This window comes from Colletotrichum navitas (assembly GCF_030913465.1).
Source record: "Colletotrichum navitas strain CBS 125086 chromosome Unknown LY79scaffold_67, whole genome shotgun sequence".
Taxonomy (NCBI): Eukaryota; Fungi; Ascomycota; class Sordariomycetes; order Glomerellales; family Glomerellaceae; genus Colletotrichum; species Colletotrichum navitas.
Window position 1 is genome coordinate 1,731 of NW_026850613.1, and position 133,683 is coordinate 135,413.

General features: G+C 46.9%; 35 protein-coding genes across 35 annotated transcripts in view; 16 read left to right on the forward strand and 19 right to left on the reverse strand.

Moving 5' to 3' along the window:
* Nucleotides 1-6,325: 6,325 nt before the first annotated feature.
* LY79DRAFT_564310 (uncharacterized protein) lies at nt 6,326-7,023 on the reverse strand. The gene is made up of 2 exons (XM_060558637.1): nt 6,733-7,023; nt 6,326-6,668 (listed from the first exon to the last, which is right to left on the reverse strand). The coding sequence occupies exons 1-2, from the start codon at nt 6,883-6,885 to the stop codon at nt 6,531-6,533; spliced, it is 291 nt and encodes a 96-aa protein (XP_060410486.1). The 5' UTR covers nt 6,886-7,023; the 3' UTR covers nt 6,326-6,530.
* A 516-nt stretch (nt 7,024-7,539) lies between these two features.
* LY79DRAFT_564311 (uncharacterized protein) lies at nt 7,540-7,835 on the reverse strand (the record flags this gene model as incomplete). The annotated part of the gene is made up of 1 exon (XM_060558638.1): nt 7,540-7,835. The coding sequence occupies exon 1, from the start codon at nt 7,755-7,757 to the stop codon at nt 7,542-7,544; it is 216 nt and encodes a 71-aa protein (XP_060410487.1). The 5' UTR covers nt 7,758-7,835.
* Nucleotides 7,836-10,936: 3,101 nt separating this feature from the next.
* Nucleotides 10,937-11,811, reverse strand: LY79DRAFT_592885 (uncharacterized protein; the record flags this gene model as incomplete). Its single annotated transcript, XM_060561482.1, has 3 exons — nt 10,937-11,317; nt 11,366-11,493; nt 11,580-11,811. 3 exons carry the CDS (start codon nt 11,809-11,811, stop codon nt 10,937-10,939), a joined length of 741 nt encoding a protein of 246 aa, XP_060410488.1.
* Nucleotides 11,812-12,336: 525 nt separating this feature from the next.
* LY79DRAFT_694086 (general substrate transporter) lies at nt 12,337-14,928 on the reverse strand. Its single transcript, XM_060564789.1, has 6 exons — nt 14,311-14,928; nt 13,891-14,244; nt 13,456-13,837; nt 13,135-13,403; nt 12,809-13,078; nt 12,337-12,743 (listed from the first exon to the last, which is right to left on the reverse strand). The coding sequence occupies exons 1-6, from the start codon at nt 14,449-14,451 to the stop codon at nt 12,621-12,623; spliced, it is 1,539 nt and encodes a 512-aa protein (XP_060410489.1). The 5' UTR covers nt 14,452-14,928; the 3' UTR covers nt 12,337-12,620.
* Nucleotides 14,929-15,034: 106 nt separating this feature from the next.
* On the forward strand, nt 15,035-16,790 carry LY79DRAFT_652148 (uncharacterized protein). Its single transcript, XM_060562572.1, has 4 exons — nt 15,035-15,683; nt 15,763-15,875; nt 15,931-16,413; nt 16,472-16,790. The coding sequence occupies exons 1-4, from the start codon at nt 15,204-15,206 to the stop codon at nt 16,659-16,661; spliced, it is 1,266 nt and encodes a 421-aa protein (XP_060410490.1). The 5' UTR covers nt 15,035-15,203; the 3' UTR covers nt 16,662-16,790.
* A 2,958-nt stretch (nt 16,791-19,748) lies between these two features.
* Nucleotides 19,749-21,291, forward strand: LY79DRAFT_661827 (uncharacterized protein; the record flags this gene model as incomplete). The annotated part of the gene is made up of 4 exons (XM_060562798.1): nt 19,749-20,009; nt 20,626-20,739; nt 21,147-21,183; nt 21,266-21,291. The coding sequence occupies exons 1-4, from the start codon at nt 19,824-19,826 to the stop codon at nt 21,289-21,291; spliced, it is 363 nt and encodes a 120-aa protein (XP_060410491.1). The 5' UTR covers nt 19,749-19,823.
* A 1,054-nt stretch (nt 21,292-22,345) lies between these two features.
* LY79DRAFT_564325 (uncharacterized protein) lies at nt 22,346-23,397 on the reverse strand. The gene has a single exon (XM_060558639.1). The coding sequence runs from the start codon at nt 23,367-23,369 to the stop codon at nt 22,626-22,628; it is 744 nt and encodes a 247-aa protein (XP_060410492.1). The 5' UTR covers nt 23,370-23,397; the 3' UTR covers nt 22,346-22,625.
* Nucleotides 23,398-26,934: 3,537 nt separating this feature from the next.
* On the reverse strand, nt 26,935-27,726 carry LY79DRAFT_495712 (trypsin-like cysteine/serine peptidase domain-containing protein; the record flags this gene model as incomplete). The annotated part of the gene is made up of 1 exon (XM_060553337.1): nt 26,935-27,726. A coding segment is annotated over one exon (792 nt), but the record flags the coding sequence as incomplete, so codon positions are not given.
* A 1,759-nt stretch (nt 27,727-29,485) lies between these two features.
* Nucleotides 29,486-31,563, forward strand: LY79DRAFT_661829 (ASST-domain-containing protein). Its single transcript, XM_060562799.1, has 3 exons — nt 29,486-29,580; nt 29,643-29,771; nt 29,823-31,563. The coding sequence occupies exons 1-3, from the start codon at nt 29,530-29,532 to the stop codon at nt 31,344-31,346; spliced, it is 1,704 nt and encodes a 567-aa protein (XP_060410494.1). The 5' UTR covers nt 29,486-29,529; the 3' UTR covers nt 31,347-31,563.
* Nucleotides 31,564-31,707: 144 nt separating this feature from the next.
* LY79DRAFT_638684 (uncharacterized protein) lies at nt 31,708-32,421 on the reverse strand (the record flags this gene model as incomplete). Its single annotated transcript, XM_060562299.1, has 2 exons — nt 31,708-32,268; nt 32,352-32,421. 2 exons carry the CDS (start codon nt 32,419-32,421, stop codon nt 31,889-31,891), a joined length of 450 nt encoding a protein of 149 aa, XP_060410495.1. The 3' UTR covers nt 31,708-31,888.
* An 873-nt stretch (nt 32,422-33,294) lies between these two features.
* On the forward strand, nt 33,295-35,827 carry LY79DRAFT_652152 (P-loop containing nucleoside triphosphate hydrolase protein; the record flags this gene model as incomplete). Its single annotated transcript, XM_060562573.1, has 3 exons — nt 33,295-33,663; nt 33,723-34,344; nt 35,791-35,827. The coding sequence occupies exons 1-3, from the start codon at nt 33,525-33,527 to the stop codon at nt 35,825-35,827; spliced, it is 798 nt and encodes a 265-aa protein (XP_060410496.1). The 5' UTR covers nt 33,295-33,524.
* Nucleotides 35,828-36,086: 259 nt separating this feature from the next.
* On the forward strand, nt 36,087-37,978 carry LY79DRAFT_564329 (major facilitator superfamily domain-containing protein). Its single transcript, XM_060558640.1, has 3 exons — nt 36,087-36,660; nt 36,764-37,211; nt 37,288-37,978. The coding sequence occupies exons 1-3, from the start codon at nt 36,165-36,167 to the stop codon at nt 37,859-37,861; spliced, it is 1,518 nt and encodes a 505-aa protein (XP_060410497.1). The 5' UTR covers nt 36,087-36,164; the 3' UTR covers nt 37,862-37,978.
* Nucleotides 37,979-40,681: 2,703 nt separating this feature from the next.
* LY79DRAFT_582552 (uncharacterized protein) lies at nt 40,682-41,202 on the forward strand (the record flags this gene model as incomplete). The annotated part of the gene is made up of 2 exons (XM_060560266.1): nt 40,682-40,851; nt 40,941-41,202. 2 exons carry the CDS (start codon nt 40,682-40,684, stop codon nt 41,200-41,202), a joined length of 432 nt encoding a protein of 143 aa, XP_060410498.1.
* Nucleotides 41,203-47,793: 6,591 nt separating this feature from the next.
* On the forward strand, nt 47,794-48,428 carry LY79DRAFT_564331 (uncharacterized protein). Its single transcript, XM_060558641.1, has one exon. The coding sequence runs from the start codon at nt 48,066-48,068 to the stop codon at nt 48,348-48,350; it is 285 nt and encodes a 94-aa protein (XP_060410499.1). The 5' UTR covers nt 47,794-48,065; the 3' UTR covers nt 48,351-48,428.
* A 136-nt stretch (nt 48,429-48,564) lies between these two features.
* On the reverse strand, nt 48,565-50,247 carry LY79DRAFT_592893 (putative cytochrome P450; the record flags this gene model as incomplete). The annotated part of the gene is made up of 3 exons (XM_060561483.1): nt 48,565-49,001; nt 49,074-49,431; nt 49,504-50,247. The coding sequence occupies 3 exons, from the start codon at nt 50,245-50,247 to the stop codon at nt 48,565-48,567; spliced, it is 1,539 nt and encodes a 512-aa protein (XP_060410500.1).
* Nucleotides 50,248-50,923: 676 nt separating this feature from the next.
* LY79DRAFT_564335 (uncharacterized protein) lies at nt 50,924-52,362 on the forward strand. Its single transcript, XM_060558642.1, has 2 exons — nt 50,924-51,359; nt 51,455-52,362. The coding sequence occupies exons 1-2, from the start codon at nt 51,159-51,161 to the stop codon at nt 52,271-52,273; spliced, it is 1,020 nt and encodes a 339-aa protein (XP_060410501.1). The 5' UTR covers nt 50,924-51,158; the 3' UTR covers nt 52,274-52,362.
* An 850-nt stretch (nt 52,363-53,212) lies between these two features.
* LY79DRAFT_344335 (ankyrin repeat-containing domain protein) lies at nt 53,213-54,638 on the forward strand. The gene is made up of 2 exons (XM_060552598.1): nt 53,213-53,444; nt 53,537-54,638. Exons 1-2 carry the CDS (start codon nt 53,294-53,296, stop codon nt 54,487-54,489), a joined length of 1,104 nt encoding a protein of 367 aa, XP_060410502.1. The 5' UTR covers nt 53,213-53,293; the 3' UTR covers nt 54,490-54,638.
* Nucleotides 54,639-54,787: 149 nt separating this feature from the next.
* On the reverse strand, nt 54,788-56,605 carry LY79DRAFT_672528 (uncharacterized protein; the record flags this gene model as incomplete). The annotated part of the gene is made up of 2 exons (XM_060564070.1): nt 54,788-56,063; nt 56,160-56,605. The coding sequence occupies 2 exons, from the start codon at nt 56,603-56,605 to the stop codon at nt 54,788-54,790; spliced, it is 1,722 nt and encodes a 573-aa protein (XP_060410503.1).
* Nucleotides 56,606-57,302: 697 nt separating this feature from the next.
* LY79DRAFT_638701 (DltD N-terminal domain protein) lies at nt 57,303-58,652 on the reverse strand. Its single transcript, XM_060562300.1, has 2 exons — nt 58,260-58,652; nt 57,303-58,198 (listed from the first exon to the last, which is right to left on the reverse strand). The coding sequence occupies exons 1-2, from the start codon at nt 58,365-58,367 to the stop codon at nt 57,413-57,415; spliced, it is 894 nt and encodes a 297-aa protein (XP_060410504.1). The 5' UTR covers nt 58,368-58,652; the 3' UTR covers nt 57,303-57,412.
* Nucleotides 58,653-58,931: 279 nt separating this feature from the next.
* Nucleotides 58,932-66,898, forward strand: LY79DRAFT_564343 (reducing type I polyketide synthase). The gene is made up of 8 exons (XM_060558643.1): nt 58,932-59,572; nt 59,647-59,764; nt 59,834-64,673; nt 64,732-65,069; nt 65,139-65,310; nt 65,367-65,675; nt 65,741-66,356; nt 66,420-66,898. Exons 1-8 carry the CDS (start codon nt 59,098-59,100, stop codon nt 66,641-66,643), a joined length of 7,092 nt encoding a protein of 2,363 aa, XP_060410505.1. The 5' UTR covers nt 58,932-59,097; the 3' UTR covers nt 66,644-66,898.
* Nucleotides 66,899-77,333: 10,435 nt separating this feature from the next.
* LY79DRAFT_344517 (uncharacterized protein) lies at nt 77,334-78,488 on the reverse strand. The gene is made up of 3 exons (XM_060552599.1): nt 78,077-78,488; nt 77,570-78,019; nt 77,334-77,506 (listed from the first exon to the last, which is right to left on the reverse strand). The coding sequence occupies exons 1-2, from the start codon at nt 78,399-78,401 to the stop codon at nt 77,595-77,597; spliced, it is 750 nt and encodes a 249-aa protein (XP_060410506.1). The 5' UTR covers nt 78,402-78,488; the 3' UTR covers nt 77,334-77,506; nt 77,570-77,594.
* Nucleotides 78,489-78,546: 58 nt separating this feature from the next.
* LY79DRAFT_564348 (uncharacterized protein) lies at nt 78,547-79,430 on the reverse strand. The gene is made up of 2 exons (XM_060558644.1): nt 79,243-79,430; nt 78,547-79,160 (listed from the first exon to the last, which is right to left on the reverse strand). Exons 1-2 carry the CDS (start codon nt 79,343-79,345, stop codon nt 79,018-79,020), a joined length of 246 nt encoding a protein of 81 aa, XP_060410507.1. The 5' UTR covers nt 79,346-79,430; the 3' UTR covers nt 78,547-79,017.
* A 580-nt stretch (nt 79,431-80,010) lies between these two features.
* Nucleotides 80,011-82,182, reverse strand: LY79DRAFT_592898 (carboxylesterase family protein; the record flags this gene model as incomplete). The annotated part of the gene is given in 5 exon segments (XM_060561484.1): nt 80,011-80,328; nt 80,380-81,219; nt 81,244-81,477; nt 81,490-82,093; nt 82,103-82,182. Coding segments are annotated over 5 exon segments (2,076 nt in total).
* Nucleotides 82,183-87,358: 5,176 nt separating this feature from the next.
* On the forward strand, nt 87,359-90,596 carry LY79DRAFT_582560 (glycosyl hydrolase family 65 central catalytic domain-containing protein; the record flags this gene model as incomplete). The annotated part of the gene is made up of 3 exons (XM_060560267.1): nt 87,359-87,552; nt 87,657-87,938; nt 88,016-90,596. 3 exons carry the CDS (start codon nt 87,359-87,361, stop codon nt 90,594-90,596), a joined length of 3,057 nt encoding a protein of 1,018 aa, XP_060410509.1.
* An 18-nt stretch (nt 90,597-90,614) lies between these two features.
* Nucleotides 90,615-92,206, reverse strand: LY79DRAFT_564361 (serine hydrolase FSH). The gene is made up of 5 exons (XM_060558645.1): nt 91,812-92,206; nt 91,603-91,734; nt 91,353-91,462; nt 90,994-91,258; nt 90,615-90,918 (listed from the first exon to the last, which is right to left on the reverse strand). The coding sequence occupies exons 1-5, from the start codon at nt 91,857-91,859 to the stop codon at nt 90,667-90,669; spliced, it is 807 nt and encodes a 268-aa protein (XP_060410510.1). The 5' UTR covers nt 91,860-92,206; the 3' UTR covers nt 90,615-90,666.
* A 776-nt stretch (nt 92,207-92,982) lies between these two features.
* Nucleotides 92,983-94,614, reverse strand: LY79DRAFT_592901 (cytochrome P450; the record flags this gene model as incomplete). Its single annotated transcript, XM_060561485.1, has 1 exon — nt 92,983-94,614. One exon carries the CDS (start codon nt 94,612-94,614, stop codon nt 92,983-92,985), a length of 1,632 nt encoding a protein of 543 aa, XP_060410511.1.
* Nucleotides 94,615-95,408: 794 nt separating this feature from the next.
* Nucleotides 95,409-103,589, forward strand: LY79DRAFT_522730 (beta-ketoacyl synthase domain-containing protein; the record flags this gene model as incomplete). The annotated part of the gene is made up of 3 exons (XM_060555473.1): nt 95,409-95,727; nt 95,840-96,138; nt 96,210-103,589. 3 exons carry the CDS (start codon nt 95,409-95,411, stop codon nt 103,587-103,589), a joined length of 7,998 nt encoding a protein of 2,665 aa, XP_060410512.1.
* Nucleotides 103,590-104,179: 590 nt separating this feature from the next.
* LY79DRAFT_564368 (aldo/keto reductase) lies at nt 104,180-105,562 on the forward strand. The gene is made up of 3 exons (XM_060558646.1): nt 104,180-104,339; nt 104,418-105,055; nt 105,126-105,562. Exons 2-3 carry the CDS (start codon nt 104,534-104,536, stop codon nt 105,441-105,443), a joined length of 840 nt encoding a protein of 279 aa, XP_060410513.1. The 5' UTR covers nt 104,180-104,339; nt 104,418-104,533; the 3' UTR covers nt 105,444-105,562.
* A 2,639-nt stretch (nt 105,563-108,201) lies between these two features.
* LY79DRAFT_564369 (uncharacterized protein) lies at nt 108,202-109,516 on the reverse strand. The gene has a single exon (XM_060558647.1). It carries the CDS (start codon nt 109,369-109,371, stop codon nt 108,361-108,363), a length of 1,011 nt encoding a protein of 336 aa, XP_060410514.1. The 5' UTR covers nt 109,372-109,516; the 3' UTR covers nt 108,202-108,360.
* Nucleotides 109,517-113,522: 4,006 nt separating this feature from the next.
* LY79DRAFT_582566 (GA4 desaturase) lies at nt 113,523-114,704 on the forward strand (the record flags this gene model as incomplete). Its single annotated transcript, XM_060560268.1, has 1 exon — nt 113,523-114,704. One exon carries the CDS (start codon nt 113,523-113,525, stop codon nt 114,702-114,704), a length of 1,182 nt encoding a protein of 393 aa, XP_060410515.1.
* Nucleotides 114,705-115,053: 349 nt separating this feature from the next.
* Nucleotides 115,054-117,254, reverse strand: LY79DRAFT_522724 (multicopper oxidase; the record flags this gene model as incomplete). Its single annotated transcript, XM_060555470.1, has 8 exons — nt 115,054-115,173; nt 115,228-115,809; nt 115,901-116,012; nt 116,072-116,619; nt 116,682-116,783; nt 116,845-116,902; nt 116,959-117,085; nt 117,146-117,254. 8 exons carry the CDS (start codon nt 117,252-117,254, stop codon nt 115,054-115,056), a joined length of 1,758 nt encoding a protein of 585 aa, XP_060410516.1.
* An 819-nt stretch (nt 117,255-118,073) lies between these two features.
* On the reverse strand, nt 118,074-118,955 carry LY79DRAFT_592906 (Alpha/Beta hydrolase protein; the record flags this gene model as incomplete). Its single annotated transcript, XM_060561486.1, has 2 exons — nt 118,074-118,768; nt 118,838-118,955. The coding sequence occupies 2 exons, from the start codon at nt 118,953-118,955 to the stop codon at nt 118,074-118,076; spliced, it is 813 nt and encodes a 270-aa protein (XP_060410517.1).
* A 476-nt stretch (nt 118,956-119,431) lies between these two features.
* On the reverse strand, nt 119,432-122,188 carry LY79DRAFT_694119 (multicopper oxidase; the record flags this gene model as incomplete). Its single annotated transcript, XM_060564790.1, has 7 exons — nt 119,432-119,477; nt 119,963-120,618; nt 120,688-120,966; nt 121,042-121,497; nt 121,570-121,609; nt 121,666-121,825; nt 121,879-122,188. The coding sequence occupies 7 exons, from the start codon at nt 122,186-122,188 to the stop codon at nt 119,432-119,434; spliced, it is 1,947 nt and encodes a 648-aa protein (XP_060410518.1).
* Nucleotides 122,189-123,632: 1,444 nt separating this feature from the next.
* LY79DRAFT_522726 (aromatic prenyltransferase) lies at nt 123,633-125,009 on the forward strand (the record flags this gene model as incomplete). Its single annotated transcript, XM_060555471.1, has 1 exon — nt 123,633-125,009. The coding sequence occupies one exon, from the start codon at nt 123,633-123,635 to the stop codon at nt 125,007-125,009; it is 1,377 nt and encodes a 458-aa protein (XP_060410519.1).
* A 1,790-nt stretch (nt 125,010-126,799) lies between these two features.
* The window catches only part of LY79DRAFT_522776 (beta-ketoacyl synthase domain-containing protein), a gene marked incomplete at both ends in the record, with an annotated part of 8,026 nt that continues 1,142 nt past the window's right edge, over nt 126,800-133,683 (forward strand). Inside the window, 3 exons of the mRNA XM_060555477.1 lie at nt 126,800-127,444; nt 127,519-127,988; nt 128,142-133,648. Of these exons, the coding sequence (XP_060410520.1) occupies nt 126,800-127,444; nt 127,519-127,988; nt 128,142-133,648 (6,622 nt within the window). The remainder of the gene's footprint in view (nt 127,445-127,518; nt 127,989-128,141; nt 133,649-133,683) is intronic.

Here is a 133,683-nt window from a genome sequence, read left to right on the forward strand (position 1 = left end):
TAGGCCCTAGCTATACTACTAAGCCTTAATATAAAGGTCTTTATAATAAAGCCTTAGTCTATATACTCTATATCTACGCCTATAATAACCTAGAGTATATTAATACTAATACTAAAGGCTTTAAAAGTAAAAAAAAAAAAAGGTAACTACTTACCTTTAACTAAGCTATAGTACTTTTTAACTTACTTTAACTATAGTAAGCTAAAGTATTTATTAGCTAATTATACTAAGAAAAAGTACTATAAGTATAGTTAACTTAAACACTTAGGTAAATAGTATATAATAAAGGTAATAAAGGTTAATACTATTTAATTACCTTAGGAAAAAAAGCTATACTACTAATTTAAGGTAGACTTTTATACTAAGATAAGTAGTATATAAAAAAAAAAAGGTATTAATTAACCTAAGGGTAAATAAAAACCTTATACACTAGAGAATATTATATATAAAGAGGCTACTAGTAGTCTATAAGGAAAAACTACTACTATAAGGTATATAAAGAAGTAGGGCCTTAGACTATAGCTTAAAAAAAATAATATTAAAAGTAAAAAATAATATTAGAATATTAAAAATATAAAGCTATACTTTATAAGTAAGTAATATAAGAGGATATAATACTATCCTAGGAATTCTCTAAAGGTAAGTAGTAAGGCTTAACCTTAAGTAAAAAATAATTAACTAGACTTATTTACTAAGTAAAAACTATATTTAACTTATATAAGGCTAAAAGGTAGTTAAAGAGGCCTTAAAGAATACTAAAGTAGTCCTTATAGACTTCCCTATAATCTAATACCTAGGGTATAGGACACTAGAGGAGGCACTAGAGATACCTACTTATATACTAAAGAAGGACAAGGGGGCTAGTAAGGCTAGTAATATAAAGGCTATAGTACTAAGAGAATATAAAGAATAGGCCTATATATTTAATATAGACCTAGTAGTAAAACTAGTAAAAGATAATATATAAATATATATAATAGAATTAAAACTAGGTATAGTACTACTATTTAGCCTTATTTACTTACTAGTAAAAAAAGAACTAAAAGAGCTAAAGAAGTATATTAATAAATCCTTAGCTAAAGGCTAAATATAGCCTTTAAAGTTACTAATAAAAGCACTAATCTTATTTATACCTAAGAAAAAAAATAAGCTTTACCTCTATATTAACTACTATAGGCTTAATAAGATTACTATTAAGAACTAAGTACTACTACCTTTAATAAAAGAAATCCTAGACTATTTAGTAAAAGTAATATAATTTATAAAGCTAAACCTTAAGAATATATATTACTAAGTAAAGATCTATAGTAAAAATAAATAAAAGATAGCTTTTTATACTTACTATAAACACTATAAGTATTAGGTTATACCTTTTAGGCTAGTTAATATACCTATAATATTCTAATCTTATATTAATAATACTTTAATAAGTCTAGTAAATATTATCTATATTATTTATTTAGATAATATCTTAATCTTTATAGAGGATAAAGAGAGCTATATAGAGGTAGTAAAGATAGTACTAAGCTAGTTAGACACTATAAGGCTATATACTAACCTTAAGAAGTACTTCTTTTATACTAAGTCTATTAGCTTTTTAGGTTTTATAGTATCTAATAAAGGTATTTTAATAAAATAAGAGAAAGTAAAAGTAATTACTTAGTAGCTACTACTTACTAGTGTATAAGAGATATAGACTTTCCTAAGGTTTATAAATTTTTATAAGTAGTTTATTAAGAACTATTCTAAGGTATATTTCTTTTTTATTAACTAACTATTTACTAAGGTAGTAGAGAAGTAAGTAATTATAAAAAAAGCTAAAAAAGCCTTTTATAAAGTCTACACTATATTTACTTATACCTTTATCTTATAGTATTTTAACCTTATATTACCTATTTAAGTTAAAATAAATATATTTAACTTTATAATAAAGGTAGTACTAAGCTAGCTTTATAAAGAAGCCTAGTGCTCTATAGCTTATATATTATAAAAACTCTAGAGGGTAAAGCTATACTATAGAGCACTAGAGGCTAAGTTACTTATAATTTAAGAAGTAGCTATATATTAAAAGTACTATCTTTTATATACTTAGTACTATATTATATTTCTAATAGACTACCTAAGGTACTACTACTTAGTAACTAAGCTATAACTTAATAGCTACTAAGCTAAGTTACTATAAGACTTTTTATTATTTAATTTTAAAATTAAATATTACTTAAGTAAAGATAATATAGTAAATAAGCTTTTATAAAGGCTAAACTACTAGCCTAGTAAAAAGAAAAAAAAGAAGTATAAGGTATATTCTTAGAGAACTTCTTTAGTAGGTTTAAAAGGAGGATAATAGTAATTAGGTATAGTAGACTACTAGGTTAAGATATAGTAGCCCTAGAGGGACTTACTACTACTCTAGAAGAAAAAGTTATAGTAGTATAACTAGAGGACAAGTAGATTTAGTCTAAAGAGTAGTAATAACTAGAGAGTTACTAGGCTAAAGAGGAAAATAGATTACTTTAATACTAGAGTAGGCTTATAGTACTAGAGGGATATATAATAAAAATAAGGCTACTTATAGTAATTTATAATAAACTATTAGGGAGGTACTTAGAAGTAACCTAAATAATAAAATATATAAGATAAATATTTTTCTAGAAATTAATAAAAAAGGATATTAAGGAGTATATTAATATATATACTACTTACTAATATATAAAACTAAAGTATTATCTACCTTATAGAAGACTAGCTTCCCTTTTATTACTTAACTAACTATAGAAGTAAGTTACTATAGACTTTATTACTAAGCTACTAAAGTTAAAGGAATTTAATAGTAAAGTATATAATAGTATTCTAGTTATAGTTAATAAGCTTATAAAGTACACTATTTATTTACTTATTAAAGAAACCTTAATAGTAGATTAGCTAGTAACCTTCTTAGTAAATAAAGTATTCTTTTATTTTAGACTTTTAACCTTAATAGTATTAGATTATAGGTCCTTATTTATAAGTTACTTTTAGGTAGTAGTATATTACTAGCTAGCTATTAAATAAAAGCTTAGTATAGCCTATTACCCCTAAACTAATAGATAAATAAAGAGGTAAAACTAAAATATTAAATACTACCTCTAAGTCTTTTATAATATTAAGTAAAATAACTAGGTAAAATAGTTACCTATAGCTAAATTTATTTATAATAGTTTATAGTATAGTATAACTAAAGTTATACTAGTAAAGGCACTAATAGGCTATATACTATAGAGTATATATAATATATACTTAGTAAAAGTAAAACTAATAAAGGTCTCTAAGGCCTATAAGAAAGTAAAGTAACTATAAAGCTAAAGAACTATAATTAGTAAGATATTAAAAGTAGTTAATTAGGCCTATAAGAAGTAGTATAATACTAGGAGGTCTAATATAGACTTTAAGGTTAAAGAAAAGGTCTTTTTATTAGCTAAGTTTATTAAGTAAAAGAGACTATCTAAGAAGCTATTAAATAAGTACCTTAGCCTTTTTATAGTAAAATAAGTAGTTAATAAAGGTAAGGCCTATAAGATAAATATAAGTACTAAATATAGGATCTATAATATCTTCTTTTTATTTTAGCTAAAGAAGTTCTAAAGATTACTAGTAAAGCCTTAACTAATACTAATTAAGGAAAAAGAAGAAAATATATATAAAGTAGATTAAATTATAGCCTATAAGGGGCTATAGTAAAATTAGTAGTACTTTATTAAGTAAAAGAGGTATAATAAAGAAGAAACCTCTTAAGAACCTTAGAGGAATATTATAAAAGGATTATAATATAACTATAAGTAAAAGGTTACTAAAAGAAAATAAAAGTATAACTAAGTAAAGTAAAGATTAGCCTAAGGATAACTAAATTAAAGATTTAATTATTATAGTACTAAGGCTAAAGAATATAGGTAGCCTAAGGGCTAAGTATTTAAAAAGTATAATAAGTAAAAGAAAATAGACTAAAAGAAAGGCTAAAGAGGCACTAAAGGTAATAGTAGTAAAGCTTACTTACTACTTTACTTATTATTCTCTAAATTACTATTATTAATATTTTTATTATTATTATTATTATTATTATAAGTAAAAAATATAAAGAATATAAAAGTACTACCTTTATTTTTATTAGCCTTAGAGTTAAGCTTACTAGTATACTAAAAAAAAGTTAGTAATTAGTATAAAAGGTACTAAAAGAACACTAAGAAAGTATTAAGGAAAACACTTATAACCTAAAAGTAAGTCTAGGACTACTTTAAAAAGAGGGTAGTCTAAGCTATAATAGTAGTAGTCTACTTTTAAAAGGTAATAGTCTAGGCCTTAAAGACTATAGTAGTAACCTTAGTAGTATAAAGTATAAACTTAACTAGCTTAACCTAGTAGTAAAAAAAGTTAGTAAAGGTCTTAAGGGCTATAATATAGTACTAGTAAAAAAGCTACTTCTTTTTTTTAGCCTTAGCCTTATACTTAGTATTAGAAGCCTTAGCTAAGTTAACTTAGTACTAAAGTATTTTCTTAGCTATAACCTAGGCCTTATTAATCTTGTCCTAGGCTAATATTAGTATAAAAGGTTACTAAGGGGGCACTAGAAAAAGTAAATATATAGTAATACTATAGTAAATATAAGTAGGCTTAGTAAAATAGTTTATAGCTTTAAAAAAGTAGTATAGCTTAATACTAGCTATAGTAGTAGTATAAATAGTTTACTTAAGGGGTTAATAGCTACTAAAAGTTATAAAAATAATAAAAGTAAAAATAAATATACTAAAATATAAGGCTTACTATATATAATAGTATAGTAAGTATACTTATTACTAGTAGCTAAAATATATTAGTTATAGTAATAAAGAAGAAAGTACTAAAGAAGTACTAAGTATAAAAAAAATATATAAGTAGTCTTTATATAGTAAAAAAAAGTAGTAGTATAAGTGCCTAATATACTAAAACACTAGTTAGTTATTTAGTAAATATAGTAGTTATAAAGTATATTATAAATAAGCTTATTTTTTTAATATAAGTATAAAGGTAATAAAAAGTAAGTAAAGTAAAAAAGGGCACTAGAAGACTAGTAAAGCTACTTTAGTTAGTAAGACTAGTAGTAGTAAGGTTAATAGTAGTAGTAGTAATATTATTAGTAAAAGTATTAGTAAAAGTAAAAAAAAATATAGTAGTAATAAAAAAGCTAGTACTAATACTAGTACTATTATTATTATTATTACTACTAAGTAATAGTAGTAATAGTAGTAGTAGTAGTAAAATAAAAAAATAAAAAATAATAATAAAGTAAAGCTATTAAAAAAAAAGAAAAAAAATTAAAGGTAAAAAAATTAAAAAAAGTAAAGCTAAAAAAGTTACTTAATTAGGCTAAGTAAAAATAATAAAATAAGTTATAATAGTATCTTAAGCCTATAAAGTAAAAAAAAAATAATAAAAAAAAAAAAATAAGACCTAAGAGGTTACTAGTATAGCTTACTAAAAAGTAAAATAAAGGCTTTTTTTTATTATAAAAGTAGTATAACTTAAGGCTTAGGCTATAAAAAAATAAAAGTAATAAAAAAAGTAACTATATAATAAAGGCCTACTAAAAGTATATAGTACTTAAGAGGGTATTATAGTTAAAGAGATAAAAAAGTAATAAAAGTATTATAAGTAAATAAAGTATCTTTATTATAAAGTAAGTAACCTTTAGTAAAGCTAGTTAAATAATAAAGGCTTATAACCTAGCTAAAAATAACTATAACCTTAAAAAAATAATAATCTTAGCCTAGTTAAACTATAATAGTTATAAAGGTAAAGTTAAAAGTAATTAGCTAGCTAAAGAGATAACTATTTACTTAGTAACCTACTAAGCCTAGAGGTATTCCTAGATACCTCTAAGATACTAAGTAGTAGTAAAGCCCTAGGGGCCTACTAAAGTACTACTTAAGGTCCTAAAGACAAGACCTTAAGGAGGGAGGATTATATTAGGTGCTAAAGGTAAAAGGCACTAGGGACTACTAGCTATAAGGCTATAACTAGGAAAACTATTATCTAAGGGTTATATAAAAGCAGAGTTTATAAGAACAGAAGAATTAGGAGAAAGTAGATTAGAAAATAGTTATAATTAACCTTTAACTATACTATTTATAGACTTCTTTACTTAGTACTATAACCCCTCTAATAAGGGGCTATATAAAGCCTAAAGGTTGTAGACGTAGCTAAGAACGCCAGGATTAAAGAGAAGCCACAGCTCTTGAAAGTTGCTACTCACGTTATAGTCAAATTTAAAACAGGTGGTAGCACAAAGTCTAATTTCTTATATTTGTAACCATAAACCTTCTAGAACAGGGGAAGCTTATGACCTAGGGATTACAACCAGCCCAACGTGTACTAGCGGTGGTATTTAATCAACGCTGCTAAAATAATATATCAACAGTATTTCTAGGCTACTAAAAGGACTGTCTCTGATCTTCCCTCTAAACAGCCTTTATCAACGGGGAGAGGATATGTTGACACGATAGGAGTAAAGACATAGTCTTTTATACGCTACATGCAATAAAACCAGTCTGGCCTCCAGAAGTGCAGGTTGTGGCAGCAGCTACTGAAATTGCCCGTCCTGTTGGGAAGTTTATATCTTCATCACACCCAGTGTCTGAATTAGGATCTGTGTCGCCGCACTATAATAAATATTTTTAGTTAGGCACTTGAGGTATAAGTGTTTCTGAGGACATGGGAGCTTACGCAAAACGCTACTATTTTATGATCCAGAGTGCTTTGCGAGCCACAGAAGTCTTTAACATCTTCTGTTCCGTTATTGCAGCAGTGGGTGGTCGCGCCAGCAGCTAGTCCAGCTAGCAGAGACAGAGAGGTAGAGATGATTTTGAAGGCGTGCATAGTGGTAGTAAATACTGAAAACAAACAAGGTTAAAAACTAAAGTGGAAGTGTAGGAAAGTATCTGCAACTAGTATAAGAATAGAGATCAACAGACAATTTGAAAAGTAAAGGGAACTACATTTCTTTTTAAGTCGTTGGGTTTACTAATAGAAATAGTTCTTGATTGTTATTGATACGTAGTATAGAGTTTTATTCCTGCGACGGCTGCAACCTGCTAAAACCACGTGCTACCATGACTCATTTAATCTCTAACAGAACAATCACAAGGTAGCGTAGTGTTTCAGCTTGCCTAACGCCTTAAAGAGAGATTTCTTGGCAATAAAATCTCTAAGCTTTAGTTCATCCAAGGGGTAGGTTGATTTCCTACTATATGTACTACTACTGTTGAAGTACTTATACGCAATATCCTTGTTTAATTATTATGTGCTATATGCATTGGAATACATAACTCTACTGCGCATCCATTATTCGCGCAAATGTAGGATCTTAGGGGTAAAAATGCACGTGTCATTGGAAACCCCTGATTTGGCTGGGGAAGTCCATCCAGGAAATGTTGCTGACAATTCCTAGTGGCATTACCCACTTCAGGTATCAGCCTACTAAGTCACACGCGGCTAATGGCATTTCCCCTATGTCCGCCGCGCGCACCCAGACTTTATTCTGTATTTAATCTGCGGATTCTACTTCTTGTTGGATTATAATCGCTGTTCTTCGTCAGCTGGCAGCAACCCCGATAGACGCCTCGTGCCAGTGCCAGAGACACAGCATTACAAACTAGCGCCGACTTTATTTTTTCTAAGAGCGGCAGGTAGGTTGTGTCGAAGCGTGGGCAAAGTAGGGCAATAGGCAGTGCCGCAAGTTTCAGGTGCATTTCAGGTATAGGAGATTATTGGGTAGCGGTTAACAGGCAGACACATTGCAGGTCTGCCCACGGGCCCCTGAAGTACTACACTGTAACTAACATTAATTATATTAAAATAATAGATATATTTAGATATTCTAATTAGTTAATCTAGTTAATGTGGGTCTACTTTATCCTCCTTGTTTTTTTAAGGTTAACTAGACTACCTACTTATATATAACAACAGTAAGTTAATAACCTATTACTATTAACCTATTACTACTAACCTATTATTAACTATATTATTTATTACTAATTAACCTTTTACCTTATTATTATTGTTTTCTTTATATTACTATAGTATTAGATATCCCTTTGTTAACTACTAGTAAGGCTAATATAATTAATATATTAGATAATAAAATTATAACTCTTTAAGTGCTCTTACTACCTAACTATAAGGATAATATAGTTAACTTTAACCTAGAGGACTTTTAGAAGAAGCTTAATAATAAAAATATTCCTTTTACTAGCTTATTTACTTATTTAACTATTTACTTTATTAAGACTTACCTTATATATCCTTAAGACCTAGACTAGCCTTATTATTATACTTAATAACCTTACTACCTACTATAAGTAATACTTTTACTTTACTAAGCCTATAGAGGTAAATACTACTAAGTTTAAATAAATATAGGCTTTTATTAGTAATTTTTTTAATTTAACTAAAGCTTAAGGCTATACCTTTAGTAATACTACTACTACTTACTATTACTACTTACTTTAGTTAATTAAAGCTAATAAGCCTTAAGGTAGTAAAGCTATAATAACCTATAACTATACTATATAAGTAAGCACTAGTTACCTTATATATACTAAAGTTATTAAGTAATAAATAAGTAATTTTACTATAATAGTAGTTATTTTATAAGTTAGCCTAGGCCTTTATAACTACTTACTTAAATACCTTAATTAAATCTACTTACTATAAGGTATTAAAGACCTTACTACTAAGTAAGTTACCCTTAGTTATTTACCTACTAAAGTCTACTATATACTCTAAGGCTACTTTAGCTACTATAAGGTTATTAAGTAGGCGCTAGTAACTATAAGTAGCTATTAGCTTTCTTATTAAGTTATATATAATATAGGCTACTACTAGCTAGCTACTTACTTTAACTTTTACCTTATTAACTATAACTATTTATAGTACCTATAAGTTACTAAAGCTAAGGCTTATTACTATACCTATAACCTCTTATTTTAGTATTATATAGTCTAATATACTAATAAGGTAAGTAAAAGGCTTATATAGGCCTCTAAGGCTAGCCTTATATTATTATAGTAATATAGCCTTTTTACTATAATAGATATTACTTACTAAACTAACTAGTTTAGCTAGCTACTTTATATAGTTATAGTTAAAAATACTATAGGTAACTAAATACTAGTTAACTACTTTTTTATTAGAAAAAGTAATACTAATATTATTACTACTTACTTATATATATTAAAAGGCTAGGCTAACTAGTAGTTATATTACTTTTTTACTAATAATTTAGCTATTAAATAATATACTATATATAATACTTTTTATAGCTTTATAAATAGTAAGATAAAGGTATTATACTTCTTTTACTATATTTATTATAAAAGAACTTTTTATTATTATCTTATAAAATATTAAATTAGCTTATACTATATAATCTCTATATTAAAATATTACTATATAAGGCTAGGTTATTATAAATCTATTACTACTATAATAAAAAGTTTAATATATAAGAAAGCTACTTATATTAAAAATAACTAGCTACTAACACTTAATCTCTAGGCTAACTATACTTATAACTATTTACTACTACTACTCTAGGCTAAAATAATTAACCTACTTAAAGGCCTTTATAGCGTTATTAAGTATAGCTACTATTATATACTCTAGTAATTTAGCCTCTAAGGGGCTATTAAGTATATTAACTATATTAATAGTAAATAATTTACTATTACTAAGCTATACCTTATAAACTTTTATAGTAAAGTCCTTTATAAATAATAAGTTTTATCTTATCTTTTTTACTTACTTATACCTATATAAAAGTTAATTACTAGTAAACTTTATAAGGCAAAGGTAGCTACTACTAATAGTTTAGATTTATATTATAATATATAAGTAAATAATAATAGGCTAGTATATAACTATAGCTTTTATAAGTAGTAGGTTTTATTTTACTAATATATTCTCTAATAAGCTATAACTAAGGATAATATTATAGGTGCCTACTAGTAGTAATAAATATAAGGCTAAGGTAAGGCTAGGTATAAGATATATAAGGATTATAAGGTATACTATATACTATATATAGCTAACTATAAAGGTATTTTTATCTTCTCTAGGCTTACTATTTAAAGCTATATAAAGGTTTTATTAAATTAATACTATTAATAAGAGAAGGCTTATTATGATAAGTAACCTAATTACTTTACTTAGTATATAATATAAGTAAAGAAGGCTATTACTTAGCTAGTAGGTCTTATACTTAATAATTAATAATAAAGTACTTTAGTTAGCTATAATAGTTTATTTATACTTTTTAATATTATAGTAAGTAACCTAGTAAAAAATAAAAATATAAACCTTATTATTAATAAAAAGATAAATAGTAGTAATATAAAAGAGAAAAAAAATAATAGTTAATATAGTAGGTATATAAAGTGTTTATATATAGGTACAGATGTAGGTATATCTATGCTGGCCCCCCTGGTATGCCCCCTACACTGCCTCATTAGGTTTAATGCTGACTTCAGGAGAAATAGGTGGCCGCCAGGGCGAAAGTCCCTGAGGTACGCATGCGCACAGATGCCAGCCCCGCAATGTGTCTGCCTGTTAACCGCTACCGATTATTGAAGTGCGTAGGCAACAGTAGGTAAAGTGGGGCAATTGGCCGCGCGCGACCGAAATAGGCAATGCCGCTAGGTAACTGTCGGCAACACATTAGGAGAACCCCTAACCGCCCTCAAACACAACGGGCGCAAGGGGGCCTAGCTATTAAAGTATATATGTATATTTAGCAACAATCCTTGTTCTATTAATGTTGTGTTGTCTGTCTCTACTGTTAAACATAGCGAATCCATATAGGGTTTTCCCTGCAAACCGCTACATAATAACTAACTAATATAATTATACCATAATCCCTACTGTTTAACAGTTACAGCTTGCCCTTAACGTTGCAGTCTAAGCTAGTAGGCTCCCTGCCTGTGTTAACAGAGAGGCTAATATATTCTCGTGTAGTATTGACGGCGACCTGAATAGACGCTCTCGCATTCGCATTCTCTAGGATGACATTACTTGCGATCCTACCCTTAATCACGCCAACGTTCAAGGTCGTGCTGCTAAAGTCCTTAGAGGACAACAGCTCAACGCCAATGATTGCCCCTAATGAACGCACAAGGAGATCAATCGCGTTGCGGCCCTGCTCGGGATACCTAGAATGCCTGGCGATGCCGGAGGCCGTGACATTGAGCCCTAGTACGCCTTCGTGGGCCCTTACGAGCTCGTTCTCTGTTGGTTCGCCAAAGACGACGGCCTCCTACGTGAGGTTGCAGTTGTTGGCCGCCTTCATCCCGTTGCCGCCCACCTGTTCTCCACCAACGAAAAGGAGAGAAACACCCCCCTCGCGCATCTCACCGCTCGTGCGAAGGTCTTCTACGGCGGTGACCTGAGCGGCGATACTGCCCTTTGCATCGGATATCCCGCAACACGGATCTTGTTGCCGTTGCGAGAGTACGAAATTTAGGGCGGCGCAGTGTCGTAGTGTGAGGTGAGCAGCACGCGGGCCTCGCGGAAGCTACAAGAATAGGCGTAGACGTTCTGGTGATTACCTTCGATAGTTTGCAGTTCGGCGGTGAAATTGTTCTCGAGATACGTCTTCAGGACCTCAGTTCCAGGTGCTCCGGCGTTGGAGGTTGAGTATACCCCCACGAGGGACTTGTGCAGCGCGAGGAGAGCTTCGGTGTACGATGCAGCCCGGGCCGATGATGCTGCGACCGCAAAGATGAGACTGGCGAGTTTGGAGGTCTTCATGATTCGGAACTGGATTGAAATGACGTCAATCGGAGGGTTTTTTCTCGAGCCAGTTGGGATTCGGATGGTTATTATCGCGTTGTGCTGTGCGTTATCGGCGGTGATTGTATTGATTATCACCGCTCAGCATGGCGTAATGACGAAACCCTGCTTTTCAATCCGACTCTAGATGCGGTTCGCTGAACACAGCGCCAAGATTATAAGTGTGGGAACGCGATGATTAGACTTCCATCTCTGCTTTGTCTAACCAACATAAAACTCTTGCATTGGTATACGTATAAGTGTAGATAGATGTTGGAGAGGGAAAGCGCTTAGTCTGCTTCTATTCAATTGAATGCGGGCCGAGGTCGCGGGAGTGACGATGGCTTGCATGCCTGCAAACCTTTTTCAGCCAGCCTTACACAAGCAACCACCAATTTTGGACTTGCTGTGGGGAGTCTTGCAACCTATTAATACTGGGAAAGTTGACTGAAGCAACTATTAAGACTTCCTACTTTCTTTTTCTCTCTGAAGCATTCCAATTCCTATGATTGTAGCCAGCCGATCCATGTTCTTGACTGCTTCTCAGAAGCAGCAATTTAAGTGTGATGAACCGCAGCGTCTTGTCATATGAGAGAAAAGTAGTTGTCCTATTAAGAAACTACGTATGAACCGGAGAAGCGGTAGAAATACCTTTTCTACACGGTCCATGCGGGTGGTACGCCACATCTGTGGCGGCGCTGCTGGCACTAGCCACACGAAGCTATTCCATCAGACAAACACCATTTATGATCGCCATAATTTTGCGAGCATTGACCCTATCACATAGATCATGCTCTGTCAAGCATTTCGACCTTGATGCTTTCAAAGTCCGCCTTGGGCTGGCTCACTTTCCGTGATACGGTGGTGGTTTGGAACTGACGGAACTTTCGAGCCGGCAGACGGGCGTGGAACTAAATGAGGGTCGTGGTTAGAAAAAACCGAAGCCTTTGAACGGTTGGCAAAAATGAAGCCTCACCATTTGGTTTATCTCTTCTAGTGTTCTACCCTTGAGCTCTGGTATGTAGAAATACGCCCAAATAGCCGAGATGATGCATGACGGGAACCAGATGTATCCATATCTGGGACCCCAGTTCAGAGCGCTCGGGTTGATAAAGTACGGCGCAGTGAAGGTGATGAGCCAAGCGAGGAAGTATCCGGCTGCTGACGCAACACCTAAGGTGTAGCTACGGAGGCGTTGAGAGGGAGCTTCACCGGCGACCATCCAGGAATACGGCGCAATCATCCCCTAGAGTAGTTCAAGTTAGTACTGATATGGGCATCATAAAGAGAATGCGAGCTTACGTTGTAGGCTATCATGAACAAGCACGATATTGCGACCAGCAAGTTCCCAGTTGAGATTGTGTTCGGATGCTTGTCAAAGGTAATTGCCATGATCAGCTGAAAGCAGCCGGATAGAACAAGCCCACTGAGAAGGAAAACCCGACGGCGACCGTAGCGCACCACAACCAGTGCATTTGCGATGATTGCTAGGAGGCCGCAGGTGGACAAAACGTTGGTCATGGCAAAGGGGTGCTCGACCCTCGCAATGGTGAAGAAGTACGCTTTGTACGCTTGGACCTGTTAGTCTCTGCACAGGACCGCTTGCCTCAAGTTGGGACTTACCAATGATGAACATCGAGCCCGAGGCACCTTGCAAGCATACTGCGCCGATGGAGCTAATAGTCCGCCTCCGGTCCACGGGATCTTTGAACATGTCCCAGAATGTTACTGACTTCTTCGTCTCAAGATCCTCGAGCACCACACCTTGAATCTCGTTGACCTCGTCCTCAACATCTACGCCTTTGGGCCTCAGCCACATCAGAGCCTTCCTCCCTTCTTCAACCCGATCTCTCATGATCAGCCACCGAGGCGACTCGGGGATGAAGAAAAGTGCTGCAGTGATGAAAACAGGGACAACATATACAACTCCTAGTGGTATCAAATATGCCGATTTGTCGGGACGTTGAGCGGTCGCCCAGTCTATGATTGTACCGATGAGAGTTCCCTGCATACTCAGTCAGTAATTACCTGCTGGCATCAATGGAGGCGCATCCTCACAATCGTCACACAGAACTGAAAGCCGGTCATGAACAGTCCGCGATACTTTGCTGGGCTCGTTTCTTGAATGTAAAGTTGAGAGAACGTCATGAAGCCACCATTACCCAAGCCGATGAGCAGGCGACCAACATACAGCGCTGCAATGTGCGCTGTCGTCATCATAATGACGTTGGCCACTATGCAGAACAAACAGGATAGCCACAGACACATCTTTCGACTCAATTTTGAGGCAATTGCTCCTGCAAGCATGGAGCTGATGAAAGCGCCGAGGGTCATGAGAGAGGAGATTAACTGTTGGCGGGTGGTGGATATGTTCCATCCGATGGATGTCTTGGAGTCTTCGTAACCATAGACCTATTGTTCAGAGCCAGGTTTAGCAATTGGCCTGGCGCGGTGATACACAATGGTTGGAGCACAAACCTGAAGAAACCCAGGCATGGCCTGTAAGCCACCGATGATTCCAAAATCAACTCCATATTGGAACGGGGAGAGAACCACCACTCCGCAGGCGACGAAACACCTCCAATTGGCACGAATGCCATCCGGACGGCGTTCTCTCATTTCAGCAAGAGTAGCAAATTGTGGAGAGAGAAAGCTCAGGCGCAGAAGTTAAGGAGAACTTTAGAAGCCGAATGGGGGAGACGTCGTTTCCAAGGGGACGCGAAACTACTTGAGAAAACGCCAACACAGCAGACTGCGTCCGTTACAAACCCCTGGCGTCGTATCTCGGGCATTTCTGTTATTTATCTTCCGCTGCCTCTAGCCGTGTGCTTATTCAGAGCTTTCAAAAAGTGCGGAGGGTAACATGGTGGCTCTAGGCCATGTGGAGGACCGACAAAGACAGGCAGGGATCAGTGCAGCTAACATTGGAACAGGTGATGATGTTGCATCGCACCCAAGACGTGGCACGGCAGAGTGACTGGTTGGGAATGGACGCTGGCCAAGCGCCAACGAGCTTTGCCATAGATACAGGCGAGCGCCTCCACGATGCGGGTATGTAGCCGTTCGAACAATGACCGGAAGACATTATCAGAGGGCTGGCTCATGCGGGGTAAATCCAAACGCGGGGTGCAACGCCTCGAGAGGGAACCCCACGGCAGATGTTTGGGAATAAATCGTGTTTCGCGGCAAATGCTCTTCTTCTTTTTCTGTATGGCAAAGTTTCTGCCAGATTTCTTTTTGTCACATAAGGTCACTTTGAATGCCGGTACTGTCTTGATGAATAGCAGCACCTGTAATCCCAGGTTTTTTGAGCATTGAGACTGCGTCACGCTTAAAACTACTTGCCCTTTTCAAGTTTACAATCCTCCATCATGTCTAACCCACCAAAGCCCAGCAGCAGGATCAAAGTCATCATCGTCGGCGCTGGCTTTGGTGGCTTGACCGCAGCAATCGAGTGCCACCGGCAAGGACACGATGTCGTGGTTTACGAGTCGTTTCCGGAACTGAAGCAGCTGGGAGACATCATTTCCTTCGGTCCGAATGCCGGTCGGATTTTTCATCGGTGGTCCAATGGCAATGTCGTCTCAAGACTACGTCCCTTGAGCATAAACCTCGAGAACTACGGCTTCAGGATCCATAAGTGGGATACTGGAGAAGTCGTCCTGACTCAAAGAAGACCGCCTCCTGATCCCGAGGCGCCGGTTTTGAATGGCCACAGAGGCGAGCTTCATGAGATTGTGTTTAACTACGCGCGAGACGAGTTGAAGATTCCCATTCATCTGGGAGAGCCGGTCGTCAATTACTTCGAAAGTCAGGGTGGCGCTGGGATCCAACTCAAGGATGGCAGAAAGGTTTGTCTTACTGCTTCTGTCTCAATTGCGATAAGAGTCAGCTGGAATGATGAGTCCGATTTACTGACTGACAAGTCAGATCGATGCCGATGTAGTGGTTGCAGCCGACGGTGTTCGGTCTAAAGCGAGGGAGCTTGTACTGAATCACAAGGAAAAGCCGGTAAGCAGTGGCTACGCAGTATGGCGAGCATGGTAAGATGCCATCTCATCAGGGCAAGTGATTAAGCACACTGACTCAAATCTACAGGTTTTCTGCCGACGCCCTGCTCGCAGACCCTCGAACAAAGGAGTTTTGCGAGAATGGCGACACGTTCAATGGTTGGATTGGACCAGACGCTCACTTCCTGTTCTCGACCATCAAAGGTGGTAAAGACGCTTCTTGGGTACTAACCCACAAAGACGAGTACGACATTGACGAGTCGTGGTCGCTACCTGGCAAGTTAGAAGACGTTTTTAAAGCGCTTGAAGGTTGGGATCCGCTTTGCAAGGTGATTGTAGAGAAGACACCGTCACTGGTAGACTGGAAGCTGGTCTACCGGGATGCCTTGCCAAACTGGGTCAGCAACGGTGGCAGGATTGCACTACTTGGAGATGCAGTGCATCCTTTCTTGCCGACAAGTGTCCAAGGAGCCACGCAAGCAATGGAAGACGGCGTGACAATTGCGATTTGCCTGAGACGCGCCGGGAAAGAAAATGTTCCTACAGCTCTGAGGACGTACCAAGAGATGCGGTGAGCATTGAACCCGTTGTGAAAGTGTTGATCATTGGAGCTGAGACACAAATAACAGGTACGAGCGCGTGAAAGCTGTACAGCAGACCGGGCTGTCGACACGAGATCTTTGGCACAAGACGGACTGGAATAAGGTGAAGGAGAACCCTCAGAGGATCGCACTGCCCAGAGAAGATTGGATACTTGAGTTTGACGCAGAGAAGCATGCAGAAGAGTCATTCGAACATTTGCTAAAACATGATCTCTGATCTATCAAGGCTATGTTGACCAAATGACAAAGGAGAGTCATAGAGAGATTGTGGAAGGGAAGTCTTCCACTCGATCAATGACTTATCAGCGTTAGGAACGCAATAGATCTTCACTCATTTAATAGTGCCCTAGAACAAGATTAGTGTGTAGAAAGTTTATATAACAAATAGGACTTCCCGCAACAACGCATTATCTCACAAAGCTTTACTGCTAGAGCAGATACTTCCACCTACTGTAACTAAGCTAACTACTACCTTTAAGCTATGTCAAAACTTCATTGTTGCTATTAATAGTCGTGTAGCTCTTATGATTATTATAGATATCTATAATTACTATTGATATAGTTATTCAAGAACAAGTCAAAAATAAAAAAGAGTAAAAGAAAACAAAAAGAGAAATGACGACAGACACGGGGAGAAAGAATGGAAAGCAGTACCCTTGCAGGAAGGGGTGTTATGTTATCTCGAGATGCTGCTGCCTGTTGCCCTCATTACCACCACCCTTTAGCATAATATTTAGCCATCCAATGGGCTCCAAAGCTGGCGGGATAACTACTACTTTGCCCTCAGCATTATCAGCCAATTACCATTCATTATTTCCTTCCTATCCTGGATGGGACGAGATGGCAAAACTGGAATGAAGTGTGTAAGCACAGCTTGACCTACTTGTTGAGGGAAATTGGGAAGCAAGAAGAACAACCCACAGCTTCCTTCCTTGACACCACTGGCAAGCAGCAAAGCAAAGGCACTTATTAGACCAGACATGCGGCACGGGTGCGGCGCGGTTCCGCCAAGTGTTTTGGCTACCTAGACACCTAGGTACACTGTTCGGGTGGCTCTCCAACTACTTAGGCTCCCGTGGTAAGAGCACCCCTAGTGGCTTGGCGACTGGTCTCTTTGTCCTTAGGTGTAGCTCGCCTGCCTGTTTGCCAAGGGGCGGCTATTGCCAACCTACTGGTTCTGCGGAATGTTGCGTAACGTGTAAAAATGACGGTGGTAACCGGCTAAGTCTGCTGACCTGCCAAGTGATACCTAACATCCTATAACACGGAGGAGAAGAGACTTACTGTCTATCTGGCTTTGTTTGATGAATACCTTGACGAGACCCCCGACATAGAAGAAGTTGCTAATGATCCTTAGCTATACCCTTGGTTAACGTCGCACTAACTACGCGTATCGCGCTACCGTTGCTGCCGAATTAATCGAGAGCTTGCAGGAAAATCTCAGGGCGGCAGAGCTAACAAGCGTTAAGGACTGGACTATCGCCTTTGCTGTCACGGGACAAGGCGTAGAGTAAGTGCCCTGAAGTCCTCTGGCATACGTCTTATAGAAGACTCATTTGTTGCATTAGGTATGCCTAGATCGCCTCCAGGCTCTGGCGTTTTAAGGTCTTTGCTAAAGTCATGGATGAAGCCGAACAATATCTCAAGGAGATGGGCTTAAACTGGTCTTTGCTTGAGGAGCTTGCCAAACCAGCACCAGAGTCTCGGGTCGACGCGGCCGAGATCAGCTAGCTAGCGTGCAATTGCGTGCAGTTGTCTTTGATGGCGCTTCTCAAGAGCTGGGAAATCGCGCCAAGTGCTGTCGTGGGCCACTTGAGCGGAGAGATTGCTGCCGCTTTTGCTACCGGACTTGTTTGCTTTAAAACAGCTGTCGCCATCGCCTACTTCCGCAGCAAATCTACCGCTCAGATTTTGCGGCAGTAGACCAGCAAGAGAGCATGTTGGCTCTCGGAGTGGGCGAATATGAGGCGGACAAGCTTACCGACGAGCATGTCGGTGGTTACGCAACTGTTGCCGTAATCAACAACCCCAAGAGCGTGACCATCTCAAGAGACCAGTCAGGTCTTGACAACGTTCTAGAAGCAGCGTTAAAGCAAGGTCCTTTTGCATGCAAGCTTAAGGGAAAATGGCCTGTTAATCCTGCTACATGAAAGAGGTAATAGCTAGTAGTCATTTATAGGCAATTAAACACTACTGTGGCGATAATTAATCATTCATCAGCAAGGAGGGCACCGCTACGGCGGGTCTGACCTTTGTTTCTCCTGTCACTGGGGAAATAACAGAAAAAGTTAACGCCTCAAACGTGAAGAGCCCAGTACACCCCATCCGATTCTCTGACGCAATCCAGGGCGTTTTTACGTCAACGCCAAGCGGAAAGGTCAACTCCACACAAGGAGTTTCCAAAATCGTTATAGATATTAGTCTGCCTGAAGAACCCAATCAAGAAGCCAGTGGATGCGCTTCAGCTTCAGGGAAAGTCTGCCATTACTTACCTACTATCCTACACGCGACGCCAGTGGCGCTGACGCCATGGTAAATGTGGCTTGTTCCCTCTTCACCATAGGCACTCTAAGCAACATAGGAGGGGTAAATCAGACCGATAAGACCAACGCCAAGGTTGTCTATGGGGCTCCTGCGTACTAGTGGGACAAGTCCATGAGCTATGAGCTCAAGCTGAGGCCTACCTACGAAAAGCTGTTCCTGGGAGAGCCCTGGTTCGATCTTTTTGGACAAAGAATGATGTTGAATGGAGGCGAGGAGCGCGCGTGGAGTCAGGTCTTGACTCTTGACGAGACGCCTTGGATCTGCGACTACGTCGCAACCGGCGCTACCATCTTCTCCATGACTGCCTGCATGTTGTGTGCAATTAATGCGGCTTGCCGTACTTCGAGCCAGCTCGCCGCCGCTTTCCTTGTAAAGGACTTCTATGTTAATTGAAGTCTGGAGATCCAGGAGGAACAAGAGGTCGGGATAACCACGAGGACCGCCCTGGGCGATGGAACACCTGTATTAACCATCTGGATGTTTGAGATTTGCTCCTGGTTTAATGAACGCGGGTGGACAGTGCGTGCCTATGGCCAGATCCAGCCCGAGATGGCGGACATGACGATGGAGACGCCTATTTTCCAGGCCTCCCTCTCACGTATTGGCACCACTGCTGATATGCTTGAGCACGATATCGAAGACAAGTATGCCGATGCCGGTGTGTGTGCCACGCACTACGGTTCGACTTCCCGAAACAGCGTTTGCGTCTGGGAAGGCAAGGGCTGCACAGTTCTCGAGCATCGGCTGCGTGAGATCGGGGCGACGCTAGATGTGAAGGACTCCTGTGGTTAGCCCATCAGTACCGACCCCCTGACTTTTGGTAAGAATCCTCCCAATGCATATCGGCGTTGCCGGATTTGCCCACGGCGCCGACGGTAAGCTGATGCCCGTAGCCGAGTGGGAGTCGGCCGCCTTCCGCTCCATCGGCTCAGCCGACGAGAATATTGACCCTGCTGCGGAGGTGCCTGACAATTGGGCTTGGGATTTTCTGCCGCGCTGCGGCTTCCTTCCGCTCGAACAGGTGCGAAAAATGCTCTCCGTCGATAGTCTAGGCGAAGAGAAGAAGAGAAGGCCGTTTACTCTCAAAAGCTCGAAGGGGCCGCTTGAACCCTACTACAACACACACTACACAAGTATAATTAGCTGTACGCTTACAGCTCTAATGGGCTAAAAGCGTCTAAAACAAAGCTAAAGAGACCTAGGAACCGCTCTAAAAAGAAATGAGATCATAAGCAAGCTGTCAGCAGGAAGAACGTTGTCTCAAGTTATGTACCATCCCAGGTTTCTAGCAGGGAGTCATGTATGTATTTGGTGGGACTGGCGACTTACGTAACTTAGTCCCTATTTGTAGTGGATGGGTATATATTAGGGGTTTACGCAGCGGCCCTCTAATGTAATAAGCTCCCTATGTACTGATATCCCCCCTCCCCCCTCCCCCTTCCCCATTCCTGTAAGACGGAATTTACAATATTCTTCACCAAATGTTTATCCTTTGTTGTTTGTCTTCTTGGAACAAGGAGACTATCTAGCATTTTCCGTAGCAGGTCGCAGTAGGGTGGCTGTCTGGGCAGGTGCAAATGAGGGCGAAGGCATCTCTGCATGTACCTTGTATGCAATCTCCTGCATCGTTTTTACAGGAAACTGATGTAGACTGCAAGTTCAAAGGATTGCAGACTGTAGTGCCAGCGCTGACAATTACAGCAGTACAAAGTGTAGAGAGAATCAAAGAGGCCTGCATAGTCTATGACATTGTAAGTATAATACAATAGTAAAAAAGGAAGGACGTTACTTACTGCTAAAAAAAAAGGTTTAGTAATCCTATGAAAAGACGGGTTGCTAAGTTATTGTCGTTATATTTAACAACAGGTTATAGAGTGACGTGTAAGTTAGTAGAGCGTAGAAGTAGAACGCACGACTGTACAAGGGAAACTTGGTTTATATATAGCAAGAATAACTAGTATATAATGAGTAACACGTCATCTAATACCTTTAGGAATAGGCTTTAGGTGAAACGTTAGGGGGAAGCCCCTTAGAAGTCATGAGTCAGAATGCTAAGACGCTAGTGTTACAGCACTCCTATATGGTCTAGTCATGTCTCATAAGACTATCTCTCCAGGTGTTCATGCTAAAATATTCCACTTCTTGGTTTATAATATAGTATAATAAGCAGCAGTTACACTTGGCCAGAATAACAGGTAAAATACTTTATATAGATCTAGTAGAATTAAAAGTTACTGTTATAACCTGATAATTGCAGGTAATATTCGACTACTAAAGATGTGGCTCCTGTTATCCAACAGTAGAAACACCCTTATAAGTAGCCAGGCTGCCTCTAGCTCTCTCTCACTGTTTCTGTACTGCTGACAGAAGGGCTGCCCACGTCCTTGTCCACAAAATTTCACGAATCTAACTGCCCTATACAATAATATTATATGTATTCTAGTTTGTATTTTGCTAAGCATCTGGCTCTAGCGGGATTCTTTAAGTAGAACCATATGGGCCATTAGGCTAGTACTTAGCTGTTGCATTTTTCTGCCTATGAGAGACTAGCTGCTCCTAGCAGCTGCGTCCTGTGCAAACATTCAAAATCTTAGGACCTCTTACCCTCCTTTCCTTTTTAGCATACATTTGCCTTGATGTTGTTAGTAGACTCACATTCCTGTCAATTTACCACTCCTAGATTCCACTTAAGCCTATTTACTGCCGGTTCTGCCTACTATCTCAGTAAAACAGATTGTACTATCCGTTAAGAGCCGTTTCACCTAATTGCTCCCCAGCGCTTATAAAAGGCCCACACGTCCACCAAGGCACAGATTACAAAACAGGAAGAGTCTAGGCAACGTCTGCAGCAGAAGCTAGATAAACAGATATTTGGCCCCGTCGATAGAGTCCGCAGCCTGACCGCCACGACTCGGAAAGCTCGCGAAGCATTGTGGGAGACCACAGTCTCATTTTTTATTTGTGTTAGGTTAAGCTACACTGTTAGGCTAAACCAATTGCGTGCACGTAAGCTACGCAGATACTTTCGCAAGGTTGCTAGTACATAAAGATCTCGAAGTGGTTTAGCTAGGTTTTTACAAGGATGACCTTCCATCTAAAATCAAAGACCACCCACAACAGCTCCCTTTTACCTCATTCAGTGCTTATTATACACACCTTATGTCGTAGGACATATTGGAAAGTCACTATGCGCTACTGTTTTAACCCCCAATTTGTAGAAAGCTAAAGCTTATTTTGTAGTAGTATAAGCACCTAACGCATCTGATGGCTACAGCAGTCACACTTAGCTCAATAAAGAGACCTAAGAATCTTTATAGCGCGTAGAGACCGCTTATTAGATAGCTTGCAGCAACAGACGTCTTGTTTTCATAATCTAGGTACCTAATCTTAGACTGCTGCAATTTTCAAAAGTCGTATTTAAGTATACTCAGACAAGCTGAGCACATAAAGAAAGAGAAACCCCCTTCCCACAAGAGAAGGACAAATTCCAGGGTAAGGGACGTATGAACCAACTCAATACCAAGCACTAAGCCTCATCGTGACCTGAATAAACAGCTGAAGCACTCGCAATAGGATATCTGAGCAAGGCTTGGGGAGGGCCTGATAGCGGGATGCCTCCTGAAGTCACTTCTGATGTTTACAGAACGAGCTTCTCGTCGAGCTTGAATGCATTAAAGCTGGGGATGTCGTCGGCCGATGCGCCTGCCTCGATGAGTGAGACATGCTCCTCGGTGGCCTGGCCAGCCTCGGCAATGGCGGTGTAGTTGTACTGAGTGCCGTCGGCGAGGTACAGGACGTCAGGCTGGGCGCACCCTTCGGTCTCCTCGCCATCGCGGGCGTTCAGTGTCGCACCGCGGATCATCTTTCTGTTGTTGAAACCGTAGCCCAGCCCGCCAAAGGGCCCGTTACCCAAGCAGACGTAGTCGCGGCCGCCGCTGTCCTGCTGCTCGCGGGTGGAGCCGCAGTTGGGCCCGGCGTGGCCACGGGCCTGGATGTTCCAGTTGCTCGGGATAGCCCTGAACGAGCCGCTGGCGAAATAGGTACCCGAGTTGACGCTGCAGCAAGTGTCGGGATTCCAGTTGTAGCAGATAAACCCGCCGCCACTGGTGCTACAGCCACCCGCATACTCGAGGTGCAGGTCGATGGCCGAGGCGGCAGTTGCGAAGAGGCCTGAGACAAGGCTGACAGCGGCAAAGAACTTCATTTTGCTTGGTAAAGATGGAGAAATTGATCTTGAGAGTGAAGCTATGCAGGTTGCTTGATGCCGGTTTGGTTTCTTTGCTGAGAGGCCGAAGATATTGAGTTGGATGGAGGGAGGTTCAAGAGCTTCTACAGACAGAGACAGGAGCGAGCCTTTTATGCATTTCTGGAAGACTTTCATGACAGAGTCTTTGACGTCTCGTTGTTGCATCTTATCCTGTTGCCTAGTCTCGTCTACTGCTACTCTCCTCTGCTAGCTTCTCATGTAATCCTTTGTCTCTGAGGCTTCAGGGGTTACAAGCGAGAGTGAATTTGTGTACCAGCCTCCTTTGAATGTGTAAGAAGACGCACGATGTCGTAATACCATAAGCATGATGTTGTAATACTATAAGCACAATCCTACAATGTGCTCCTTTGCTTAGGTCGCTAAGGTTGATTGCATTTATTGTCTCTTGGCGGAAGAAGACAACGTAAAGCTATTGTGGGCGCGGCCCTTGGCGCAGGGTTGTATTGCAGCTAACTCCTCCGACTCGGGCACTCAGGCCACCTTCTCAGTCGAGGATAGCCCATGTCTTCCTCAGATCACTTTATGCTAATCACATTCGAAGTCATTATCCCATCGACTTGTAGATAGATATTTCTATGGGCTGCATCGCCAATCTCCTACGTAGATAGTTAAGCCATTTTCCAATGCCCTTTCCCACCTGAAAAGTGCTTTATGACAGTGGTATTGTAAGCATCTGTGGGTGATAATCAAGAGCCCCTAATACCCCCAGAACCAAATTTTCTTTGTAGCTTGTGGGGCCCTTTCTCTTACGTATCGATTTTCTTCATAACGCGAAAACTTTTCTCTTGTGTATTAATTGCAATCGCCAGATTGCGATGCTTTTTTCCTGGGCCATACTCGTTGCTTGGCCTAGTTCCCTTGAGACTAATCTTCCTTAGATTGTAATCATTAATTTCAATTATTATTAATACGTGCGTGTAGTCTGGCAAGAGCCTATCAAGACTAGCTTGTTGGATCCTCTTCTCTTAGACTTGCTTCTTACCGAACTGCTTCTTGGCACCAATCCTTCGGTTAGCAAGCTTAAAATACCTGCCGTTTTGGGCACCCTAAGCGCTTACGCCAAGGAAATTCTCGTAGGATTCTCTTTTCTACCTGCCTAGACGGATACGATATGACATTGTGAATGATGGATTATTAGCCTAAAATCAACCCCACAGTTACCTGCATAAACATTCAGTCTGTTGTCACAATATAAGTACAGTCATAGCAGTGACAACTGTATGTCCACTTTTGTCATCACATTCATGAGGTCAGTTATCTCTACAAGCTGTATGCCTTAATTAGTATGCCCTCTGTATTTAGTTAGCGACGCTGTAAGTTCAAATCCTAGACGTGGCCCTAGGTAAGTCACTAGGCCTAGTGCCTAGCATTTACGTAAGGCCTTAGTAAAGATAAAAGTGGAGATAGCCACCTGAGCTTTAGCGAGATATACCTGATTAAGAGGTAAACATATACTATAAACTTGTATCCGTATATACCTCTTGTTCTAGCTGCCAGGTGCCTGTTAGGCTACCTTGGTCCTGTTATACTGAACAAGTTGTAATATTATACTACCTCCTAAATGTGCTACACGACTGGCCTGACTACAATTTAAAGGAGATCCTTTAGAACACCAAGGGTAATATGTCTAAGGACTACGTAATACTTATAAACAATGTGGTTCTGCTGGACGAGAACACTCCTTGGCGTGCCGCTAGGCTAGACATAGATATGCTAGTGTCGCGATGCCTTCAAGACATCGCGCAGCCTTGTGGGGATCCGACTGGGACCAGGGCATCTATTAATCCGGTACCCACCGTTCTGATCCACCATAGAGACACGTATATCTGCGATCCGGCCTAGGCAGTCCAGAGCGTAGATAAGCAAGCCGTGTTCCTATGACTTTCCGTGATCAAATAAGTTCATCGTGATAGCTAGCTTGTCCTGCTGGCTTAGAGCGAACTTTTGAGGAGTAGATAAGGTCATTAATGATGCTAGACTGATCATGGTCAAGAGCGTTTCAGTGTAGTGCAACAACTGCATTCTTGTTTACAAACAGAAGTAGACTGGGCAAACAATTTACTAAACGCATAGTTAGAATTAAACTGTTACTATATACCCGCCTTTTTACCGTGATAAGGATGCTTAATACTGCCCGAATTCGTGCCGTCTGATAGAACGCCACTCGTCTAGCCTTTCCTTGCCCTCTCCATATGCTAGCAGTACCAGCGCAAATTCGTCTGCATCTGTAGATACAGCCTCGTCCATGAGTCGGGACAGCCCCTTGCGGAAGCGGATATGTCAACATTACTTTTACTTTTAATACATGCTAACCATGCCTGATGACAAAACAAATCCCAGACTCCGGCCTGGCAAGTGAAACCAAGGCTTCCAGGACACACCGAGAAACTTTGTTTCTTGATCAGGAACGCGGCCTCAGTCAGGTTACCGAGGATTCATATTCGGCGTAAAGACTCAGATAGAATCCATGCCTTCCACGCCGAGGCTGAGGTACTGTGTGCGCGCAGTTGGGTTATTCCTGGATGATTTATTGGTTCTCCTGGATCGGTACTCAGTCTAGAAGCAACATCTATCGTAGCTCGTCGCAGGGTGGCATGACACCACTTGGTGAGTGTGGATGAGTCTATCTCTGCTTGAGCGCAAGCTCTAATGTTGCCGTCAAAGAGGCAGATGCCCTGGAGTATGAAGAGCGCCTGTGTGCGGCTCAGTTGGGTGATGAGATCGAGGGCGTCATCTGCTCTTGTACGAGGTTGACGGACCACCTCAGGGCAAGTTCAATCGCGGTTCTTTTGTTCGCCGGCTCCGTCGAAGCTCGATATGCGAGCCACGCTGAAATGCTGCTCTTACAGGGGTTTTATGTTCGTGGCCTCCTCCCGATCACAATGATCTGGTATGGGTGGCGTGCTTCTCATAAAGTACATTACTTAGTCACAATTATGTCTTTAATGTCTTCTGACATGGGCGGGATTGGCGTCTTTTTGCCCTTGAGAGCATACATTGCGAATAGCTATCCAATATATGCTGCATCGCCAATCGCAGTAAACACATCTCTCAAGAGCCTAGTGGCACGCTCCTTCCACTAGCTAGGCCGTAAATATACTAGGCTTCAGGTCTAGGTTAGGATTACTGCTTACATAGACTTGCTTATTCACTTATGTCACTGCTACCCTTTTATTTCTACAACATTAGAGGTCGGCTACACAAAGGAGAGAGATTTATAGCTTAATAATTACTTGTCACAGAGCCATATAGTGGGCTGGGCACTCATATTGCCGCGCGACACTGCTTTCCGGAACGACTTCGTTCCGCAGTACCGACTTCGCTCTGTGAGCCCAGACATGAAGCAGTATTCAGGAACGACCTCTATTGTAACAGTATATAGATATAACAAGCCACTTTTAACTCCGTGAGCTGGCTCCTAGGAAGTTCCGTTTTGTAATATTAGTATTATCTTAGTTGTTAGGTATTTAAGTTTTAGTAACATCTATATATAAAATAATTAAGACTACTACAATACTCTTAAGCATTATATTAAATATAGCAAGATTCTTTATAATGGTATGCTAAGACCACAGTGACACAAAATGGATAGAACGTTGAAGACTTTAGGAAAACGAAGACAGTCACATTGCGTTATTAATTAGTTTTGACCTTCTGTAACGGTCCAGTTGTAGTTTATCTAAGGGAACTGGTTGCGCATGTAAATAATACCATCAACCATGTTGTTTCCAGAAGCAAATCCCGAGTAAGTCTCAGTAGAACTCTGTACACCGACGGACAGGGTGCCCCAGATCCAGCGGTTACTATTCTCATCAAGCTCCCAGAGAGGACCACCGGACTGGCCGCCCATTGTATCAGTATTGGTCCAGATGGGGCCAGTCGAGTCACAGTCGAACGTGCGAGGCTTTGAGTGGATGGTGATATCGGTCTGACGATACGGCCGGCGGCCGCCGTCCTTGTCGCCGGGGTAGCCGATATGGTAGAATTTAGGCTGGTCGAGCATGCTATGGTCGGGTAACTTGGCACCAAAGTATCCAACTCGGTCGCCGAGGCGCTGGTCGAGGGCATATATAGCCCAGTCACCCTTGGTATCACAGGCAGAGTTGGGTTCTTGGCCGGTAGTAAACAGGACGTTAGTGAGCTGCGCCTCGCCGTAGCGATTACCGTTATCGTATCCCGGGGCGAAAACGCCTGGGGTGCCGTCGACATGGCAATGCCTGGCCGTGAGAACGATACGGGGGCCAATCATGGCGCCGGAGCAAAAGACGCCGTTGGCAAACAGCAGCCGGCCCACGGCGATAAAGGGGTAGTTGGGGTCGTTCCAGAGGTGACGGTCGTCGACACCAATAATAAAGCGCTTATCTAGCTCGCCCACATCGTCCTCAGATGGGAATGGGGTAAATCCCAGGACATCCGTGGAGTTATGGACGAGCTCGTCGACGTTGAGGATTTGGACTTTGGGGACGGGTGCTCCAGCAGGGAAGCGCCAAGCGAAACTCGCGTCGAAGCCTATGGGGTGAACCTCCTCCTGTCGAACGTTCACAGGAGTGGCATTGACCTGGAAGCAGAAGGCGAGGACAGCCGCGGCCGACGACACCGTGAAGCGAACCATGGTGTGATTTGGAGAAAGACTCGGATCAGGTGATGAAAGTCAAGGGGGGTGCCAAGGGCAGATTGTTTGATCTCAGGGTGTGTTGAGCTATCCGACTGAGTAAAGACTTTGATCTAGTAGAGAAATCCTATACTTTATACTCGTCTGTTGATCCCCTCATCATAGACGAGGCCTGATCATTAGCTTATGTACTCTGCAGTCAAGTAGGTTCGGAAGCTCAAGCGGGCGTGGGTCGACGCACGTGTGGGCATAAGCCATCAACGACAGGGAAATTATCAGCCAATCTTGGAGCAGTTAAGACTGAGTCTCTATACAAGAAAAGAACTTCAGCGAATAGGGAGATCACGATATCAATTGCCAAGCAGGCGTCAATTCTGAGTTCTCGCCGGTTGATAGGGCATTTCCCCTAAGCTGTTTCCCTAATTCGTGGGCCCCCAAAAGCTACCTCTGTCATTGCCTGTCCAATGAAGGAACTTTGGTGATATCTGAGGAATGCTAACCTACCATGATAATTTCGAGGGTTAGCCTTCTGCCTTCAACAGCTCGGACCTGTAGCCTCGAGGTCAGCAATCCCTGAGATCCTTCCGTAGGGATTTTGACAATATCGATCCTACGACATGGGCCTCGAATCTTCCTGCCCACTCGTTCAATCTGAATCTCGTCATGGCCAAGGATTACTTGCAGGTTCGACTCCATATTTAGAGTAGCCATGGCGGCCTGGTCAGCTATTACCTTGTTACCTTGATAAGCTCAACAATCCCTCAGCAATTCAAACAGTCCTAATGCAAGATTAGTATAACTACTGAAACGTCCACTTGTGTATGCGACCTGCTTCGGTCCTCATACTCCGGCCTATCTGCTCTGGCATACTCGATCAGGCTTACAGTGAAAGATCACAGTCGTGTTGGCTGATAGTAGCCTGCACGTGCAGGTCCATTCAAAGCAGCCTGCAGTCAACGTGCCTTATAGGGCCGCCAGATTTGGAGACCTAGACCGCCCAGGGTCGCAGGATTCACTGACACCTGCCTTTTTTAGCGAGAATGTAACAACAGTGCTGACCCAGAGTCTCGCCAAGCCTTCTAGGCAACATCTTTGTCAGCGACGGCTTAACCTAGGTATTTATACACCGAAGCCCTTTTTAACTAGAGTCCTTTGGTGGACACTGGCGGATAGACCAAAGTTGACCGGACAAAGCGGGCTTACCTGTCAGATATTGAGTTGCTTTGCAGAAACAGAGCTAAACAGCGCATACGACGCAGTGTCGCGTAAATGTTACCCTAAAGCTAGTATTTACTTACCAAGCTTATGTCCTCTCCGTAAGAATAGCATAAAAAGGCTGTCTGATATACTGTGGAGCATGTAACTATCTCTGCCCTCGTACGCTGTGGGTCTCATGCCCCATTTAGCCAGTGGTAATCTCTGCGAAGAATACGGGTATTGTTTGAGAATTAGAAATTAGGGCCAGTTTTGACTATTGTGCTCATAACCCTAGTAAATGGTTCGTAAATGAGGGGTATGATTTTAAACCCTTGAACTATTACATAAGCATACCGCTTGTACCGAGCTTTTATCACTAGAACTGCTGTCCCTTTTTCATCTACTCTTTGAAAGTCCTTCGCTTTTCAATACCACTATCAGGGCGCATTACTTGCAAAAAGTGACATGACTTCTGCTACATGCAACTTAGTAGACACTAGTCGCCCCTTCAAATCGGTAATTACTTGCTTTCTAGGAACAATCTTCTAAAGACTCTGTTGCGCTTACATGTAAACTAGCGACCTGATATTGTCATACCGCATCTTAACGTTACCTTGCACAACCCAAGCTTGGTAAACCCCGGCTTTTACTTCCTTGCACCTTTCAAGAGCTATGTTTCGACACCAATGATATTTGACAGTAAGGGAGTGAGTTATATGTTATATGAACCAGCCATGTACTCAGGCTCACGAATCCAGGAACTAGTATGGGCTGGTAGCGACGCATACGCAGGGACCGAAGGAGCAGGTGCCCATGTCTACGATTTCCACACGTGCGACTTCCAGGGCTTACCGCATCTGTGCATGCTGCGCGGGTTCAACGACCAAGGCAACGCCAGGGGCCAGGGGATTATTCTTGACTCTCATTACCAGCCTGTCAAGCACGTATCAGGCGGAGGGCACACAACCTCGTGCGATCTTCATGAGTTTACGACTGCCGAATCCGGAACTACGTCACTCATCACTCAGTACCGGCGACGACTGTACGATTTAAGTGGACACGTCGAAAGCCGCGGCATGATCTGGATCCTCGAGGGAGTCTTCCAAGAGATAGAGATTGACTCAGGACGCGTGCTGTTCGAGTGGAGATCTTTAGATCACATCGACCCAGCTGAAAGTCAAGTTCAACCTGGGCAAGGAACCCGGACAGCACCATGGGATTATGTCCACCTGAACTCCGTTGAGAAAATGCCTGATGGTAATTACCTCGTTTCAGCAAGGCATACTTCAACAATTTTCAAAGTTTCCAGCCGCGATGGAAGCATTATATGGCGTCTTGGTGGATCCAATTCGACTTTCGGGCCCATTGAACCAGCAATCTTGTTCCAACATCATGCTCGCGTGCTAGTGGATGACGCAGATACTACAAGAATTTCATTATTCGACAATGCTCGTCGCCCAGCTTTCAAACCCGAGCGGCCATCGTCCGGCTTGATCGTACTGCTTGATCACCGAACAAAGACAGCCCACATTGAAAAGCGGTATTCTGGACCGGGAATTGAGTACACGTCCAAGATTGCAGGTAGTACACTTGTCCTTCCCAACGGGAATGTTCTTGTCGGCTTTGGCGACGCAGCCTGCTTCACGGAGTATACTAGCGATGGGATACCAGGCTTCAAGGCATGTGTCCGGGATAATTCGCTCGGGACCCTTTATCGCGTATACAAAAGCTCGTGGGTTGGTGCTCCGCTCAATACGGTAGCATTGGTATCATTCTCCCAAACACCTGCTTCATTGACAGCTTTCCATGTTAGCTGGAACGGCGCCACCGAAGTGAAGAGTTGGAGAGTTTACGGTGCTCTGCATCCAGATGGTCCATTCTCGCAAATCACCCAGGTGCCCAAGAAAGGATTTGAAACCACAATTACCACGGAGGATCATTACGTCAAAGCATATGTGGAGGCAATTTCCTCCACAGACAAAGTTCTTGGAAAGTCAGACGTGGTAACAACATTTGTGCCCTCTAAAGCTGCTGGCATACGATGCGACGACATATGGTGCGCAGAACCACTACACTGCCTTGTGCCGGGTCGAGTCACTACCACCACTGCCGCTACTAAGACCTCTCATCCTAAACTTCTGCAGGTTGCCGACGGCTTGCAGCATATACCTTTTTTTCAAGCCCTTCTCTTGAACTTCGTTGTTACTTTGATCTTGGTTATTTCTGTTGGATTGGTGAGAAAGCGTACAGCTTTCAAGCGATGCTTAGGTCGTATATTTTGACTGCAAAATTGTTGTTATGTCTAGTAGCCAAGACTAAAACTTTTTACTTTATGCGGGTACTATTCGGGAATAGCATATAGACATCACAGTCGAAGAAAGAAAAAGGCTAGCACTCATGGAGATTTGCGCATTGAAGACCGTAGGATACACATTGGCTGCTTTCTACGACGAGCTTACAGGTGTAAGCAAACTCTCTCAGGACAGAAGAAACAACAGCAAGCATTCATGAGCCTACAGAATACTCATTGTTTAACCTTGGTATAACTGGACAGTGCCAGAAGACTAGATACAGTCAGTGCCTGGCGCTGTGGCGACTGGCGAAACTACTTGAGAATACAGTCACGCATGGGACAAAATAATTCCTCGCCTCTTCATAGCTTTACATGCGTCCAAGCTGACATTTGATTGAGGCTAATCTTCAGGGCCTAGAGCCAAAATTGCAGTTGTCATCCATCTCTAGAACCTCGTCAGGTGAGCAAAAGAGTAGATTAGAGACAACGTTCGTAGTCCTTGCTGGCCCTAGTGTCTTGGTTGCAGATCGATTAGGAATCCAGCTCGGCAGCAGCCTTCTCCTCGTTGGCGTCAGAGGGAGTGCGCTGAGTGTAGATGTAACGGGACTCCAGCTCGGCAGCAGCCTTCTCCTCGTTGGCGTCAGAGGGAGTGCGCTGAGTGTAAATGTAACGGGACTCCAGCTCGGCAGCAGCCTTCTCCTCGTTGGCGTCAGAGGGAGTGCGCTGAGTGTAGATGTAACGGGACTCCAGCTCGGCAGCAGCCTTCTCCTCGTTGGCGTCAGAGGGAGTGCGCTGAGTGTAAATGTAACGGGACTCCAGCTCGGCAGCAGCCTTCTCCTCGTTGGCGTCAGAGGGAGTGCGCTGAGTGTAGATGTAACGGGACTCCAGCTCGGCAGCAGTGGAACGAATACCTCTGGAGACGGTATCACTCTTCTCCTCTAGATAAGAACTGTTAGCAAATCTAATATAACAAACAATAACCGTTTGAACTCACGGGGCATAGGTGCCGCCTGGGCCAAGGAAGCCAGGGCAAGCACACCTGTGCAGAGACCGCGTGCCAACATGACTAATTGATAGGTTTGGCTGGCAAACTGTTAAGTTGAATACTGTGTTGATTGGTTGACTGTGCTGTGGGAAACAAGGTGTGGAAATTGACGCGAAATAATCTGATAGACTCGTGGCGCGATCGTCTTGCTATTTAATTAATACCTAAATTCTTCCAGTTCAACCTCCGCATTACTTGCTGTTTTGGTAACCCGAATGCAACACTCCCCTCACCTTCAAGTTTACATAACAGCCTTATCTTTCCAAGCGAGATATATTACATGTGGACTAGCGATCCGTCGGTGACGGGGTATCTGACTCAAGAAGGAGGACTGCTACCCACAAAAATGAGACAGACCCGCACACAAACCTGTCCAGCGAGGCCAGTATGCTCTGGACCTTGTGGACCGTTGCTCACGCACGGCTGATGATATCGGAGTTGTAAACTGAACCTATATGCAAATGCATGTATCAATTGCCATAGGTAAGTGGATTAAGATAAACAATATGTCGCGAGGTGATATAAGGCGTTAGTTGTGCTGCCCACAATTAACGGCGTCGTCTTTTACGTAACAGTTATAAGCCTAGTTTGCGCTGCGTGCCTCAATATAGTACAGCCTTTAAGCTAGCGTCTGAGCTTCATAGACCCTACGGGTTCAAATCCCGTCAAGGCCAGGGACAGGTCGCAAATACTTTACCTACCTAGATAAGGCAGACGGCAACCACCTAGACTTTGGCGAGATATACCTAATTAGAAGGTTAATAAGAGTTGTAGCAGTCTCTGCCCTAGGGGAGTTCAGAGTGTGTACCTTCAGGGGGCTATACTATGTAGAGGCTTCCTTCCTAGAGCAGATCCACATAAGCGGGGCTACCTGTGATCTGGGGGGGTGTGTCACGAGGTGATATAAGGCGTTAGTTATGCTGCCCGCAATTAACGGCGTTGTCTTTTGTGTCACACAATATAATATGACCAGTAGCTCGGGGCCATCTGGCATTGCAAGACGGAACCATTGTATCTCAATCCCGCTATCTTATTCGACCTGAACATCTTTTTCTCGAACTCTTGGTTTAGCGGCCTTCCATCTTTCAACATTGAAAGAGAAAACACAGTCAACGCAGCATCATGGGATTCCGCAGAAACGGCATATCGAAGCCATTTACCGATATATTCACTAGCGATAGTGACATTGATCGTCGAAATTTATCACGTACTGTACCCATGAGAGTCCTATGTCTAGGAATGGGAAGAACGGGCACAGCATGTACTTAGACCCCTTTTGCTTATGATCACACAAATGACTTTATTTTAACGCCGAGGCAGCACTTCGTTCGGCCTTGAAACAGCTGGGGTTCGAGGATACATATCATATGATGAGCGCCAGCGTCGAGAATCCCCCCGATTGCTTGTTGTGGAGCGAAGCTCTTGCGGCCAAATATGACGATACTGGACGCGCTTTTGGAAAAGACAAGTGGGATGCTTTGTTGGGGCACTGTCAAGCTGTATGTGACTGGCCCGCGGCTTCGTTCGCGGGTGAGCTGGTCGCGGCATACCCAGATGCGAAGGTTGTCCTCACGACGCGAGATGTCGAGACTTGGTTCAAGTCCACAAAAGCCACTGTTAACTGGCGCGCCAACGACCGCTTCCTCAAGGCCTTGTCCTACGTCGATTGGGCTTCATCGATGTACTACCCAATGCTTCGGAAATACTGGGACTCGGTCTTCATGGGCGATTTTGATAAGAACGCCAGGGATGTTTTTCTGTCTCATAACGAGCGAGTCAGGAGTCTCGTGCCCCCCGATAGACTCCTTGAATTCCGCATGAGTGACGGTTGGGAGCCACTTTGCAAGTTTCTTGAATGCCCCATTCCTGCAGGACCGTTCCCACATGTCAACGAGGGGGATTCATTTATCAAGCGCGTTAGGCGGCGGAATTATCTCCAGATGTGTAATGTGATTTTTCGCTGGTGTATATGGACATTGACTTGCTGGATTCTGTACACGCTTACACGAAGCTTGGGAAGTACTAAGTCCTTTGACCATGCTGATACCTACCTGTAAACGACTTAATAGCTACTAAATATATTTTGTGTTTAGTTGACAAACTTCCATAATCGATGGTCTTTGGAATCTTATCCTAGCAATCCTGCAATGCAACCATTGGGCAGCTGATATAATAAGAGATAATAAGGTAGTATCTTAGGTAGCGGTTAACAGGCAGACACATTGCGGGGCAGCACTTGAGTCATCAAAGTACCTCTTAAAGTCTCTCGCTTAATTCTGCACAGACCTATGCACAGACCAGCTTACCCTTTTCCTATAGAAAAAAGAAGAAAACAGAGATATCTCTATTAGCTTAAGGTACATCTAGAATTTAGTAACATAAATTAACTTTTTAGAGAAACTTACCCCTAGAGATAGTCTCCTATATATAGAGGATACTAGGTATAGTATAAAAGGTGTAGTATATACTATTAAAAAAGCTTTTTTTTTTCTTGTTAACTTAGTGTTAAAAATTTGAAGTTGGTGGTGTGGAGAATTTGGAGTTGGTGGTGTAGGGACAAAAGTGACTTAAGAGGAGGTGGGTCAGTACTTTGAGATAGTCTGAGATACTAAGGTTTGACCCGCAAAGTGTCTGCCTGTTAACCGCTACCGTATCTTAAAGGGGTACAGGTAGAATGCTAGAGCGATTTGGTCAGCGGCCAGTAGGTTAAGCCTATTTCAGAATGCATTATGTCAGTGCTAGCAAAAACAGTATTCTAACTTAACTAACTAATAAGAAGGCTAAGACTTAGAAAGTTACATAAAGTTAAAAACTTCTTAGATTTAAGTAATATAAAGTTAAAGTAAAATAAAGGTAATAGCTATAATTAACTTTAAACTTATTATATTATATAACTTATTTAAATAAAGGGTAATATTCTTATTATAATAGTAAATTAATATATATTACTACTGTGAACACTCGTGAGATTTGCTAACCACTAGTGAGCTAGCTAACGGCAATAGGTATCGCAGCTGCTGTAAGAGGTATAGTGTGCTGGCAGAAACAGGGATCTGTATATACCTATTTTCTTATGTAACGGTTGTGTATGTACTAAAAGCATGCTGGCTAGTTGGCAACGGAGGGTAGATAGTTTGACCGCCTTCTATATTGAGATCTGTGCTATCAAAATCCACTAGCTGCTATCAGTAGGTCGCTAGCTATATACAGCTAGCTGGCTCACTAGTGGTCGACGAATCTCACGAGTGTCTACGGTAGTACTCTTTAAAGGTTAAATATAAGGGCTTAATCTTAGGTAACATAGGCGTCTGTTAGCAATAGTGGATTTACAGTAAAGATACAGAGTAGCGTTTTTTGCATAGGTTATGGACATGGGTAGTAGTTGTAGTGGCAGTGGCAGTGGCGGTGGTGGCAGTGCCTTCTAGATAGGGTTAGTCTCTGGCCGCTGAACAAATCGCTCTGGCATTCTACCTGTACCCATTTTAAAGAAGAGGAGACTGGCTGCGCGTCAAGAACTTGGAAGTGGATACAAGACCAGTTCGGGCTGTGCTATGGCGATCCCAATATTGGCGTTTCATTGTGTGATGGAGTCAATTACTAGGGTTTGTAGTCATAGCCGCGCAAAGCCTAATTGATAGCTATCTCACCGATAAACATGGCGTCACGCCTACTTTTATGCTCACACCAGTGCTCGTCACGGCAGCATCTGGCTCATATCCTGCTGCGCAACCGGCTTCCAACTGGATACGATCTGAGACGACTATGCATCGGACGTTATTCAGCCTGCCCTGGGCGTACCTGCCGAAAGACAAGGCAGCGGCCGTAGCTGTGATAGCATCAGTTCGTGTTGTCGACTTTTACCAGATAGCAAGCTTCCAAACGTGTGTGACGCTTCATCTCCAGTACTTACAGCCGGACCTTTCAACAACCGAATTGGCCCGTCATGTCGGCGTGGCTCAGGGCATGTTCACAGCAGCACAAATTCTCTCGGCGCCGATATGGGGTATCGCCGTTGACAGAATCGGCCGGAAGACGGTCATTCTTATCGGCCTCATCTCCACGGCCATCGCCTGCGTGGGAGTGGCTTTCGCAAGGTCAATCGGGGCCGTAGTCTTCTGGCGGCTTCTGGCCGGGGCCACCAATGGCACCGTGGTCGCCGCTCGAACCGCCATGTCGGACAACCTCCCTCCCCAAAGTCTGCCCGCGGGCTTTTCCCTTCTGGTACTATCGTTCCATGTGGCCAATGCCATCGGACCATGTAAGTTGGTCTTTCGCTCACAGAACATACAGATAATTCCCATCCCTGTTTCGCAACAATAACTTGAAAACATTGAGAACCTCGGCTGATGTTTCGTGCATAGTGATCGCCGCTGCTTCTATGGGTCCTCATCTTGGATGGCTCTCCATCTCGGCTTCATCGGAGTCAGGAAGTGCCACAATGGCGCATTGGGAAGCCAGCAATCCTTACACAATGCCAAATCTCATTAGCGCGTTAGTGTTGACGGCAGACGCGCTCTTGGTTTGGTACAAGTTGAAGGAAGTGCACAATGTCACTCATCGGGAATGGCACAAGCTAGTGATCAGATCACATGACTGGATTCGACAATGCTTTCACCGATACAAATGGCAGTACAGACCAGTAACAAGATACAACTATGAACACCTGATTGAAGCCAGCGATGCCGTGGAGATGCAGCGGGATGAACCTCAACAGGATTCGGAACGCTCAAAAGAGCAAATGGAGCCGATATGGAGGCTAAAGTTCCTCATCGTCTTGTGCACAGTTGCTATATTGGAATTCCATCTTGGGTGAGTTTTCTCCTCTGGCCAACCGTTCTTGGAAGTTGTTCTTCCGTTTAGTCTGTCACTAACACAGTTGCGGAAGTGCCTTCGGGTCACTCTGGCCTTTGTTCGTGGTCGCCGACCGCCGCAAACCCGAAGCTCCAGTGAGGCTGCCGTTTGTCTTTTCTGGCGGACTTCAACTCAAAAACTCGGACATCGGACTCGCTGTAGGGGCTTTGGGATTTATTGGTGTGATTTTGCAACTCACTGCGGTACCCCATATCACGACCAAGTTTGGGGCGGTGCGGGCTTTCAAAGCCACCCTTCCGCTGTTCCCCGCCAGTCTTTTCATCGCGCCATACTTGACCTTTCTTACTCCTGATAGTCCTCATGCTCTGTGGCTAGGGCTCCTATTGGTTCTGTTCCTCCACGTGCTGGGCCGGTCATTCGGGATTTTAGTGACAATCCTACTAGTAAACCAGTCAACAGCGCAGCCATCCCGCCGCGGAACAGTTCACGGAATAGCAAATACAGTAGCAAGCACGTTCCGCACTGCGGGCTCAATCGCGGGCGGCTCATTGTTTGGGCTTGGCGTAGAACGAAATTTAGCTGGTTTAGGTTGGTGGATAACAGGTGGTGTTAGTATTTTGGGATGGGCTTTAGGTCCATGGGTTTAACAGAGTAGCTGGAATGGCTAGTAAGCACTAGGTTACAGTATTCTCTGGCTGCAGAGGGATGGCCACAACTGTATGTTGATTTACTCCCAAGATCGCTATAGAATTCATGACATTTGCGCCCCGACAGTTAAGGTGAACGCAAAATGGCTAAACGGTTAATGGACTTGTGCGGGTTGACTTGATCTAGACATCACTATACTCACCTGGCTGGTGTCTCTGTGGTCAGGGCCAAACGTGTCAGGGGCCGCCGTGTTCCCTAGCTATCAACGACGTGCATTTAAAGTTATTTAAGTTATACAAACGTAGCCCTGTAGTAGTAGTCTATACTCTAATGTGTAAGGTTTGTTTGATATGCTTCTTACTCCCTAAAAATTCAAGGAGAGGATAAGTCAGATGGAGAAAAAAACAACATACAACACCAGGTATTCGCTGGTCGTCACCGACCCAACTACTAATCCGGCCCTCACTGGCTTATCTATGGGAGAGCGGACGGGATCCCGAGTTCTCCAGTGGGTATGGTCGTATGTGCTAGACGACGATACTCCGTATACCTATATAGTGCCGTGATATTCACTTACAGATACGATCTATGCTACAAGTTTAAATACCGATGCTATTCAATGTATGAATCGAGCAGGCTACCTCACCATTTGTCTAATGCTCCCCCTCCCACTCTTGGACAGACGAACAAAGAAACAAGACATATTCTTCCCTGGCACAATCAATCAAGTAATTGATCCGCAGGCAGGCTCCTACATGCTAAGAAAGTGCAGAAGAGCAATAAGATGCAGAAGCCACCAGCTCGCGCCACTGATGAGATAGCACTCAAGATTCGCCCTCAACGATAGGTGCTTGACAACATGCAAGGCTAACCCCAAGCCCATGACATCCTCCCCAGCGTTGGCGGTGAAAATGTCGGCCGACCTCACGCGGGATGTTTAGGTGAGCAAGCCTTTCACTCAGTCATGTATTTCCTGCCACTCGATATCCGGGCTCTGATTACTGCTCGGAATAGAAAACCATTGACCTAGGGGGTTCCTGCCATTACGGCTAATATTACTTTTCCTCTCAAGAGATCTTATCTCCCATATGTGTCCCCCAAGACAAGGTTCTCGTCTGACGCCGTGACATGACCCCTACATGTCAAGGTGCCTTGCTTGATCTCGATCAACAAACAATTCTTGCCAAGGGCGGTCTTCGTCCTCTCATCAATGACCTTGACGGCAGGAAGAGGAAGCAAACAAACAAACGAACAAACACCCCCTGCTTCAACAAGCCGGGCACCCCACACCTCCTCGCACCAACCGCAATCCACATTTACCATTGGCCTCGGCTGAAAGTGAAGCCCAAAGGGCCAGGGGTTTCTGCAAACAAGACCTGTTTCCTTGTTTCCCCCTTTCCCTGTTTTCAAGCTTCTTGACTTGCATCTTACCATGCAGAAGTACGAGGCTCAGGCGCCGATCAAAAACACTACCCGATGGCTCCCTTGATGTCCGATGCCGACGCATCTCGACACTCATCCGGCCTGCCCTGCGAAAACGCCCTCTTCTTGGTGGATGCAAAAGAAGCGACGCTACTTCAATGGCCCGTTACGTCCAATCCCTCCACACGGCCGTGCAGCAGTCCAGCCGAATCCCCCCATCGAGAGTCTTCAACCTGCGCCTCCCCAAAGACAACGTTGACGACGCCAACGCAGCCATCGAAGGGCAATCTACGCTTCACGAGGAAGCGCCTTTCTGAATACACGAAGCATTATCTCGGCCACGTCCAATCACATCTGTAGGTGCTAGGTGAGCTGGAAGCGGGGAGCGCTCCGTCCAATAAGGAAGATATGTGGTTTAGGCTTCAGGTAGAACGAAAGCTACTGATGGATTGGCGGGTGCACTATTTGACCAGGAGATTCAGGAGTGAATTTCAAAAATCTAGACAGAGTGGCGATGTGGTATCAGGGACAATAAGAGAGGACGGGTAATAAACATGCTACCATTTCTGTCTGTTCCTAACCAGCAGATGAATGGTTTCCTCTTCTTACTCTGTTTTATGTCTTTTTCCCATATATATCATTTGCACCTAGGACGGGCCATCGTGCTCATGTATTCTCGCCTGAGCAGAGTCGCAGATCTGCCGTTCGCCAGACTCATCTCTCCCGAGTTTTGTCATCATTGATAATCCATCATGGGAGTCAACCGAGACAAGCGCCAGCTAACACACAACGAGCCAGCAAACATGACATAAGCCCAGCAAAATTTGAGAATCCTTTATCTCCTATCTAACAGAAAAAACCAACATCTTGTCAGGGGGGGAACAGTGTATCAGCTTTCTTGCAGCATCATCAGCGGACCACGACCATTTGGACCTGAACGCTACCCATTTTAAGTGTCTCGACAGCACAGGGAGACAACAGGGCCTACTGCCAATGGCATAAGCACACGGCTTATGCAACTTCCATCTTCTGATCCGTGCGACGCTAAAGGATAAGTTTGCGTACAAGCATCTGTAGATATAACAATAACAGCAGCCTGGTCGTAGCCCCTACGTCTACCCTACCACTCAAAAGCAACATCACTCATTTGTTCCAGGCATCTAGCAACAAACCTGTGACACGTCACTTTACATTCCGATAACCTCCAAATGACTGGCTGGCTCCTTTTGATTTGTGAACCTTCGTCACCGATGGCAGGTCTCCTGCATCAGCTCCCATTTCCCAGCAAGTCTAATTGGCCTATGACACCCAGCGCTTCCCATCAATAATTCAATGTTCAGCAAGGGTTCAACCATGATGGCGTGCTGAACTACAAAGAGACGCGTACTGCCCATAATATGTACCACGTCGTACCTGTCACAATATTTCACTCACCGCGTCCCTCCAATCTTTCTAATTTACCGCCCTGCTGTCCCTGTACGATCAAGCATAACCCTGTGAGTCAATCCGACGATCTATGGGGGTTTATCCCACGATCAGCGGTTACGGTTAAGGAGAAATTGACGCAGTGAGTATTTCTTGATGCATTCTTCCCGTTATTTGCGTCCATACGAATAGTATTGCATAATGCTGCCATGGTTGCTCTTTCATACGTAGACCAGTCGACCCCAGCTATATCGGAGATCACGCCATCTGGCAATGCCTCGAACAGTGGATGGAGCCACCCGTTTGCGGTAAAGCTTTCTACTTTGATACGCGTGGCGATTTGACTCTGAAGGTTGGGGATAGCGAAAAAGATCAGCCGCGAATGTACGAGTTGATAGTTTGCTCGAGACCTCTCGCAAGCTGGTCTCCAGTCCTCCGTGCGATGCTCTTCACTGGTTTATCCGAGTCTCGGCCCAAGGGTGAGGCACCATGAACAATCGAGATGCCGGAGGATTCTGTATCTCCCATCTTCCTGGTTCTGAGCATTGATCATGGACACTTTCAGCAAATTCCTGAGAAACTTGACCCGCACCGTCTGCCTACGCAACAGAACTGATACATTAATTCCGTATCAAAGATGAGGGTCAGCTCTTAGACAGTGATGGAATCTTTTTCGACACTTACTTGTTTCACGTACCCCCAGGAATCATCTGTAGGTTCAAAATGTTTGTTTTCGCTCACATCTGACCTACTAATATCCCACAAGTCCGTATCAAATCAACCAGGGAGAAAAGTATCAATAAAATGACCAGAACACTTTTCGCTGCCATACATGACGCGATGACCATATCTACAAGCCTCAAAAGCAACAATGTCAGTGCCCATCCAAATCATAGTTCAGAAAGCACAGAGTGTTGCAGCCGAAAAGATTCTCGGAAGTCTCATTCCACAAGTCTACTGTCTTGATATGCACGATTTGGCACTGCTGCAAAACGTCACGCCGAAATATCTTGGAAGCATCAATGAACTATCTCTTGCATTTCAAAGCATCAATGTGTCGACGAGTTGCAGATATCCGAAGATGATCCATGATGCAGCCCAAGATCTCGTGACAAAGATGGAATCCCCCGTCACTGAAGACCACCTAGAATATTTGCAGAGTCAAGCGAAGAAAACGGGGGTTTGATGCCACTCCATTAAAGATTCTCGGCTGTATTCACCAAACCCCGAATTTCTGAGGATTACAGGGGCTGCTGAAGACTTTTGTGTATAGGACGATCTTGGGGCATTGGCGTTGAACATCTAGGCTGAATGAACTTGATCATAAAGCTTAACTAAGAACTGGACACAAAATGTACGGAAGGCATTCTGACTTCACACCTACGAAAACGAGCTGTGGCTGAGGATAGAGCATGTATGATTCAAAGGCCATGATTGTGAGCGGATGTTTGTAGAGACTCTGCTATGAATTCCGGATTAGCTAAATTGCGAGACATTAATAGATTAATAAGACTTTTGGACAACAGGCACTTCCACGCATAGTAAGGAAGAACCATATTAGCAGGAGATAGGGATATCTTTGAAGCGCTTGGATAAAACCCACAATTCTCTAGGGGATTGTTCCTTGAGAGGAATCAGACAAGCTGATATTGTCCCCCCCCTGTCAACCCGAGAGTACTGTGCACACTGGTCTATGCAGAGTCCAGCAGACAGTGGATTCAGGTGATAACACAACTATCTTAGAGGCAAAAGGGATAGTCTTGGCCCATCCTGACCCGGAGCGCAGCGTAGGAAGCAGGGTGGGTTAGACTATTCTAACCCTCCCCAGCGGAGCCATTTTAGAATTAAAAAAATCTAAGAAAACTGGACTTGAACTGGATTTGAACCTGCAGCCTTTAGGATATGAGGTTTATTGCTGTTATCGCTGGTATCGTGCACAGTACTCTCGGGTTGACAGGTGGGGGACAATATCAGCTTGTCTGTAAACTCGTTCGTTGAGATCTTCTCGCTTTCTCGCAAATCGATAATGTATCATCTCTTATCATCTATTGTTTAAAAACATATCTACATATGCACCAAACCATACATTTTTAGTACTACATCAGGGTACTGCAGATGATGCCGTAACTGATGGTTTACCTAATTTCTAGAAAGAGTCTACCACGATAGGTGAAGTCGTTGAAATGAGGCTGCGTGTGGATATCAACGCCCCCCCGTTGGTCAGATCAAACTATCTGATGCCTGGCCTGAAAGATGCCGAGATGAAAATTGGGAAGGAGCTGTTGCAGTGATTTTGAGCTGGTGATGTGACAAGACAATCTTTAGACATTCATACCTAGATTAAAGACATCAGGAAAATGATGCCGTTAATTTCAATAGAGAAAAAAGAGGCGTTTATTGCGTAGGAAAAGGTGATACTGCTCTTGGGAGTATTTTCATACTGCGACACATTCATTCATCTGCATCATTTGCTTCGTCATGTATAGCGTCTGGCTCAGTGTCCTGTGGGTGATCGTTTCGAACTCGGACTTCTGCAATATAGAACATCTCTGCGTGAATAATTTACACAATGAACCCCAGCACATGCAGCAAATGGAGGTACAGGAACAACAATCACACCTTGACGAGCATCGTCAGTGTCCGCTACCACTAAGTCAAAGCACCCACATATGAAACACCCCCACATATGGAACACCCATAAATGCCTCATCCCCCACCACCTCCTTCACCACCACCAACTTCAAACTATCATCACTTTTTCCAACCTTTATCAAATTACCTCATTTTTTTAGAATCCCTTCCTTATACCCTAATAGTCTAGTATACTAAATATAAGATTAATTAGGTAATCTAAGCTATTACTAATAGCTAGGGACTAAGAAGGTCTACTATTTAATATAGTATCCTTCTTTTAACCCTTTGTAACTAGATGTATAGTATTTAGCCTAGAAAAATTACATTTAAAGACCTCTAGTAACTATTAACTGCCTAAGAGACTAGCCTAGCTACTTAGGTAACTAAATAAGTAGACCTTAGGCTACTTTTAACCTATTAATAACTAAAGGACTTTGCCTATTATATCCTTTATACTATAGGGGATACTTAACCTCTAGGCAAAAGGTAGATAAATAGCTTTATTTAAAGGAACCTATTTATTAAGGTCTAGAGAAGTTAATTTATTAATTTAAGGTATATTAATAAGGTATTTACTAAGGTTATTAAGGACTAGTTTAAATATTTTACTATACCTTATATCTAGGCTATTAAACTAGCTAATAAATATAATATAGATAAGACTAGTATTCTTAAAGGTAAAAGTAATAATAGGCTAGTGCTAAGTAAGGCTATAATAAAGGCAGTAAAAAAAAAGTAGCCTAGATTATAAGCCTAAGTATTTATTATTAAGTGTATATTTACTAAAGGTATTCTTATTTATCCCTTAGTTATATATAAGGGTAAAATAGTTTAGTAGTAGTAGTTCTCTCTAAATCTAGGCCTATATAATAAATAAAAGTTTATAGTAATAAAGAATAAATAGACTACTAATATTACTACTATTAAATAGCTATAAAGAGTCTTTTTTCTTTAGACTAAGCCCTCTTAGCTTAATTAAGCTAGACTTTTTATTCTAGATAAGTATAAAAGCTATATAATAATAGATTTTATATAGTTATACTATACTAATAATATTTATTTTTTATTCTTACTACTATATACCTTTTATATCCTTTAGCTACTTAACTAGTTAGTCTTTAGCCTTATTAAAGTAGTATATTAAAAGAAGCTTAGATATCTTAGTTAGTAAATTAACTTTACTATTATAAGTAAAAAGAACTTTTTTTTTTACTATTAAAAGGCTTACTTAGCTAGTCTAACTATTAATAATATTAAGAGTAACTAAAAATATACTAGGTTATAGCCTATTAGTATTATAAAGCCTCTAATAAGCTTTTATCTATTACTAGATATATTAGTACTATTAGTACTATTAACACTAGTTAATAAAAGGGCAAAAGTAGCCTATAAGGCCTAGGATATAAAAGAATAAGTATCTACCTTATTAGTAGTTAAGTAGTCTATACTAAAGAAAGTATAAGACCTTAAGAATTAACTATATTTATTTAGCTAACTAGACTAACTAAAGTAAAATATTACTATATAACGCTAGCTCTTTAGAAAAGTTAAAAAAGGCTTTTAACAGTAGTCCTTTAAGTTAGCTACTACTTAGCACTAAATAGAGCTTCTCTAGGCTAAGGTTAATAATACTATTAGCAGGAAAAAGAAGGCTATTACCCTAGATCTAAATATAAAGTTTATAATAATTAAAGAGGTATAGTAAGCCTAGCGTAAGGCTAGCAATACTAAAAGTTAGCCAGATAAATCTAGTGCATTAGAATTACCTAGTAAGGCTAAAAGCTATATTATTATTGCATCTAGAAAATGTTGATAGTTAATTGAAAAGGGTGGTAGTTAACATGATGGCGATGTTTTAGGTGTTCCATATGTGGGGGTGTTTCATATGTGGGTGCTTTGACTTAGACCTTAATAAATTTATTACAGAAGTCTACCAACATGTCCGCGTCATTGATTAACTTCATCATGCCAACGTCCATGATCTTGAAGACCGCCCATAATGTAATGGAGGCTGATCGAGTATATTTCTATTCCCCTGACCTATCTGCAGACATGATCATCAGCCTGGTGAGTAACTTGTTGTTGAGTGCCTTCCTTTCTCACTGACTAATGAGAGCACAAAGGCAGCGCCTATCTTGTTCTAGGCGATGTGTCTCCGGACCGACTTTGAATCTGCCGTCCAGCTGATGGCGTCAAAGTTCGAGATGACGCTCGAGGTGGTGACGCTCATTAATAGTGTTCTGTATCCAAGTGGGTGCTCCGCAGCGCTACTCCGGTGCCGCTCCGGCGCCACTGCGGAGACCCCGTCTAGCCCGCCAGCCCTACTCTGCCATGCGGTAGAACGCTTAGATAAGCCTATCTGGGTATATGATGGCAGGGCAGCAGATACCGTCCACTCATTCTCTATGACATCTCCAAATCAAAAATTACAAACAAAGAAAAAAACTAGCAACCGCAACTAATGAATGGATGGGGAAATGCCCCGGGTGTTGGAGCATGACATCTTAAGACCCCACCCTACAACTTGGACTACCCCCTAAGTTGGACTATGTGTTTACATTGACTATTTTCCCCCTTTTTTGTGCTTTTAGTAATTAACTACCTTTTATAAACTAAAATATCCTAGCAACAAAAAATCAAATTAATTCTTTTGAAAATACTAAATGCTTTAGAATACTAAACTATACCCCTAAGTTACTTAAAAAGGTAATTAACAAAGTCCTTACTAGTGGCAGCTATTATAAAGCAGCTAGGCGCTAAGGTATCCTATATATAACACTTTACTGTTGCCTTTAAGGTACTACGTTAATTAAAGAGGCTAAAGCTAACTATTAATAGCTTAGTTAAATATAGGAAAAGCGCCTTATTAACTAGGCTTTATCCTAGGAGGCCCTTGGCTTTACACCTAGTTATTTATAGGTTAAGGAGATAGCCTAGAGAGTCCTTAGAGCTAGTAATAATTTATAGTTATTAGGCAAAAAGTAGCTAGAAAGATTCTTATAAAGAAATCTAGCTATAAAGACCCTAAGGGTAAAGAAGATTAGCTCTAAGAGGATTAAGTATGTTACTAAAGAGAGGATTAAGGAGCTTTTTTACTTACTTATACTCCTTATTATTAAGGATATCCTATAATATCTATAATAAAATATAGATAAGACTAAGATTACTAAAGGGGAGGCTTAATAGTCTTTAGTACTAGGGAAGTCTAGTAAGTAATCTATATATATCTAAGTCTTTAAAGCCTACACTTAGACAAGTATTCTTAAGTATATCTCTATAGATAGTAAAAAATTACCTCCTCTAGTTATCTTTAAGGGAGCTTTAGTATAATAACAGTGGTTTCCTCTTAAACTTAAATCCTTTACTTAATAGTAGTTTATATTATTAGAGAATAGCTAGACTTTAAATAAGATAAGCCTTAACTAGCTTAAGACTATCTTTATCCTAGCTATAATACTAAAGGTAAAAAAACTTAATTCTAAGACTTTTTTTATTATAGATAGGCATAGGAGTTATATATCTAATAACTTTATATAAGAATACTTTTAGTAGGATATTTACTTACTTTACCTACTACCTTATACTAGCTATATTACTTAACTTTTTAATGTTTTAGTTTTTTTTCCCTTAAAGTAAGCCTATTAGAGAGAAGTCTTAGAGGTATTTATAGACCTAAGTAGTACTCTAATTAGGAAGTAGAACTTTCTTTACTATTATTTTAAAGTATTAAGAGAGGCCTTTATAAAGAGGAACATCTAAGTAAGCTAGTTAGTAATAAGGTTATAGCCTATAAATATAGCTTAGCCCCTTATAAGTAAATTTATTAACCTAGATAATAATACTAATAACCTAAAGGCTCTAATATAGGATCCTAGCTTCTCTGCTAAGCCTAGTATACCTTAATAGTTTATTATTAAAACCCCTTAAAGGTTAAGAGACTTAAGGAGGTATTAGAGTCTATAGGATCCTTAAGGGGAAGATAATAAATAGGATTATAATACTTAAAGACTACTCTTTATAAAGGTAAGAAAGTAGCTTAATAATATAAATACTATACTAGTAGAGAATAGTAAAAGGATATAGTTACTTAAGGCCTAGCTAGACTATATAAAGAAGTATAAAAAGGGTAAGGTTACTATTAATCTAAATACTTGCTTTACTACTATAGAGAGTATTATTATAGTAAAGGAAAAGGCAGCTAAGGAGTAAGCTAAGGAGGAGGCTAGGAAGGCAGTAATTAAGGCAGCAAAGGCACTAGCTAAGGCAGAAAAAGTAATAGTAAAGGCAGAGGCAGCAAAAGAAAGAGTAAAGGTAAATCCCTCTTTGTAATGTAGATAGTTTAGTATTTATATAGGTTAATCTATATAATTAATAAATAGTGACTATTAGGCTAAAATGACGATTTTTTTGTATGGTCTGACTTGGGGGGTGGTCTGAGTTGTAGGGTGGGGTCTTATTGATTGTTTCTTGCTGACATAATCATACTTAGATAAGTGGCACACTCTTCTGGGCGACTTGAGTGGACCTTCAATTACATAAGCGGCCAGGACAGACTGCCCAACTTCTGATCACCGGTTGTCCCGCCAACACGGATCACATTCCAACATCATTCAGCCTCAGTTCTTTGGGCTTCATCAACCGTCCATACTTCACCACCTGGCCTGCCACGACATCGGAGGAAGCTATGTGCAGTATTGATAACTGTCTAGAACGCATCGACGAATGGCTGCTGGCTCTACCAAGCGACAAACTCGACCTCACAAAACCGCCCAACACGGTTGCTTCCCCGGCCATCACAGCAACTCGCGCGCCATTTGTGTTCATGTAGTGAATCGACGCGGGAATGACTCTGATAAAATGAATCTTCACGTAAATGGGTGGCGAGACAGGTTTATGACCCTCTGTGTGGGCGTCAAGTCTTCGTGGGATAGCACGCGTGTCTATGAGATGGGCACCTCGTTTGCATTCCCCGTTGCGGCGGGCATTGAGGGCAATGCTCTCGGATAGGCCGCATAAAGCGAGAAGCTGGGCAAGTTGTTGACCTATGAAGCAATGAATTCAGGGGAGGCCGACGGAATAACGAAGTCACTTGCACAACTGCTGTCAATTGAACGACACAGAGGTCACTATATAGCTCCGTGGCACCTATGAAAGCCTGGCGCAATCGACAACTACATATCGGTGTGGTGAAGGTATGTCTCTTAGCGGTGATTACACCCCTCTAGCTATCCACCAGAACCCGAATTCCCTTGGTCCCGGGCCAAGGTGACAAGATGGTATTCTCGGCATAAAAGGCCACGTCACGGACCGTCGTGTCGACGAGCCGCAACTTGTGTCTCCTGACCAGGGTGGTGAAGCCAATGTATAGTTCTGAGTAGGCCAGGTTAGAGCCCAGGCACATGCGCGTGCCTCGGCCAAAGACTGTCAGGTAGTGGGTGAGCGGGTGTCTGCCGTCGGGACCGCGGGGGTCGTTCAGCCAGCGCTCGGGTCTGAAGACGGTGGGGTCCGGGAACACGCGTTCGTTCATCAGCATGTGGTATTGGTCCATGCTGACGGCGACGTTGGCAGGGATGACGGTGCCCTTATAGATCCAGGGGGTGTTGGGGTTGCGGTTGATACGGACGAGGCGTTCGATGACGCCCATGCCCATTCTCAGGGCTGAAGATGAGTTAGTACAACGGCATTTCTGCTAAAGACGACATGGTTGGAAAGGGCACTAAATGGACATACTCTCTTTGACGACGGCGGTGAGGTAGGGTAGCGTCTCAAGTGTGGCCCACGGGGGGATGTGAGCGGCATCAGGGATGGCGGCGGTCAGCTCAGTTTGTAATTTGGCGTGGATCTGAGAATCATGGAGGATGTAGAAGCTGCCGAGCGCTAGCGTCCAGGCGGTGGTCTCGAGGCCGGCACCAATGAGGGACTCGGCCTCGTGCTGCATGCGCTTGTGGGCAAGTTCCTCGCGGGGTAGGTTGGAGGCCAGCATCTCGTGGAAGACGGTGGCGTGACCCGTCTGTCCTAGTCGAGGCTTGTTGTGACCGTCAGCGGCTTCATGACTGGCGCGGATGGCATCGGTTTGTCGAGACATTTCCTGTTGGAGCATAGTCAGAGCTTAGCAACCAGGCAACAAAAACAAGCACAAGCGGGCCGTGATGCGACTTACCTCCCGGTACGCAATGATGGGCTTGAAAGGGGGGAACAACTGCTTTGCCAGCGAGTAAGGCAGGCTGTCGGTCAAGGCCCCCAATATGGGCAGATAACGGGTGACGTGCGAAAAGTTGGTGACACGCGTGATGGCTCCGGTGAAAGGGGCGCGAAAATCGGGGGACAGATGCAGGTCCAGTGGAGAGCCAAAGACCAGGTCCATGATGTTATCGGCGGCGAAACAACGCCAGACGTCGTGCAGGTTGAGCAAACGGCCGGTGCCGGCGTATTCAGTCGTCATGCGGTGCGAGATGGTGTTCATAAGCGCCTGGATGTCGCCCGTCTGCTCACGCACCTTGGACTTGGCAAAGAAGGGGCTGATGGCTGCTCGGCGTATTTTGTGCACCTCATGGCGGGCTGTGCTGAACGTGGCCCCTGGGATTCCGAAGCGGTTTTCCAGCCGCTGCAGCTTGTCGTAAGGCTTGCTGGTCGGGTACAGCGTATCGTAGAAGTCTGGGTCGTCAATGTGCAGTTCATCCGGGTTGATGCGCACGATCGGCCCGTACTTGTCGTGCATGCGCTTAATGGCGAATGGGAACTGCCCACCACCCTTAGGGACCAGGTCAAAGTAGGCTTCGTACAGTCCTGTCAGGGCGGCAAGTTTTGGACCCGGAAACTTGGCGATAGGGCTGAGGTAGAGCCTGTAGATCCCTACTCCGGTGACATAGCCAAGGAGGAGGACAAGGGCAGTAGTTGTAATCATGAAGTTTGACCGAGATTCGAGCCCGTCGAGTAACGGCCATCGACTCGAATGATTGAAGGACTCCATCACTGGCTTCTTTCTGTTCCCGAGAGGATAACTGAATCGGTGGAAGTCTAGACTGGCGACGATTGAGGTCTACCTATCTATTCTTCTGGGTCTTCACATCCAGTAGCTAGGCTTTTACGGACAGTCACCCACCAGATCCATGGTGTCGTTCCAGAAACGCAATGGTGAGCGGTATAGATGTCCTCCGCTGTTCTATGTTAGGACATGCCCGAATACTAGTGGGTACAGTATGTATGGTGAGGAATTATATTATCTGTAACCGCGAATATCTGGATGACGGCAGGTAATCGTGCAGGGCTGAGATTCACGCAGACGCCACCAGAGAGACACACCCCTTCGGTCCCACGCCGCATTCCGGGATATATCATTCGAGCTTCCGGCAAGCCGTAGCGATCCTGCACACCTAATATGTTACACAATAAGCATCGAGCTAATACGGCGCATCTGCCGAATACCCGTCCGAACACACTAAGATGACGCGCAGCCGGTGGATTATTCACTTGGCGTAAACCAGCCAGTGAGAGTGCCTCCATGCCATCCTGGCCAGTAGGGATATCTGCGCTCACACTAACACCTGGCTGCAAGATGCTGACCATGCAGCGGGCGCCAACTCGACCCCTGCATTCCATACTACACCTGTTTCTCGTTCACATTCCCATGCTTAGAAATCCTTCAGGAAGTTTGCAGATCCAATGTAGCTTGGAGCCTAATACCTACCTAGAGCCTGCCCCGTCCCCGACGGATAGGCCGTCACCTCCCTCTGCCCACAAAGCTTCTTCCGCCCTGGCGACAGCAGAAGTCCCATTATCCTCCCAGCATCCTTAGATCATCCACAACGAGCTGCAATGGCGCCCTTTTCCAGCCTTCGCGCGACACTGACGCAGATCTACCCACCAAAACCGACCTTCACGGAGGCTGATGTGCCTGCCGGCTCGCAGCGGGGCCGGGTGTGTATCGTGACGGGCGGGAACGCGGGCATCGGTCTAGAACTGACCAAGATACTCTACGCCGCGGGCGCCACTGTCTACATCGCCTCGCGATCCAAGGTAAGTTTGGCATCTACCAATTCCCCGCAGAAAAGAGAAAGCCGAGATGAGAGGGCCTTAACCCGCTAATCCGGACGCCCTTCTTGATGTAATAGGACAAGGTGGAAGCCGCCATCAAAGGCATCACTACGAAATCCACCGATGTCGCCACGAGCGGGCAGCTCAAGTTCCTACACCTGGACCTGAACGACCTCACCGTCGTCAAAGCGGCTGCCGAGACCTTTGCGAAGCAGGAGTCACGGTTGGACGTGCTGTGGAACAATGCCGGCACGGGCGCGAACGGAGTGGCCATCGGCCAGCGTACGGCGCAGGACTTTGAGCCGATGATCGGTTGCCACTGCATCGCGACCCTGCTCTTCACGCAGCTTCTCGTTCCGCAGCTGCGCGCTGCCGCCGCCGCTTCCCCGGCAGGGCAGACGCGTGTGATCTGGACTTCCAGCGGGCTGGCAGAAGCCGGGTCGCCGCCCAACGGCATCGACTTCAACGCGCTGGATAAGGGTACGAGCAAGCCAATGGTGAACTACGGGGCGTCCAAGGCTGGCACCTGGTTTCTGAGCCGCGAATTCGCGCGCCGGCACAAGCCGGACGGCATCGTCAGCGTATGCCTCAACCCCGGCTACCTCAAGACGGCCTCATTCAACGGCACTCCAGCGCCTCTCATGTTCATCATGAACCACGTCATGCTGTCGGAGCCAATCTACGGTGCCTACACTGAGTTGTTTGCTGGACTGTCGCCCGATGTAACGATGGAGAGTAGCGGGTCCTACATCATCCCTTGGGGACGGATTCGCCCCAATGCCGTCACCTCACGGCCGGACCTGATCGAAGCAGGAGATTCCGAGGAGGAAGGGGGTCTCGGATACGGTGCGAAGCTCTGGGCATGGTGTGAGGAGAAGTGGGCGCCGTATATTTAGGCAAAATGCAAATTGGCGGAGCAGGCAGAGTGTTACTCCAGTATAGCTAGAAGGATGGATCATGTTGTTGAAGTGCGTGGATACAGCGGTTATCCTTGGCCAATTGCAACGAATATTCCTGGTTAATTGGGCGTATATTGATGGTGTATCTCTGGCGAATTCGCCGTAGTTGTGGCCTTGAATTTGTCAAAGTGTAGCAAGACCACACTACTGTTACCGAGTATCAACCTCTGCTTACTCTTAGCAGAAACCCTACTGTCAGGAAACCTGACTGTAGCACTAACGAGGCCAAAAGTTGTATATAGGTGGGCGGCAGAGGTAGTGAATCAAGTGGTGATGGTGTTTTGGATGTAGGGGTGTTTCGCAAGTAAGGGGGTTAAGTCAAAGAATGTTTACTTCACCTCAGCCCCCAAGCCTCACATGCTGTACCCACCTATGATAAGGCCTGGCGCAATAGGTGACGTGTCTAGAAGACAAACTTGGGTGCATTTGCAAGGGGGCGGCTCCTCCTAAAAGTCGCACAGGTATATTGATAGTAACACCGTTGGAGAAACTGTTGAAGTGCCGGAGTATATAGCAGTTAACAAAGTACAAGCAGCTTGGGGGTGTCTCCACTTTCGTTGTTGTACTTTGACAGAAACCCAGTATCAAGCATCATGTCCAATACTCAGCACAAAAGTTATGGTACCCTACGTCTGACATGCATATATATCCAGGCAAACAAAAGCTTGGTGGATCGTAGGGCCGAATCTTGGAACCCCAACGGGAGAGGGGGGCTGCGAAGGTGCGCCAGATACTTCGCCGTGACAGGCTATGTTCGAGACGATGTATATACTGGCTTACTGGCGTATTCTTAGCCTGATGGCGCAATCTGTGGCAAATGATTAACGGGCCGCAGGCTGTTCGCATCATAGACGACCATGATAATGCTAGAAAAGCCCTGCCCGTCTGAGAAAGCTTGGCAAGGCTGGCTCCCAGCTGTCCCAGGGATGAATCATCGTCGACTGCCTTTCCATCACAATGCGTTTTGACGACGTTTCCGTCCGTCAGTATTCTCTTCTAGATGCCGACCGAGGGCCCGGGAGTACGGTGAAACTTGAGGTTCCCTCAGCTGCGGCCATCAGTGAACGCCGCCGGCTCCAGAATCGCAATGCGCAACGCAGATTCCGCCGTAAGTCTAAGTTCTGCCCGTATCACTCTATCCCCTCGTGTAATCATCCGCCTGGTAACACTAACACGGGCACTGGGGTTCCCTGCCCATAGAACGACGCGAGCAACAGCAGCAGCAGAATGCCGCCGAGGACATCAGTGGTGGCCAGTTTGCAACCCCGGAATCCACCTTGTCACAGCTCGAACTGCAGTCCGAAGACACTCCATCCCGTTTTGCAACCGTCATCAAATCTCACGACAACAGCTTCTGCTACGGCTTCTATCTCCCGGACGGCACGACGACGACGACAACAACAGCACCAACAGAAGATATAGGTGTGGAGGAGATGCCATCACCCTTCTATCACTTTTCCCAAACGTCGCCGTCCACTTGCTCGTCATCTTCCGGCTTCAATCTCCAGCAAAGTCCATTCGAATACATTCAGATAGACCCCTCATCATTCACAGTAGATAACACCACCAAGATGCATCACAACTCTGCTTCCCACCAACCGGGTCATTATCTGTCAGCCGCCGCCCTTCCTAACCCTTCTTTTCCTCCTGCTCCCCCATGCACAGCCCTTAAGCCTCCTTTGGCTTATGAATACCTTGGCGTTCTCCACATTGCCGCCCAAAAAGGTCACGACCGCATCGTCCACATGCTCCTCCGCCACCACGGCATGGACTGCAATGCCACTGACAGTGAGGGCCGCACGCCTCTCATGCATGCCGTCGTTGCCGGCCATGCAACCGTGGTGCGCATCCTGCTGGACGCTGGAGCCTGCTACAACGGCGTCGACCACATGCAGCGCTCCGTGTTGCATTTGGCCGTCTTGCATCGGAGGGAGCACGTCTTGCGGCTGCTGCTGGCCGAGATGGGGGACACAGCTGCCAATACCCACGGCCCACTCGGCCTGGCTGATGACAGGCTCAGGTTTCTGCTGGATGCCTACGACGCTGACGGGAACACACCGTTGCACCTAGCCGTGATGGAGGGCTTCGAGGTGGGGGTTGGTATGCTGTTGCAGAGTGGTACTGACTTAGAGCTCGTGGCGAGACGGTGCTAGACAAGGTGCTAAGTGATTACTAATTTAGGTAAACTATCTAAGGAGGGGTATAAAGATACAGTAGAGATAACATATGTAAGAGTTAATGACCTAGAGGTTAGAAATCGACAAATACTGAACTTCTTAAAGAGAGGGTAGCATGCCTCGTGGAATTAGATCTACATTCTGAGTATGTTAAGCTAAAACTTAAGGAAAACGTAGTCTATCTTGTCTAGTCTAGCCCCCAGGTCTACACAGTAATATATACCTAGCTGCGCCTCTAGTATCCACAGGCTTCCGAGTCCATCATAACCCTGAATCAAGTCCGACACAACCTCCCCTGCCCGTCTGCGGCCCACGCTTCACTTCCCACAGCTGTCACCGCGTAAAACATATCGTGGGGATCATAGAGCTTCTTGATGGCAACCAATTGACCGTAGTTTTTCCCGTAGAATTGGCGCTGCCAGTCCCGCTGGGCGAAATTGGCTTCGTTAAGATAGGCTCCCGAATTCGGCGTCACGGCCTCTATGGCTGGCAGAATCTCGTTGATCAGCTCCTTCTGCCATCCCGAGACTGGGTCCCACGACTGGCCCCAGGCCCAAGCAGTCCCGATGAGGCAGCTCAAGGAGGTGTCTCGCCAGGCGGGCAGGACGGCATTATCGGCGACAGGGGGCACGACACTGGAAGTAGTGGTGTTGATTCCGGTGCAGGCGAGATAGAAGGTGCCGCCGGAGGTGATCTTACGCATGGCGGCCATGACTCCGGGGAGGTCGGTCTTGAGATTGGCGCGGGTGACGAGCCGACCGCCCTGGGCGGCGACGAGGGAGGCGTTCTCGAGTATGGGCCACACGTTGGCGGCAAGAAGATCATAGATGTTGCTGGCACCGGTGGTCTGGAGGTTGACCGATTCAGGGCTGAGGCCATTCTGCCGGACCAGCGCCGTCAGCATCGGCTGCATTAGCGTTTCTAGCTCCGTCTGGTTGTGGCTTGGCGCTATGAAGGCGAGGACGATAAAGCTCGTGTTGGTGACCGAGTACGTCGTGTAGACACCCTTGTCGAGTAGAGGGAGCATCTGCTCGTGGAAGGTCGACACAGCTTTCCAGTAGGCGTCTTCGCTACCGCCTGTCGACGCGATGCTGAATGAGTACGAGGCCGCGCCGACAGCTGCGTCGGGGAAAACCCGAGTCGTCATCGACACGACGACCCCGTACGTGCCGGGACCACTGCCGCTGAGAGCCCAGTACAGGTCCTTATTCTTCTGCGGCGTTGCGGTGAGGAGCTTCCCATCCGCGGTCACGACCTCCCACTCGAGCACGTTGTCAGCTGCGAGCCCGTACACCCCCGACAGGGCTGAATGTCCTCCACCCTGCGTATAACCGCCAACCACGCCGACTGTCGGACAGGAGCCCACAACCACGCGGTAACCGCCGTTCTCGTGCGCAAAGGCGGCGGCCTCTCCGCCTTGCACGCCGGCACCGAGCTTGACGGCTGGGCCCGTATAATAGCTGCTCTTATAGGCGGGGATGAAAGTCTTGTCCTTCAAATTGTGTGTCCATAGGGAAAGAGCCCCCTTGCCAGTTCCTTTGCCGTTTTGACTATCAAACCCATAATATAGACAGGGTCAGTTCTGTACAACAATCAAGTCTTCCGAGGTAGGTAGCAGCGGGGGGTACCAGAGGAAGGAAACTCACTCATGGCCGGTGTTCTTGATAACGAGCCGCACGTTGTTTTGCTGCGCAAATGCCAGCCCAGCAACGATGTCGCGGGGCCCCGTCACGTTGATGGAGTAACTGGCGTAATTACCGAGCTCGCATGCGGAGGACCGGGATGTGAATGGGACGCAAGACTGGTTTTGGAACCAGGGCGAGAGGAACTCAGCCGGATGTGGGATTTGCAGGTCGGGCCGTCCCCACTGCTGCCGCAGGGAGGTGCAGGTGTCATCGGAGTAGGTGGGATCGTGACACGAGTGAGCAAGAGGATTCGTGGCCAGAAGACGCCCGCCGGCCGTTGCATTCAGGCGGTTCCAGAGCGACGGGCTGGGCCAACCACGGTCCCCGGGGATATAGCGACATGCAGCCGGTCGTTGCGACGTCGCTGCAAGAGCGGTGGTGACAAGGAAGAGGACAATGATCTTCATGCTGTTTGACTTTCAGGGTCAATGCAAGCCAAGAAACTCAAATCGATCTAAATGACTGATTTCCGTGCGGTGGTCGAAAGCCCTACCAGAGTTGCGTCAAGCACTTTCTTTATACTATGTGATTCGGGGCCTTGCCGCAACGACCCTGCCTACTCGATGTCTGTTTACGAAAGCTGAAGTCAGATCAATCCTTTTCTCAGGCCCGATGAACCAAAATACTTTACAGGATCCATAGGCCCGCCCTGGCAGTAAGGGAAGGGCGATGTCCAAGACGAGCGCAGACCCTCGACGAGCCGGTTTCCCGGGTCCGAATTCAGACGAAATGCTTCAGACCAGTTGTCCTGGGCTATGGTTAGTACACCCACACATATCTAGCCTGATTACATGCAGGTAAGCATGTAGCTAAGCATCCCTTAGTTGGCGCTCGGGTCTAGGAACGCCAAGTAGGGTTCATCTGAAAGCCATCTCCTTCTACAGCCGACTGATAAGGCGCTCGCTTGTGGGCCAATCGTTTGTCATTGTACGTTTCTCATCTTGTCTCATAGCATGGCTTCTTCTTGTTCACGCCCCCTTGCTGTCGCTTCTGCCTGGGGTTTAGGAATACCAACCTTACATGCAGGTAAGCATGCAGATTGGTGTGCATTAGCGGGCGCCCCCATACCGAGAAGGATTCAGCACGGATCAAGGATTCAAAGGTAGGTAAATCCATAATACCACAGTACCTAGGTGTTCTATCGCTCTCCATCGTGGCCAACAGCTCGAAGCTGACAGGAATCTAGAACTAGTAGAAAATGGAGGGAGAATAGGCTAGACCCCTAGGATCTCGCGCAGGAAGGCAACCTGGGCATCCAGCACCTTCGCAAAATCATCGCCACTCAGCACATCCATGTGACCTCTACCCGGGACTATCAAGTGTCGTTTGGGCTCCTTGAGTCGTTCGTAGATCTCGGTCCGTTGGAGTTCCGCCGGCGAGACCGCATCATGCTCTGGCGTGACCACCATTACTGGAGTGGGCGAGACGTAAGGAATGAGCCCCATGGGCTGGAAGGCGGCTATGTGGTAATAGCTGCCTAACGTCGTCTCCAATTCAAAGGTTGGTTGCAGCTCCTTGGCCCCAGCCATCATCTTGAATCCCTCCACGTCGAAGCCTTTGCCAAAACCTGCCGGATTCTCCCCCTCGGCGGTCAACATGGGGATGTAGACGGGCTTATTGCCCGCCGCGCGCGACTCGCGGTCCCGCAAAGCCTTGGCCAGGACACGCGGCCACTTGTCCTGCGGAAACTCCCAGATTGTCAGAGGGCACATGGCCACGACTGCCTTTGCTCGTTTGTCCAGGGCTGCCGCCACCAGCGCGAGCATGCCGCTGTACGAGAAGCCCCAGTAGGCGATGCGCTTCGGGTCTACCAGCGGATGACCTTTGAGGAAAGTCAAAGCATCATGATAGTCCTCGACGTTTAGCGAGGGATGGATCTCGTTGCGCGGCGCGCCGTCGCTCAACCCGATGGAGCGCGGATCGTAGATGAGCACGGTGAAATCATAGCGCTGGAAGTACTCCGCAACTTCTGCGACCATGGTCTCTTTGGTGAAGTTGAACTGCAAGAGGTCAGGCCCGGCTTCACTGCTGTCCACAACAATATCGAGAACTAGAACGTACCCCAGGAGTTGCGATGATGGCGGCTCCCCTCTTTGCCGCAGGGTAAAGCCAGCCCCGGAGGGTGAGTCCATCGATGGTCTTGAACTCAACGTCTTCGTGGCCAGCCATGATGTTGTTCCTCGAGAGATATTTGTTTGCCTGGCTTGAGATAGTTTGTAGATGGTGGTTTTGTTCATGTTGTGAGCTCCTGATGCCGGGAAGCTTTAAGTCCCGACGGATGGAAACCAACTCGGCAAACCGTGTATCCTAGACACTAGGGTTCAGCCCGGGCCGATTCGTTTTCGTAAGAAAGAAATCTGATTACCCTCGCCCGGAGGGTAGACTATCGGCATATTGTAAGCAATAATGTCGCTGGGAAGCTCTGAAACAAGATACAGCAGCAGACTGACCCTTCGGGCCGGACAAGATGGCCTCTTCCGGTCCTGGCTTGACCCTCATGGTATTCTCTTGATATCCTAACTCTATCCGCTTCCGATGGTACACACATCTCCCCAGCTGTCACTAATCTCGGTATGTGCTTACCCTGCATGTTTTTGCTTACTTGCATTCGCTGTCAGCTTGTCTATAATCATGCATTGGCGACCGTTTCAAACAGAGGAACGATAGAAAGCGTATCTCACCAACAAATGTAGAATAGCTATATATCGCAAATCTCGAGTGTTCCACCTTAGTAGGGAATGATTCATAACATTAGAAACCCTTTGGAAAGAACTATTTCAATCCAGCTTCGGGTATTAACATATTAAAGCCTGCACCAGGCCGCCTGCCGCTTAGTTCATCTTCATCTGCCACTCCCTTCATACGAGCACACTCCCCTCTTACTTCGTGAACCATCACCATGCACAACTCACCAGATATCAGATCGACACCTGCGTGCTCGAGCGAGGATGGCAACTCGTTCGCTATGGTCAACAGCGGCGTTCAGAGAAGCCAGGTACCCGTCGCTGTTGTCGGAATGGCCTGCCGTCTTCCAGGCCACAGCAACTCACCCACCTTGCTCTGGGACTTCCTGCAGCGAGGAGGTATAGCAAAGAACGAACCACCGGCTACGCGCTTCAGCCTGTCTGGGCATCATGATGAGCACCGTCGGCCGCGAACCATGAAAAGCCCTGGTGGCATGTTCATGGAGGACGTCGACCCAGAGGTCTTTGACGGGCAGTTCTTCAACATCAGCCGCGTTGACTGCATTGCCATGGACCCGCAGCAACGTATTCTCCTCGAGGTAGCCTACGAGTGCTTGGAGAATGCAGGCATCCCGCTCGAAGCCATCAGTGGGAAACAGGTCGGATGCCTTGTTGGCACCAACATCGTGGGTATGTGACACTGACCAATATCATCTGTTGGCCACTAGCCAAGCAACACAGCATTGACGAATCATTTTAAACAGATTATGCATCCATGCAGAGTCGTGATCCCGAAAACCGCCCCGAGTCGGCGACGATAGGCGTGGCTTGGTCCATTCTGAGCAACCGAATTAGTCACTTCCTAAACATCCATGGCCCTAGGTATGTAAAGACATAATGCTGCCAAAACCTTGCTGAGAACAACGTGCCGCTAGCTAACCGTTAGACCAGTATGACGGTTGACTCGGCATGCTCGGCCAGTCTCGTCGGGGTGGAGGTGGCCTGCCGGTATCTCGATACTCACCAGGCAGATGGCGTGCTGGTTGCCGGCGCCAGTTTGTGGCTGACGCCCGAGCACAATGAAGAAATCGGAATGATGCGGATGACCCAGTCCGCCACAGGCAAATGCCACAGTTTCGATGCCAAAGCTGATGGCTATGCCAAAGCTGAAGGCATGAACGTTGTCTACCTTAAAAGACTGGACGATGCGCTGCGAGATGGGGATCCGATCCGCGCTGTCATCCGAGGAACCGCCACCAACAGTGACGGCCGTACACCCGGTATTGCCAGTCCCAGTGCCGAAGCCCAGTCGGCAGCCATCAGAGCTGCGTATACCAACGCGGGCATCACGAACTTTAATGATACGCAGTACCTCGAGTGCCATGGGACCGGTACACCGGCTGGAGACCCAATCGAAGTCAAGGGCGCTGCCTCGGTGTTCGCAAACACCCGCGAGCCCGGTCAGGACCTTGTGATCGGGTCTATAAAGAGCAACATCGGCCATTCCGAGGCAGCAGCTGGATTGTCGGGCTTGATGAAGACCGTTCTCGCCCTGGAGCATGGCATCATCCCCGGAAATCCTACATTCATCAACCCTAATCCCAACATCGATTTCGCGGGCTCTCGTGTTCGGGCTACGCGCACATCCATCAAATGGCCCAAGACGACGCTCGACGTGCGCCGTGCGAGTGTCAACTCATTTGGCTTTGGCGGCTCCAACGCGCACGCCATTCTGGAGAATGCCCCATTCGCAAGCCATGTGTCTTCCTACAAGAAAATCACCTCCGACTTCTTTGGCGATGACGATGATGATGGTGAATTGGTTGCCGCTCAGGATGCCGCGCCAAAAGTCCTAGTCTTTTCGGCCAACGACCAGGTATCTCTGAAGAATTACATCAGCACGCTCTCCGGGCATTTGATCAATCCTGGCGTCGCGGTCAACATGGATGACTTGGCCTACACTCTCGCTGAGCGCAGGACTCACCACTACTACCGTGCTTTCCTGGTCAGCCACACCGGTAGCAGTATAGATCAGAGGCAACTGCATTTCGGTCAGAAGGCTGCCTCAAAACCTCGAGTTGGATTTGTCTTCACCGGCCAAGGGGCCCAGTGGTCACAGATGGGGTCAGGCCTCGTCAAGGCTTTCCCGTTGGCAAAGGAGGTGATCGAGGAGCTCGACCAAGTCCTCCAGAGACTTCCGGACCCTCCCACTTGGTCTCTGCTTGAGGAGCTGACCCAGGAGCGAAGCGCCGAAGCCTTGAGGCAGCCCGAATTCTCCCAGCCTCTTGTGACTGCGCTACAATTGGCTATCCTCGAACTTGTGAAAGAATGGGGCATTCACCCCAAGGCTGTGGTAGGACACTCATCCGGCGAGATCGCGGCGGCTGCCGCCGCCGGCTTCATCACACCTGACGAAGCCATCAAGATCGCCTACTACCGCGGTCAAGCGACGAAGAAGTTTCCGCCAAAGGAGCCACTGGGCATGTTGGCTGTTGGCGTCGACGTTGAGACGGTTGAGAAGTACCTTGAACCCCAGAGCAAGGTGCAGATAGCGTGCTACAACAGCCCCAGCAGTCTCACACTCTCCGGCACAGCCGCGGCCTTGAAGTCGCTTGAGGGGCGCCTGAAGCAAGACGGCCACTTTGCTAGACTTCTATTAGTCGATGCTGCGTACCACTCGGACTACATGGCGCCAATTGGGGAGGTGTATGAGAAGATGCTTCTTGAGAACACCACCATATCGTCAAGCAGACCCACAGCCAACATGTTCAGTTCCGTCACTGGCGAGATCCTGACACAAGCGCCAGATGCATCATACTGGAAGAGCAACATGGTTTCTCCCGTCCGGTTTACCAAGGCAGCCAAGGAGCTTCTCCAAGACGCGCAGGCCGGAGCCGACTTCCTGATAGAGATCGGTCCCAGCAATGCTCTTTCAGGTCCCATTGCTCAGATCAAAAAGACACTGTCGGGTGCACCTGCAGACGCGTTTTACACCTCGGCTTTGAAGCGTGGGCCGGAATCCGTCCAGTCCTTGTATAGCGTCGCCGGCCAGGTCTTCCTGCTCGGCGGGCATGTGGACCTCAGACAGGTCAACCGGACGCACACCTCGAAGAAGCCTTCAGTCATTGTCGACCTGCCTAATTACATGTGGAACCATACCCAGAAATATTGGCATGAGACCCAAGCCAGCCGAGACTGGCGGTTCAAGAAGTTTATCTACCACGATCTCTTAGGCTCTAAGATGAACGGCACCGCCTGGCAGTCCCCAATCTTTCAGAAAACCCTTCGACTGGGGGATATGCCCTGGCTGCGAGACCACATGATGGGCAATCAAATCATCTTCCCAGGAGCTGGTTACTGCGCCATGGCAGTGGAAGCTATGTACCAAGTGGCTATGGTAACTAAATGGGACGAGAAAGAGCCTTCCCGATACCAGTTCCGTTTCCGCGATATCCGCTTCCTTCGCGCCTTGGTTCTCGAAGAAGACGAGCCTGTTACATACACACTGGCCCTTACACCAGCGCGTGGAGGGTCCATCCGCGACTGGTACGAGTTCCGCGTCTGTTCGACCAAGCAAACTCTTTACACCGAGCATTGCGCAGGTCTGATCTCAGTCGAAACTGACTATAAGGAAACGCTGGCCCCAAGCGGGTCCCTGGAGCCTTTACAGCTTGCCACTCCAGCCAGCATGATCTACAAGGCGGTGCGGGAGTCCGGCTATAACTACGGACCTTGCTTTCAGAAGCATCTGTTGTTCGAGGCCACCATGGGCAAGACCGAAAGCCGTTCGACTGTTGCAATGGATCCCCCGCCGTCCACGTACGGACAATCATTTTATCCCATCCATCCCGCCAGTATTGATGCCTGCTTCTACATTGGAATCCTGGCCATCTCCAAGGGCGACATCCCACTTGTGGGAGCCGTGCATGTGCCGCAGGTTCTTAGCAGTCTTGTGATCCCCATGCGCCGAGACCAGCCTGCAGAGGCAATCGCTCTGGCATCGGCGCGCTTCCTCGGTATTGGACGAGAGGACCTTCACCGCAACTACGGTTCCGACCTGTCTCTCTATGACCCGAGAGACGGTTCGCTCATTTTCGAGATGAAGGGCCTTACCACGCGTGATATCGAAACTAGCGAAGAGGAGGGTGCCAAGCATCTCGTCACACATCTGGCGTGGGAAGCTGATCTTTCCCTGTTGTTATCTGCACCGGAGCCTAAACTGCGGCATTTCTTGAGAGAAACCGGCAAGACGACTCGAGACCTGATCAATCTTATTGCACACAAGAACCCCACGCTCAAAGTTTTGGAGTTGAACATGAGCCCCAGGGACACTTCGAGCCTGTGGGTTGAAGAAGAGCCCAACCCTATCCGGGCCGCCGCTTCTCAGTACAGCTTTGCTGTGAGCGATCCTACGACACTGGTTAGTGCCCAGAGCCTGCATTCGTCTCACGCCCCATCGGCCCAGTTTGTCTTGCTTGATATCACCAAAACCAATGCAATCGTATCAGATGTCAAATTCGACCTCGTCATTGTCAAGGCATCGGAGCATGTGGATGTGACGACTCGCGACCAAGTATTAGGCAGTATTTCCCAGTCTGTGGGGACTGGAAGCATTATTGTGGGCGTTGGCGCCGGAATTCCGCTCAAAGCGCTGGGAAATGCTCAGTCACTCGACGACAATGTTTCCATTCTCCAAGTTGAACCCATCGAAAAGGTTCAAGATGTGGCACTCCCGACACTCAACTTCATCAGTCTCACTGACTCCATGCATGAAGCGTCCAGCAAGATTCTGGGACACATCATTCAGAACGGATGGAATGTCCAGAAAGTTCTTGTACCTTCTACCATCTCTGTTGGACAACCTGTCCTTGTTCTTGACGAGCTGATTAGCCCTGTCATGGTCCACCCAGATGCTAAACAATGGGAAATTCTGAAGCACCTCATTCAAAAACAAAGCAAGATCCTATGGGTCACTTCCGGTGCCCATCTCAGCGTAACCAATCCCAACGCCGCGGCGATTAGTGGGTTCTTCCGCTCCATCCGTGCCGAAGAGGGTGTCCGCCTGGTCAATCTGGATGTCGAGCACCCTACTGGAGATGCTACTGGTGCAGCCATTGTCACCTGTCTTGGTTACTTACTCCAAGCTGAGCTCCAAGACCAGCTTGAGAGCGAGTTCGTCGAAAGAGGTGGCGTAATTCATGTTAGCCGATTGCTACCAGACTGGGAGATCACCAAACTTCAAGGCCATCATCCTAGCGACCGCAAGACTGAGGTGCTGGACATCCATGCTAGCCAGACCATCATCAACATGGGCGCTGAGCGCCTGGGAGATTTGGACTCCATTCACTACCATGAGCTGACGGCAGAGCCTCTTCCGCTCGAGGACGGCTATGTCGAAGTTGAGGTATACGCAGCTGGTCTCAATTACAAAGACGTTGTTGTTACCATGGGTATTGTACCCGGTGATGAGCGCGAATTGGGCGGAGAAGCGGCTGGAATCGTCACCAAAGTCTCCCCGAGCGTGACATCGCTTCATGTCGGACAACGCGTAGTGGTCTTCACTCCTGCCACTATTTCCAATCGTGTCCGTACCCGACCTGGACGAGTACATGCCCTTCCAGACTGGATGTCTTTCGAAGAAGCTGCCACTCTCTGCGGCGTCTACTTGACTTCCATCTACTCTTTGTTCGATATGGCCAACATAGATGCCAGTAAGACCGTACTCATCCACTCAGCGGCGGGTGGCGTCGGTATTTCTTCGATGCAGCTAGCCCAATATGCCGGTGCCGAGGTAATTAACAGCAGAAATTTATTTTTGCAACAGGAATATAGCTAACTGTTTCTTTTAGGTTTTTGCAACAGTCGGGTCTCCGGAGAAGAGGGAATTTATCAGATCGACCTTCGGTCTGAGCGACGACCACATCTTCAAGTCGCGCGATACTTCCTTTGGTGACCAGATCCTTGCCGCTACAGGTGGCCGAGGGGTCGACATCATTCTCAACTCCTTGACCGGTGACATGCTGGATGAATCGTTCCGCATTCTGGCTGATGGCGGTATCATGGTTGAGATTGGTAAGAAGGATATTCTGGATCGTAACAGCCTTGCCATGGAGCCGTTCGACCGCAACATATCCTTGAGGGCCGTAGATATGTCTCACCAGAGAGCCCCAGACCATCTGATTGCTCGGTCAGTACTATCCCTAACGAGACTACCCGCTCGAGCATTGCATGCTAATTGCCTCTTGGTTCTTCTTAGCCTTATGGACAAGCTCTTCGGACTGCTGGAGGGACGACACGTCAAGCCCATCAACCCTATTCACATCTTCTCTTTCACTGATGTTGCCAACGCGGTGCGATATCTTCGTGCGGGCAAGCACATCGGAAAGGTTGTAATCTCGGACGGACCCGAGCCGAAGATTTCAGTTCCTGTAAGCTCTAAACACTCAACCTCTGCGGTAACAAGCCTGCTCACTGTGCTGTAAAGGTCCGACGCGCTCCAAAGATTCTTCGGTTCCGTGACAATGCTACCTATCTCATTGTGGGTGGCCTCCGCGGTCTATGCGGAGCCTTGGCCGTCTACCTGGCCAAAAGTGGTGCGAAGCACTTGGCCGTCATCTCCCGGAGTGGGCACACGGACGAAAAGTCTCGAGCAATCGTCAAGCAGATTAGAGCCCTGGGATCAAGCATTGACCTTCTCACTGCCGATGTGACTAGCAAGGGCGATGTTCAGCGAGCCTTCAACCAGACAGCCTTTCCGATTGGGGGTATCATCCAGGGTGCGATGGTCCTCCGCGTAAGTCATATTCTTGGGTCCGCGCTGAAATAAGACAACTGAATCTAACATGGCAACTAACACAGGATCGGCCGTTTGACTCAATGATGCTGGAAGAGTACCACCAGGCAGTGGCCTGCAAGATTCAAGGCACATGGAACCTCCACGAAGCAGCAGAGAGACTGAATCTTGATCTCGACTTCTTTACGATGCTTTCGAGCATATCCGGTGTCATCGGGCAGCGTGGGCAGTCGAATTACGCCGCAGCGAACGTCTTCCTCGACTCATTCGCCGCCTACCGCCGCCAGCGCGGACAAGCCGCCTGCTCGATTGACCTAGGCGTGATTGAGGATGACGGATTTATCGCCAATAACGAAGGGTTCCAAGAGAAGCACTTCGACAGCCGTACGTTCAAAGGCATCAACAACGGGCTTCTCAGGCAGATCCTCTACTTCTCCATTTTGCAGCAGGCTGGTCAGTTCCCGAATTCACCGTCGAATACCCAAATGGTGACGGGCATTGTCGCACCGCAGCCCGCCGACTCAGCCCTCTTGCAAGACGCCCGATTCCACGCACTGCAGTCGGGCTCCGGGGGCAAGGCATCTGGTGAGGGTGGCAACAGCGCCAACGCAGACGTGCAGGCCCTTCTGCTTTTACTTCGTTCCAAGTCCGCGGAAACTGCGGCGCAAGTGGCAGCAACAGGTACGTGTTTACAATTTGGACATCTTTCCTCCCTGGTAGATGTATGCTAACATTTCTTTACAGTTGAGGTCGTGAACAAGTGCTTCGTTCGCATGCTGCGGCTATCGGAGCCAATGGACCCGGCCCGACCTCTGTCGGTATACGGCATTGATTCCCTGGCGGCGGTGGAGGTGCGTAACTGGGTACGCAATGAGCTAGGTGCATTGGTCACTACTGTCGACATTATGAATGCTTCCTCACTTTCAGCATTTTGCGAAAAAGTTGTTTCAAAGATTGTGCTTGGATAAGCAGGTAGTTACTGAGTTTGCTTCCAACATGGCCTTGAAGACCTAGATAGTTTGAAAGTACGCGTAGGCTTCTTAGATGCAAAAATAACTGAAGTGCAGTACACAAGGTGCAGCGCAAAAAGCATCACTGAGTAGCTGTATAATATCTCCCTTATGTCTTGATACCCGATTCCGTTTAGGTGTTTATAAACATTATTTTCTGCTGGAGGAATCCGCCGTTCGTTCCATCGAAACCCCGAGAATCGCTGATACACCTACGCATTTACAATCTTAAATTACATCCAAGACAGACCAATAAAGAATCAGTATTTGTCTATCCATGTCGGCTGCTGTGTCTTTCATGTCCCAATTTCTTTGCAGAGCGTGGCTATGTGGTTTGCAGAATGTTCATTGACACAGGTCTTATGGTTATGGTCGTTTTTGCATCTTCCGTTTATTTTAGCATGAGCTGTGAAAACTTGTTTATCTTCAATGCCTTTACGCTTGCGAATTTTTGAAAAAGAGACCTAAAGGTCTCGGCTCAGGAGCAAAACGGAGTTAAACCCAGCACCCGTTCAGCAACAGCTCAACACTCCGAAAGGGGTCATAAATGCATTTTCAGCATCCCACGGCACTGAACCCTTTTACCTACAACATGGCCCCCTAACAGCTGCACAGGTATCGGAGCTTCAGAAAAGGAGAAGGATTCAACTCAAGTACCCTACTTGCAGGCCACCCCCACATCCAGGCCGCCATCACCACCACTACTATCATCACTTATTTCACTAGGTCTGCCGCCCATCCATATACAACTTTTGGCCTTGCTAGATATTTCAGATGCACTAGATTCATTAGACTATCTGCATTACTAGCTTCTATATTTTGCGCCTGCTAGATATACTTTATGGTAGGAAAGGTGCTAGTTATATGCTAATTATAATAGTTTATGTGATGAACCACAGCGTCTGATCTTTCCAGTTCGAGAGTCATTGTGACTTTGAAGCGAAAGACCGAGGTGATAATAGAGTGAGAAAGAGGGTACAGAACACTAGGTTATCACAATATCCAAGGGGTTGTTTTCGTGTGTGAGCTAGGCTCATGACTATGATGAACCAAAGCGTCCGGTCGATTAAGAGAGAAATCGTTGTTCTTCCTAGGTCTACATACGCGAAGATCTCCGGGTCAAAATACCCTTGGTCATGTGGGTATATCTTTCAGTAATCCACACCTGTGGCGCTTACCACTAGTACAAGCCACATAAAGCTATACCAGCTTCACAATAGTTTGAAAAAGGTAGTAGTGTCAAATAGACTGTTGTACATGTATGTATAATAAAACAAGGGGTAAACTAAAGATCTATTATCTATGACTATCTTTCCTATCACTAAGCGTTGCCTAGTGTGCTAGCCTTAAGTACTTTCCACAAGCAAGTTAGTCTAGCATAATAAGCTTTTGCTGTTTGTACCTGAGGTCTAAGTAACCAATCTGATGGACCTCTTGTTCTGTTGTTTGAGTCGTAACGACTGTGTCAGGTTTGTCGTACGATCATGCGGCATTGTTATTTCAACAAGTGGTGTTAATAATAGGGGATAGACGCGGCATTTTCGGCATTTGCGGAAGTAGAGGTTTTGCGGAAGTGGGGCAGGGTGGTTACTGGCTAATAGGGAGGATTTCTACTAAGGGAGTATTAGAGGCATATAGGCAGCTAAATTATCCTTGTTAGTTTTCACTGGTTATTTAATAGGGATCCCTATCTCATAATATTACAAAGGTTAGGAAAAGGTAGTTAAATTTATAGTTATTAATAGTTAACTAGTTAACAAGGTAAAGTAGGAGCACAAGTGTAGTAGCACCCTTGTGTATAGGCAAGGGTAAGGATTCTGCCAGTAGGCAGTGTATTATGTAACCTACTGCCTCTAGCTATATTACCTATATACTAACACTAGTAACTTTCTTATGTAGTAAAAGTTACTAGTGCTCCTATTCTTCTTAAAAAGCCTAAAAACGTAATAAAATAAGAAAAGTAAAAGTATTATACTTTTTATAGTTATATACTACTATAAATTTATTTATTTATTTACTTAGTAAAAGTAGGCTTATACTATCTTATTTAGGTGTATTTCTCTTTAGCTATAGCTATTAAAGGTATATACTTACGTTAAAAAAATTTAACTACTATTAATCTATATAGTTTATATAACCTGTTTTCTTTTTAAGTACCTATTATTCTATATCCTATTATTCTTATTTATTTCTTATTATGTTTATATAACTTATCCTTTTATCTATATTTTTACTTTATTATAAAAGATAAGACTCTTAAGTACTTAGTTTAAAGAGGACTTTATAAACCTATTAGTAAGGTTATTATTACTATAGATCTATTATACCTTAAAGAGCTTATATTACTTATATAATTATTATAGTACTATAATATTAATTATTAAGTGCTTCTTATAAGTAGTACCTAACTTTACTAAGCACTTATATAGTAAGTATAAGTTAGTATAAGTAATAGTAAAGATTAATAGGTTACTAAGCTTATTTACTACTATTATAATAGTTATAAAAAGAGTATATACTATATTAACGCCTATAACTATACTATAGACTTCTAATATAAGAATACTTTATATTACTTATTTAGATTTAGTTAATAAAAAATAAAGAATATTACTATAGAGAGTAAAATTACCTTACTTATTATTAACTTTTTTATTAGTAAAAAAAATAATAAATCTTAACTATAAAGTTAAGTTATAATTATTAGTAAAAGATTTATTAATAAATATAAAGAGCTTTATATTAAGTAAGTTAAAGAGAATAAAAGTAAAGCTATAGTTAAGTATATTTATTTACTACTAGATTCTCTAGTTAAGTTACTAAATAGCTTTACTATTAGGCTTCTTATACTAGGCTATAGTAGATAGGTTAAAGTATACTTTAGGCTAGTAGATAAAAGTAATATATACTCCTTAAGTGTACTACTAGATATAGTCTTACTAGGCTATAGGTAATTTCTTGTTAATAAGTCTTAGCTTTATGCCTTAGCCCTTTTAGTAAAGTATAATAAAGGTATTTTTAGCTAAAGTTAAAGAGATAATCCCTTTATTAAACACTAAAGGTTTATTCTTTATAAGTAAAATCTTCTCTTTTATAAGAAGCTTTACTTTAGTAAGCTTATTATCTTTATAGTTAAAGAAATTAATACTAGTTAGGCTAATTATATTATTTATTTATATTTTAATTATTATAAAGTTAAGGTTTTTTATAAATAAAAGGAGTAGGTATAGGTTATATAAAGTAGTAACTATATTAAGTTTTTTATAGTAGTAGTAGTTATAAGTTACTTACTAATAGGTATTTACTTTAGTAAGGCTATATAATAGCTTTACTACCTTTATAATAGTACCTTAGGGGTAGTAATTATAGATCTAAAGGGGAAGTTATATATAAATAGTATAGTTAAGTTATAAAGTTAATTATATATAGGCCTATATTATATCTTATAGCTATATTACTTTACTATTAGCTATAAGGGAAAAGGTAAGCATAAGAATTATATACTAGCTAGCTCTCTAAATTATAAGTAACTAAACTAGTAAGGTTTCTTTACTATTATTACTATAACCTTATACTATAAGTTATAATTTCTTGTATAGCTTATTATTTTTACCTTTAACTTTATTAATAAAGTAAGATTTAAAGATATAGCCTTAGTAAATAGAAAGGTTATATATAATAATCTTAAATATACTATAGTTAATAAGGCCTTAGATTTTACTTTTACTTAACTATTTAAAGGGTTTACTAGGTATAGTAATAACACCTTAGTTATATAGTTATTATATAAGTGCTAGGTTAGCCTCTTCTTTAGCTAAAAGGAAGGCACTAGAAGGTTTATTTATTTCTTATAATAGTATATTAACTAGGGTCTTATATAGTTACCTATAGGTATACTATAGAGGAAAAAAGGTTACTGTTTAAATAGGTTTTCTAGTTCCTATAGTAATAATAATAGTATCCTCTATATATTTACTAGTATAGTTAGTATCTATAGGTTAGTTAGGTTAAAGATTTATATTAATAAGCTTACCTATTTCCCTTTTAGTGTAGTAAGGTTTAACTAAGGTAGAACAGAAGTTATATAGGCTATTAATATTAATAGTATAATCCTTACTATTAATAAATAGTAGGTAATATAGGCTAGACTATTTACTCTTTTTACGCTATACTTATACCTTACTACTTAATAGTAGGTCCTTAATAACAGAGGTATCTAGGCTATTATATACCTTAAGTGCCTTATAAACTTAGTGTATTATATAGCTTTTATAGAGGTTATTAGTAGCCTTCTAGATAGTAGTTACTTATTAGATAATATTAAGTAAAAGGTAAAGTTAGTAGTTATATAGGGGTAAACGCTAAATACTAAAGGGTTAGTATAAGGCTATTAAGGCCTATAGTGTTATTAACTACTTTAACTATACTCTAAAAGATAAATTCTTAGTTAGTAGTTAAGTACTCTTTATATATAATTTTATAGGCTTATTAAAGCACTATATAGTATTATTTAACCTTTTTAATACTATAGTATACCTTAATAAAGATAATCTTAACTTTAATACTTATTATATAGGCTTTATATAAAAATTTAGTTATAGTAAAGTTCTTACCTATATTAGTAATAATCTAGTCTAGAGGTCTTTAGTAGATATTAATCTAGTAGTAATAAAGTACCTCTTATATAGTCTTTATAGAAATATTATAAAGAAAGTATACTATATTAAAGGTAGTTATAGTATTAATAATATAAAGAACTAGTTAGTTACCTTTAAGGTATATAACGTTAATAATAACCTTATAGTTAAAAGAATAGTTATTATATAAAGTAAATTTAAATTATAAAGGTGCCTTTTTATAAAGCTAGTAGTAATAGTAGTATTTAGTTAAGTGCTTAATAGCCTTAACCTTAACCTTATAACTAGCCTTATAAAGGACCTTATAAAGACAGTAGACTAATAGGTGCCTAAATTATAATAAGAAAGGTTGGGCAGATAGGAGAAGAGATAGAGAAATCAGCAGATAGAAGGATATGTATATGTTTATTATTGTTAGAAGACTTAGAGAATAAAACTACTTCTAGTGGTTTCTTCTCTTCTATATATAATAAATAACACTTACTGGATCCTTCTATAATAGTATATATTAACCCTATATTATATATATATTAACCCTTTATAATAGTTATAGTTATATAGTTATTAATGGTTCTGAAACCTTTGGCTTGTTACGGATTCGCCGGATCCGGTTTCACTTGTTTTGCCTAAGTTAGGCAACCTTGTTTAAAGTACCCTAGGCTGTATCGTATCGTTGCCTTGACCTTGACCTTGTTGACCTTATTAATGCGTTAATACTCTTAGAGGCAAGGCACTTCTAAGAGAGTAACTATTAATAGGTCTTTATAGGTCTATTAGGTTATATATAGAGTATATCTCTATATAGGCAACTATAATATCCTTATATATATATATTTTTATATCCCTTATAGTAATATTATAATAAGGGTTAGGGTTAGGGTTAGGGTTATATCTTCTTATAAGCCTTATATCTAAGTATTATTAGTAAAGTTACTATAACTCTATATTAGTTAAGTAGTAACTAGTAAGGCTATATTTAGGTAGGCTAAGGAGTATCTATAGATGCCTTTATTTTTATATAACTAGTACTATAATATTACCTTATTAAAGGGTGTTTATAAAGTTATTAAAGTAAATAAGTAGTTAATCTATATTTACTAGGTAAAGTAAAAAGGGTATATTTATAAGTATTATATAAAAAGTAATAGGCCTAAATAGTATACTAACTATAATAGTGCCCTTTAAGTAAATAGTATTACTACTACTAAACTAGATCTTTACTTAGCTAGTAGTAGCTATATTAATAGTTACTAATAGTTAGATCTATTATAATATAGTTACTTATAAGTAACTAGTAGTAGAGAAGATTACTATACTTATATTAGGTAAAATACTTTAAAAGGTACCTAATAAGTAATAATCTAATATAAAAGAGGTAGCTAGATCTAATAATACTACACTAGGGTTATCCTTTATTAACTAGTAATAGATAGCTTAGTTAGCTAAGCTAAAGGTAAGCTTATTACTACTAAAGGTAGTACTACTAAAGAATATAGTAGAGGTATAAAAAGTATTACCTTTTAGTTTATTTTTACTACTTTTAAGAGTATAGTTATCTTAAAGGTAGTAACTAAGGTCTTTATTATCTTTATTATCTTCTTCTTTTTATAGGTAACTACCTTTATAGCTAGTAAGAAAGGTTTAATATATAGTTAGTAAAGAGTCTTTTACCTAGTAGTTATTTTTAAATTATTAATATACCTTATATTACTTATTAGTAGTATATTTTATTAACTAATAACTAGGCTTATAGTAGATATAGTACTTCTTAGTATTATAGTTACTATTATTATTACTATAATAGTTACTATTACTATAGTTATTACTAAACTACTAGTTATACTCTTAGCTATAGTAGGTATAGTTAACCTAGTATTAATTATTAAGGTCTACCTAGTACTAGCTAACCTTATTATTATATTTTATTATAGTACTTACTAATAACTATAGTTAGTTATAGACTTCTTTTAATATAGACACTAGATTAAATAGGTATAATTTACACTTATAAACTCTAGAGTAAGTATTTAATAGCTAGGATTAAAGGACTTTATTATTATAGTAGCTATTAGGTAGCACTTATTAGATAAAAGTAAGTTTATTAATAAGCTTCTTAAGCACTTTAAGCTTACTTTCTTAAGGTTATTATATATAATATAGTAAAAGGTAGTATTTTACTACTTAGTAAAGTATATTTAAATAGCCTTAAGGCTCTTAAAGTAAGCTCTTATTTAGGTAACTATAGTAGTAAAGTCTTAGATATTTTTACTACTAATTTAAGTAAAATAAAAGGTAAAAGCTTTACCTTTAAGTATTAATAAAAAGGCTAATACTATTTAGTGTCTTTTAATACTAATTTTACTATAGTTATTATAAAATAAGTTTAACTTAATATTAAATATATTATATATTTTACTAGTATACTTAGATTTATTAGTAATAATCTTAGTTAAGGTACCTAATTACTAAGAGAAAGATAGTTACTAGTAGTACTACTCTTAATTAGTAGTAGCTATCCTATGCCTTAGGGTTCTATAGGATTAGTATATAAGTAAGTAAAAGGTTCTTACTATAATTAATAATAGATAAAGAAAGATAATAGACTATTACTTTATTAAATAGTCCTTATATTAAGTTATATAGGAGAAGTAGTAAATCTTATATAGATTAAGTCTACTATAGTAATACTAAGGTTTACTACTTTTACTAATATAACTTTTATACTTATTTATTAAGTTAGGCCTATATTATTACTAGTTATTACTTAAGGTTTATAAATATTACTAGGCTTTATTTAGTTATATAGGTAATAGGTTACTATTACTATTTTTACTTATACTACTCTAGGCTAATATAACTATATTAGATATTATTTAAGAAGCTATTATATATTTTAATAAGCCTATTAAATATTACTAACTTATACTATACCTTTTTAACTTCTTTATTTATCTAAATATAAAACTTATTATTATTAATAATAGTAATAAGGTATAAGGTAATTTATTAATAGTCTTTAGGTATAAAGATACCTTAATTAAGAAAGAAGTTATAAAAAATTAATAGTAGTATTTTACTAATAGCACTAAAGAAGGCTTTATTTTATTTATTAAAGTAATATTAAAAGTCCCTCTAGAGCTTATAATCTATAAAGGTATATTTAGCCTATTTAGCTATATAATAGGTAAAGTAAAAGTAAATAGTAAAAAGGTCTTACTTATTAAGAAGGATTTCTTAGCTATACTTCTTATAGTTAATATATCTTACTATAGAGGTAGATACCTTAGGGTATAAAGTACTACTAGATTAACTTATTATAAAGTTAGTTATTAAGGTTAATTAATAGTAATTACTATATAACTTTTATAGTAGTAATTAAGTAATAAGTTTTCTTCTTAATATAACTTACACTTATAAGTCTAGATAGTACTAGGTTAGTTTTATATATATAAGGTAAATAAAGATAATTTTCTAAAGGGGTAAATATAAAGATAAAAAGAAAAGTTAAATAAGGTAGTAATTATTATTACTTAAGTGTTCCTTCTTAATAGTACTATAGTTAGTATAAAAAAAATTTTTACTTATTAAAAAGGTTTTAATAGTATAATAGACACTATAGTATTTCTTATAGAGGTAAGGTAGCCTTAATAATACTTAACTTAGTTAGTAGTCTACTAGGTTATAGTAGGCTAAGTAAACTTCTATAATAGTAAGCCTTATTAATTACTAGTTATTAGTAATAATTAACTATTAATTAATATTAGTTTTTATTAGTTATTTAATAGGGATCCTTATCTTATAATATTATAAAAGTTAAGAAAAGGTAGTTAAATTTATAGTTGTTAATAGTTAACTAGTTAACAAGGTGAAGTAGGAGCATAAGTGTAGTAGTACCCTTGCGTATAGGCAAGGGTGGGGATTCTGCCGGTAGGCGGTGTGTCACGTGACCCACCGCCTCCGGCCACATCACCCATATGCCAACAATCCTTCTATGACTAGGATAAGTGCTGTATATAGGTGAAGGTAGTATTTCTGCTTTGCTGCCTATGGTATTAGTATTAGAGTGACTAGTATGGTATACCCTATTTCTGGGCTGCCTGGCGAATAGGGCTACTATCAGCACCTTGGCAAGGGCCTGTTGGAGCCTGACTTGGGTATACTGCTTCATGATGGGTTAAAGAAGGTATCTTGGGGGGGTGGGGGGGAATGGCGTTGTTTGGCGATATATGGTAACTGTTGTGATAGTTTGAAAAAGATGGTGGTGTTGATAGTTGAGGAGGATGCGGCGTTTTCGGATGGCTCGCAAGTGGGGTCGTTGAGTTCAATCAAGAGAGGAGAGTCAAGCAAGGCCGGCGACGATGATTACCATCCCTGGAATCTTGAACCCAATACCGTAGACACTCGTTGAATTCGTGCATCGCTAGTAGCCGGGTTAACGGCAAGGGGTATAGCGGCCGCTGGAAAAGAGCTAGCGTGCTAGCAGAGCAGAAACAGGGATCTAGTGGTAGTCAAGTAGATGGGCAGGTTGACCGCCTTCTAAGATTGGCCCAGCTTGTAGCCCTGCTACGCTAGCGTACTAGCTTTGTACGAATTTAACGAGTGTCTACGGTGTTGTTGCAGCCAGCTGCAACTAGTTAGTGTGGGAATGTCTGATGGAAGAAACTTTGTGTGGCAATTCCGTGCAAATATAATTTGAGACATGGTCATGAGTATATATTTCAGATCTAACCCTTTTCGCATGGCGAGAAACCAGTTGCGGTTAGTAGTCACTAAGCGGGTGCTGCAGAGACTCAGTCTCCCTCTTTAGGGCTTCCCAGTTTCTTTGGCATTGTTGTGTAGCGGCACTCTCAGACAAGTAACCTGCTTGTCCAGTGTTTGCCACGAAATAATACCCATCAGCTTTACGTACACTGTCCAGACTGATCGTCAGCGTTGTGCAATTTGCATCAATTCTGTAAGAGCTATACGACTTATATGCATGTAACCCTCCTTCGCTAACATTAACAGTATAAGCTACCTCTGTTCACGGCAGAGCAGTATCAACTCTTCACAACTCAGCTGTAAAATATGCTGAGTTTACGAGCTACATTTAAACTTTTTGATAATGCCCCAGGGACTTGTTTCACAGGGAAATATGCGGCAGCCCCACCAGCCTGTAACCTACACGACTCAGGAGCCTTTCCAGAATCGCCATTAAAGTATAGTCCGCCGTCTCAAATAAATTGTACGCGTTTATGTCCGCAAAAACCACCCTACTGCTGTAGTTAGGTTGATATAGACTTATCAGTTAAGGGCTCTGTAACGAGAACAAGGGGAAAAAGAACGGTATAAGAACAAGCTGAGAACCCCCCAAGACAGGAGGTTTCCACATAAATCCTCTTGTCTGTCTATCATTGTGACACCTTTTATGACCGTTCTGAATACACGAAGCAGACATTTTACTGTTCAAAACCTCCGCCCAAAATGAGATTCTCCGCCATCTTCCTGTTCGCTGCCTCCGTCGCCGCTGTGGCTCTTGACACAAACGTCCCTCCCGAGCTCAGCCAACCCGGCCGTCGCGGAGTTGACTGCGGTGCTTGTGCTAGACTGAACTTCTGCCCCGGAAAGCCCAATAACAACGTGGAATGCGAGTTGGACGGTTGCTGCGCGAATTAAATGCTTCGGCCGAGTTGCTCTGCTGGACCAGAGGACTGTTACAATATACGTGCGTACCACTTTACAAGCTGTAACCTGCAGGAGGTCACAACTGACATCAGCAGGGTTGAAGGTATGGAGACTAAATCTAGCCGACAGTAGACAGGAATTAATATACATTACAAGAAAACACCGGCCCAGGAAAAGAATCTAATCCGGTGGCTGCAACTCCGTGAAACATGATGTTGCAAGTGAGCCTGGGCAACTTGGCGTTGGAAACCGAACCGTGTGGCCTATTTTGACTTCTTACTCTGATAAGTGTTGTATTCATGAGCTGAGATGTCGCTTCCCTTTATGTCCCTGACGATACATAGTAACAAGGTCCAGTTGCTCATCCGATAGTTAGCACAGTTTATTTCATCTCGTTCATTAGCCACCATCTATCATATCGGATCACAATCATAATTTGGTCCCGAGAGTTTTGAGAATTAAGTGTCAACAGTAGTATCCAAGAGATCAGCCAGGCCTGATATCTGCAGGAAATCAGCATCTATCGTAAAATGAGTCTCATGAATCGTTTACATATGGCCAATTGCCTGGGTCTGCAGATCACCTTCTCATCAAGGCCGCTGTGCACCTTAGCCGATGGCCGCCCCAGACATCCGCCCTCTGCGTAGCTTGCTTGTAGTCTGAGTGCCAGCCGCCCGCTCACGTCGCGCGAGGTAGTCGGTAAGCAGCGTCGGGTTCATTTTGCGGACCTTGGCCTTGGTCTCCCATGTGGTGTCGTCGGCGGAGTCCGTGTACCCGACCCACTGAACCTTCAGCTTGGAGTTCTTTTGATCAATAATGGCAAAAATATGGAAGTAATCGGAACCCACGGTGACCTCACGTGGCTGGTTGAAGGATTCCCAATAGGCATAGACCTTTTGAGCCACTTTCTGCTGGACAACTGACTCTGGAACGAGCCGCTTCGAGTCATCGCTTGCGCGGTAGGTGATGAGGTCTACGGACTTTGTCGCCCGGTTGAATTTCCAGCCGACGATTTCGTCGTCTTTTCGAAAATCTAGATTAAATTTTGTCAGTAGCCACTAGAACTCGAAGAAGGAAGACGCATGCGGACCTGTTGACTGGGAGACGCCCACTGTGTCGGTCTCAACGGCGTTTGTCTGTGTCTTCGTACGTGATGACCTTGATCTTGCTTCCGCTGCCGTGCTCCTTGCCGGCCCGATTGACCTCTGCGTCGGGGGCTGCCTAGTGATTGCTGCAGGCTTTTCAACCGGCCGTTCCCTTGACAGGGGCGGGCTTTGGGTGACCTCCTTTGAGTTTTCCGGTAGCTTCCGCCTAGCAGCAATAGCAGCGGGCTTTGCGACGGGGCCTCCTAGATTCCGACGCGAATAGGTTCGTAGGGCAGTCCGGCGGCGGCCAGCAGGGCCAATGCGAGACATGAGAGTTACTATCGTTCTCCGTTTTATGAGAATTGAGAGCTCGATGGTATGTGCTATCTATCCGATCTAGCTCTATCCAATGGTGGGTGTGAGTGAGTGAGTGAGTGAGAGAATGAGTGAGAGAGGGAGTAGCCAAGGTACATTGTAAAACTTGTTTTCACCGAAAAGCTGAGCTTAAACTTCGGTATACCTCGGTCGGGCTCGGTAGACGATCTTTGCTGACGTCATCGTTGAGCAGTCACCCATAAGGGTACAAGCCGGGTCATCGGCCCACAAGGAGGTCCGATCTTTTGTTCGAAATTCATGTTTACTTCCAGTCTCATCCTTATTGTACTCATGCTGGATTTGATTCTTTCCAGCTTGCTGGCATGGGAAAAGAGACGTGATACGCAGCATTAACTAGGGACTGGTATCGTTGCGGTTCTATCGTGGTATTCTGGTAATGCGGGAAATTCAAAAAGAAAATACAGCTGAGCCAATCAAACCTCCATCAGACCTGTGGCGAGCGGTAGCTTGGATGCAATGTCTACCGTCTCCACCATTCCCTGTCTCCCCTAGATTCAAGCTCATCTTTGCGCGCCTCCTAGAACATAGTTTTTCATGACTTGCCAGAGACTCAGCATGGGCAAGGGAATACGCAAAAGTTGCAGGGCAGCGGGCAAGGAATGATGAAGCAGAAGCGGCCAGGACAGGCACCTTGGCCGTCGTGACCGCCCCGTAGGTTCAGGTGAGTGTCGTCGTGCTGTGGGCGAAGAGGGTCTGTGAATGTGTCCGGTAAGTCAGTATGGACGTCGATCTTCCTGGTTGATGGGGAAGCGCGGATGTGTGTGTATCGACTCACCCATCGGCCGCGCGGGGCTCGGCTGAGCGTCCAAGACGGACTGGGCCTGCCGATCATCGTGCAGAAGCGCCTTGTTTGGTTTTGTGGGGTTGAGAGCAGACATTGTTAACTAGTTGACAACGGAGAGCAGGAATTGACTCTATCAGTGATGTTTGGTTGTGATATGTATGGGATATCTTGGATCAACGGGGAAACACCGCTTTTTGCAGGCGCGTTGACACCTGATTAATTACTTGATGGGAGACTTGGCTAGTCACATGACGTCAGCTGATGGTCACCCGCCATCTTCCAAGTCGGCTGATGTGGCGGAGCTGGGGCGGTGCGCTTCATTGGCGTGAGGTACGTACTGTCGAAATGTGGCTGAGGAGTCAAGCCACTGGATGGACAATTATTGGTTGGATGATAGGCCTGTTAAGGACCGCGGGAGACAACGCCGCCACTGACCACACCTGAAGAATTTAGCTCTACATCTATTCTATGCTAATTGTTAGGGCGGGGTCCCAAGGCTGTGATTTATGAAGTCATTGATAGATGGGTTTCTCAGCTTTCAGTGTGCCTGCCAGTCATTATCTGCACGAAATACAAGCAAAAACGCACTACCTCTCTGAAGCGTTTGAATGACCAAATGGATTCAATTAAACAATGTGCACTACCGCGTATAATATTGGCGATGAGGAAAGCACTGTGTATCATCGGACAGTGCAACTGAAATAAGCCAGACTCAGAATGGTGAACACCGTTTTGGAATCCTAAAGCAGTATGATTCATCTAAAACAGTCTAGCTTTCTTCAGTCCCCCGTCAACGTAGTAGCTTACGCTGTAGTTCAGAAAACTGCACTGTTCCATGTCTTGGAAGGTGTCCGTCTTGGAGACAACGTCAAGCCTCTTGATCGGGCCTTCCAAGCCACTGACCGGCTCCCAAAGACCGCTGGCAGCGACACCGGCACTAGTGTTAGTATACCCGCGTACGGAGAGGTACGCGACATCTGGGTTCGGCTGCAGCTCGCGCACGAAGGAGGCAAAGTACGCGGAGCTGAGCTGAACTGACTTGAGATCATTGTCATTTCGAATAGTGTAGAGGTTTGCCTACAAAACGTCAGCAAGCTTTGGCACAGTATCGTGTGGGACACCACTTACAAACACCCAAGGCATATCACCGCCGTGAAGACGGAAGTACGGCTTCTCTGGGTTGCCTTTCGGAAATCCCGGCTCGATCGGACCTATCCCGTCCACATTGTTTGGGTTGTAGCCGCCATATGCGCGTTCCAGCTGGTAATAATAGGAAGTCTTGAAGGCCCCCGAGTGAACACCGGCGTAGATGGTGGCCTGATCGATGCAGCGGAACGTTTTGTCGGTTGCAACACGCTGGGTGACATTAAAGGAGTCGAGAGTTGCGTTCCCAGTGTCGTAGTAAGGAAACAGGCCGGAGTTGATGATATCCTGGGCGTATGCTTTGGAGATTCCGAGGCCAACCATAAGTCCTTCTGTCTGGTTTGCAATAGGACCAGCTGAGTACGTTGAGAAGGAGGCACCATCATCTGCGGCAACTCCCCAGATGGTGTTGACGCTGGCAGTCGAGCCATTGTTGTTGTAAACATTCAGGTTTTCTGTCGTGACATAGACGCCATCCTGCACAACGTAGCGGGCGACAGTTGCGAGGTTAACTATGGTCTGTGCGGGAATGGTCATCAGACACGCTATTTGGGCCTCCAAAGTAGCCTGATTGCAGCCGGCCTCGGAGAAGAGAGGAGCGGAGCGATTATACGAGTCCGCGATAGAAAGATAGGAGCTGTAGGTTGTACCATAATCGCCGTCGAGCCCGAGGTCGACACCACCGCCGAGATTGGACATAGCTATGGCGCCGCGAAACTTGCCAATGGATTTTGGAGATCCTAGATGTGTGCGGACAGAGCCGGCCCCGGCGGATCCACCGCTGATGACGATCTTCTCCGGATCGCCGCCAAAAGCAGCAATATTCTTGATTATCCATTCCATACCTACCACTTGGTCCGCAATGCCGTAGTTGCCGGTGATATTTGTCCCAGGCACGGCCAGGAAGCCGAGTGTGCTCAAGCGGTAGTTGATCTCTACAACAACAATATCCTCGCGCGAAGCTAACTGGCCGCCGTCGCTGCCCGCGTCGGCACCGTTGCCGCCGGTGAATCCACCGCCGTGGATCCACAGGTGCACCGGACGGAGATCCTTGGTAGAGCCAGCTTTTGGGATATAGGGCGTCTGAATGTTTACAAAGAGACAATCCTCACTACTTGTAGGGTCAGACCCCTGCGCACAGTTGGGACCGTATGCGGTCGCGTTAATGACCCGGCCCTTGGAGGAATACAATGTCGAGTACTTGAATCGTGACGGCGGGTCGGCGAAAGGAATGCCCTGGAAACGGAACGACTTTTGGTTTCGGAACCCGACGAAAGTGTTGCCGTTCGAGGTGACGGCAATCTGGTTGGCGCCGGTGGCAACGGCGTTTTCGGCCATGTTCTGGTTGCTGGACTGGGTGCAAAGCACGGGCAGTGTCTGGTTACCGCAAGGGGCGCGTCCAAAGATGAGTTCCCCTGATGTCTGGTCGGCGGTCAGGGTGCCATCCATGATCATGTATGATTGACGCTGACTAGCCCGGCCAGCATAGGCTCTGTATGCGAGAGAATGCTTAAAGTCGGAAGCGTATTTTTGAATGGCCGCTTGTGGTATCAGGGACTCGCCGATTGCGACACATGCTTTGGCACCGCTGGCCAAGGTCATGTAGTCCAATAGAATTGCTCCGATATGGTTGACATCGTCTGTGAAATTGAGGTTGTTCTGATAGAGCAACGTCAGGGATGTCGCAGAATTACTTGTACTGTTGAACTTCTCATAGACCGTAGTGGGATCGGCGATGATTCCAGCCACGCAGGCGAGCCCTACAGCTAAGCTGACGTGAAAACCCATTATTGGTTTCAGTGTATGGCATTCCTATCTGCGTAGAATATTATGCATTGAGGTTGCAAGCACTCAATCCGGTATTATCATACGAGGACTACGAAGCCTATTTACACAATTCAGTGCGGGGCCGCGGCTGCGGCACCGGGCCATTATTATCAACAACAATAACCATTAGAAATAACCCCACGACGTGCAAAATGGAGCAATACCTGTCCACCATGACACTGAAGATGGCTGTCGAAGGAAGCCCATCTTAGGACCTGGCTCCGGCATTTTGGCGCTCTTGGTGGAGTCTGGCCCCTCATCTTGGACTTTAGCCGTGGCGACTGATCAGCCGGCAGGTATCGATGGGCGAACCATTGCACTTGTAGACCTAGTCCCTACGCAAACATGTGTTAGACGGAGGAGTAGACCATGGGCAAAGCCTGATTGCTAGCATCCAGCTAGTACTTATTGGGCCGCAGGTGCAACAGAGACTGGCCTTGAGCTTTCTACCGGCAGAATTCCGCGTTCATTAGCGTTGGCCCCTTGTTCTGGACTTTAGCCGTGGTAGCGAATCAGTGGGTAGCGCTTGACGGATATATTCACACTTGAATATAATCCCTTGCGGAGCACGTGCGGAGAAGGCAAACTCAGAAGCGGAGAAGATGGGTATGACACCGAGATGCCGCATATGCAAGTCCTATCACTATCAAGTCTTGTTCATAGTTTCAGTGCACTATTTTATCCTCGCTTTTGGTCGCCCGATGAATTGGTTGTCAGACGTTTAAAGATGGGGAAATGATACGGGAAGTGGGATTTGATTTACAGCTGCCATCTTGTGACTTGTCTGGTGCGTTGGTAGACCGAGAATCTTTTGAGAACTATGATTAACATAGATAAGTTGCGTGGTTTAATGGACAATTGAGCTGCTAAACACTTCTCTCCCTGAGCATAGGCGAGAAATGTTATCCGAAGTATATTAGTAGTTGTAGTTCTCAAGAACAAAAGCATTAATCAAAGTCCAGGTCTTTTTTGAGTAAAGATGTATAGCAAAGGGAATGAAGGCACCAAATATCGTCACCTACTGAACAAACAATCCAGTTGTTCTCGCCGCTCAGCCAGAAGTTGAGCAATTATAAACGTAATAATTACAGGGCCAAAGCAATAGTCCGTTTCCTCACTGCCGATGTGCTGGACACTTTGCGCTTGAGCTCGCCCAGTTTGTTGCCGTCGGTACCTTCCCACCAGTATTGGAACCCCGGAGCTCTGAGCGGTGCCAGCAACGGTGGGAGGTCCGAGTTACTCTCTATCACTCCAATGACCTTGAAAGAAAACGTCTACGAGTCTCGATGCTACGGATCAACCTCCCGGGCCCGAGGAGTCATCGTCAACGTTGAAAGCGGGTAGGATATCAACCATCGTTGTTAGAATCGTATTGCCATCCTCGGGTTACACCGATATCCCTTGAAAAACTGGCCTTCACAGGCGGTGCAGGAGGCACACGTGGGCTTTGGCACCGCTCAGCTGGTAAAGCTTATCATCTTTTCACCGCCGCTGCCACCGCCGCCTGAGCCTCTATGGCCGATTCCAGGGACAAACGGATAGCTCCTGCCATATTGCTCAAGGGCTCCGGTTGAAGCTCACTTCGCGCGTATTGGGACTACGGCAGTCGCTCGCCGTCTAGCGATCGTTTTGCTTCTGATCGAGGTCGAAGTTGATATCCGGGCACGTATCCTCCGTACCTACTCACTCTTTGTGTTGTAGTCGTTTCTATCGCTCGACTTTCCGTTCCAAACAATAGGTTTGATCCGAACCATATCTAGCAGCCAACCGAAAAGGGATTACAATAAGATAAAGCGGCGGTGAAGCAGGCGGATGGTATTCTTCACATTTCTGGGCTCCTCAAACTACGTCTGCGACTTAGTTTTCAAGGACTTACACCTTTTGATAGACACCCTGCCTCAATTTTACCCTAAAGCGAGGCCACTGGAGAGGGCACGATGTCGTTCACTCTGTATGAAAAGAGAGCTTCTCGGCCGGTCCCATAAAGTCAAGATTCCCTGCCATTATAGGGCATCGAATCCTACACAGCACTATGCGTAACTTAGTTCCACAGAACAACATTACTTTTGTAGCATATGCAAAGGTAAAGATATTAGAATCAGACGGGTCAACTCGATAAAATAGTAGACATGGTTCGCCCTCAGTGCCGTTCATCTTTTCGCCTTGTTCCATGCCTCTATAGTTCTATGTACATGAATTTCGTCTAGTGCCTTATCAGATATAAGGATACTTAAACCTGGAATTGTCGAATAGTCAGATTGTCTTGGGGCCGATATTGGTATCGTCACTGAAGACAATCTTTCACACGCGAGGCATTGATGAGTTCCAATATTATCCATCCGTAACTTTGGACTACTGGGAAACGGGATTACATCATGCGACTATATAGCAGTCTAGCAATACTCCTTGTAGTTTGTGACTTTTGCTGTCTGGGTGCTTGCCTTAGTTAACAACCCGCTGTCGTTAAGTCCCACAGTGTTCTCTGGCAAAAGGCAATAGCCGCATTGCGCCTAATTAAGGTGATGGACTAGAAGTTCTTAGTGCCGAAATTAGGTCTAAATAGACAGGTTAATGTTTAATGCCGGAGGGGGCAAAGGTAAGAGGGCAGAGAGTATTAAGCCTGCGGCAAAATGCTTTCAGGTCGTCTAGAAGGGTCTGTAATAACAGCTGAACGCAAACGCGGCATAGCTTTTTCATAGAAACGAGAAAAAAGAGACTAACAAACTCATAATGCTCTAGGTCCGCCATGTTTATCTTCAATCTTTGCCGAGCCTTCGAACAGGGAGGGGCGCAGACCACGGGAAGATGTGGTGGATCAGCGAAAGACACAACATAAATATGACGTTGTCGCTTGAGCACGATGTTCTAGAGCGAGACCAGTTCGCATTTCTATTTGAAGAGGACGTCTGAAGTGATGTAGTACATTGTCGGAGTGTTAAGGAGTCTTCAACACCTGAAGGATATTACCAGCTGACGTGAAGAAGATATGGTAGGAAACGACGCTATGCTAGAAAGCAGTAAGATAATTAATGTAGTGCATTGCATTAAGAAAACAAGCATTCCAGTATTTTTCTGAGACGTAATCGTTTCAGAACTGGAGTACACTTAGGCAAAGCAACCACTCTCAAAAGTTCGGGATTCTTTTAAGTTTTGTATGGATGCAGAGGATGATATTGATTTCTTGTTGTGATTTAATCTTGTAGACTTATGATATAGTGTACGGGTGGGAACGTGTCACTGCGGCTTACCCGCAGACATGGGCTACAATAAAATCACGGTAAAATCTATACTGGCTTTCGGCCAAGCCGCGGTGGTGTTGTGACATGGTGCCGGGTTGAGTTTGTAATGAACGTACTGGTCATCTTAAGAGTATGACAAGAATGAAGGTGTGGCAAACTATAGATATCATCTCGGCCAGGGACAACGTTATGGCAATCAGACCATGACAATCGCGCTCTTTTTAGCATTAATACTGCGCCGAAGCTTCAGCATGACTGCATGGGTATTTGCATGTTATTAGCCAGCACCCTTCAGGCCCAGAAAGTACCACGCCTAGGTATTGAACAGGACGACCGCAGCAGTAGCCGTGACCTCAGGGATAAGCATCCGCGCGTCCTCGGTGTCTTCGGCTGAAGTCTATCAGCGCCGGAACCTTGGTTGAGCAGAAAACGTGTAGGAAGCTGAGCCTAATCTACCTATCTTGTTTATTCTGCACGTTACGCAAAGCTGAGAGGAGCTGGTAAGGGCTGATTTCCAAACCATGTAGCCGGGAATTTTCCTTGGCGTCAGATAACCTTACGCGTTGAAGGCCACAAGTCGATGCATATCAAAACTCTAACCTAAATTATAGTTTGCTAGGTCACTTTAGGTTCTTACCGCACCGGCCGACGTTACGACACACATACTTTCTTGACAGCGGCTACTCCCGTTCCTGTCCCAAGACTGTGCATAAGGAATGTCCTCAACGTTTACATCCAATGTAACGTTGACGATGAAACATTCGGCTCGAAGCCCACCAGCTGCGTAGGTAATATATTGCCCAGCGACACCGCTTTCCCGCGCGATCTCACTTGTGGACCCAAGAGACAATAGCCTGCAGCTCATCTGCATCAGTATGGCTAGGCCTTGGAAGGGGAGAGGGGTTTTTAGGTAAAGATACCAAACAAAAACTCAATCTTGTTTGTTGTGGCAAAGGAACTTTTCGAGTGGGAAAAATATATGAAGACGGGGAATTAGGCCAGCAGAAACGCAATTCCAAGTGCTTTTATAACTGCAAAAGAACCCAAGATGACAGTCATTGTGTCACTAAAGGAACTTTGCTGGATCCATCTGAGCACCTACAGCGTAGCGAGTTAGACTTGCGCAGTGAATGCCACTTTGATGCTATCAATTATTGCAAGATACAGAGACCTTACTAGCGTTCAGACGCTAGGCATTATTGGCATTAGATTTGTCTCGGAGAATGTCTTGCAGCCCTAGTAAAATGAAATAATCCAAATGACACATATAATTTGCTCACAATGAAGTCCCGTCACAATTACAGGTAGCCGTCACAGAGACATAGAAACAAGGATAGCAATGCGCTTGTAATAGTTACATGAAACTCCCCATGATAAGAGTCTCACTTGTATGACTCGTAATCGCCTGCGTGATGGGGTTGAAAGTCCAACTGTTGCACATGTCGTGACTCGTGCGCAGCTACATGTATATCCCTCAAAGGACCCGTATAGGTCTGCACGAATGCACGCTACTTAAACCTAGAAACCCACTCCCAAGACTACTACTACACTCCACAGGCCCAATACCACCCCAAACATTTGATTACTCTTTTGGCAAGGTGAAATGTTAGCAGGTTTTCGGATTTCGTGCGGGGCGTGGGGGAAGCTCATGCCCCACGGGCCGACGTGACAGGCGAAGTGGATTGCCACTAAGCCAGGTGTCTCCGACTACTACCAAGCGATCAAGTGGATTACATGGGATATCCACTAGCTCGTCTTATTGTGTTCTACTGGTCACCAGCTCCATTGACGACTGATTCTCGCGGGTCACACTGGTGATGCCTTTTACACAGTCGAGTTATCCGAGATAGACAGAACCTTGACTCTAGGAATCCAATGCTTGGCTTGTCGGACCTCGAATGCCTGCCATGAACCTTAAAGCTTTGCTCTTAGCATCTGTGTACTCCTTGAGGGCAGCAAGAGGAGCACCTACATCGAGTGCAAGCTTTGATATCAACGCGGATTGGGTGTCTTGGGATGATAATACATGGACCTTGAAATCAACCAAACCGCAGCCAGGGGTTTTTACTTCATGGTTGCCGCAGTCGAACGGGTATGTAAACTATAATCTGTCAGAATCATGGTCTCCGGTAACCCCGTTTGCTCCTATCGTGTTGTGTATGGGAACTAATACGCACCTGCTTTGTTTGAAAATAGCTATTTTGGCCTCGCTCAAGGTTCCTTGGGGCCGTTCTATGAGCGCAGCCGTCGAAATGATTCAGAAGGATGGCCGTCTTATAGCAATCCCCGAAGGACGTTCGCCACTGTCACGGGATTCTGGAGCAGCGAGGCTAGCACACTTGAGCCCGGGGAGCTGGGCGAGAGTTTCATCTCCGGGGTGCCGCACTTTACCGACTTGCTTGTTGAAGCATGTGGCAGTGTCCTCAACGGAGATGTAGATGTATCCGAGATCACCGAGTTCGAGTCAACGCTGTCTTTGTAAGTAAGCGTGCGCGCACTGGCTTTCCCACACGGCGGAAGAATAAAGGCACTAATTGGCTATGTCTTACTTCCAGCAAGACCGGAATACTCACATGGTCGTATGTCTGGAGCCCTCCGACGTGCGTGGAGAATCAGAAATTTCTCATATCATACGAGTCTTTGGCCTCGATGGTCGAACGACGTTTGGCAGCTGTGAAACTGGCCATCTTCAGTGAGCAAGGACTCGACAATGTGTACATCCTTGATCGACAAGACAACCAGTCCGCTTTGCGCACAAGAACTGTCAAGACAGGCGTCAATCAGGCCAGCAGTCAGGTCTATTCAGCTGTTTCGCCAATGGGAGTTGACCACGTCATGGCGTATGTGCTGTCATCAACCCTTGGAGGCGAGTTGTTGTGCCTTGAAAGAAGGGATGAATACTCGAGCGACTTTTTTTCCGCACTCAATGTCATAGGAACCTCGGGTTCAGCCAACTCATCCACCACAGACCCCCAGTCTGTCTCCCCGACGCAGCGGTATCTGGTGCAACCCGGTTTGCAATCCGCGACAGTTTACAAATACGCAGCTATTGCCTCAACAGAACATTACGGATCGGACACAGAGGCAGTGGTCTCGAGCGTTGTGTCATCTGCCATAATCCGCGGGTATCATGCTTTGCGTGAGGAACACAGCGTCGAAGTGGGCAAGTTCATGAGCCCGGACTTCGTCGCTGATTTTAGAGACCCAGCGACAGGAACGCTTCCAATAAACGGTGGCGGGCACGTGGTAGAAGCCTTGCAGATCACAGCCATCTCCTCCGCTTACTACCTTTACACGAGCCTCATCCCATGGAGCCCGGCTCAAGATGAGAACCCAAGCACTTGCATCGCATGTAACTCTCTGGCCGTTGGCGGCTTGGTTTCCCAGACATACGGAGGCAAGATCTTTTGGGACGCCGATCTCTTTGTGGCGCCCGCCATCCAAGGAGTGCACCCCAAGTTGGCAAGACAGTTTTCGCTGTATCGCATAAACAGGGCAGAAGAGTCTCGCAAAAACACCAAGAGGCACAACCTAAAAGATGGGAGCATGCTCTATGCATGGACAAGCGGTCGATATGGACAATGCTACAACATGTCTGCACCCTGCATCATGTACCAATATCACCTCAATGCCGATATCGCCTTGAGCATGACCATGGGCCGCAACACCAGCGGCGACAGGAATTGGTATGAAAAGCACGGGGCTGTGGACGTCATCGACGGCGTGGCCACGGGCCTGAGCGATATTCTCACACGACGAGAGAACACTGGCCTCTGGGGCATCGACGTGATGGCCGATGCCGACGAATACTACATGTGGATTGCAGACGGTTCATTTACTAGTACCGCGGTCAGCACTCTTCTGCAAATAGCCTCGGAGGCTCGTCATGAGCGAGGTATCCCACTCGAGACCAACTGGCTTGACCAGCTCGAGCACATGTCGATACCCACCTCAGACGACGGCGTTGTGCTCGAATTTCAGGGCATGACAAACGATGTCTTCCCCAAGCAGGCAGACGTCATCTTGTCCCATTATCCCTACGACTACAAGCGGAATTTCTCACTCGACAAATACCGAGCTGCAATGGACTTTTACGCAGTCCGCACCGACCCGCACGGTCCAGCCATGACTTGGAGCATGTATGCTATCACGGCCAACTCCCTGGCTACCTCGGGATGCGCTTTCTGGACATACCTAGTCAAATCGTTCCAGCCTTATATCCGCGGCCCTTGGTACCAGTACTCCGAACAGCAAGATGACGAGCCTGACGTCCTGGACCCCCTGACCGGGAACCCTATCAACCCGGCTTTTCCGTTCCTCACGGGCCACGGCGGCCTCCTGCAGATATTCACGGCGGGATTTCTCGGCCTACGCGTCACGCACCGAAATTTGGTGATAAATCCATCGCTCCCTCCGCAGCTCCGCGACTTCAAACCGCCCATCCAGTATTATAACGGCGCCGTCGTCAGCTTCCGCATGAATCGTACGCATACGTTTATCACGAGGCGCGATGCATCTCACTTCGACGGTCTGGTGCCAGACCAGTACGGCGAGGAGGATATGCCCATCACCGTCGGCCGAGGCGTGGACGACCCCAACGCGCGGACGGTGTTCTTGCGCATCAATGACACCGTAGTAGTGCCGAATAGGTTGTATGATGCTGAGGTTTCCGTGCCGGGCAACGTTTTGCAATGCCACGACGCAACTTCGTCACATGGCGAGCTAGCGTTCGCAGCCACGGATGGATACGGAGGCACTTTTTGGCAGTCCGGTACTTGTGATGTCACGGCCGCTGTGGTGGTGGATCTGGGAACTTCGCAGATGCCGCGGCGGCTGAAAGCTATCCAGCTGGACTTTGCCATGCGGCCGCCAAAGCATGTCAAGGTTTCGGTCTCGAATAGCTCCGATTTCGAGCCTGGTACAGTGCTTGCAGACCAAGACATCCGTATCACGAAGCCATGGATCCCGAACTCGCCGGTGGTGAAATACGTAGGAAATATGACCACCATCCAGCTCACTGGCGCTGTATGGAGTGGTGTATTTGCGAAACTCGAGATCACAGGCTGCTGGACAGATGACGGTGCTGGGGCCACGGTTGCCGAGTTCGGGCTCCTGGCTGCAGATCTCCATGAGTGAGTGAAATTCGAAATTGATTTGGGCTATGCATAGAATGAAATTGAATTGCTGCTGTACCGTATCAATCTTTTTACAAAGCTTTCTCCGCCAGTTTCCTTATCGACCTAGCGATTGTCTTGTTCATGTCCAGCCCTCGTGGGAAGTCGTGCCCAAACACATGCCCAATTTGATCCGCTTGGCCGGGTTCAGCAATGTCAAACAGTTGCTGGCCGTATTCGGGGGCATCGCCTAAGCCTGTAATGTGCAGCGATGGCATGGAAAGTGGGTGGCCATCCCAAGCCTCATCAAAAAACGTCATGTAGTGCGTTTTATTTACGAGAGCCTGTAGGTATGAGTTTGATCATCGTCAGTCGGCGCCGCGGATCTTAAGCAAGTCGCCGAGTCATTCTGTGCATACCTGTCTACCATTGGCAAGCTTTACGGGCCGCACTCTATCCAGGTGTTCGGCGGGGTCCGCTTTGAAGACGTCGAATAGCATTCGCAGCTTTGGCGCTTCTTCAATGGGTATGTCCGTGACTTTTTGGTCACCCAGTGGCATAATATAAGGCGGCACGGCGCTGTTAATGAGCACCAGAAATTTGATTGGTAACTCCTGAGGTGTGGCGTATGGGTTCTCGATGAGAAGTCGGATAGCAATTTGAGCAGCCATCGACCCGCCCTGGCTAGTTCAGGTTAGTATTTTCTGCATCGACGAAAACATCACCTGTTTCGGAATCATGATCTCATTCAATGGAACGAGAGTTTCCGTCGACTTACGAGTATCCTAGTAAACCATCAAATGGGCCGTGGTCCTCTATAACTTGACGGAGCTCGTTCTCAGTAGCCAGAATATCATCGATATCCAGCATGTTGTAAAACCCATACAGCTAAAATGCGTCATCACGGTAGTGGTTAGTAACCCCATGCTTCAAGGCCAGACTAAAGTAGGCATTTCTACAGGCAAAGACACCGGGGAGTTTTGAGAGGCCTTGGACCCAGAAACTGGAACAGAGCCCTGAATGCTTACGTTTGACTTTGAGAAATCGACTGTATGCAGAGACCAGTTGCCCTCTAAATGGGGCCACCGGCCTTCCACAAACTCAAACTCATATTCTGGCTCCAGCAAGCTCCGTATGCCTGCCGTTTGCATCCGGAAAATCTACAAGAGTGATGAAGGATTAGTTACTCTGTGGCTTGTAGTGTTGGAGTATGCGCTATTGAGCAAAAACTGCCCACCTCTGTGTTGGAACCCCTGCCGTGCAGACATAAAATTCGTATAGGCATAACTAGTTGTAATCTGTTAAGCACAATATTTGTCCAAGACGTTGTGGATGTTCAGGGTTGCCGTTGTCAAGGTGTCCAAAAGGATTAGGGTTTCAAGCTTTCAGCAAGACAAGAAAGGCTGTTTTTGTTATGTCGTTATCATGTACAGCCCATATATAGCAATTAGATACGGTAGTTAGACAACCCTGTTTGCTTGTCCTGCTATGGCAAAGAACGCCCTACTGCGGAGAAATGAGATCCACTGACACAACACCTAAGGGGTTTCCGTGTACTCTCGCGCTTTATTGGTGACTAACATGTAGCCCAAATTGGCGCGAAATTTGCCAAGGCAGCCGGAATGTGTCAGGTATTTTCCCCTCTCGCTGTGATTCACGGTACCTGGATTTTCGGTGGCAGTGAACAGTCAATAGATTCTGGGACTGCTATCAAACTAGAGCAATGACATTGATGGAAATTTTATGGGGTTTGACTAGTAGCGCATTTACCGCTACTCTTGTGGTCCCAACGTCTCATGATGTGGAGTGCGGACAGAAACCTGATATCGGAAGACCACGTCAGACGACAAAAGCACAGGGCGGAGAAAGCATATGACTCAAGTATGGGTTAGCCTGTCAGGCGAGTCCCCGCGGCGGGGAGCAACTGAAATGGATCAATCTGACCCATGTGGAAGCCATGTGTTAATACGGTGCATGCGTAGAGACCCTTGGCTTGCATGGCAGGGTGATCCCAGCTTGGCATATCTATGTACTATGTATATCTCAACTTCAAGGGGACGAAACCTGATAAAGATGGACGTGTGGAACCGCGTCTATGAGCCCGGAAAAAAGAGAAACAAAAAATAGAAAGTTGAGTAAGTATGTGTGGTATCTTTTGCAGATGCGAGGCCCCTCGAGAAAGAAAAAAAAGAGAAATTGAAGGTACAAAAACCTTCATTTTATGATGTCGAGGCTTCATAGATATGGGTCGTCATGTGCCAGATCACTTGATGGCCTCCTGGAGCATCATTTCCATGGATCTCCAGATACCGTTTCTCATATCCAGGCATTTACACACCGCTGCTTCATGTCTAGCCTTGTGATCTAATTCGTGATAAAGAGAAAAGAAAGAAAACTCTATTCTGGTCTTAAAACGCCGACCGTCGCCTGATTCTAATTTTTTCCTTGAGCGGCGGAATGTGGTTGGTTCCGAACCACAGATTCTCTGGCCTTTTGTCTTTGAACTCAAACTCATACTTGAGCAGGATGTTGGCCATTAGTACCTTCAACATGCCGGAAGCAAAAAACCGACCGGGACAGCTATTCAGACCAGCCCCGAAGGACAAATAGTCCGCGGACGTGGTGGCCCACGCCTGCCTTGCCCCCTTCAGATTATCACCAGTCCCCCGTGCGTCCTTTCGTCTGTCGTAGAAACGAAACGGCTTGAAAGCTTCCGCGTCGGGTCCGTAGATATCCGTGTCAAAGTGGATCGAGTAGGCCGGAATGCCAACTTGGTAGCCTCGAGGGATATGGACGCCCGAAGGCGTAGTGACACCGTCCTTTCCCACGATGCGCAAGGGACCCAAACTCAAGATGGTGTTGACACGCTGGCTTTCCCGGAAGCTGCTGTCCAGCCTCTCGAGCTGGGCCAGTGATCGCTTGTTCCAGCCTTGTTCTTCGCCGTGAGCGGCGCGAACTTGATTGATTTCTCGGCGAAGCTGGGCCACGATCTTCGAGCCCTGCTCGGCGCCGGAACCGACGATGTCAAGGATCATGTGTACGATGGCAAAGACGTTGGTGTGCAGTGCGAAGGCATTGAGAAGCAAGATGCGCGCTGAAAGGACTTCTGGGTCCAATAGGTACGGGTCGCCCTGTGATTCTCCATGAGCAATGTACCAACTCAACAAGTCTGCCTCGTCTGCTTCTCCGTCGTGCTGCCAGTCATCTGTCTCCGATCCCTTTGAGTATTGTGAGTGGCCTCTGGCCTCCAATCTTCTGCGAACCTCGTCGACGGTCAGCTTGAACCATTTCCTCTCGCACCAGCGGGATGGCAAGGTCACCAGAGGCGCCAGGAGGCGCCGCAGCGGGGCCGGAAGCAGCCAGAGCAGGTTCGCCTCGAGAGGTATGACTTTTGCGTATGAGAAGCCGGTTTCGAGCACCTCTTCATTCCGGCAGTGTCTCTTTCCGATGAAGATGCGGTTGATCGCCTGGCTCACGATGGGCCTCAGTGTGTCGTAGACACCCACCTCCCTCCACTCGCCGCCGCCTTCGTCACCCCAATGCTTCGCCAGTGCAAGATCCAGCTCTTCTGAGAGGGCCGGGATCAGATTGCCGATCTCCCGGGTGAGCTTGGTGGCTATGATGTGGATCGTCACTTTGTTGTGATCTCGCGTGGGGTAAATGGTGCCAAGGTCCCATTGGAAATGGTTGATAGTCTGCTCATGCATGCTCACGACGGAATCGGGCTGATCCACGAGCCATTTTCTCTCGTCCGAGGGCAGCAAGATCAACTTGTTTTGGCCTGGCCCTAGGATGGGGACACGGACCGTCTCATTCTTGTGTTGTGTGTGGTGCAGGCGGAGCGTCTTTTTCAGATCCAAGGTATTCCGGTAGAGTGCCCGAAGATATGGCGCCCACTCGCCGGGTTCGCCGTCGAGAAACCTTAATTTGGCGATTGAGCGAGGGGTTGGAAAGAGAAGATAATTATAAACTAGATATATGATCAGGAATACCGTCGGCATGAGTACCGGCAGCGGTAGCAGCCATTCTGTGCTCTGCATTGCGGCGTAAGTCGGGCTACAAGCGTTGAAAACCGGACAGAAACCAGAATAACTGCTGGGAATGAGAAAAGAATATAACGGCGTTATAAATATGAGGTACGGATAAGTGTTTTAATCCAACACCATCCGACGCACTGTATGAACCCACATAGGCGGGACCGAATGCTTGGTAGTAAGCCTTTCTCTCACCCATACCAACTCTGCGCATGGGCGTGATGATCGGTACCGTGATGATCGGTACCGTGATAACGCATAGTGAGGACCATGTGTTCGAGTAGTCTGGGGCTCGCATGGGTTGAGTCCCCGCTCGTACATGTGGAGGTTTGGCGATTCAGGATTTGTTGCATTCGGAGGGGGGTAGTTGTAAGGACTTCGGCTTATTGGTGAGACGCTGTTGGCGCCTCGCGAGGTCATCTGTTGTATGAAGTTTCTACACCGACTGATCTTCGAGCAGATGCCATTGAGAGCAGTATGTTATTGATTGATGACGTGAACGATAATCACATTCAAAGCACGTTCAATGTGGAGGTGGTTCGAATGAGGGGTTTTTACGCTGGGCCAACGCGCTTGGTTCCAGACCAGGGACTGCTACAAGCCTGATGATCGATCATGTGAATTAGCAGTTGAATCGAACACCGAATTGCCGCATAGTTTCATAGCTATTCGGGTAGTATTCGTATTTTCGACTACTTAATCTAAGCTATCCATCTCCTCCGGCAATCAGCTACAACCTGCCCATCCTACGTTCCTCACCCCTTGCGTAAAGTGTATTGTCACATCGAAAAGACGCCATCATGGGATCTGTAATTACCGGCCTCGACGAAGACATCGCCATTATTGGCATGGCCTGCCGCTTCCCCGGAGACGCCACGAGTCCATCCAAATTATGGGATCTGCTGATGGAGGGCAAGTCGGCTTGGTCCGAAGTCCCGGCATCAAGATGGAACCAAGACGCACACTACCATCCGTCGCAAGAGCGCGCGGGGAGCAACACCGTAAAGGGCGGACATTTCTTGCGTGACGGCGAGCAGAACGGCAAGCAGTTCGACGCTGCTTTCTTTAACATTACCCGCAAAGAGACGGAAACAATGGATCTCCAGCAACGGATAGTCAGTAGGTGTTACACTTCCCCAGCAGCGTGCGTTTGGAGGACTTGCCTGAAAATAAACCCCCTTCGAAAAGCATCCCTGAACAGCACGTAAGGCTGACCACACAAAACCTTTAGTGGAAAATGTCTATGAGGCAATAGAGAGCGCCGGCCTCCGGCTCGAGGACGTGAAAGGAAGCAAGACTAGCGTGTTCGCGGCTCAATTTACCGATGACGTGCGTTCCATCCTACAAGAGGATCCGGATTTGTCTGTCAAGTATAAACCAATCGGCACCAGCGCGGCCATCCTCGCAGCACGAGTGAGCTGGTTCTACGACCTGAGAGGCGCCAGCTTCACTCTGGACACAGCATGTTCTGGCAGCATCGTGGCGTTGCACACGGGGGCCCAGGATCTGCGCGCCGGGCTCAGCGATATGGTACGTACGTCCCAGGGTCCATCATTGGAACAGACAGGGCGGCAGTCAACTGATGAATCAACCCCACACAGTCTATTATAACCGGAGTCAACATAATCGAGTCTCCCGAGTTCATGTTCCGCGCTAGCGGCCTTGGTATGGTGTCGCCCGATGGCAAGTGCTATTCGCTTGACGCGCGCGCTAACGGCTACGGCCGCGGCGAGGGGGTGGGCACGTTGATCCTCAAACCCGTGTCGGCGGCCATCCGTGACGGCAACGTGATCCGCGCCGTGCTGCGCGGCACGGGCGTCAACTCGGACGGCCGCGGCACGGGCGGCATCACGCTGCCCAACAAAGCGGCCCAGGAGTGCCTCATACGGGACGTTTACACCCGCAACAACCTCGACCTAGACCACACAGGTTTCCTCGAGGGCCACTTTACAGGTACGCCGGCTGGAGACCCGATCGAGGCCAGCGCCATTGCCGCGGTGTTCCAGCGCGGCGGACCGAGGGCGGCGGCCGACAGGCCGTCGCTATACGTAGGCGCTGTCAAGGCCAACATCGGCCATGTCGAGGCGGCGTCTGGCATGGCCCAAATCATCAAGACAGTCATGGTGCTGGAAAACGGAGTGATACCGCCCAACACAAACTTTGAAAAGATCAACCCTAGGATCCCAATTGAAAGATGGGGTCTCAAGCTGCCCCTGGTCCCGACGCCATTCGAGGCAGGGCCCTCGGGGGTCCGGCGGGCGAGTATCAACAGTTTCGGGTTCGGCGGCACAAACGCCCACGTGGTGCTGGACGACGCCAAAAGCTATCTGGACAAGCTGGGTCTGGGTGATAGGGGCTACTTACACGCAACAAAGTCGGGAACATCGGCACTCAAAATCTCTAGAAATGACAGCTGCTCGTCGCAGCAGGCTGCGGCAGGCCATAGGGTCTTTTTATTCTCCGCAAACGATCAAGAGGGCATCTCACGGGTCCTCGCCGGTGTCGCAGAGCACTTGCAGAAGCAGGCCGGTAGCAACGGAGCGAACCAGCTAGACGACGCATATCTCTCCAGCCTCGCCATGACGCTTTCGGAGCGGCGTTCACGCCTGTCCTGGCGTCTCGCCATCACCGCCGACTCAGTCACGTCCCTCCTTGCGGCGCTCACCGATCCTTCCACCAGCGCCAGCGCCGTCCGCCCAGGCAAGGCCACCTCGCCCGCCGCAGCCTTCATCTTCACGGGCCAAGGAGCACAGTGGTTCGCCATGGGCCGGGAGCTGCTTGTCTTCGACGTCTTCCGGGCGAGCGTTGTCGAGGCCGACAGGTTCATCGGCGGCACACTCGGCAGCGGTTTCAGCGTGCTGGAAGAGCTTACGCAGCGCCGCGCCGAGACCACCAAGATCGACCAGCCGCTGTACTCGCAGACGCTATGCACCGTGCTGCAGGTCGCCTTGGTGGATTTGCTTGCCAGTTGGAACCTAGCGCCCAAGCGCGTGGTCGGGCACTCGAGCGGCGAGATCGCGGCCGCGTACGCGGCGGCCGCTCTGGATCGCGAGTCAGCGTGGAAGGTTGCCTACTACCGCGGCGTCGTCAGTGCGAAGCCCGCGGCCGACAACGACGCACGCGGCGCGATGGTGGCTGTCGGATGCACCCCTGATGAGGTAGCCCCTCTCATTGCTCAGGTCCATGAGAAACTCGGTGCCGATGGAGAGCTGGTCATCGCCTGTTACAACTCGCCCCGCAGCCTCACCATCTCCGGAGACGAGACCAAGGTGGACGCGCTGATCGAGGCCGCGAGCAACAAGAAGCTCTTCGCGCGGAAGCTGCGCGTCGCTAAGGCGTACCACTCGCGCCACATGATCCCCGTATCCGAAGAATACCGGTCGTTGATGGGCACGCTCCGGGCAGCTGCTGCGGTGGGCGAGCCGCTGTCGTCCGGTGTGCAGGTCATGTCCTCGGTCACGGGCGGTCTGATAGCCGCGAGTGACATGACCCAAGCCGACTACTGGGTGCAGAACCTTGTATCTCCGGTGCAGTTCTCGCAGGCGCTCGTGGCCTTGTGCACCTCTAATGTTGCCAAGAAGCAGCTCAAGGTCGGTGGTGGCGCCGAACTGCCTGTGTCGCACCTCGTCGAGATCGGCCCGCACGGCGCGCTGCAGGCGGCCGCACGCGACGCCGTGCTCGATGACCCGAACCACAAGGCCCTGCGCTACGTGTCGATCTTGACACGCGGGAAGCATGCGTGTGCCACCGCGCTGCATGCAGTTGGCTCGCTGGCTGCGGCGGGCTTGCCGATCGACCTGGCCAAGGTCAACAACAACGGCGGCGAGGGCAACGGTGCCATGCTGGTGGACTTGCCCCCGTATCCCTTCCTTCACACAAAGGAGACGTATTCTTGGTTGGAATCCCGTACCAGCCGCGCGTGGCGGTTCCGCAAACATGCTCGGCACGACGTCCTCGGCGCCCCCGTCCGCGACTGGGATCCGGACGCACCGAGGTGGCGCAACCACCTCCGCGTGTCGGAGGTGCCGTGGCTCCGGGACCACAAGGTCACGGACAGCATCGTCGTCGCTGGGGTGACTTATCTGGTGATGGCGATTGAAGCCGTGCGCCAGCTGTACGGCGATAAGGGAGAGGTGCCGCTCGGCTTCAACCTACGCGACGTGAGCATCTCGCGGGCGTTGCAGGTCAGCGAGGACGAGCACACTGAGACCATGTTCTCCATGAAGCGAGTCGCCGAGTCGCGCCAGTCGGACAGCAGCTTGTGGTGGGAGTGGAAGGTCACCTCATTCAGTGCTCACGATGACACTTGGCTGGAGCACAGTCGCGGACAGATCGCCGCCGAGACCGCTGCCGAGACATCCACGGGCGTGGTTGACGGCGGGCGCGAGGAGAGGGAGCGCCGCCGCTACTACAGCGAGCTGCTGTCGACCGTGACGCGGGTCTGCACCGCGCCACAGACGGAGCTACTCCCGAGCCGGTACGCCGAGCTCGAGCGCATCGGGCTCGGTTTCGGGCCCCTGTTCCGCAACATCTCCAGCATGTACTCTAGCCCCAACGGTGACAGCAAGGCCAGCGGCCAGGCGCTTGGCACCATTCGCATCCCAGACATCGCCACAGCAATGCCGGGCCACGCGCTCGCCGCCTCGGTGATCCACCCGCCCGTTTTCGACGGCATCATGCAGTCCTTCATCTTCGCCCTGCAGGCCTCGGCTGAACGACTGACGGAGCCCATGGTGCCTGTGGCGATACGCAGCGTGTGGGTCAGCGCCGACATCGAAGCCCGACCTGGCACGGAGCTCACGGTACACGCCGCGGCTGGCCGTGTCGGTCACAAGAAAGCCGAGGCGGACATCACGGTCTGGAGCACCGACCCTGGAGCCGAGAGGCCTGTAAGGGTCGTAATGCGCGGCGTCGAGGCAGTGCCTTTACAGCACGGAACGACCACGGGGGACGCAGCCGGCAGCCGGCGCGAAATTTGCTTCAACCTGGACTGGAAGCCGGACGTGGACATTCTGGAGGCAAACGGCGAGGCCGAAGCCTGTGTACGCACTGCTTTACTGCCACTGGAGACTCCGGCGCTCGAGGGGAGCGCCGTAAAACAGCTCGGGGACGTGCAGCTGGCGTGCGCCATCTGGATCACCGAAGCCGTCAAGGAGCTCGAGGCTCGGCCGCTCGCAGACGAGAACGCGTTGCCTGAGCACATGAAGAAATATCTAGGCTGGTTGCGGCTGATTGCTGACGATTACAAGAACAACAAAGTCCTCCGCCAGGACGTCTCGTGGCCGGCTGTTACGGAAGACGCCGCCGCGCGCGACAGATTCCTCGCCGAGTATGAGGCGTCGGGCCACCCCGAGGCCGCCATGATTTGTCGAATGGGGCGTAACATTGCGCCGATTCTCCGCGGAGACGTGGACGGACTGCACCTGTTATTCGGCATGGACGACCTGCTCGAGCGCGTTTACCGCGTCGCGATAGGAACCCAGAAGATCCACGCTCTGATGGGAGCGTACGCCAGAGTTCTGAGCCACAAGCGCGGCGCAGACCTCAAGGTGTTGGAAATCGGTGCCGGAACTGGCGGGACGACGACCAGCATCCTCGAGGCCTTCTGCCCCGCGGGGACCCGCGTCATCGGAGACTCGCGGCTGCTCAAATACACGTATACGGATATCAGCCCCAGCTTCTTCGAAACGGCTGCGGCCAAGTTCGGCAAGTGGAAGGCCGGTGGCGTGATCGAGTTCAAGACGTTGGATATCGAGAAAGACGTCGAAGAGCAGGGCTTCGACCTAGCCTCTTACGATCTGGTCATCGCGGCCAACTGCCTCCACGCGACGTCGGATATCACCAAGACCATGGCCCGCGTCAACAGTCTTTTGAAGCCCAACGGCAAGCTGTTCCTCCAGGAAACCACCCAGCTGAGGTGTCTCGAGTCTCCGCTTGTCTTTGGCATGCTCGCTGGCTGGTGGGCTGCCAAGGAGGACTTCCGCCCCTGGGGTCCGCTGCTAGACGGAAAGGGTTGGGAGCGAGTGCTGCGCGATGCCGGCTTTTCCCAGACTGTCCTGGAGCTCAAGGACTCAACTAAAGATGAGCTGCACGTGCAAAGCATGGTTGTAGCGACGCGGCCGGCGGACGACGAAGAAGCCGCCAGCAAGTCGCAGCAGCTCGACGAGGACGACGTTCTTCGCCGGGTGTTTGTGGTTGCGCATGAGACGCCCGAGGATATTGCCCTGGCTACGTTTGTGGCTTCTGCCGTGTCAGAGGTGACTGACCTCGGGGTGAGCGTCGTTCATTTCACCGACCTGTCACAGCACGAACTGGCCAACACATGCTGCATTGTGGCCATGGAGGCCACCAAGCCCTTTCTCTCGTCGTCCTTCAGCGAAGCCGATTTCGTGACGCTACGCCACCTACTGACCAAAGCCGGAGGGCTGCTGTGGCTCACGCTTCACCCGCATGAGAACCCCCACATGGCCATGATACCGGGTCTTCTTCGTACGGTGCGCTGGGAGAGAGACCTTGACGGCTCGGACCTGCTGCTTCTGCATCTGCCCTCTGCCGAAGCCTCGCTCGTGGCTGCCAACGTTGTCAAAGTCTTCAAGCATCACTTCAGCGGGCCTTTTCTGTCGCCGGATCGCCATGCCGACTACCTTGTCGACCCGGTCGGATGCGGTCTTGATCATGGTGGCTTCATCCAGACGGCCCGAATCATCGCCGCTCCCCCCGTCAATGACTTCATCGCACAGAGGACAACTGTGCTTCAGCCTCGGTTGCAGGCGTTTGGCGCCGATCCGAGTCGTAGCCTGAAGCTTCACACCTCTGGGCCAGGAGATCTGGATAAGCTGCATTTCATCGACTGGCCAGGGGCACAGCAGCCTCTCGGTGACGACGAGGTTCAGGTAGACATCAAGGCCGCGGGCTTGAACTTCCGCGACGTCATGGTGGCCATGGGCGAACTCGACAACAACATCCTCGGCTACGAGGGCGCCGGTATCGTCACGCACGTCGGTGCCGAGGTGACGGATATCAAGGCCGGCGACCGCGTCATCGCTGTCTGGAACGGCGACAACAACTGCCTCCAGACCCGTACGAGGGCACCCCGGGACCTCGTGGCCAAGATCCCTGACAGCATGTCCTTCGAAGAGGCTGCCAGCATTCCTGTCGTCTTCGTGACAGCCTACTTTTGCCTGTACGAGGTGGCGCGTCTCAAAGCGGGGGAGACTATCCTCGTCCACGCAGCAGCGGGCGGGACAGGCCAGGCCGTGATCCAGCTGGCCAAGCATTTGGGCGCTGAGGTCTACGCGACCGTGTCCTCGCGCGAGAAGATGGAACTGCTGATGGACCAGTACGGGCTCGCTGAGGATCACATCTTCAGCAGCCGTGATCTGTCCTTTGCAAGCGGCATCATGCGCATGACGGGTGGCAAGGGCGTCGACGTAGTTGTCAACTCCCTCTCGGGCGAGGCGTTGCGTGCCTCTTTCAACTGCATAGCCATGTTTGGCCGCTTTATCGAGATTGGTAAGCGCGACATCATGGCCAACGGCAAAATCGACATGCTCCCTTTCAGCCGATGCGCTACCTTCACCGCGGTCGACCTCGCCCAGATAGCCACCCTGGCGCGCCCGATGACCTCGCGCATCATGCGCTCCGTCGTCGACCTGCACGCCGCCGGCAAGCTGCATGCCTGCAGGCCGCTCATCGTGCACAGCTTTGGGGAAATGGAAAGCGCATTCCGCATCCTACAGCAGGGCAAGCATATGGGCAAGGTCGTCCTCAAGGCGCATCCCGAGGACCTCATCAAGGTCGTCCCCAAGCCGCCTGCGCCCACGCGTCTGAGACCCGACGCGACCTACCTGCTGCCCGGCGGCGCCGGCGGGCTCGGGCGGTCCATCGCCAAGTGGATGGCGGGGCCGGCGCAGGGCGCCAAGAACCTCGTCTTCCTCTCGCGCGGCGGCGCCGAAGCCGCCACAACGCGCCAGCTGCTCGCCGAGCTGGCCGACATGGGAGTGCGGGCGACAGCACTCAAGTGCAACGTCGCCGATGAGGCGCAGCTGGTCGCGGCGCTGGCCGAGATGAACCGCCTGGGCTTCCCCCGCATCGCCGGTGTCATCCAAGGTGCGATGCAGCTCCGTGACTCGGCCTTTGAGTTCATGTCGCATGCGCAATGGGAAGAGTGCCTGGGTCCTAAAGTGCAAGGCACGTGGAATCTCCACAAGTATCTGCCCGCCGATATGGACTTTTTCGTCATGCTAGGCAGCGTGGCCGGGCTCGTCGGCAACCGAGGCCAGTCCAACTACGCGGCGGGCAACACATTCCAGGATTCGCTTGCAATATACCGGCGCGCCAAGGGGCTGGCGGCGACGTGCATAGATCTGTGCAACGTTATGAGCGTAGGCTTTGTCGCCGAGAACCAAGAGACACTCAACAAGAACCCGCTCTTCTTCTACGCGCACGACGGTATCCGCGAGGATGAGTTCCTCAGTTTGGTCGAGTTCCACCTCGACGCAGAGCGAGCGGGCTGCCAGGGCCAGCCCCAGATCGGCGTCGGCTTAGCACCACTGTCCGTGTTCAAAGAGCGCGGTTTGCCCGAGCCGACGTTCATCAAGTCGCCGCTGTTCCGACAGTTGCGGTCGGCGAGCGGCGAGTCGGGGGCCGTGGCGGATGCTGCGCCGAACCAGAACGGAACCGTGTCGGTGACGCGTGCTCTCAAGTCTGCCGAAAGCCCAGAGGCGGCGGCGGAAATCATCTGTGACGCGCTGGTGAAGAGGATCAGCCGCACGATGAGGATTCCAGAGCCAGATATCGACATTGGCAAGCCGATTCACGTCTACGGCGTGGACTCGCTGGTGGCCATGGAGATTCGGAACTATGTTGCTAGTGAGTGCGGGTCTGCGGTTTCCGTCTTGGAGATTATGGGCAATAAGAGTATGGAAGTTTTGAGCGGCGAGATTGCCAAAGGAAGCAAATTTGTACGAAATGGCCTTTAGTATTCAGCCATGTAATACTGGATCGCTGGGGTTCGAGATCAAATAGTTGGGTCTTATGGTTACTTAGTGTACTTAGGGAGCAGAACATGTTTAGATATATTGCGTTGAATCTTGCTTCCCAGGAAAGGCTCCGACTTTTCTGTTGGTAAGACGGCTCACATATAGTCGCGAAGCGAGTTTAGGAGCGACGTTTCCCAGAACCGAATTGTCTTTCAGCGGCAAGGGACACAGTAGAAGGGAATAAATATTGGCAGAGCGCAGTTCCACAATAGGCAAAGATCCGGGAGATAACAGGCTCTGTGCTGGTGATTGTAGTGTTCATGACGAAGTGTCCAAAGTTGACAGCCATATTCACTTCAACAAAAGTCTAATAAATGAGCGCAGGTATAGTGGTGTGTCAGGTGATAGTCAACAGTGGCTGTGGTGGCTTGTGCGGCTGTTCATCTACCTGTATCCGTAGTAGTAGATTTTGAAGTACATTAGGTACTCTGAGTCACGTGGTAAGCGCATAGCCACCTATCAAGGCTGACTAACATGCACCGGCGGCAAGCCAAAGCCAGGGCTCGGCCATGATCCTATCTGGTGGAATCATTAAACCTGGTAATCTGTGAGCTGCATGAACGCCGCCCTAAAGCCCCAACACGTTGATTTATTTCCTTGAAAACTCGGTGCGTAATGCACCGTCAGAAGCAGCAGGCTAAGGCTGTAAGCTCAGGTGATTGGCGGTTGTTTGGCAGGTATCTATCGAAGGTGCGTTCACCTCTGTCGGCTCGGTGTTCACTGGCCCGCGGGAAGCAGCAGGCTGAATCTGTGGACTGACACGGCTAGCTGTCATTTCCGGCCGGGACAAGTACCTTACCCTCTCCATCAGCTTACTGCTACACCTCTCCCGACGGTTATGCACTCGACGAAGACTTTCAGATACCATCTCTCCATTGATCCAAATGCCGCACGCTGACATGAGCATTTCATCGACCGTGTCTCTTCGGAACACGGAGAGCCGAATGCCTATTCTAGGCTATGGCGTATACCAAATCAGCGAAGCCGATTGCACTCGAGCATGCCTCCACGCCCTCTCCGCCGGGTACCGGCACATTGACATTGCTCAGCTTTACAAAAACGAAGAAGCGGTTGGCGCTGCACTGCAGCAGTCCGGCCTTCTCCGCGAGGAGATATTTGTTACAACTAAAATTCGCTATCCTCTCGGAAAGGGAAAATCATACGAGCGTGCTTTGCAGAGTGTGCATAGAATAGACCCCCGTCCAGAGGGTTATGTCGATCTGTTCCTCATACACTCGCCGCATGTTCTCAAACCCAAAGATCGAAGGGAACTCTGGACCGCACTGGAGAAGCTGTACGAGAACGGACGGGCTCGAGCGATTGGGGTCAGTAATTATGCACCTGAGCATCTTGAAGAGATGAGGAGTTATGCTACGATTTGGCCGCCGGCTGTGAACCAGATCTTGGTAAGTCATTACTGAACGGCATGTGTACTACTCCCGATCGCTGTTCGGAATGCCTTAACATTACGCACAGTTGCATCCATGGACACAGCAGCGTGAAACGGTAGATTATTGCCGTGAGCACGGCATAGTGCTCCAGGCTTTCAGCCCACTAGCGAGAGGGACCGGGCTCCAGGACCCAACAGTGGCTGAAATTGCAGTGAGGGTCGGGAAATCTGTGGCCCAGGTTCTGATCCGTTACTCTCTTCAAAAAGGCTGGGTGCCGTTGCCCAAAAGCGAGAAAGAGGAACGAATCAAGCAAAATGCAGACGTCTTTGATTTCAATCTCTCAGAGAGCGACATGGCGTTGCTCAACAGCCTCGACCGCGGGGGAAAACCACGTTTTGAGTAGCCGACTTATAACAGCTAGATTACGTTCAAGAGTGGGCTCTGTACGATTTGGTATTCATGTAGAGTCTGCATATGATGTTAGGGTTCAAATGTACTATTGCTAGTAGTCTATATTCCACGTCATATAATTCTAGAACATTGCTAGAGATAGTAGGTCTTAGGAGGTAATCTGCCCTACATGTATGATAACTAAAGCCCCTTATACAACTACCGTCTCATGGGCTGGCGGCTGGGTTTTCTCCAAAGAACTTCAGTAAAAGGCATGGTCATCGTAGATGATGTCGGAATGTCGGGTTCGCCGTTTTGAGGGCGTAGACATTCCGATATGGAATTGGAATGCCACTGAGCTTTTCAGAGTAGAGGAGCCATCTTGTGCCAAAGGAAGGTCGCCACCCGGTAGTGTAGACACCAGTAAGCGTATACGCCAGGTTGGCATCCAGATAGCCATGATTGCAGCACGTGTGCAGAGTATCGAACTGTTGCTAACGAGACCATAGAGCTTTCACCTGACGCACATCATCAAGCTTGGCCTGATACTGGGCCAGCTCTTGTTTGCTCAGGTGAACGATGTCCCGTCGGATCCTGAAGGTGTCTCGAGGCTCGACCGGCTCGAGTATCGGAACTTGATGATCCGCCGAGCTGGACGGGACGTTGGGAAAGTCTGCATTAGCCCTCAGTCGAAATGTCTCAATTCTTGCATCTGGACAGAAGCTTTGCGGGTCCCTGGTAATACGCATGGCGTTGGATCTTAGATGACGGTAGACGCGCACTGCTACCCCATACAGAGATTGTCGGGTGGGAACAGAGCCTCGATGGCAGCAGGAAGCGGCATTAACAGTTTGTCCGACTTCGGTAGGGTCTGGAGTTTCTACCGGGCTAAGGACTCTCTCCAAGCCTCAAATTCTTTCGGCCGCGTTGGGGCATGTCTTGCATCGTCCCTTCGGCATTGATCTCCTTGTAAAATGGCTCGCTCGGGTTGCGAGCAAAGACAGACGGAGTTCTCATGCCATGCTCTTCCAGCGGACATGGTATATAGCTGCGCCAGCGTGACCCGACTGCTCCTAGTTAGCCGATAAACGCTGCGACGGGTTCGTTCTTTATCGGCTTCTCGACAACCGCGGTGTAATCCAGCATGGTTTTGTGATGGGTCTCAGTATTGCCTCAAAGCAGCTTAAGAGACTGATGCTCTGGGCTTTCCTAGACCTTGTTATTGGAGCATGGTGACCTCTTGACTGCCTCAATGCATTCACGCTTTAAGCAGAACAAGGCATCATCAACGCGGGCATGGACGAGTGCGCATTACATCAGTCATCCCCGACCCCAAGAGTAAACTTGACACCAAAAGTCAATCATGAGGACGACAACCAAGACCTGGGGGTAGAAAGGTGAGGTATAGGCACTAGAGACGAAGGACACATACAAATATATATGCTTGTGTAAAAAAAGCTGTACGGCATTGTGTTAACTACTACATATTAATAAACCTGGCCTCTAATAAGGTCTGGGTTAAACTCATATGCCATCCAAACATCCACATTCTTAGCTTCGCCCCCTTGCCACTTGTGCCAAGGGTATGCAATAACATTATTCTTGTTTCTGACAACATGGCCAGACGAGTCTCTCTCCCATAGTGCTCCATGCTCGTGCAGGCGAGGCAGCGGGAGCTTGTCAAAGTCCTCCGGCGTTGCTGACTTAGGATTCTTACCATCTTTGAGCCTCCACATGCCTCCGTCACCCGTCCCAGGGGAGAGACAAAAGTGAACTTCTTGAAAAATGCCTTCGCTATGGTTATGACCACCGCAGTCCACTTTGGTTCCTGTTATTCTCCTGGGTCAGCCATCCATCGTCTCCAGTCATATTTTGTTCCTTCAACTACATACCTGCTGTCCAGAATTGCATGTGTGCAATCTGCGTCTTTTCGGCGCCTTGAAAGCGGGAGTGGAAGCCAGAGAGGTTGCTGTCTTGAAACCTCTCTCTGAATTGTTATCAGCAATCTTTGGTGATAGAACTGGTCTGTACAGGAGGGCTTATAGTCCTTGTCTGAGTTGGTGGCAAATATCGAGTCGAACAAGAACAGTAGGCACAGGATGTATCTATTGACCCCGTCATTGTAGCAATTGTTGCCGAATATAGTGTCGACGATGAAGAAGTTCGTGGACATCCCAGCACCCGTCTCTGAATTGCTAGGGACGTCGCAGAGTTTCCCGTTAGTGATAGACTATCTCGGTGTGTTCATCTCCCTGTGGCTGTAGTTCTCCGAGATTGACATCATCTTCACTCTCCTAAAAACAATTCGGGGACCCCCTAGTTATCCGGGCCGTTTAGGGCGGATGCATCCATGAAGCTATACGCGGCCATAAACGGATTGGAGCTTCAGTATCCAAACGCTGACTAGGAGTTAACAGCTCTGGTCATTGTGGTTTCATTGCGTGTCATCTGATGTATGGGAACTCGAGAAAGCCGGCTCAACCCCTGTGGGTGATGATGAAGAAGAGCAAGAAGGGCTGCAAGGCTGGCTGGGCTGGATCACACGGCAAGGATGGCCATGGTTGGCTACTACAAACACGGATGCTATTGGCGTTGGACGGCGTGTTGCAAGATGATTCGAGTCATGGTCCAATGTAGCTAAGCAGACATAATTGAAGGAAGAGAACATGGATGATCAGCGACGGGGCTAAGTATAAAAGGAACGTAGTCAGTAGCAGCTAGCGGGGTGGATCAGTGAAGATGCAGCCACAGCCATACATGATCAATTATTTCCCGCCACAAAAAGATTTCTCTCTTTCTACTCTTCTCTACACCATTTGTCCTTCATATCCTAAAACAGTTTGTACATCTATTTCTAGTAAAACAGACATTGATGGCCTGCATAAATGTCAGGCCATGCCTTCTCTTCTTTTGACTTGCCACTTTATCCTTCACACCGCTTCCTTTTTGATAAGCTCAATCAAGTTCATCACATGCCTCTGATAGTCACTGACAGAGACGGAAAGCTTGGTGACGTCGGCTTTGCTTCCTAGGCGTGCTGCCCGGTCTACTCTTGTCCGTTTTTGAAGACTCCCACTTGAACGAGTGGCGTCATTCCGCTGCCCTCGGCGCATTTCAGTGATATAAGACTTCTTGGATGGGAGGTGCTCTCGCGACAGACCCGAAGCAGCGGCTCGACGGGTTGGTTGAGAGAGGTTTACAGCCGGGGGCGAAGCCATGGGGCTGTTTGTTTTATCCGACAAAGGGGGAACGTCGAGGCCGGTGGAGTGTGAACGCTTCGTTTCGGTGCTACCCCAATTGCCTTTGGTGTAAGCGGATGCCTGTGAGGTTCCTGGCACGCTAGCGCCCTCTCTGACAGGTAGTGAAGATTTGGACGATTGAGCAGCGACGTTGGCGATGTTCTGCCTTGGATTCCCTTTGTGTGCTCCCGGTTGTTGCTTGTGACTTTGGGGGGATTCCATGTGTGCCTGAAAGGAACTCATGTGTGGGAATTGCTGACGTGTGTTCTTACGAGATATGCTCCATGACTGTGTGGTTGCTGGCACCGGTTCCGAAACTAGAGCGCCGTCAAGGACGGGGAAACAGGAGGGTGGCTCCATCGTTTTCCCGGTCGTGGAACCAAAGTGGGGACTGTCTCGGGTTAAGCCGCCGTAGGACGCCGGGATGTTGAAGCCGTCGGTAGCGGGGTGCATGCACCATCCGAAGTCGAGATCGAGGCCGGCGTCAGGGTCAGGAGGCGTTGAGGGCGGAAAGTCGGCGACCATGAGATTGGGTGTCGGCTGCAGGCGGTAGGGCTCTAACGTGGCGGTTTCGTGGCTTTGTAAGACGTTTGCCTGGAGCTCGTGGGAAGCCGAATACTCGGGGGGGAAGGTCGCATCCATGTCCGGCCAGAGGGGCCATTGTTCCGGTGTCTGAAGCAGCAGCAGCGGGTTCTGCTCCATTGCGCTGCGTTTGGCTTTGCTTTTCCTGGGGACTCCAGCCAAGGGGGTGTAGGCGGTGGAAAAGCAGTTCCGCTGAAGAGAGTACGAACAAGTTGAGTGACAACCCAGCTGTGGATGACAACGTCGTCGTCGTCGTCGTCGGCGGCAAGAGAAATAATAATCTTGACACAAAGACACACAAGTAACAGAGACAAAAGAAGGGGACAAAGGAGACTGGGGATTGTCTTTCAACTTGTATCTTCCTCTCCCTCCAATTCATCCCTCGCCTCCAACTTTCGCCCACAGCATGATACCCGTGTGGCATGGCGACGCACGTTCGAATCATCCCTGGGAGCACATGAGAGCCCTACACCAACTGTTTAACGTGCGTATCCCATTGGGCCATGATGTAGTGCGAACCGCTCGCATCACGGCCCATAGATGCAGGTTAGCGAGCAACAGACAAAGATGGCGAGGAAGACGAGACGAGCCTGCCCATCAGCGGCAGAGTCAAACGGTTCTTAGCTTGCTTCAAACGGAACGGATACATCCCTAAGATGAGAAAGGCTGCCAGCAAGCACAATCCAAATGTTGGAAGAGACAAGGTTGAGCTGCAAGACGGCAATCTTCATGGCGGCTCGCACCACTGATGTCTTCAGCATCAGCAAGTTGTGTGGTGGAAAGCTAAGCATAGCTGCCTTGGCACAACCGAGGTGCGTGTGCCATGACGAGGTCTGACAGGAAAGCGGGCGGCGCAACGCAAGGCAACACGACCGGACAGGCGGTAAGATTGAAATCACACGGCCGTAAGCGAACGGGGTTCGGCTGAGTTGGAGTGGAGGCGTCCCGAAGCGGTAAGCGATGCGTGATGACGGGAAGCTGAGGTTGCGAGTTGATTGCTGCGAGGCGGAGGTATGGATGGGGATGAGATAGATGGCGATGGAAAGGATGCATCATCTATCTTCTCGATAGGGAAAAGTACACGATGTGTCTGTGCCTGTACGTCCGTTAGACTACGGCAGCCTGCAAGACCGACGGTGTCTCCACTCACACTCGGCATCGTCGAGGCCATTCGTCTGCCGCCAAATGACCACGGCGCGTAAGGAATGCATGGTACGTAGTATGTGTTTGGCGAAGAACGTGGCAGCACCTCGATCGTGCCATGCATGCACACTCTAGGCCATGAAGTCGAATACGCAAACAAAGGTTGACACATAATATTGAGTGGCCTTGTGGCGGTCAACGGCTGGCGGCGGCGGTAGAGCGAAAGTCACTTGGGATCGTGGTGGTTGGGAAGAAACAAATGAAGGACGCAGGAAGACCAGGCGAAAAGAGATTGTAGATTTGGAAGGAGAAAGTGCGAGGGGCGGCGAGGCATCGTCGACGGGACTGGCAGGCGCAGGAGGCAACAGAAAGAGGAAAGAGAGGTAAGAGATAAGAGTGAAGAGATAACAGGCAGAGGCAGGTGCCCCCACCCACTGTTTCCCCTCTCGTCCACAAGCTGGCTGCAGCTACTAATTACGGTATCACTCTCCGCCATCAATTCCTGGTACCCCCATTATCTCCTCCTCCGTGCACGTGGCTAGGTACCTTGCCTGCTTACGTACGCCACGACCTCTAAGTGCAGCAGCATGTCTCCCAATTCCTCTCTGATTGACTGTCGGCTGGCTGTTACAGGTGGACAGTAGAGAAAGATACGACGTTCAATAGCAATATTTGCACTAATATGGCAGACTGATCGCGAGCACATGGCGCTACGAGCTTTGAAGAGTGTGTAAGAAAGCAGAGACTGCCACCAGTATGAGCATCAGATATGGGACAATGCATACTATCGAGATTTGCACTAAGAAAAGTGTCTACTAATTAGGTATCTTAGGTAACACGAACTTTTTCTCTTGTCCTCCCATGTACAAACATCATCAAAGCCCACGAAATGCTTGAAATTCCCTCTCGTCCGGTTGGGAGTGGTCGGCGTAAGGGGAGATGAAGTATTTGATGCATTTGAAGAAGAAAAAGAAAGAACCAAATAATGAATGAAGAAGGAGGGAGACGAAGATTGTGCGCACTCTCGTTCGGGGCAACAGACCAATAGCCATTCATATGCAGGCCAAATACAGAAACAGGGCAGGGGTGGCGGTACGTAGTTGCTCTTCCTGCTCTGCTGCGCGGTTGCCCAAGTTGGTCGACATTCGTGTCCAGGGGAAGGAGCCCTTCTCCCCTCCACTTTCATCCTCGCTCTGCCGCGCAAAGACGAATAATGACGTGCTTTCTTCTTCTTTTAGCTGCACCACTGCCAAAGGGTATCGATACCCTCATCGCCGCCATCATTTTCATCGCTGCCATGCCCATTTCCGTTCCCACCGCCATCACAATCTCCATCGCCAGATTCTCCCGCCCGCTCGCTTTCCCCAAGTCGCAGCAGCTTATTGTGCAGCCCCGCCAAAGATGACGGAGGTCCTACTCCTGCCACTCGAGCTCTTGGAAGACATTTGTATGGCTGTTGTGTGTTCAACGCCCCACCTCAATTTTTAGATTGAAGCTACAAGCTGGGTTTAAGGGAGATTAATCATCAGAAGTGAGACGACATTGTCCCTCACCTCATTAAACCAATTCATCATATTACTTGGAGTTGTATGAGCTCGTGATTATTATCTCAGTTGTATATGGTCCATGTCTTCGTGTCCTGCCTCAACTGCTTTTCCACCGGCATAGCTGGCATGGTCTCCGCCATCACCAATTAAACCCCCGTCCAAGCGGCCACGCAAGGTATCCGGCATACGTCGTTCAAAAGTCTTCCAGTCGTAGTTACAAGATGCATATTCTGTGTATAATAGACTGTTGTACTCGGAGTGGTTGAGAACCCACTGAGCCATCATATGGCCACAGTGATATGTATGAGGGAAGCTCGAGGTCCAATTTCCCGTCGGGAGGTCCTGCATGACCGCGCGCTGGTATTTTTGCCAGATCAGAACGCAATGGGACATGCATTTATTGGTTCCGCGTTACATAGGTTCAACTCAATTTGCCTACCAGTCCCTCTTCCTTTGATAAAAGATCTGTACCCTCCTCGGCATTACGCGAGTAGCCCCAATTCTTTTCGTTCCATAACTCGTCGAGTTCCCGGTCATAGCAATAAGGTGGTGTCCATGCAAAGGTATGTGATTCGAAACGGCACCCTCTTGCGATCGCCTCGTCTGGAGTCTGGCCACATTCGGTTACACTGACGGTATGCTGAAGGCTAGAGCTACTTCAGTAAAGGATTCCCATGGATATGGCTGTAACAAAACCGACAACAAGTACCTAAGCAAGTGTAACGAGGCTTTGTTAGGCGTGAGAACGCTTGTGCTGGGGGGTCGTATGAGTGTCCATCCTCAGAACTGTCGAATGAGATTGTTTCGGGCCGCTTTAGATAGTGCACTCCATGCATTTTCGGTTTCTTGGTAGACCACCTGTCGTAAGTTTGCCAGATTGATGCCTGTAACTAATCTATCCACTTATTGCTCGGCCCCTCATTCGAACTTGGCCTTCCGTGACCCAGAAATAACAAAACTTTCGTACTGTGCGGGATGAAACCACTCGCACGTGCTACATTTAATATTAGAAGCTGTGGAAAGTTTTAAGTTTTGCCAAAACTATAAGCAAACTCAACCTTAAGGTCTGTAGGCGTAAGAGCAGCTGTCTTGTCCTTGGCATATGAAACCTTTTACCTTGTACTTGCAATACTTTAGGTTTGGAATCTATCTATTCTAGTAAGGGAATTTAAGTCCTACTTACTTAGCTGAGGGAACTAGCTCCACGCTCGTCCACGGAGGAGAACTCGATGGATATTCAGCGTGGGTGTTGATTACCAAATCTCTTGGTAGTGTCAAGAGCAATGGTCACTCACTGCAGAAATACTTCAAGCTAGTCTACGAGTCATGGCTTTAAACATCAAGGAATGTTTTACTTTACATCAAAGCTGAGGTATTGTTCAGCGGATATTCTATAACGATTAGCCTCTTGGCATGAATTTTGATTAAATCGAGGTTGGTCGTGATACTGAAACGACTTTATTGTCAATGTGGTAAATATATACCGTAATTAGACGAGACCTAAACCTCGAATTTTGATATGCATTTCACTCTTTGCCTTAGACATTGATGCTTGATGAGGGACAGCTTCATGTAATCAAAATGTCCGACAAGCACTGCTCACAGCTTTCAGAGAACTCATATTCTCACTCGTCCAAGCCTGGGCGTCAGGTTTTGGGCGCTTTTACCTATTACAACTCCTCAGATATTCCCAAACTCAACGACCTCACCATTATCGAGGGAACCTCGCCAGATAACAAGACATACTTTCTTCCAGTCACTGACCTACGGTCACTGCCGGCTCCTCTAAGCAGCTACAATCACGACCAGCATGGGTTCCAAATTGTGCGCCAGGATCTACCCTTCTCGCCGTCATCTGACGTAGTCCATAACCAGCAGATTATGGCTAGCCGGTACTACCCTTCCATGACTGCCCTGTTGAGAAAGACCCTTGGGGCGCGCTCTGCCATTGTACGTAAGCACTCTCTTCGAGACATACCGGACTGGGCAGCTGTGGGAATGAACCCGGAGACCGGATTCGAGATTGAATCCCTCGCCCCGTTTAGCATCGCACATTCGGACTATACCCCGGCAGGGGCCCGAGGACACTTCCGCGCCATGAAGGAACCTGACTGGTTTGTCGAGAACAACCACGATGAAGACGGATGCACAACGGCAGCCGAACGAGAGGAGTTCTTCAGACTACGACGAGAGATCATTGATGCCGAGGACCGCGCCATTGCAAAAGCCGGGATCGACCCCGAGGTGCAAGTGGAAGGGGGTCAAGGGCTGCCTACAGGTGGCCACTGGGACTGGGATGGCGCCAACTATGACGGACCTCGGTACGCCTTCTTCAGCATCTGGCGGGCCTGGGAAACCGTCAAGCGGGATCCGCTAGCCATAATGGATATGAGCCGGCCTGTCTCACGGAAGGTCGAGTATGCTCCCTTAACCCGAACGTACCGAGATCGACCGGGATGCGTGCCATTCTATTACAGTCAGAATGCGCTGATCCGACCGCTGGGTCGGGCAAGAAGGGACTCTGGCTACTGGGAGGATAGTGATGGTGATGTGGAGAGTGAGCCAGCTTGGTGCTACCTGAGTGAACAGACGCCAGAGGAAGTATATCTTCTCAAATTCTACGATAGCGAGGCCTTGGTGCGCAGGGGCAAGGGCAAAGAAGGGATCCAACTCATGTGTCCGCATACAGCCTTTCAAATCGCCGGGCAGGATAAAGCCCCAGTACGCCGCAGTTGTGAGCTGAGGGTCTGGTGTATATGGTGAGAGATGGTGGAACGATGCTTGAAGACATACAGGATTTAAATTCAAAGTTTTTGGGACTGGGCCGACACAACAAACAGTTGAAATGTGTTCCATTCACCCAGAGCATCTGAGATAGTGAACAGGGACCTCAAAGTTTGCACTTCCATACACAATAAATTCCATTCCAAATGACATCAGTCAAATGTGGCAAAACAGATCACGGAGGCCTGTCCCCCAAAGATAAGAGAAAATAAGTAAATCCATATGGCGTTCTTTATCCACTCACTCACGAGATACCTCACTTATCATTTAGATAACATTCTTTGATCCTCTGGGAATAATCAACAAGGAAGCAAAAGTGGTGTATCACTCAGTCCAGTGGTCCATAACGTAGGGGAAATTCAAACTCAACGTGGGGCTTATCCTTCAACGCCTGCGGAACTGGTGGCATAACTTCCATCCCCTCCACCAAAATAACCTGTTGTCCGCTCTGGGATCACACTTAGCTTCAAACACAAACATGACGAGGAAAAAGCGTACTTACTGCAAAGTGGTGAATCATGTGGCAGTGCAGCATGCTGACGGCAGGAAAATCTATCTCGTAGCGGACAACAACAAATTTACCTTCTCCAGCGTAGAGAGTGAACCCATCACGACGCGGTGGGTTGACCAGATTGAAATACTCAGCTCCCCCATTCTCAATAGCATCCTCCACGTCTTTCCAGGGGAAGCCCCCATCGCCCTGGCCGATAACCCATACCTTGTGGTTGTGTTTGTGGAAGGGGTGGTTGGAGTCAACTTCGGCACCATTCTCGATAATCAAGTCGACAACCGAGCCGTTCCTGAGAATCCCATTAGACCAGCATGTCTTTCCACATGACTTCTCGTCCCATAAAATAGGAGGGACGTTTTGACGGAAAAATTCGTGCGGCGCAGCGTTTAGTACCCAAGTTGACGGCCCCGTCATGTTAACCATAAATTTGAGGGTATAATCGGCCTTTTTAGGCGGCGGCCTAGGCGGATACGGGGCCAACTTCATTTCGTCCATGCACCTGTCTTGAGGGTTGACGACACTGCCGTTGAGATGAAGCCATGACTTAGTGTTAGGAAGCGTCTTGTTTGATAGCTGAGACATATCCTTTGCAAGCAGACAAGTTAGAACGACCTTCTTACTGAAGATGAACGTACTGCAATATTCTCTCGAGTAAATAACATACCTTAGTAGTAGGATAACGGAGAATGCCGGCGCCTTGGATGATTTGCTCAGATCGAAGAGAATGTAATCTCAGGGCATAATCTCCACCCGGCTTGTCTAACTTGACAAGTATGCTATAACAAGTTTGTCGCTTAATAAGTGAAACAAGTATACGATATATGATAGCTCCTACCTTGTCCTCTCTCCCAAGTTCACATGTGTCCTCACTACCTTTTGCGGGTACACAAACTCGCCGTCAGCAGCAACAACCCAAAACTCATGCTCATCTAGACTTATGGCAAGCGAGTGATGAGCTCCGGAATGGATGAAATTGATCCAGACCCATTCTTCGCCTGGATTCGCTTGCAACACCTCAAGCTCCGGGTGTGTCTCGGTGCAATAATCGACATTGACATACTCATAGCCTGGCATCCGCCAAAGACAGCCACGTTCATTCCGTCCGGGCCCGCCAGCATCTTCAAGGTCCTGGGCAGACTCACACCTAGTTGCGCCTCGCCCATTCAAAGTAAGGCTATTGGCGCAGGTGGGTATGTATCCGGTGTCTCGGAAGCGGATCAGATACATGTCCATTGGCTGGTCGTTCCAGTCAGCGATAATGATGTGCCGTGGGTTCTTCTCTGCTGCCCGCATAGCGCGGATGTCGTCCTCCTTTTCGGATATGAGCTCGTATGGTCGAGGGCGCCAGTCAGCTGGCTTGATCCATAGCGGACCTCGTTGGCCCTGAATAGTATTGTCAATATGAGTGTATAGTTTGATAGTAACTATTGGCCTGGGTGACCAACGTCTGAGAATGCAGGCCCAAAGTGACCATGATAGAAGTAGCTCCCATACTGTCCATGGGGGGTAAACCGATATGTGTAGTTATCTCTCGGTTCAGTTGCCCACTATTTCCGAATGGTTAGAAGAACGCAGGTCAATCCATTCTTATGCATGGGCATGGCAGACCTGAGTTACGCCCGGTACGCCGTCATTCCAGGGTTCGTTAATTTGATAGATACCATGCCTATACAGATTCCTTAGCTTTACCTATGAGACAGGTTCAGATCTTGACTAAGCTACCAGTGAATGGTGGTTTCTATTTGTAGTTGATTATCCACAAATGCCTCTAGAGTCTCATCCTCATCGACAGTGAGGACTGGTCCTGGAGTATCATTGTTGATAAGATAGGTTGGTCGGCCATGACCATCTATACTCAAGTCAGGTTGGACCATTCAAAACGAATCGCTCAGTACACATGGCACAATACCCTGCTTGTCCCAGGCATAGGTTAGGGTGAGATTGTATCGCCGGACTGCTTCAGCAAGCCCAACATGCGTAAGCAAAGTCGCCAGAAAGGCGTTTTTGAGTTGCACCATTTCAGCTGAAATTTTCAATATGGATTGCTCAAGACGAGGTTGCTGAGATTCGCTATGAGTGACATCTCGTTTTTTACAATGCCCTTTATTTTTGTTCGTTTGTATGTATGATCACGCACAGTGTCAGACCATTTCGTAGAAATTAGCCTTTCACACATTCATTTATGACTTTCTTTCTGATGAATGTTGGTAGCGCCAAATGCGGACTTTTTCTGCATGGCATATAGTTTTGGTATCATGTCTTACCATGTGGTAGTCCATAACCGACTGATCACAGATCCGAACCATCCGACCTGTTGGTTGACTGGTCCCAAACTTTCGATCGATGTTTTACTTACTTTATGCCTGTATATACTCTAATTGTAATGGGATCTGGCCCCGCGAAGTACTACAGTGTCGGTGACATTGGTATTGATGTTAACAATATACACTTGCAGCAACTGAGTTGAAATGACGATATCAGAGTCGAACCTAATCCCCGCTCTAAACTAGCCTCAGACTCTGAAACGCGACTAGGCTGCTTGGGGGAACAATAAGCGTAGACCGGATATTCTAAGTTTGCGAGTACCCTTAAACGTTATTCCTGTAGAAGATCAAGCTTTCTTCAGGGGTTTGATAACTGTCAATGCTAGGACGGAGCAAGGTAAAGAGCAGATAAATTATACGAAAGGATAGGCATAAGATTTATGCTATGAATACTAGGTACTCTTTTTGTGGCCCAGGACTTTGAACTTACTCTTATACTTTCTTAAGTCCGAGACGGCGCACTATCCAAACGCTAATCATCTGATTTTCCAGCAAAGCCAGTGGCCCATTCCATTACAAACAAGGTCCAGCAAGACCGTTAAGGCTATAATCTAGAAAGTCATTAACCTTTGCCGCATAGTTCTCCGCGTACTGCCAGATGGATGCGTGGCCAGAGCGCGGCCAGATAACCAGCATACAGTTGGGGATGGCATGCATCAGCTCGTAACTTCGGGGCGTCGGGACCAGGTAGTCGTCGTCGCCGGTCATGACGAGGACAGGCATGGTAAGCTCGTGCAGCCTGTAGAAGGAATGCTTATTCTCATCGCCAGGCGCACACCAGTGCTTGATAGAACCCAGCTGCATCATAAAGCTCTCCACGTCGTTGAATGCTGGCAGCCCGCCGATGGCCGCGCGTTCATTGAACTCGCTCTTACGTAGTCGCTCAAAGTAAGCATCACAAGCGGCCCTGCCCTGCTCATCGTTTCGGAAGAAGGTTGACATGTAAGCGTTCTGCCACTCAGCCTCGGTAGCACTCTTTTGCAGAGCGATAAACCGCTCTAGGTTAGGGTCCGTTCGAGGCCAGAAGTGCTTTCCAGGGATTGGCGCCGACGGATCGGCGCCGACCAAGATTAGGCGCCTAACTCGTGTTGGCTTCGCAAGGGTCGCCATTTGGCATGCCATGCTTCCAATCGAAAATCCTAGAAGGTCAATCAACTCTAGGGAGAGTGCGTCGAGAAAGGCGTTTAGGTCATCCCCCATGACGTTAACTGCCACCCAGGGCGGAAAATTTCAGCATCCGTTTTGAACTGACGATAAGAATGTCTGAGAGAACTTACTGTCGGTGGGCGTGCGATCAGTGCCACCACTACTTTGTCCTACCGCAGGAGGATCAAACATGATAACGGGACGCTTGGCCGCAATGGGCCGGATGAAGACTGGGTCCCAGTAGCCCATAGAGGCTCGCACCTTCGTGTGGTGGATAACTCCTGTCAATGGTTTCACTGACTTCCGAGGGTCGAATATCGACTCACATGCATGTGCAAGACAAGAGGAACACCCTCAGAGGGACCCAAGCGCCGGTATGCGTAGATGATGCCGTTTCGGGCTTCTACTCTCTGAACTGGGATGTGAGTCGAGAGCATGTTCATGGCCTATATCGATGGTGGGTTAAAGCGGATAATAGAGAAGGCAGGGTGTTTATGTTGATGGCAATTAAAGCTCTCAGAAAGAACTGCCGTTGACCTGAGAGGTGCGCTTCCAAGGAGGGGCTAGTATATGTGTTGAACGTGTCCCAGCTTTGTCTGCACGCGTTTGACTTTCCAAACAACGAACTAAATAACAACCAAAACCTTCACGGACCACATGTTCCCCTTAGACTAGATGCCAAGATGTCTCCAGAAGCACGAAGCAAGTGAAAATGAAACCTAATATCATTGTGGGATGGCTAATATGGAAGAGAAACATGGGGCAATAGGCCTAAAGAATACATTTTGTATTCATGGACCACATTGACCAAACTTCAGCCTAGCTCTATGATATTGCGGTAATCTACAGCCTCCAGGCTGGTGAAGCAGACAGGCCGCCCTTGTTGATAGGAAAATACCACGGACTACAGTATTGACCCGCTTGTGCAGGAAGCCAAGGGCCCTTGGGCTGCTTAAGTTCGTCGGCAATCTTACCATGAGCATGCGTTACTTCGTGCAAAGGCATTAGGACATAGGGCTACTTATGGATCTTGCTGGGGGGGGACCATGCTTAATTCAATACAACCCTATTGGCCGTTCTCAATACAAACTCAATCTCCCGTGCAACTTTAGCCAAAAACACCATCATTCTTCGGCTTAAATTCCACATGTGGCATGCTTTTTACCTGCTGAGGTATGTTGTTCAACATACTTTCATCCATGCCCTCGAGCAAGGGAGCCGACATTCCCATCTGCGCATCAATCAACATGGGCCACCAAATGCCGTTGTAGTTTGGGATGAGGATTGGCACACTCACTGCGTAGTACTTGAACTTATTCGAATGCAACATCGTGGCACCCTTGACCTGAATTTTCCATCGTAGCACTGCCCAACCTAGGGGTGGGACGTCGTGTACCAGCTGTAGCGAGGGTCTCTCGAGGTCGAGCTCCTTGATACCGGCCGCTATGGCGTCTTGTACCGTATCCCAGTCCCACGTTGCATTGGCCTTGGAACCGAGTAGGAACATGGGATCACCGTGCTTGTAGAGAGGCATTGTGTCATCCACCGAGTTATGAACGATCACGTCGACAGTGGTGCCCCAAGGAAGATCCCTCACGATGGGTGGTTCAGTAGCTGTCAGGTTGTCAAGGAATAGCAACGGGCTCATCTGAGCGTGGAAGAGCTGATAAGGCTTCTGGTTCAGATAGTACTCAGTAACGTGCTTCTCATACCGCGAAGGCTGATGGCCAATGCGGAAATGCAAAGTTTTATTGGCAGGCGGAGGAGGCGATGGAGGGTGCGGTGCCAATGTCGACGGTGCTGTTGTATTGCATGAGGCGTGAATGGAGCCATCGGGGTTCACACAAGGTGGCGAGCCACTTTGAGGATTCTGTATGGACATTGGAGCTCCATGTTGCGGATATCTCAGGGCCTGATACCATCTTAGTTTCACGTACGCGCAGAGCCTTGGTGTGGGGAACAAGACTACGTGGAAACATACCGGATATCTCAAAATGGCATATCCGTGGAGGTTCTGATGAGTGCTTGTTGAAGCAAGACGCATTGCGTAATCGGCCGCCTCACGATCAAGTTTGACTAAAACGGTGTAGCGGGCCCCATTCGTGAGATAAAGCACATCCACTAGCTTTGGATCAACGAAGCCACCGTCATTTGCAATGATCCACATCTGATGGTCGTCAATAGCAAAATGAACAGCGTGCTCAAAGCCGATATTCAGGATGTTAAGCATTATCCAGGGTTTCCCGTGTGTTTCAATTATCTGTGTCGCAGTTTAGCTGTGGGGATTGATAATGATGGCAAACGATTCATCTCATGACGTATCAACAAGTCATACCTCGTAATCAGCCTCCGTGGGACTGCACTGGACACCCTCGTTTCCTGCCTCTATGGCACAGCCGGATTCATCTAGCCTCTTGCCACCAAGATAAGAGTATTCTGGGTGGCGGCAATGGCGGCGGCCTTTGGAATTGACAAGGATGGAGTCATAGCAGTTCAGATTGGTCCCCTCACTTCTCATTTCAAGAATCCGCCAGCCGGCATCACGGCGGTAATAGTTCCATACTAGCAAGTGCTGGGCGTTGCGTTCCGCCTCTTGTATTAGCACCAGTTCGGTAGGAGACGTGGCGATTTGGCGGTACGGACGAGGTCGTGAAGGCGAGGGCGCGATGTAGGCAATGCCATGAGCACCGTCCATAATACCCACACCGGTGTGATCGGCATACCAGTTCAACCCCCAGTGCCCCGTGGTATCGTATCGGTGCGTGAAATTCCCGCGTTGAAGGAGGCCATACTGCCATCCTGTTAGCTAGGAGCTACTATAGTGGGAGATCGGAATGGCGGAAATGGCCTGTCATCGACATACTTGATTTAAACCACCAGTGCCATCGTTGTAAAAACCAAATCTGCCGGGCCAAAGATGTCAGCTCATGACAGAGTGTGTAATTTACATACATTTTACCTTCGATGGTTCATACCAGACCAATGGATCGATACTTGGGCGAATAAATCGTTATGAACGTTGAGCTCCACGATGTCTCCTTCTTCGGCAAACAAGGTCGGGCAGGGGCTCTCGCCGTTACACACGAATATACCTCTCCACAATCCACCATCTGTACACACTGGTTAGAGATTCTTTCCTCACTAGCTAGTAGATTTCAAAGAGTGTTCGAACCGAGGTTCATCCATCGGGCTCCTATAGTGAGGTTGTACCGTCGAACCACTTGGTCAGCCGTCTCTCGGTCACAGCTATTCCCTTTCCCGAGTAACGTTTTGACGGTATGTGTGATGGGCCAGTGAAGCCACCAGATCAGTGCAAACAAGATAAAGAGGACCCCTGGAATTGACCAGCTATGTCGGCGTGGCATCTGGCTTGTGAAGTTAAGTAGGGCTTTGGCCCCATTTAGTTCCTTTGTATCATTGTTAGCGCGGCCGCCATCCACGAGTCGCACTCTGGCCGTTTCCTCGCGTCTCGAAGACTGCATATTCATTCTGTAATGATAAAATATAAGATGCTTCTGCAGAATGGCGAAAAGTAGTAAAAAAACACCCGGGGGGATAAGCGTTATCCCTCTGCGATTGAAACATTAAATCGCAGTAATTGATATGCACAAGTTTGGAGATGACTACTATTAACTGCCGAGGGTATCACGTTGTCCTTAGGTCTTGCCAATAGTTGCGCGAGGTAACTGGGCACAGACGTTCATAAGAATTGTCAAAACTCCCAAACGGCAGAATCATCATCTTACACCGTAATAGTCGCAAAGGTACCAACGACAAGATTGCCTAGACTACATGCGTTGTCTTGAAACGGGAGAAAAGAAAGAGCAATAAGAACTTTAATAACCCCGCCTGCTGTTAAAGGGTTAAATTGTATACAAGTATATCTACGGATCTTGGTATGTAGATACGTCCTACTTAGGGAAACAAACTGTACCCTGTCTGTGGTGCCTAAGGTTGGGAAAAGATACATATAGGCAGCAAGGAAATCAGGTCTACATTTTGAGTGAATACAGTACGTACTGGGGTGATCTAGAATGCATAACAAGTCAACAAAGAAACTGTCGTCATGCAGAAGAAGGTGCATATCTTAGATGTATGTCTTAGTTAGTTCGAAGGTACCTCATCCGACACGAAGTATCAGACATTCTAAGTTATCCTGTAAATGCAGACGCATAAGCCGCCACTGTTTCCATCACCAAATTTCACAAGATTTCCGTCACCTGACTTGAAACGTCAAATCGCACTTTTGCCGTTTGAAATTGTACCCCCTCGCGAAGTATAATTTAACAAGCAAAGTATAATTACATTCAAGAAATTCTGTGTGACGTGCTCTGTTCGAAATGGAAAAAGATTGGATCTCAGTTGACATAAGTTGGTTGGTGAGCAGCGAGTTAGGTTAGTGGAAATATTATGGAACTAAGACACTGATCCTGTCCAATCCCGTATCAAATACGGGACTTTTGAGGACAGAGTTAACGTATAATAGCTAGAAGAGGGGTAGGTTTGAGTTCGCTAGGAATCCAATAGTATCGTTTGAGAGAATACGGCGTGATGAAGCTGGGAGCATATCAAGGAATGGTATGTTCAAGGCCGTGTTATAGGCCATGGAGACAAGGACGCTGGATTGACTATTCTAAAACCGAACTTGACAGAGGATAAAACCGATCTACATAACATAAATTTAAAGAAATATGTCGTCTCTGGTGGATTCTATACCGAATCTTCCCTTCCGACTTAGGATGATTCCAACGGACAGAAAAGCTCGGACAAGCCCGCCGCTAAAATTAGGCTAAAAGCAGCACAAGAAAAGCATCATGGCACCGACATACGTGGAATGGGACTCCGTAAGTTGATGATCAAATGTCCAGACACGTTCATCTGCTAAGATGCAAGGTGCAGCCCGCCAGAGACAAGACCAAGTCCTGGATGCACGATGGAGACATTGATGCAGAGTCCAATACCAAACAGGATTTGACTCGGAATTTGGTCTTGCCATCAGTCTCAAAGTGGCTGCCATCTAGGGACGAGCACAGCGACTACTGGTGGAACATGGCCGGGCCTCACTTCTCAGCACTCCTCCAAAATGCCGGCTACAGCATCAAGGCCCAGTATGAGACTCTCCTCTTTATCTATCACCAGATCGCGCCAAGGATGGGCCCTTCCCCCCTTCTCATGAATTCAGATCGGCCAGACAGCGGCCTCTCCCTTGACGGCACCAGGTTTGAGTATAGTTGGAGATGGAATCAATCTTACACCAAGCCTGAGGTACGCATGGTGGTAGAGCCTTTCAGTCGATTTGCTGGCACCTATATGGACCCTCTCAACATACGGCCGTCCATGGAAATTCTATATTCGATGAAGTCACAGGTTCCATCTCTCGACATGACCTTATTCAATCACTTTATCGTCAAGTTTTATGACTCTGAATGGCACAGATATCTGGAGACAAGCGAAAGGCCTATCGTTACGAATGTGTGTCTCGGCTTCGAGTTCCTAGGCAGCGACATTCTTCCTAAGGCTTATTTTTTCCCGCGAAAACTCGGCCAAGTTGGTCTCACCCCTATGCAAGTTTGGGAGGATGCAATCATCACTGCCATTCCCCAGAGTCCTACAGTAGCAACTGTTTTATCCTTCGTCAAGATCGACGCTCCAAGGCTCGGCCTAACGTTGGCACCATTATGGCTTGGCATCGACGTGGTGAATCCAGTCGAAGCCCGTCTCAAGTTTTACTGCGTTGAGTCGCGAACCTCCTTTGATAGCGTTAAGTCTATCTTGACTATGGGTGGGATTATTGAGATTGCTCCAAACATGTTAGCGATGATTTGGGACCTCATGAAAGCTGTTTGCGACCTCCCAGACGATTTCCCTCAGGACAAAGATCTTCCCAGAGCGCCGCAGTATAACCCACTGACCGACGGAATCGAAACAGTTGGTCTCTGGGGGACCTTTGCATACTATTTCGAAATTGGACACGGTCGAGTGCTGCCCGACGTCAAGTTCTACATCCCCGTCTGTCACTACGGCACTAACGACCAGGCCATCGCCTCGGCAACAGCCAACTGGATGGAGAAAAACGGTCGAGGTCAGTATGTGAACGCCTATTGGGATACGATGCACAAGATCATCTCGCATAGGAAGCTAGATGAATCCCGAGGTGCGCAAATGTGGCTCTCCATGATGGTGAAGCAAGGCGAGTTGCAGGTGACCACATACATTGCTCCAGAGGGTTTTCATCCCAACCGTTTGCAAGGACACAAGATGTCTCATAGAGCTATCGCGGAACGCGTTATAGGCAGCCATTAGAAGGCCATAACTTGCGCTAGTCACAAGTAGCTGTACTGGATTAACGCGGGATTCTATTGAGGGAATTTCACAGCAGGCTTCTCACAGATGCACTTACACATTAATGACTCTTAAAAAGAATTCTAACATGTGTTTGCAATCGACCTGTACCTAGCTACAAACCCCCCAACAACCAAGTTATATTGGCGGGGGACGGCTGGATAGGGTTACCACTTCGTAATAGGAGTAAGTGTGACCTAGTTGGTAGCTGCACGTCACTCTGTATAGTATAACAGCGAAATAGTCGTGTCCATGCTTATACCCAGAGCGTTAGTTCGAGGTCTCTCAACTAAAGATCAAGTTGAAGGCTCCTGACGAGAAAACAACTGACGATCAAAAATTTATCAAGAGAGGGACCTTCTACACACCTACCTACACTGGATAGGCCTTCTATCTAAAGCTTTGCCAGTATGAAACGTTTAATCCATGGCTGGAAGTCAAACTGAAGTAACTTCCAAGCAAAAAACCTGGAAGCGTACGAAGGTACTGGTCCAAGTCGTTCCCCCGTAAAGTCTCATGGGTACACAATGCTAGCTATCCACAGTCATAGAAAGACTTAGAAATAGTAGACCTCGTCGAAATTATATAGTTCCTCCCACTTGAAGCTACAAATTGTATATTACTTCTAACTTTTACCGTTTTAGGTACTTAGACAATATAACAAAAGGAATACTTTAACTATAAGACCTGGCTCTAAAAGGAAGGGACTTATGTCTTTATTTAACACATGTTGATTCGTAGGCAGCTGAGAAAGTTTCACTTTATTGTACCTAGACCCAAAGGTCTGATCTGCGACGGTAGGTATACAAGCTCGGCTTCCGGGGTTAAAGGAGATATCGCGGATAATTCTGTAAGCGATGCAGAAAAACTCAATTTACGCTCAACACTCGAAAGTGTTCACACGGGTGAACTTGCCGCTTGTAGCTTCTTACTTCACACTAGAGCAGCCCATTTATACGCGATGCAGCCCCATCAATATAGGGATTGTGGGGAAATGCACGTACCATCAGATTTCCCCTCTTGGGATAGGGAAACCCGTCATGGCGTTGAAATGAATCTAACATTTATGCGCCAACTTTGTCCATTTGGGCCAACCGAACTCATAAGTTCGTGCTAGGATTAAGCCTTATGAGGTGAAACCTTATGCAGAATGGCCAGGGTTCACACAATCGGCAGACAAGTCTATCCGAGAACTCTAATCTTTCGCATCACCGTCAAGCTTTAGACTAGTATCCTACGCAATTTTCTCTGTCAGCTAACACTGTGCCATACTGCCAGCAGGTGGATCAAGAACTTTACCGATTTGACATGACTCGCGATATAACTCTGTAAGCACAGTGTTTTCAGATGGGTTTCAAATCATGTTTCCACTGCATAAGAAAAGAGAAACAGGAATTTACTATGCATGCTCTAATTGGAAGTCCTTACGACACAAAGAAGGTAACATTACTTTGATTACAGCGGGTACCAAACTGGCTTCACACCACATTTTGTGTGTTAATCTGTGGGACTCTTAATTCTGTTGAGGCCTGTGAACGGAAGAACACAACCGCTCAAAACGCCGGGCGAAATAATTCAGTGTCAACAGGCTTATATAACGGCTGGAACATATGTTAAAGGACGAGTCTGAAGTATTTTGTCTTATTTGTGACCAATAGCTAAGACTCCTATGATTGCCAACTTCGACTTGATATCAACTCCTTTGTTATGTACAGTATTAGCCTCTATAGCAAAGAACAAAAGAAAACAAAATGGCCTCATCAGGACGACAGTGGGCAACGTACTTTCCATCCTTGCTTTTATTTGGGCCGCAGGGACGACTATGTCCCGAGGACCTCTCCGAGTTCCGCACCCATCTGACTTCCGACTCGCGGTTATCCGAACTGCTTGTCGCCGCCCAGGACCTTCACAAGTTCTGGCCCAGGGCGGTACATCTCGACCCGGAGCTGGCACAGGTTCCCGCCAAATCATACCTACACGGTCTTTCAGAGTGGCTGGCGCACGCGACTTCTTCTCCATGTTCATCTCCTATTTTGCCCGCTGTCCTCTCCTTACCACTCAACTTCCTGTTCCAACTGACACAGTATCTTTCTTTTCTACAGTCCGTAGATGGACATGGAGAAGATCCGCAACGGATGTTGCTAGATGGACTGGAACACGGCGGGGTACAAGGATTTTGCGTCGGATTTCTCAGTGCCATAACTGTTGCGTCTTCGAATAACGTACAAGAGATTTTTGAGACGGCCAAAAATGCTCTTCGACTAGCGGTATTTATCGGTGCCTATGTCGACAAGGACGCGATGCAGACCGAGACAAAATGTATCTCTGTGCGGGGGAAACAGCCGGACGTCAAAAGCTGGAAAAATGCCACCAACGTCCTTCAAGCTTTTCCCGAGGTAATAATAACTTCCTCCTCGAACCCATTATTTTGGTATTTGACGCAAAGAAATATGGACTGAATCTACTTTAGGCATACGTATCCGCTGTCACAGGAGAAACCTCAATCACAATCACCTGTCTGAGCAGCCAAGTTGATAAACTGAGAGACGCCCTGGTCGGTGCCGGGCTTACTGTCCATGACGTTCCAGTTTACGCTCGATTTCATTGCTCTGTGTACAACCCGGAAGTAGAGAAGCTCGTGGAGCTTTTCAACAAGGTCCCTGACCTACGATTCCCTACTCCTGCAGATCTGCGTGTCTCCGTAAGATCTGCTACGGATGGATCAGTCATTACTCGGGGTGATCTCGTCCGGCACGTCTTGAACAACACATTGCTAAAGCCCGTCGAATGGTACACAACAATCAAACTTGCCATGGCCTCTCTACCTCCCGGGAACCAGTTCATCGCCCTAGCCGGTGCCTCAGACCCACTACCGCTATCTTTAGCAGGAAACATCGATGTCCGACACATGACGCTTCATGGCTTAACAAAACAATCCAAGTTCCGAATCATGTCTCAAGAACTGCGCTTTAACGAGGAGGTAATCCAACACACATGTCCTTATAAATCACCGGTAACCAGCGAAGATGATGGGATCCTAACTCCAACATCAAATCATGCTTGCAACGATACAGAGTCCCCGAAAAGATTAAGAGAATGTCCCTCGTCCAACTTCCCACCTCATTCAGTTGCCATTGTCGGTATTGCAGGGCGCTTCCCTGGTGCAAACTCCGTGGACGAGCTTTGGGAGCTGCTGTTGGATGCACGATCGATGGTGGGCAGGGCGCCTGCCAGAGTCGGGTTAGACCAACTTGACGAGGATGTCTCTCAAGTGAAGTGGTGGGGCAATTTCCTCGACGACTACGACTCATTCGACCACAAGTTCTTCAACAAGTCAGCCCGTGAGGCAATGGCTTGCGATCCCCAGCAAAGAAAACTACTCGAGGTTGTCTACGAAGCTCTCGAGTCCGCTGGTCAACTCGGCGCAGATGCTCGCTTGGATTGCACCGACTACGGCTGCTATATTGGCGCCGTTATGAACAACTACGTTACAAACGTCAGCTGTCACCCGCCAACGGCCTATGCCACGACAGGAACTGGCCGATCGTTTCTTAGCGGGGCTGTGAGCCACCACTTTGGATGGACTGGGCCGGCCTTGACCGTTGACACAGCGTGCTCCTCGTCATTAGTCGCCATCCACACCGCATGCCGTGCCATCGCGACAGGCGAGTGCAGCCGTGCCGTCGCTGGTGGTACAAACATCATTACAAACCCTCATGACTACCGAGACCTCAAAGCGGCCGGGTTCCTGAGTCCTACGGGTCAGTGTAAACCGTTCGACGCAGGCGCTGACGGCTACTGCCGCGGCGAAGCCGTCTGTGTGGTGGTTCTCAAGTCATTAGCCGCCGCCATAGAGGAGGGTGACAAGATTCTAGGGGTCGTCGTCGGGTCGGCAACCTGCCAGAATGACAAGGGCGGCCCCATCGTTGTGCCAAACGCCAAATCTCAGGCCAATCTCTTGAGAAAGGTTATGTACATGTCAAACGTCGTTCCCGGGGACGTCACGTATGTCGAGGCTCATGGGACCGGAACCGACGTGGGTGACCCTATCGAGGTTTCCAGTATCCGAGAAGCCTTTGGTGGGCCATCGAGGAAGTCTAAGCTACGATTTGCTTCAATCAAGGGAAACATTGGCCATGTAGAAGCTGCGTCAGGCGCCGCTGGCTTGATCAAGGCTATTCTCATGCTGAGGCATGGGAAGATCCCCCCGCAGGCGAGCTATAGGTCCTTGAACCCGCGGATTCCCGCTTTAGAGCCTGACGGCATGGAAATCCCAAAGATCCTGACCGACTGGGGTCCAGCAGAGCGCATCGCTTGTGTCAATAATTATGGCGCGGCCGGAAGCAACGCTGCAATCATTATTCGAGAGGCGCCGGCCATCCCCGAAACCACCGATAATAGGATAAGTTTTACGAAAGACAGCTCCCCGCCTTCAAGCTGGCCTGTAGTAATAACTGCATATACCAAAGCTTCTTTGTCTGCTTATTGCCAGAAATTGCTCGACTGGTTACGACGAGGAAGGTCTGATGGAGCGTCCGAGTTGAGTATTGCCGATATCCTTTTCAATCTTTCTCATCGGACCAACCATGCGCTGAGCAATATTATGTCGACTTCCGTTTCTGACGTATCCGCCCTCGAGTCGGTGTTATGTGCAGTAATCTCAGAGAGTGGACCAGTGTCTGTAACACCGTCCTCTCCGCCGCCTGTGATTCTTCTGTTTGGTGGTCAGGAGAGCCGGTGTGTTGGGCTATCAAGGGACGTTTGGAGATCCTCATATATCCTTCGCAACCATCTCGACCACTGTCAGGACCTTTTGCTAAGTCTGGGTCTTGGCGGGCTCTATCCCGATATCTTTCAACAGACACCACTCACTGACTGTGTCACGCTGCATCTTGCCTTGTTTTCTCTCCAGTATTCATGCGCCAAGGCTTGGATGGACTGTGGGCTGCAAGTGACGGCAGTAATAGGCCACAGCTTCGGGCAGCTGACAGCCCTTTGCATCTCGGGCGTGCTGTGTCTGCCTGACGCTCTCAAACTCGTAGCAGGCAGGGCGTCACTTATTGAGAAGCATTGGGGTTCAGAGGCTGGCGCGATGATTGCTCTGCAAGCCGATAGGCAGCAGGTTGACGACATACTCAAGCAAGTGAACACCCAGCACGGTTACGCCGAGATCGCGTGCTTTAATGGCCCCCAAAGTCATGTTATTGTAGGCTCCTCGGAGTCTATTCGTGGTGTGGAGACCTTGATCTCTAGCAGCGACCAGTTCAGAGGTTCCATTCGCAGCCAAAGGCTAAACAACACGCATGGTTTCCACTCAAGATTCACAGAGCCACTGCTCCCATACCTGGCCGAGCTAGGAGATAAACTCGACTGGAGGAAGCCCGTCATCCATATCGAAGTCTGTAGCGAGACACAGGACAACCGAAAGCCGGACAGAAACCTTGTTGTTGAACATTCTCGGCGCCCTGTATATTTCAAACAAGCAGTCCAGAGGCTCATGAGCAGATACCCACAAGCTACCTGGCTTGAGGCGGGTCGAGGATCTTCATATACGCAACTCGTCCAAAAATGCGCTCAACACCCCAACAGCTACTCATTTGTTTCTACGCAGTTAACAACGTCAAATGCGCAAGACTCTCTCGTTAATGCTACTATAAAATTGTGGAAGGAAGGTCACTGCGTACAGTATTGGCCGTTTCACCGGATTCAACAGCGACAGTATCGTCACTTAAGTCTACCATTATACCAGTTTCAAAAGACTCGACATTGGCTATCTTACACCAGAGCAACAGCTGCGAAGGAAGACCCTAGCATCGTGCAACATGGAGAACCAGTGGATCCCGAGATGTTGTCATTTGTCAAAGGTGACAAGTCAACAGAAGCAGTCTTTCGCATCTCGGCAAGCAGCAAACGCTTCCAATCTCTCGTCATGGGTCACTTCATGTGCCGCCACGGCGTTATGCCAGCTTCAGCATATATAGAGGTGGCGTCAAGAGCTGCCCTCACGCTTCAGGGGGACTCGCAGGCCACGAACTGGACTCCCACAGTTGAGGACCTAGCCATGCGGGCTCCAGTGGCATTGGACCTCGAGCAAACCGCTCCCGATATCACGATGATCTTGAAACGCCTCGACAAGCCGACATATCCATCATGGTCATTTTCCATTTTTGTCACTGAGAAAGACGGTGCGGCTTCTGCTGAGACACAAGAGACAACGGTTGGTTTCGTGCACCTGCGCCAACGCTCCGACTCCCAAGCAACGCAGGAATTCAGGCGGCTCGACGCTTTAATAGGACAAAGGCGCTGGGAACAGGTCATGAACCATCCGGACGCCGAGGGCATGCGTGGAAATCATATCTATCGGGCCTTCAGCCAGATCGTCAAATACTCTGAAGCATTCCGGGGAATCAAGACCATAGCGTCCATTGGAAACGAAGCTGCAGGTACTGTCAAAGCAAGACCGAATAGCAACGACCCGCCTGACCAACGCCTAGTCGACACCCCCATGATTGACAGCTTCATGCAGTTCGGCGGGTTTCTCGTCAATTACTTCAACCAACAATTGTCTGCGGAGGAATTATTCGTCTGCCACTTCATTCAGCGTTTACAGATTGGACCTGGCTTCTCTCCAGACGCCGGGGACTGGATGATCTTAGCAAACACAACCCCCATTGACAACGACAATATATCGGTTGACGTCTATGTGTCTGAAAAACAAAGCGGGAAGACTGTCCTCACCTCACTTGGTATGAACTTCAAGAGGATCTCGCGTGCTTCTCTGGCACAGATCCTGGGCGGGTCTGTCAATGAGTCCGAACTTTCCAGACGCGGGACAAGGCCAACGACGCAGCCGGACAAGAAACCAAAAAATAAGGGCAAACGCGCAGATGTAATCCGAATTATCGCAGACGTTGCTGATGTGCCCGAAGAAGAATTAGATAGCGACACGCGTCTCGCTGATATCGCAATCGACTCTCTGGGTGCTACCGAAATAGTGGGCGACATTGCTACGAAGTTGGGTGTGATAGTCGACCTCACCACATTCTCAAACTTTGAAGATATCAGTGCCATAGTTGCCCATGTTGACAGTCAACTTGGGCTACAATGCGGGACCGAGAACGATGCTGAGGACGATGGGATTAGAAACCCATCCTCAGTAGAGCCACAACGCTTTATGGCAAACGGGTTGGCCCCCAACCAGTCCTGCGAAGAAACAGAGGACAGTCCAAGCGACGCCATTCTAAGTACGAGTTCCGCAGTGGTGCCAGCTATTACCTCGATCGACAAACTGTTTGACGATGTTCGTCTCAGCTTCGACGAACTTGGCGCAGCAAAACATGCGCTCGAATATTGGTCCGACATATACCCAGACGATAAACGTTTGATTTTGGCGTATACTGTAGAGGCTTTCAAAAACCTTGGCTGCGATCTGCAAACATTGAGACCCGGACAGCCGGTACCTGAAATCGTGGGAATTCTGCCTCGACACCAACAGCTGGTAAATCTGCTCCACCAGTTCTTGAAAGAAGAGAACATCATCATCTCGACGGGCGATGATATCTTTTCCCGGACCAGTAAAAGGATAGAAACTGCGACCGGTGAAATGATATTCAACGAGATTCTGGGCAAGCATCCACACAACGCCGCAATCCGTCAACTTCTGCATGCCGTCGGGCCGTACCTAGAAGCCTGTCTTGTAGGAAAAATGGACGCGCTGCAGATCCTGTTCGGAAACCGGGCAAACAAAAAGTGGCTAGACGAGGTGTACAGAGACTGGCCCATGCTAGTGACTGCCACACAGCTTCTTGGCGATTTCCTCTGCCGGGCTTTCACTCAAGCAGAATCAAATACGGACACAAAAGTCCCACGAAATGGTTGCTTCCGTGTCCTTGAGGTTGGGGCGGGAACAGGAGGCACAACACGCCACATTGTGAGCCTCTTGAAAGACCGCGGTATTCCCTTTGAGTATCGCTTTACCGACATATCACCAACGCTTGTGCAAAAGGCCAAGGCTTCCTTCAAAGACATCAGTGGTATGAGTTTTGGCGTCATGGACATTGAGAAAGAGCCTGAAGTAGAGTTCGTCGAGGCGTTCCATGTCATTATATCAACCAACTGTATCCATGCGACCAGGAATATCTCGTTGAGTCTGGCCAATCTCCGCAAGATGCTTCGTCAGGACGGCGCTCTTGCACTGATTGAAATGACCCCAACACGCCCGCTTTACGTGTTTGATGTCATAGTTGGTCTCCTTGAGGGCTGGTGGCTTTTTGAAGACGGTCGTAAGCACGCGCTGGCAAGTATCGAGCGTTGGGAGCAGGCTTTCATGGAGGCCGGCTTTCGTCATGTGCTCTGGTCCGATGGATCGAGTCTAGAGGCCAGGACAGTTCGCGTTGTCTGCGGGTTCCAATCCCAGCAAAACGCGGCTACACAAAAACGGTCGAAGATAATGGCCACCGCTGACAAAAAGAATACGAAAGAAGTTCCCCAGACTGGTGCTCACATACAAGAGGTGGTGTACAAGACGGTGGGGTCTCAAGATATACATGCAGACATTTACTGTCCACATCAAGCGGACCCGACGAAGAAGATGCCAATTGGTACGTTTCAAACAGCTAATTGAAAATTGAGATTC

What these genes read in the sequence shown, in the direction of transcription:
- LY79DRAFT_564310 (XM_060558637.1), bottom strand. Translation starts at nt 6,885, where the DNA reads ATGCACGCCTTCAAAATCATCTCTACCTCTCTGTCTCTGCTAGCTGGA. An exon ending in ATAAAATAGTAGCGTTTTGC is followed by an intron (nt 6,669 to 6,732) that starts GTAAGCTCCCAT and finishes TATTTATTATAG; the next exon opens with TGCGGCGACACAGATCCTAA.
- LY79DRAFT_652148 (XM_060562572.1), top strand. Translation starts at nt 15,204, where the DNA reads ATGTCTAACCCACCAAAGCCCAGCAGCAGGATCAAAGTCATCATCGTC. An exon ending in TACGCAGTATGGCGAGCATG is followed by an intron (nt 15,876 to 15,930) that starts GTAAGATGCCAT and finishes TCAAATCTACAG; the next exon opens with GTTTTCTGCCGACGCCCTGC. An exon ending in AGGACGTACCAAGAGATGCG is followed by an intron (nt 16,414 to 16,471) that starts GTGAGCATTGAA and finishes CACAAATAACAG; the next exon opens with GTACGAGCGCGTGAAAGCTG.
- LY79DRAFT_564331 (XM_060558641.1), top strand. Translation starts at nt 48,066, where the DNA reads ATGGCTGCTGGCTCTACCAAGCGACAAACTCGACCTCACAAAACCGCC.
- LY79DRAFT_661829 (XM_060562799.1), top strand. Translation starts at nt 29,530, where the DNA reads ATGACTTCTGCTACATGCAACTTAGTAGACACTAGTCGCCCCTTCAAA. An exon ending in CTAGTCGCCCCTTCAAATCG is followed by an intron (nt 29,581 to 29,642) that starts GTAATTACTTGC and finishes CATGTAAACTAG; the next exon opens with CGACCTGATATTGTCATACC. An exon ending in TGATATTTGACAGTAAGGGA is followed by an intron (nt 29,772 to 29,822) that starts GTGAGTTATATG and finishes TCACGAATCCAG; the next exon opens with GAACTAGTATGGGCTGGTAG.
- LY79DRAFT_638701 (XM_060562300.1), bottom strand. Translation starts at nt 58,367, where the DNA reads ATGGCTGGCCACGAAGACGTTGAGTTCAAGACCATCGATGGACTCACC. An exon ending in CCATCATCGCAACTCCTGGG is followed by an intron (nt 58,199 to 58,259) that starts GTACGTTCTAGT and finishes GACCTCTTGCAG; the next exon opens with TTCAACTTCACCAAAGAGAC.
- LY79DRAFT_564343 (XM_060558643.1), top strand. Translation starts at nt 59,098, where the DNA reads ATGCACAACTCACCAGATATCAGATCGACACCTGCGTGCTCGAGCGAG. An exon ending in CCAGACCATCTGATTGCTCG is followed by an intron (nt 65,070 to 65,138) that starts GTCAGTACTATC and finishes GGTTCTTCTTAG; the next exon opens with CCTTATGGACAAGCTCTTCG. An exon ending in GGCGCAAGTGGCAGCAACAG is followed by an intron (nt 66,357 to 66,419) that starts GTACGTGTTTAC and finishes ATTTCTTTACAG; the next exon opens with TTGAGGTCGTGAACAAGTGC.
- LY79DRAFT_564348 (XM_060558644.1), bottom strand. Translation starts at nt 79,345, where the DNA reads ATGTCTGCTCTCAACCCCACAAAACCAAACAAGGCGCTTCTGCACGAT. An exon ending in GAGCCCCGCGCGGCCGATGG is followed by an intron (nt 79,161 to 79,242) that starts GTGAGTCGATAC and finishes ACACATTCACAG; the next exon opens with ACCCTCTTCGCCCACAGCAC.
- LY79DRAFT_564335 (XM_060558642.1), top strand. Translation starts at nt 51,159, where the DNA reads ATGGCGCCCTTTTCCAGCCTTCGCGCGACACTGACGCAGATCTACCCA. An exon ending in ACATCGCCTCGCGATCCAAG is followed by an intron (nt 51,360 to 51,454) that starts GTAAGTTTGGCA and finishes TTGATGTAATAG; the next exon opens with GACAAGGTGGAAGCCGCCAT.
- LY79DRAFT_694086 (XM_060564789.1), bottom strand. Translation starts at nt 14,451, where the DNA reads ATGAGAGAACGCCGTCCGGATGGCATTCGTGCCAATTGGAGGTGTTTC. An exon ending in TTCAGTTCTGTGTGACGATT is followed by an intron (nt 13,838 to 13,890) that starts GTGAGGATGCGC and finishes CTGAGTATGCAG; the next exon opens with GGAACTCTCATCGGTACAAT. An exon ending in TAGAAGAGATAAACCAAATG is followed by an intron (nt 12,744 to 12,808) that starts GTGAGGCTTCAT and finishes ACCCTCATTTAG; the next exon opens with TTCCACGCCCGTCTGCCGGC.
- LY79DRAFT_564368 (XM_060558646.1), top strand. Translation starts at nt 104,534, where the DNA reads ATGCCGCACGCTGACATGAGCATTTCATCGACCGTGTCTCTTCGGAAC. An exon ending in CGGCTGTGAACCAGATCTTG is followed by an intron (nt 105,056 to 105,125) that starts GTAAGTCATTAC and finishes CATTACGCACAG; the next exon opens with TTGCATCCATGGACACAGCA.
- LY79DRAFT_564325 (XM_060558639.1), bottom strand. Translation starts at nt 23,369, where the DNA reads ATGAAAGTCTTCCAGAAATGCATAAAAGGCTCGCTCCTGTCTCTGTCT.
- LY79DRAFT_564369 (XM_060558647.1), bottom strand. Translation starts at nt 109,371, where the DNA reads ATGGAGCAGAACCCGCTGCTGCTGCTTCAGACACCGGAACAATGGCCC.
- LY79DRAFT_564361 (XM_060558645.1), bottom strand. Translation starts at nt 91,859, where the DNA reads ATGCCTATACGAATTTTATGTCTGCACGGCAGGGGTTCCAACACAGAG. An exon ending in TCGATTTCTCAAAGTCAAAC is followed by an intron (nt 91,463 to 91,602) that starts GTAAGCATTCAG and finishes GACGCATTTTAG; the next exon opens with CTGTATGGGTTTTACAACAT. An exon ending in AGCTTGCCAATGGTAGACAG is followed by an intron (nt 90,919 to 90,993) that starts GTATGCACAGAA and finishes TCATACCTACAG; the next exon opens with GCTCTCGTAAATAAAACGCA.
- LY79DRAFT_564329 (XM_060558640.1), top strand. Translation starts at nt 36,165, where the DNA reads ATGCATCGGACGTTATTCAGCCTGCCCTGGGCGTACCTGCCGAAAGAC. An exon ending in GGCCAATGCCATCGGACCAT is followed by an intron (nt 36,661 to 36,763) that starts GTAAGTTGGTCT and finishes TTTCGTGCATAG; the next exon opens with TGATCGCCGCTGCTTCTATG. An exon ending in ATATTGGAATTCCATCTTGG is followed by an intron (nt 37,212 to 37,287) that starts GTGAGTTTTCTC and finishes CAGTTGCGGAAG; the next exon opens with TGCCTTCGGGTCACTCTGGC.
- LY79DRAFT_344335 (XM_060552598.1), top strand. Translation starts at nt 53,294, where the DNA reads ATGCGTTTTGACGACGTTTCCGTCCGTCAGTATTCTCTTCTAGATGCC. An exon ending in TGCGCAACGCAGATTCCGCC is followed by an intron (nt 53,445 to 53,536) that starts GTAAGTCTAAGT and finishes CCCTGCCCATAG; the next exon opens with AACGACGCGAGCAACAGCAG.
- LY79DRAFT_344517 (XM_060552599.1), bottom strand. Translation starts at nt 78,401, where the DNA reads ATGTCTCGCATTGGCCCTGCTGGCCGCCGCCGGACTGCCCTACGAACC. An exon ending in GGGCGTCTCCCAGTCAACAG is followed by an intron (nt 78,020 to 78,076) that starts GTCCGCATGCGT and finishes AATTTAATCTAG; the next exon opens with ATTTTCGAAAAGACGACGAA.